At 45.1% G+C, this 121,637-nt stretch overlaps 1 protein-coding gene, 1 long non-coding RNA gene and 3 other non-coding genes across 10 annotated transcripts; 2 read left to right on the top strand and 3 right to left on the bottom strand.

Annotated features, from left to right (window-relative positions):
* Positions 1-19,139: 19,139 nt before the first annotated feature.
* LOC111755661 (small nucleolar RNA SNORA2/SNORA34 family) lies at positions 19,140-19,278 on the bottom strand. Its single transcript, XR_002790215.1, has one exon. It is a non-coding gene; the product is annotated as a small nucleolar RNA SNORA2/SNORA34 family (small nucleolar RNA).
* A 989-nt stretch (positions 19,279-20,267) lies between these two features.
* Positions 20,268-20,404, top strand: LOC111755662 (small nucleolar RNA SNORA2/SNORA34 family). Its single transcript, XR_002790216.1, has one exon. It is a non-coding gene; the product is annotated as a small nucleolar RNA SNORA2/SNORA34 family (small nucleolar RNA).
* A 19,706-nt stretch (positions 20,405-40,110) lies between these two features.
* On the bottom strand, positions 40,111-117,000 carry Pecam1 (platelet and endothelial cell adhesion molecule 1). Of its 6 annotated transcripts, XM_013148386.3 has the most exons (18): positions 116,853-117,000; positions 85,367-85,464; positions 84,195-84,344; positions 84,085-84,111; positions 73,296-73,589; positions 71,480-71,785; positions 70,389-70,664; positions 68,468-68,716; positions 66,781-67,056; positions 63,424-63,723; positions 62,563-62,670; positions 60,729-60,756; positions 59,589-59,662; positions 57,259-57,312; positions 55,826-55,891; positions 52,876-52,932; positions 45,571-45,593; positions 40,111-41,076 (listed from the first exon to the last, which is right to left on the bottom strand). In XM_013148386.3, exons 3-18 carry the CDS (start codon positions 84,256-84,258, stop codon positions 41,047-41,049), a joined length of 2,232 nt encoding a protein of 743 aa, XP_013003840.1. In that variant the 5' UTR covers positions 84,259-84,344; positions 85,367-85,464; positions 116,853-117,000; the 3' UTR covers positions 40,111-41,046. The 6 variants fall into 6 exon arrangements, with proteins under 6 accessions (XP_013003840.1, XP_005002033.1, XP_005002034.1 ...); XM_005001976.3 differs by lacking the exons at positions 85,367-85,464; positions 116,853-117,000 and having other exon boundaries at positions 84,195-84,456; XM_005001977.3 differs by lacking the exons at positions 85,367-85,464; positions 116,853-117,000 and having other exon boundaries at positions 55,826-55,888; positions 84,195-84,456.
* LOC134474343 (uncharacterized) lies at positions 47,345-58,866 on the top strand. The gene is made up of 2 exons (XR_010045127.1): positions 47,345-48,080; positions 58,540-58,866. It is a non-coding gene; the product is annotated as an uncharacterized LOC134474343 (long non-coding RNA).
* LOC111755659 (small nucleolar RNA SNORA41) lies at positions 62,787-62,911 on the bottom strand. The gene has a single exon (XR_002790213.1). It is a non-coding gene; the product is annotated as a small nucleolar RNA SNORA41 (small nucleolar RNA).
* Positions 117,001-121,637: the final 4,637 nt, after the last annotated feature.

The raw sequence follows: 121,637 nt of genomic DNA, 5'->3' as shown, positions 1-121,637 counted from the left end.
GGCCTCAAACTTGTGGCAATCCTGCTTTGGCCCCCTGAGTGCTGGGACTACAGGCACACACTACCACACCCAGCTGCTGAGGATTTTTAATTCCATTTTGGCACTGGTTTTGCACTTTTTGAGGGAGAAATGGTTTAGAAGTATAGAAAAAAAAAAGTTGATCCACTTGTGCATCCAACGAAGGGTAGGGATCCTTCGTCCCACATGTCGCACCATTAATCAGCAATCGGTGAGCACTCAGGAACTGAGGTAAAGATGAAAACACTCATGGCTGTGCCCAGGCGTACCTGGCACACCAGGTCAAGCAGAGAAAGCCCAACCATGTGATAGTGTAGAAACAGGCCCAGGAGCTATGGGGATAAGAATAGGCCCTTATAATTCCTGTTGAACCTCAATAATGTTTTAAGGATGGTTAGATGGGAGGTATTAAGATCTATAAAGGTCATTTAAAAAAAAAAACAATGTTGGAGGAGTGTCAGGGATTTAGTTCAATGGCACAGTGCCTGCCTGGCAAGCGTGAGGTCCTGAGTTTGATTCTCAGAACCCACACCCCAAAATGTTGGAGTAGAGAATGGTCAACAGCAGCATATGTCTCAGGACAGTCAAGTCAGAAAGAATCTAAGGATATAATTTCTTGTAAGTTAGAAATTAGAAAGTTATTGGATCGTTGGTAGAAGCAATGTAGTCAGGGATGGAAACTCATAGCTGGCTTGGAACCGAGCTAAAAAGAGCTAAAAAAAAAAACAGAGGATGAGGAGGCTGAGCAGAAGAGGACAAGTACAGTACAGTACAGTACTGTACAGACAGTACCCTGTAGGAAGAGGCTCTGCTCTTCCTCTGAGATAAGGAGGATATGGTAAGGAGGTAAGGAGTGATGTGGGTGCTGATTCACTCATGGATGGAGGGCAGGAAGTGGAGAAAGCTCCTGTCTACTTGGTTCCTGGTTTGTAATCCATAGATAGGAAGGAACATCATCTCTCGGGCATGGGTGCAAAAGTGATAACCAGGGTACGTTGTGGGAAACAGTGAAGGACTGAAAAGACCACTGATAGGAATGAAAGAGGGAGGTGCCAGTGGAGAGGGAGAATTCTGGGGAGCCCCATGGCCTGTGGTTTTGAGGCAGCTCCAGCACTGCAGAGTTGCAGATATAGTTCTCAGGGACTTGGCCAGTGGGCCCAGGCCTGAAGTATTCAGTGTCAAGAGTTGGCAGAGTTGGGAATAGGAAAAATACCAAACTACTGGGGGCCCTTACCACTGGACCACTGAAGTACAGGTCATGGGTTCTGGTGGACGGGGAAGGAAAAGAAACCCAAGGAGGAAAGGGTGACTGAGAGGAGAGATGGGCAGGACCAGACTTTGTGTTCCTTCAGGCACAGGGAGGCCAGAATGTCATAAGTAAACAACTCTGAGTGGTGACAAAGTCAAATGTGACCATAAGTAAGCTTGACTCCTGTGGTCCCCGTCACTCATTCCTCCATGGAGAATCATCTGAGGCCCAGCTCTTCCTGCCACTCAGCCCCACACCAGGATGCCTCTCCAAGATGGAGGATGGGGGATGAAATTGAAAACCTGATAATAATCAGAAGGTCTCCTCCGTGGGCAATGAGCACTTATAGGATGTACTGTGTGAAAGACATCAGATGCCCCAAGTAATGGGCAGATGTTCATGCAAATAATTCCTGAGCAGTGTCTGAGCAGTGAGTAGTGGTAATGTTGATGGTTTTCTTTGCTGGGGAGCTTGTGAGACCTGAGGTCATTAAATATAAATGTCTCAAAATTCTGTCATCCTGAGGTCCACTGGGGAATAGTGGCTTCTAATTGATGTGGAGCAGGGCCAGAATGGAATTTCTAGAAAGACTGACATTTTCCTCCCTTGCCCTTGTAATTCTATGCCTTCCTTCTTAGAGATCTTCTTAGTGCTCTGAACAGAGAAGGAATCTGTCCTTCAGCCCAAGCTCCTGTGCGTTCCCTGTGAACTTGATGCTGCTATAGAGTTTTATTTTCAGTGCTGAGGATCTAATCTAGAGTCTTGCACATGCTAAATGAGCACTGTACCACCGAGCCACATCCCCAGTCTGCACTGCTATAGTTTGGATCTTAAATGGCCTCCAAACACCTGTGAATTAAAGCCTTCCTCCCTAAATTGGCACTTTGGGGAGATGTCAGAAACTTTGAGACAGGAAGACCACCTATTGGAAGGCAGAAGAAGCTTCAAAGGGTAGGAGGATAGGACTGGAGGTTTAGCTCAGCGGCATAAGCGCCTGCCTTGCAAGCAGGCAGTCGTGAGTTCGATCCCTGGTACCGATAAAAAAGAAAAAAGACAAAAAAAAAAAAAAAAAAAAAAAAAAGGTAGGAGGATCTCCCAGCCATGAAACAAGCAGTTTTGCTCTGCCGTACATTCCCACCATGATGTGCTACCTCACCAAAGGTCCACAGCCTCAGAGCCAATTGCTCATGGATTAAAATCTCTAAAACTGTGAACCAAAAGAAACACCTGTCTTAGTAAGTTGATTTATCTCAGTTGTTTGTTACAATCACTGAAGGGTGACTAGTACACTCACCTCTTTTCTGCCTTCCAACTGCAAGGTCCTCTGCTTATAGCCACTGTCCTCCTGCCTCTACTCTGGCATGGCAAATCCAGTTTTAAGCTTTCCCAAATCACCTGTTGCACAATTCTATCTCCAGGGATGGGAGATCAGGAGCACAGCCTGGCACTGCAGGCTCCTACCCTGCATCTCTGAACTCCATGAGGACACAGTGGCCCTTAAAGAACAGAAGTGGGAAGGCTTACCCAGCCACTAAATGGCACACACATTCACCTAAATACACAGAGAGGGTGGGGTTTTTTGTTTTTGTTTTTAGCCTTGAAGTGATTGGGTTTTTTTGTTTTTTTTTATCGGTACCAGGGATCGAACTCACGACCGCAAATCCCCAGCCCGAAGTGATTGTATTTATACGGTCATGGAGAGTAGCAGGCTGTTAAACAGAATTGTGGAGGACTCACTACCTTTGCCATTTGCCTGTGGCTGTTCAGCCCTGTTCAACTCAGAAGACAAAGATGGTGAGCACTGAGTGAGTGCTGAGACAAAGAAAATATTTGACTGCTTTGGTCATGACTGTAAAGCAGAGCTTAAGACAAAAATTCTTACAAGAATACATTACAGGAGTCCACGTGGGGAGCGTTGAGCCCAGAAAACCCAGTTGAAACTCAGGAGACTGAAGCAGGGATGGAGGCAGAGGTACCTGAGAATGTGTGATTGGAGTAGCCACATATTTGGCAGGCTGATTGGTGGAAACAACTGGGAAGCCCTGTGAAAAACATCTCAGGAGAACCTCCCAGGTGCAGACGGGAAAGAGATGGCATTTATCTTCTGGTTCCTGCCCCATAGGTAGAAAGCTGCACTGGGGATGGAGTGAGGGTGTCACTAACCCTGCTTCCAGGCAACCCTGGCTTGGTGTGGAGCAGCTTTCCACGTGCTCTAAGTCACACTGTCAACAGAGGGACAAGAGCTGAGGTAAGATACCTCCAGGTTGCACTTGCCAGAAATTAGGAGGAGCATTTACAGATCTGGCCATTCCCACAGTGTCTGGAAGAATGTATCTGGCACAGAAAGTATTTGCAAAAAGACAGACCTCACACATGTAAGTCCAGAGGTCTTGAGGATCTGTCTCTTGTTTTAACAGTGTTTGGACAAAACAGACCCAGGTACTCCCTCTCTCTCATCTCCCATCCACCTTCCAGTCACAAACTTTGGGAGCATCTTCTCACCCATCTCCTGCTTCCAGGACCCAACAACAAGCAATAAGGGCAACGTCTTACTGCTGACTACACGTAACCACTTGGATTCATCAGAATTGTTCCACTGGGGTGGAAGTTGCCATCAACCACCTGGCCACTCTGCGCCTGTGGGCCTCCTACACATACCTTTCCCTGGACTACTCCTTCCACAGGAACAATGCGGCTCTGGCCAGCATGGGTCATTTCTTTGGCAAGCTGAGCTGGTCCAGAAGGAGAAGCACAAGGGCACTGAGCATCTCCTGAAAATGCAAAACTAATGTGTCAGGCATGATTTCTTCCAGGATGTGCAGAAACCTTCTATCTGCTCTAGTGTCATGAAACGTGGTCTTCATTGTGGACACCATCTTTGCAGTTATCAGAGAAATTGTTTCTGATGTGAGTTTTTCCAGAGCCTCATTCAGTTACTTTGTTGTTACCACTTCAGAGAGGCCAGGTGGGAGGCTTTCGGATCGTCCCACCTCGTTGCCCCCAGGTTTGCTTTCAATGAACTGGTTGTCTGGGCTTGCATGTTAGTGTCTTCTTGTTTCCTTTTCATTTTTTAGTTTAATTCCCAGGGTGATGCTTATAAATTGCCTGTGATGGGTTGCTTTATTGCTAGTATTTAGAACCCTGAGGTCATGACTACGTCTCTGAAGTATCTTCCAGGTGATGCTGGTTTGGGATTTTGAGTCTGTTGAAAGATCAACCTCTTCAATTTGTTGGAGATGAAAAGTTGGTGCTTGTTTGGCCCAGTCCCTGGTTTGTCAACAGTGTGCCCCAATATTTTCTGTAACCCTTAGTCTCAGTCATGGAATACCGGGAAGAATAGCTGTTTAAAACAATTATGTGACTTTTGGTTATCGTGGTGCCATTAGCATCAAACACAGCCTAGAAAATGACAAACTGAACTAACCATTAATTGGCCACTTTTAACTATATAAACTAGGTTTGTGGTTTTATAACAAAATATAAAACAAACCAGAAAATTATATGCAGTATACAAGTCTTTAATAGATTGACTTTGCCTACAGGAATTAAAATTTAAAATGGGTTAAGGAGAAAATAGAGAAGTGGAAGAAGAGGAAGAGATTAGCAGTAAGGTTGGAGGACAAAAGGGGGTTACTCTTAACTTTGGGAAACAGGTGCAAAAGATTGGAGGGAAAGAGACAAAGAAGAGGTAAATAGAATAACAGAACAGAATCACAACCACAAAGAGGCTAGAAATCATATTGATACTTATATTAAAGCAATTTCAAATAATGAAGGAGAAAAAAAGCAAAAAAGAAAATAACCACCACAACAAAAAACAAATGAGAGAGAAAGAGAATAGAAAAAGAAAGAAAAGAGCTCACTTCCAGGTTCATTTGTCTCTGCTGTCACTGGTAGACAATGTGTGGGGACAGAGTCCCAGAAAGCCAGCAGTAGCCTTTTTTGGGGGTAGTGGATAGTCTCAGCAAGCCTGTACTTTCTGGTCAAGACCAGACTCATTCAGCTCGCCATTCTCCAAGCACCTTGCTCAGGTCTGAGCCCAGCTGGGAGCTGCTAGATGGAGCCAGCAGCCAGCTGCTCTGGGTGTTGAGCTCAGCAGACCCTTCTCCTAGATGGCTCACAGCCAATCGCTTTCTCCCACTGGAAGACTGAACCGTCCTTGCTCACTGCCAGCCCGTGGAGTCCTTCATTTTCGCTACTCCCCTCCACTGCTGTGCCTTGCTGTGGAGGCCTCCTGGGTCGCCAGCTGTCACCTTCACCATCACCGTGTATCTGCAGGTTTGAATCACTCCTCTTGAGCCGTGAGTCCATTCTCATGGAGAAGTGTGGATGGGTACCTACTTCTTTGTTGAAATTTCTCTCTTCTGGGGGCTTCAGTTCATGCTTCAGATTCTTCTTGGGCCCAAGGGACCCATTCTGCTCCTTCTTGTCCTCTTCATGTTGCCATATTCCAGTGTCAGGATGGCAGCTCTCTGAGAGGCTCTTTTTCTGCTGCTTACCACTCTGCCATCGTGGTGCTCCTCCCTTTGAAACCTTCTAAAGATGGCTGGGATAAAACCCTGGGTGCTTTGGAAGATGCCTTAACCCTGGAAAAACCTGAACCAAGCTCTTTTGGATTTTTGTTCTTGGGCCCATGGACAAATGCCCATCTCTGTAATTTCCTGGAGAAGCATTTTCTGGGTGAGGAGGAGATGGGCATCAAGAAGATAGGTGACCACCTCACCACTCTCAGTAGGCTGCCAGCCCCCAGGCCAGGCTGGGTGAGTATCTCTTCAAAGGCACAGCCTCATGCATGATTACCAGACCCATGCCTGATGGCCCCAGAGGGACTCGTGCATCGCCTGGCATCAGGGCTTTGCCCTAACCCTCTCTCTGCAGCCAGTGAGCAGCTTTTCAGTTCTCTGGAGCTCCCTCCCAAGTGTCAGACCAAAAGAAAATAAAGCCTTTTGCAGAAAAAAGGGGGACCTCTCATTACCCTAAATTTGGATAAAAAAATTAAAGTTAGGATGGAGACATAAAACTTTAAATATCCTTTAGTGTTATAATGTACTGGTAGGGAAGAAGCAATAGACTAGAGGCTTTGGGGTCATTTCGACCTGGGTCTAGAGTCTGTGGCTATGATTTCCAGGTCATGTGAGAGTGGAAAAGTCACTGAATCTGCTTGTCCATTTTCTCATCTATGAATTACAGATATTCACCTTACATGTTATCATAAAGATTAAGTGTATGCGAAGTGCTCAGTAGAATATGTTTACTTTCCCAACTGATGGTTCCTATTTTTCACTCTGGAGAAAATTACTGGCCACAGAATGTGATGCTCTATGAGAGGACAATGGGGTAATGTGCTTGAGCCTCAAAAATAGAAGTGGAAGAAGGTATCACACAGCCATAGAAACCAAAAACGGCTTCTAATACAAAACAGCTTCACCTACAGTGATTATATATCAGTATCTTGGAGTTTTCAGAGTAGAATCTATTTCTAATATTTTCTCATTTCAGAAATTCAAACTTACATTTAAGAGACACTCACCTTGCATAGCATGGTGACATACGCCTGTAATCCCAGCACTTAGGAGGCTGAGGCAGGAGGATTTTTACGAGTCCAAGACCAGCCTGGGCTACAAAGTATGCTCAAGGCCAGCCTGAACTGCATAGTAAGACCTTGTCTCAAAACAAAAATGAAAACAAACCACTCACCTTGATCTTGGAACGTTATAGGGATAGGCCTATACTGGCAACAGGACCTGAGACTGTATGTAGCTCAGTGAGATATCTAGGTCTAGTCATAGACATAGTTATACATATAAATATACATTTCAGGAAAAGAAAAATGTGTATAAATACTTTAATACTAAATTTATTGAAACATCATGAGATTAATACAAGTTACCTTTGGCCTGTACAATACAAGAGGTGCTCAGCGTGGAGGCCATTAGTGTCCAGACATTTATTAGCACGGCAAACACCTGCTTGGGTAACCTTGTCACTGGGACTGCTGCACCTCATTTTCAGTGTCTTCTCCAAGGCCAGCAGCATAGTGGGCTTTCTGAGATGTGTGACATCCTCTAGGGTCCCCCACAAGCATAATGCCATCCTTTGAATAAACATCATACTATTTTTCTTTTCCTGAAGTGTGTATACATTTTCTTGGTGGACTCTGTCTCTCCAGTTTCCTTTGCTGTCCTGACTGGGGGAGGATCAGGAACACAGCTCTCCTGCTCCTCTGCCCTGGAGGCTCCTCCAACACCTGAGGTGACAGGGGCATCTTTGTTTGCACAGGTGAGTTAATTAACAGCCACATGATTTCCAGAAGAACCAAACACTGGAAACATCACGCATACCACACAGCAGAGGAGGAATCAAATTCACCAACGGAGGGGCCCAACCCCCTTCCACCCAGCAGCTGTCTCTCCTCCTGGGCCTCTGGGATCCAACCCAGCAGGAAATGGTTTGGGGGTTTCTGTTATGAATATGATAGAGGTTTAATTTAGAATATTTTTTTAAAATACAGAAACACAAAAGAAGGAAGAAAACACCCATTTCTTCTAACCTATTAACCACATTTTATATTCTCTTTTGTTCCTTCTTTAAACATAGTTTTACGTAGCGTTGTTGAACACCGCCTGGGATCTCGTATTCTCTATTTAGATTTTAACATTAGAATGTAATGAACAGCAATGTAGTGTAACACAAAGAAGGGTTTGGCTTGAAGTCTGAAGAGTCTGAGTATCAGTTCAAGCTCTGCCACTTGCTATATGACTCTGGAATATAATTTACCTTTTCTGAGACACATTTATCGTCTCTGTCCTGAAGCTTAGAGAGATCCATTCCTTGCCGCTAGTTTTCTGTGTGGTCCTCTAGACTGTAAGGTCTGTGATTTGTCCTCTGCCAAGTCTCTAAGTCTGGCCCTAGTGGATTAAAGATGTGAGGATGGCCACAAACCCACGAAGCCTTTCTTAGTCCTCACTATCCATAAGTAGAGCTTATTTCTCCACCCTGTGGGATCTTGAGGTGGCCTTATGTGGTGTCAGCTTCCAAAAGAGTCCCCAGTGACCCTTACTCCTTGGTCACTGTCACCCTTTCGTAGACTCCCCTCTCCATGAACCAGGCTAGTGTCAAACAGAGGATGGCAGGATAGTGTACAGTGTCTGAGAGCAGCTCAAAAAGAGCATTTAGGCTTCTACCCTGGTCTCTTGAATCACTTGCTCTTGGGGAAGTAGCCACCGTGTTGCCAGCAGCCACTGAAGAAGCCCATGTATGCAAAAAAACTCCTGCCAGCAGGCACCAAGTAGCCAACTAGACAAGTGAGCCACCTGGGAAACGGCCCCTGCAGATGAGCGCAGCCTAGGGTGACATTTTCTCTGCAATCTCATAAGACATCTCAAGCCAGAACTCCCTGGAAAAAATTTTCTATAATTCGTTATCCATGGAAATGGGGAGAGATATATGCTTATCCTATCTTAAACCTGTAAGTTTGGGGCTTGTGATGCAGCAGCAGATTACTAATACATCCTATGACTGACTTTGGCCAGTAGAATGAGGCAGAAGTGACATTCTGAGACTTCTGAGCCCAAGCCTGAAGCTCTTAGTGCTGGTTTTTGGAACATCCAAGAAGCCTAATGTTATAACCTAAGGCCCCCTAACTATCGCGTAGTAAGGTCTGTTCTGTATAAGCCCACCTGCTGCTTCCCCTCCCCTTCTCCCTTCAAATCTAACTAGGTTAAGTTTTAACTTTCTAAGGCCATAATACAAAGGCCTGAGGTAATAGCTCCTGACAACCCGGGTCTTCCCTACACCGTCACAAATTGTGTTAATTGCATTAGATTGTATTAGATTGTACATTCTTCACAAAAATAGCTTCGTTTGTATCATAGCAATACCTGTAACTTGGCCTTACTGTAAATGCGTGTTTTCCTTTCCCTCTGGATATGTTAATCAATACTCTCCTCTGTAAAGAATTGTAAAATCTTACCTAATTGATATGTTAACCATTGTTGCCCTCTACAAATAACAGTTGTGTTGCTAAAGTAAGGTAACTAAGGTTGTTAATTGCTGTTAGACTTCTCTATTCTTTGCTAAGAAAAACAAGATTTCTTCTTATCTAAACTTGCTAGTATGCAGGGAGACTTGCAATTGCCGTTTCTGCTTTGTAGTGCGTCACACCCCCATCCCCCTCCTTACATTGTGTGACCAGCAGCTGTTTGTGGATTTACAAGATAAAAAGTCCTGACTTTTAGCTGTGAGGTGCGCAGTCTCCAAATTGGCTCCCGGAGACTCGTCACCAGGCCTGGATTTTACCTAATAAAGCCTTTGCTTCTCAAATTTTAATTTCTTGCTTCCTTGGATTTTATACTGGGGTCCGAGTTATCACACCTAAATAACATGGAGAAGCCACAAAGACAGAAACCAAGGCCCTCCAGGTGGAGTCCCCACCTAGTCTCCAGCCCACACTCAGAGCCAATGGCCATTTCTGTAGGTGAGCCATCAAGGAAGCTCCAGCTGAGCTGTGCTCTGGATTCCTCAGCTATTATGACACAGAGAGGAACACAGCAGAGCTCAGTCAACCCACAGAAATGCAAAAGAAAACAAATGGCTACTGTTTAAGCCTCCGAGTTCTGGGGTGATGTGTCCCACAGTAATGATTAACCATAACAGGGCCTGGCCCCTTAGCAGGCAATCAGCTCTTGAGCAATGCTGATGAATAAGTGACCAGCCCCTACTGGAGCTCCATCACCTCTTCCACAACACTACGGAAGCTGGGTCAGCCTGGCCTGGCATCGCTTGTGACTCCATCCCTCCCTCCACTGCATTGTGGCTGCTCACCTGGCTGCCTGCCACAGGCTGTCACTTTACCCTTGCAGGAGGACTCCAGTGTCTATGGCATCTCTGTCCCCATCCCATGTCAGTTCCTTCTGTGATGCTCATATGTTCCAGGGACCTGCTTTCTTGTGAAGCTCTCCTGGAAGTTTCCATCATGGGGCTATGAGACTTGAAAGAAGAGGATACCCAAGGCCTCACCTGCTTCTTTCAGTCAGGAAAATAGCAACATTCCCAACAGGTCCCTGGGACACACAGGCAAAGAACAAACAAATGTAACTATGTTTGCTATCTTATCCCTCCTCCAGGCCAAGACCTATAGTGGGCTCCTGGGTAGAAAAATGCCTGGGCTTGCCTGTAATGCCAATATTCAGGAGGCTGAGGCAGGAGGATTGCTGTAGGTTTGAGGCCAACTTGAGTTCCACAGTGAATTCAAGGCCAGCCTGAAAGACATAGCAAGACCCTGACAGTAAATAAATAAATATTTTAAAAACAAAGAAAAGGAAAGAAAAATGACTGGCTTTTGTCACAGTGTCTAAGTCCCTGGCTAAACTTTCTGACACAAACAGTTACTACTTCTGGAAATAAATATTTAGTCTCTGGTTTACTAGGGCCTTTTGTTTGTCACAGGGATACCACAATTATTTTTATTAGCAAAGCCTATCACCTCTATAATTTCCATTAAAAAGGAATAAGTAGGGGCTGGGGATTTAGCTCAGCGGCATAAGCACCTGCCTTGCAAGCGTGTGGTCGTAAGTTCAATCCCTGATACCGATAAAAATAAATAAATAAATAAAAGGAGAAATCAAGTAGCTGGCCTAAGGTCAAAGAAAGCCTGGTTTATTGATAGATTGGAATCACTTCCCTTCTGTTTCCAGCTCCCTGCTTAACCTTCTACACCTGCCTTGCCTCCTACATCATTAAGCGATCATAGTGACCTCTCAAATCATTACTGAGAGCAGTTAGTCCTTCCTGACTATAAGTCATACATCACTCATTAAGCGATAAAGGTACATGGCCCAGACTTTAGTCACCTACTTTGCAGAGGCCAGGAGGAGCCTTGATGTCATTCATTCATCCATTCAAGCGGAAAAGACTAAACCCTAAGTGCCCAGCAAGGTGCGAGAGACAGAGCAGGGAGCAGTGCCCAAGCCCTGCCTGCCAGGCGTCTGCAGTCTGTGGGAAGAGTCAGAGGCTTTCCAAAGCTTTTGCGCCTATCGTGATGGTAAATGTCAGGGATCCCAGGACCTGTCCATGGTGCACTTTTCATACATTATGCAACACAGGAGAAAACCCTGGCTTCCTGGTATCTCCTAGGCTGACCTACGTGCCCCTTGGATGGCGGTAGTCATTTTAAGCAACAACGCTTCCAGCGGAGCTCCTGGCCCCTTCCCACGCCCACCTTATCAACAGCTCCTCTGTCCACTCACTCATTCAGGTCAAGGACAAGGAGGTGTCCTCGATTTTACCCTTTCCTGGTCACATCCAATCCATGAGTGAAATCCTGGGCTGGTCATATCCAAACTCAATCTCAGGTCTGTCTGCTTCCCTGTGTCTCCACAGCCACCATCATCTGTGACCTGGCTCTTTATGATTACCCAATTCCACTTTAATTAAATTTTTGTGGGATTGGGGATTGAATTTAAGTTCTTAAAACATGTTAGGCAATTACTCTTCCAGGAAGTTACATCCCTAGATGTGTTTCGATAATTGCATTTTGAGACAAATTCTAAGTTGCTCAGGCTGGCCTTGAACTTGTGATCCTCCTGCCTTACCTGTGGCTGGAACTCTAGTCACGCACCAATGCCCAACTTTAATTCCATGCTTGAGCCTGCTTCTCAAGCCTATATGTCCCAAGTAAACTCACTTTCCCTCTCCTCCTGCTTTTGCCCAGCATCTTCCCCACCTGCCTAATGACCTTGCCCTCTTTTTCTGGCAATCGGGATCCAGCCAACCAGAGCCATGCCCCTCCCTCACCTTCCTGGTGCAAGGCTGCACACCTGTGGCTCTGTGCACACACCCTCTCTCTGCTAAAAATTACAAGTGGCCATAGTTAGGGATGGAACTCCCGAACCAGGACCCGATAGACCAGTCCAAACCAATGTGGAGTCACTCAGGCTAAATACCACATAATTAACATGAAGCTTCAGGGAAGCAGACAGATTCCCCAAACAGACCAGTTTTTCCTGAAAACAGAAAATCCTGGTCTACCTGAGTCAATTTAATAAAGAGCTCCTGTGCTTCAACCCTTGTGGATAAAAGTAACCTGAAGTAACCTAATATTACATAATAGCTTTTCCTTATTGTTCTGTTTCCTTGTTCTCATCTTACAAAACCCTACTGTGCTATTGCTCAGTCTATTTTGTAGACTGGAAGCTGTCTTGATTCATGAATCGCCCACAAAAGCAGTCAGACTTCTAATTAAATTTGCTGTCGGTTTTTCTCATAGAGCATCTGTTGGCCACCTCGAAACTCATGCGAGCCTCATTGCCTTTGGTCTGGCCTATTCTCTCCAGACCAAGATGGGACAAGAGATGGGTCACGCATTTCTTTCTGTTTCACACGGGTGTCCACCTGCCTGCTGGTGCCAGGACGTGCAGGAGTGGAGTGCTGGCCAGGGCAGGCTACGGTATGTCCCCTATAATCACCAAACAACGTCCCCAGAGACCTGTTCTCTTCTTCTTGTACATCTTGTATACAAGTTAGAAATGGGAAAAACAAAACATCTCCAATCAGAAGAAGTTCGAGAAAAGAGCTGGTGTTTCTGTTTCTCTTCTCAATTTCCATGACTGCTGTTCTAACAGTGTTTGGGCAACAGAGAAAAGTTGGGTGCCAAAAAAATAAAATGCCTGGTAAGATTTGGTACTCATTTGCAAGGCTCTTGCCTGTGGGCAAAGAGCTGGGAAGCCTCGCTCACAGTAGGCAACGACCTGTGGAGGTGACCTACTGGCTGTTGTCGGAAGGACATGACTATCGGGCCCGGCCAGCATCACACAAGGCTCTCTTGCAGCTAGGATTGCACTTCAGTGACCTTTTCAAGAACTTGTAGAACATGTTCTACAAGAACATGCAGAATCCATGAATCTCTTATAATTCTCTTTAACCTTTATGCTGACAAAGACGGCCCCAAGGAACAACTTGAAACCTCAGCCCCTCCTGGACCTCAATCCGTACCAAATCCAGGCTTTTCCTCATCATCCACTTCCTCCTCCTCAGATCTCTTTCATCTTTTCCAGACTTGGCAAGGATTAAATTCTCCTTCTTCCAAAAATGAATCAAGCCTGTCACTTTGGCAAACTTTCCTTTGGCACTGGGTTGTAAACTGAGAGTGACCCAGGCCCCCTCTGTGTATCTTTTGCTTTTTTTGGCACCCAGTGAAAGAGCGATTCAAGCAGCTGTTGGCTCTGTGATCTCCAGGAGGGCAGGGAGCAGCTCTGTTCTTCCCTTTCTCCAAGACTAGGCTGTCACAGGCCCTCAAAGGTCATTTGACATCCACTAAGAGAAGGCACCGATCTCTCTGCGAGGCCTGTTGAGCTCGCGGAAATCCCTTTCACTCTCACAAACCTACAGGTGGAGTTAGGAAACATCCTGTGTGACTCCAGGCTTCTCAACAGGAAGGAAAGAAACGAAACGTTTCCTGCACCGTGAGTGGAGGTGTTTTGGGTTCAAGTTGCGGAGTGACAGTTTATGTTCTTGCACCACGATGGTGTAACACGCCACTTCTTTCTATGTCTCAAAAGCTACAAACTGACAAGTCCTGTAGAGGGAACAGAGCGGCCCATGATGGGGAGAAAAGGAAAAGCCCACTTCTGTATGAATACTTAGGATAAAGTTTCTGTGATTCGGGAAAAAGTCAAAAACCTTCCCTCCCTACAGGGGTAGGACGGGGCAGTGACTGCGATGGCTTTATTTTGGACATCAGCCGAACAGCATAAAACCCTGCTGTGACACTATTTTTTGTGTGAGTGTCTTTTTGAGGCAGGGTCTCTCTATGCAGTTCAGGCTGGCCTTGAGCTCACTTTGTAGCCCAGGCTGGTCTCGAACTCGCAACAATCCTCCTGCCTCAGCCTCCTGATTGCTAGGATTACAGGCGTGAGCCACCACATCTGGCCATGACACTATTTGTTTAAGAAAGTGAAGCCTCTCTTTTTCTAGGTCACATGGAAAATATAAGAATAGGTAGAAATTCTTGTATCAATGCAAAATCTGGGGAAAGCAAGGGAGGAGGTGTGCTCAGGTCTGCTTTCCCTGAAGGCTCTGAGGGAAAAAGAAAGATCTATGAGAGGGGCCCAGTGTTCCCCACAGCTTTGCCCCGCTTCCCCTTTTGAGTTCAGGCTGCACCGCACTGGACGACGCGCCGAGCCAGCTGCCCCTGCGGGCTGAGTCGGCCAGGTGAGGGCAGGGTCTGGGGAGAGGATGTGGCAGTGTGGATAGAAAGCAGGTGCTGATCGGAGGATAAAGAGGGGTGGGCACAAGTAAAAGCAAGATGTGTGTGCCCTCGTAAAGTGCCAGGCGATCTCCCTGTCCTTCTGACGCTTGTGACCCTCCCCAGTGGACAGGCTCCAAATGTTCAGTGCTCGGCTCCTTCCATCAAACACGAAACATTTTGCTTTTTCAGTTTAAAACAGTAGGTGAGTTTCTCTGCTATGAAAGGGAACTCTGGAAATTTCCAGAAATTTAACAAAATCTGTATCATGACTAGAATATATAGGTATCTAAATTTATAAGTATATTAACTATAATTTAGAAAAGCATTCTCAGAGCCTTCAAAGAATAAGGACCAGATATCTAGATCTTTGCTAGCTGTATAATCCTATTCAAAAATAAGTCTTAGTACAACAAAATTGATTGATTTTAGGAAGAATTTAACTTGTTTAACAGGGCCAGGGGATTAAGCTAAAGTGTCCCTGACAGTTCTTTTTGTCTGATTTCTCACTAATTAGGCAAAATAGGGGCCATGGGGATATCTTCTCCTGTAGACTATGAGATCATTTGTTTGCTTGTTTTTATTTTTTATCAGCGCATGTGTGCAGTACACAATGATCATTCATGTGAGGAGATGGTACACGTAACCCATCTTAGTTCTTTTTCTTTCCCCTCCCATTCTGCCCACCTCTAGATCCCCTTCCCATTTGCAAAAGCTCTATCTCCCTGTTTCCTATGGTGCATCTTGCATTTTGCTCTTTAAATTATTTACTACTTTGGGTTTCTCATACAAGAGAAGCCATGTGATACTGTGTGTCTGACTTACGTCACTTAACATTATGGTCTCAAGGTGAAGACCATTTTTTATAGTTCCCCCTTAGATTTCATCATAGACACTTTCAAATACAAACTCAAGCAGAGAGCTTAGTGGATCAATACCTGTGTAGGCACAACCCAGCATTATCAATGAGCAACACATGCTCACCTTTTTCATTAGTCTCTTAGCCTCTCGCAACTGAATTATTTTTTAAAAATTCCAGATATCATCTCACTTGTAGATGTACTTTACTAGGTGAAGGCTCTTTAAAACACATAAGCACGGTGCCATTAGCATACCTAGAGAAATTAACAAAATTCCTTTATATAAAGTATCCAATCAGAAGTCAGTTCCTAAAATTTTTTCATCTTTTTCACTATTTATAAAGAATCTTTAAAAAATTTAGACTGGAAAAGTTTACTTCTAGTCATATTTCCTGAATTCAGAAAAAGCTTTTTACAAAGAGATGTTTTCTCTGTTATTGGTAATAATGATGTTGGACATTAAATTAACTGAACATAGTAGGTGGATAATTAAGTCATGATAATGAACTTCTCAAAGCATCATTTTATGGACAGGTATAAACTATGTTACTAACTGCACCCAATCCATGGCAGAAGCACTATCATGTGAGAACTAAGTCAAAATGCACATAAAATGATACATTTGCCTGGGTCCAAGTGAGTCCTGAATCTATGGTCACTGTATAGAGTGTAGCAATAAACATGTGTTTATGACAAATTTGTAATACAATAGAGAATTATTATACTAGCAAGTTTTTAAAAGATAAATATGCATACTGTTATGGTTTGTGTCTAGATGTACCCCGAAGCCTTGTACAGTATGGGAGGCAGACTTTTCAGAGGCAGCTGAGTTTGTGATTGATTCATGTCCAGAGCTAGGATTATGGGTGTGGGTGCTATACCCGCCCTGGGTGGGTAAGCTGCACACAATATAAGGGACAGAAAGCGTCTTCACTCTCCCTTGTTGCTTTTGCTGTGTGCTGCCACCGTGAACTGGTGCTCCTCTGGCACCACTCCTTGGAGCCAGCCAATTAGGGACTGAAACTTCTACAAACTGTGAGCCAAATAAACCTTCCTTCCTTTAACTTTGGGTGTCAGGCATTTTGTATCAGCAACAAGAAAAGTAATTAAGACACATACCATAGCATTATAACCATTAAAGAATAATTGTGAAAAGTTAACATAAGAAAGTAAGTTTACCAATAAGTGGTGATTTCTTACCACTGCCCTCTCCTAGTCTGCTGCTGTGAAAGTAATGCAAGCTCATTGTAGAAAATTTGGAAGGTATAAAATAGGAAGAAAATTGAGATTTGGTCAACCAATATCAGTACAATTTTAGATTTTCTTCTTCAAGGGCACAGTGTCAACACCTTCCTCCCAATTATGGTTTGCTATCCGGTACGCTAGCGCCACCTCGTGGCAAAACTAAGTAACTACTCTTGGTCAAAAATTCCGAAAAGTTTAAACTGAGGGTGTAGAGTTCTTTAGTGTGGCTGTTGGGCCATCTGCTAGGTGGCTTCCAAATCAAGAGTCATCTCCGCCGGTGGGATTGGTGGGTAACCCAACTGGGTAACGTCTCATGTCGTTCTCAGGTAAGGAACCAGACTCAGCCATTGGCTATGACCAGTCCCTGACCTGATGCGAGCAGCAGCCCATCCTCTTAGCTACCCTCCGTTCAGGGAAAGCCTTGGTGACAACTTGTCTCTACTGTGTCCAGTCTTTGGAGAGAAGCCCACTTGCCCCAGCATTACCGCTAGTTTTAGAGAAAACCCAACACCTGGTTGCCAGAGGTAACTTGAGAGAGGACAGGGTCTGAGAGGTCTGCTGGTCCCAGGGCTGGACGGTGGGTTTCCTCCTGACTGCCGCGCCTCTGCGCTCCCTTTCCTCATCTGTGAAATGAAGATGATATTAGTACCTGCCTCACAGCGCCGTTGTGAAGGTTATTTAATATAACTGCTTATTTACTTTTAAGTACAGTGATCTACTCTGTGTGAAACACAAAACCCTTAAAACAGTATCTACCACATCGGAGCTATGACTAGCAACAATTTTTTTTTCTTTTTTCTTTTCAATATCAGGGAATTGAACCCAGGACCTTCTTTTTACTGAGCTACATCCCTAGCCATTTTTTTTTATTTTTAATTTTGAGACAAGGTCTTGCTGAGTTGCTAAGTTGCCAGGCTGGGCTCCAACTTGGTGATCCTCCTGCCTCAGCCTCCTAGCATGCTGGGATTACAAGGATGTACCACCATGCACAGCTAGTAGCAAGTGTTTAAAATGTTATTATGATATATGTATGAGTGCCTTTTAATTATGTTTGCTTTTGTTTTTCCCCCAGGGCTGGGCATCAAATCCAGAACCTTGAGCCTGCTAGACAAGTGTTCTAAGACTGAGCTACACACCTTGCCTAAATAATGTTTAAAAGACACAGTCCTGTTATGGTTTGAATGTTCATGTCCCTCCAGAATATGTGTTGAAGCTTAGTCCCAAAGCCATAGTAGTAAGAGGTAGGTCTTTAGGACATGATTAGGTCATGAGGTTCTGTCTCACGAATAAGATTAACGTTCTGATAAAAGAGTTTGAGGAGCCAAGCACAGTGGCACACACCTGTAATCCCAGCACTTTGAGAAGCTAAGGTAAGAGGGCTATAAACTCAAGCCCAGTTCTGCAGGTTAGCGAAACTGTCTCAAAGTTTAAAAGGGGCTTGGGTTATAGCGCAGTGTGAAGGGCCTGGGCTCAGTCACCAGTCCTCACGCACAAAACCAAAACAAAACAGAAAAGCAGCCCAAAACAAAGCCATGCTTTTAGGATGTCTGTGTGTCTCTTGCCCCTTTGGCCATGTGAGGACAACATGTTTTCCCTCTAGTTTACAGCAAGGTGTTGTCTTGACAGGAGAGAATGATAATTTTTTTTGGTACTGCGATCAAACTCACAACTGCACACTTGCAAGGCAGGCACATATGCCGCTGAGCTAAATCCCCCGGCGGAAGCATAGAATGAGCCCCCATTAAACACAGAATCAGCCAGGCTTGGTGGTGCACATGGTGTAAACCCAGCATTCTAGAGGCTGAGGCAGGAAGATTTCTGAGTTCGAGGCCAACCTGAACTACACAGTGAGACCTTGTCTTAAAACCCCAAATACAAACAGAACACTGTTCCCACCAGAACAGAAACAGTTCCTGTTTTGACTGACTAGAGTGGAAGACCTTGTAACTCATGCAGCATCACTGGGAAGCCTGACCAGGAGGTTTATTTTTCATCCTCAAAAGTAAGGGAAAAACATTAGCCCTAAACACTGCCCTGGTCCCAGGTAATGAAGCTTACCAGAAAGCCTAAAATGGCTTGAACTCTTTTTTTTTTTAAATTTTATTTTAAAGGGGGTAAAATTAAACACAACAAAACAGAACAAAACAGGACATAAGAAAGCAATGTAAGAGATAAAAATTTCAAAGCTGGACAACCTGAGATCTTCACGATCATATTGTCTCTTGTTTTCTTCCAGATAGTTGTCCATGTCTTCACATACAGAGAATTCGTACAAAACAACATAGTATAAAACTGATCCGAACAGAATGAGGAAGGCGTTTTAGGGCTTCAAAACCAAACAACAGGGAAGTCACCAATGACTGTTGTAGAATCTCTCATTCGCTTCAAAATAGTTGATCATACTTTCATGTATATTGAAGTTCAACAGAACAAAACAGGCAGGAGGTGAAGGGCTGCTTGGTTTCTTGGTGATCCAGGTCCCAGCATGGCGTGGGTCCCAGTAAATGCTGGGGGGGGTGCTTCAAGCTGTTTCTTTCTAATAAATTGACCATTTCACTGCCCAAGTTCTGAAATGGCCAACAGATCATAGAAAGACATCTCTTTAGGCTCCTGCTTGAAACCAACAGCATCAGGAAGCCACTGTGGCCTTGAATCAGGGCCAGAGTTTGAACTCTTTCTTTTTTAAAAAATTTTTTTAATTTTAAATTTTTTATATTTTTAGTTTGTACTCTTTCTAAAGCAACTTAACTGCATCCCAAAACAAAGCTCAAAAATATTTATAGAAATATGAAAATATTTAGACCCTAGTAAGGTAAAATTCAGTGTCTATAGCATTCAGGGTCCGGTCAGGGGAAAGAAATCAAACAAGAGAAAATTTAATATAAAGAATTATTCACTAGGAAAGAGGATTAACTATACATGGGCAAAGATGCCTCTGAAGTGTATCCTGGGACTGAAAGAGAATACCCAAGGCCAGAATTCAGACCTCACTGGAGAAGGAAAGATTGCAGCGCCCTGGGTAACTGAGTTCCCTGGGTTTCCCAAAGCAGAGCTGGTCTTCAGCTGCTGGGCGGGAGGAAAAGTCCCAGGTCAGGTCCAAGTGCAATGAACCAAGGTTAAGACAGAAGAGGAAATCAGACTGCAGATGAGCGGAAGCCGGGAAACCAACCATCATGCGGCCTGTGAGGATCCACTAGAGGGCAGCTGTTGACACCAGTGGGTGCTGTCAGTGGAGATTCTGCTAACAGAGGCCGGACCTTTGGGGGTCCTCCACACTCCTCCAGCAACCAGAAATAAGCGAGAAAGCAACAGAAGCACAGCGTGGCAAGGAAGAGAAGTCCGCTTGGCCTAGGCCTTACACTCACCAAGTTTCCTAAAAAGAAAAAGGCCTGCAGGGCCCTGCTCAATTCTCCCGGGCAGGCAATGAAGGGCAGATTTGGAGCTGAGTGAGGGTAAATGTATAACTAACAGCAACAGTCGGTTAGCCCATCAAAAATTATCAGGCATGCAAAGAAAATATGACCCATATTGAGGAGAACAATAGAAGCAGATTTAAAATGATGCAGATGGTAGAATTAGCAGATGAGAAAACCACTACTATCACACCTATCCTACAGCTTATCCAAGAAGAAAGCAGAAGATTGAGCATGTTCTGGCCCTGAATCAAGGCCAGCAGCTTCCTGATGCTGGTGGCTTCAAGCAGGAGTCTAAAGAGATATCTTTCTATGTTCTGTTGGCCATTTCAGAACTTGGGCAGTGAAATGGTCAATTCATTAGAAAGAAACAGCTTGAAGTAACCCCCACCCCCGGGAGCAGCTGTGAATGTGGCAGGCTGTGGTGGCCCAGGATGGGAGCCACTGGCGTTAACTGGGACCCGAGCCATGCTGGGACCTGGAGCACCGGGAAACCAAGCAACCCCTCCCCACCTGCCTGTTTTGTTTTGTTGAACTTCAATATACATGAAAGTATGGACAGCTATTTTGAAGAGAATGAGAGACTCTACAACAGCCCTTAGTGACTTCCCTGTTGTCTGTTTTGGGGATCTAAAACACCTTCCTCATTCAGTTTGGATCAGCTTTATACTATATTGTTTTGTATGAACTTTCTGTATGTGAATACATGGACAATTATTTGGAAGAAAACAAGAGACCATGTGATAGTGAAGATCTCAGGTCGTCTAGCTTTGAAATTTATATCTCTTACATTGCTTTCTTATGTCCTATTTTGTTCTGTTTTTTTTTTTTTTTTTTTGTGTGTGTGTGTGTGTGTGTTTAACTTTACTCCCTTTAAAATAAAAATAAAAAAATTTTTAAAAAAAGAGGATTGAGCATGTTTAACGGAGTATAAAAACCCTTTATAATGATCCAAGTTGAATTTCTAGAGCTAAATACAATGCCGGGTAGGGTAGGGGTCAGACACACTGTGTGGGATAAGTCGACTGGGTGTGGCAGAGGAAAAGATGAGTAAACTTGAAGAGAGAACATTTTAAGCTGTACAAAATGAGACAAGAGGGAATAAAGAAAAAAGTTAGGGTTAGGGTTAGCACCCCTACAACCTCAGCTATGGGGAAGAGGCCGGCCTGGGAAGCTCAGCAGGATCCCGTCTCCGAATCAGAAAGCAGATCAGAGCGGTATCTTCCTGCCTCCCTTCCTCCCCTCGTGTAGAAAGTGGGGAGCTTTTCTTTGAAGGTGAGACAGTGAATGTTTCAGGCTGAGGGCCATGTTATTTCTGTTATTACAACTCTTCAATCCTGTTTCATCATCTCTGCTCAAAAGAAACCATAGACAATCTGCAAGCCAACAACCTCTTCCAATGAGACGTTGTTTACAAAATCAGGCAGCCTCGCTGTGGTCTGTGTTTTGCTGATTGCTCTTCTAGAGAAACACCCATCCAGGGAGCACCCACCCAGCACCCCTAAAACCCTGCAGGGCTGCCCAGGCCATTAGATGAGAGCTCAAGCCAGACCTAAGCTCTCCCCTCTGATATTCTCTGTCAGATCCAATTCCCCGAGGCCCAGCAGGGCCGCAAGCAGATAATGAATCTATTTCGCCATTGGATTAGATCCCTACATGGGACCTCAGTGTCCTTGTCAGAGAGAAGCGGAACGAGGTATGGCACAGAGGCAAAGACAACATAAAAGCAGAACATAGTGCTTTGAAGACGCTCGCTTTGATGTCTAGAAGGATGAGTTGCTGTAGCCACTGGAAGTGGGTGGTGGGGGGCAGGTAAGGAGAAGACTCTCCCCTGGAGCCTCTGAGGGAGCCTGACCCTGATCTACACAGCGATGACACCAATTCTGAGCTTCTGGACTTCAATAGAAAAAAAAATACATTGCTGTAAACCATGCAGTCTGGCTGTGTGTTATAGTAACCCTAGCAAACTCATACTCAGCCCTGCAATCATGTAGATGATTTTCCGCGATCATAGACGTGAGTGTGCATTGGATTTAGTGCTAGGAGAAAAGAGACTTTCTGGAGTCCCCACCTTACCCACCATGGCTCCGTGGGAGATTGTGGGGGCCCCAGCCAGGGAAGCCAAGATGACAATGACCCCTGAGCCAGGAGATCAGGGTTCAAGTCTCTTTGGCTTCCTCATTGGGTGGTTCCCAGGCAGATGCCAGCCTTTGGCTTCCTTACCTATAAAACTCCCAAGCTGGAGTAGAGAGGTTTGCTTCCTGCCCCACGTTCTACCAAGCTCAAAGGAAATACGCTGAGGAGACCTCTTGGCATAACATTCTGTTATGACCTTTGGGGCCGGGGTCCTGACAGTGGCGCTCAGATTCACCCCAGCAGCAGCATCAGTTCTGTGGCTTAGGAGGAGGAGGAGTCACAGTGAAAGCCCTTGACCTTGTCCACCTGTCCTGCGGTGCGATGGCCCCCGTGCCAACCTTTTCACTTGTGTCTTTCTCCAGAGACAGGAGGAGAATAGAATACTGGTTACCATGGAACCAGAAACACCTGAGCTGCGATCTCAGTGCCACCACGCTTGGCCACATGACCTTGGCCAAACGACTTTCCCCTTCTGAGCAGCGGTGTTCTCAGACACACAGTGATTTGGCTTTGACCTGCGTTCCTTGAGATGTCTGAGAATCACATTTACCTGCCGTGGTTCCCTTTTTACCATTGGTTCTTTGTGACGAGCGCAGGGTGCCTGGTTCAGGTGTGCTCACAAAGGGCTGGGCCGATGTCTCTGCTGGGAACATCCCGATGCCACCAGACTTGCTCAAAGGGCATCGCTGCCACTCCCAACCCTGCCCCAGCGTTGTGCAACCACAGAATATTTCTCTGTGACATATTTCACCCTGAATCACGAATATACAGCAATTTTCAGGCGAGAGCTGAGCGACTAATTTTCTCACCCAAAATTTACGCTTGCTTCTTTCGTTATGATAGGCTGGGGAAAGATATAATAAAAAAGAAAGAGAAAGAAAAAAAAACCCCTGTGAGTCTGGCAAATAAAAATAAGGTGAAATGTGATTTGAAACTGGAAGTAGTCATTGTGTCTACAATTCTAAAATAAATAAAATAAAATAAATCAAGGAATAACTCTTAGAGCCCATTTTAAATCACGCCAGAAGGATCTGAGTTTAAGATGCAGGTGGCAGCCCACAATTCATTGTTTTTGCTCCCTATGATGCTGCTCTGCCTGGACTTCTGGCCTCAGTTAAAAGCACCACCCCAACCCCAACTTACTGGCACTTAACCCGCCCGTGGGTGTCCTCAGTTCTCCCGTCACCCAGCCCTGCAGATTTCCGGCTCTTGGAGCCTCAGGTATTCCCTGTGGCCTCACTATCCCCTGGGAGTTTGCTTCTCCTGCTTCTCCAGGAAGTCGCCCAGGGTGTTCCTTAGTCTTCCTGCACCAGGCCTCCAGCCAGCTGCTGACAGATCTTTCTAATCTAATCATGATGGTGACTGTTGATTACTTGGAACCTGTTGAGTGTCTATCATATGGCTTGTATTCTTTCATTTAACCTCCCAAAGCCTACCAGGCAGCTTTTATCTATTTAACCTTACTGGGAAAGCAACTTACCTAAGAACTGTCATGATCAAAGCGTTGGTAAAAAGTGAAATGCATTTGATTCACGAGCATTTTTTTTTTTTTTTGTCTCACTATGCAGTTCAGGCTGACCTTGAGCTCACCTGATAGCCCAGTGTGGTCTGGAACTCACAATGATCCTCCTGCCTCAGCCTCCCAAATGCTGAGATTACAGGCATGCACCACCATGCCCGGCTGTGAAATGCACTGGAACTCAGGGACTCCTAAATTAGGGCTCTTCTCATTTTACTGATTTCTTTTATGGGCTCCCTTCAGCCGTAGTTTCCAAACTATGTCCCGAGACATCACTAGATAAGATGTTAACAGTAATTTTCTTTAAAATAATGCAAACTGGGTGAGGGAAAAGGTCTGTGGTTAAACGCAGGACATACTTCCTGTGCTGATCCTGCATAATTCCTGGCACACCGTGTCAGGAGGAATGTCCTTCAAGAAAGAGCAAGACCTTTAAAGCAAAGGCATTTTCTATGGAACACTTGTGCACTGGACCCCTTTTCCTGGGCACATGGTCTGGGAACCAGTAACCTGGTTTAAGTTGCAGGTCTTTGGCCCACTAATGCATAAAACTTTGAGCTGGCCTTGCCCTCCTTCTGTGGCTCTCCTGCTCCAGCCACGCCTCTCTGGTCACATCTCATCACAGGAGCGTGTTCACACCTCCATGACTCTGCACGAGGTATTTCTTCTGCTTCCATGCCATTGCTCTGCTGGCCTCCTCCAGACACCCCTCAGACAAGCTGAAACATTCACTTGGCAGTGTTATCTTGAGCCTTCTCGCCAGAGCTAATTAATCCATGAAACGCATGGTTCCTAGCATTTACCTTTGGTAGTATAGACAGCAAAGCCAGGCAGAAACAGTGTAGGCATTCAGATAGGGCTGGGCCCCAGAGACAGCCAGGACAAGGGGAAACACATCTCAACTGTGGCCAGAGACATAGCTGTTGGAGACCAGGGCTCAAGATAAAGACGAGATGCCCAGGTCGGCATATTTCCTAGAAGGACAAGACACTGGCCTAATGAAGCCTAGACACCAGCCTAATAAAGGCTTCACCTGGTGCATGACAGAGCTCTCTGGGCCCGTCATTTCCTAGAGAAAGTGTTGTTTCCATGTATCCTGTCTGTGACCTGTGTCTCCCCTGACCACTATTACCTGTGAGTAAGCGGCTATGTTTGTTTCCTTCCTGGTTCATCATAGCTGTAAGGCACATCGTGCCCACATGGGTATCGCTTTGTAAAATTTCCCTGTAAAGTCAGGTCCTCAGCAGCCCACTGAGGCCCTCTCCTGCCTCTCAGGAGCTCTCTCTCTGTCTCAGTAAATACCTCCCTACTCCTAACCTCCGTTGTTCCTAGAACTCATTCTCTGATTCTTAGAGAACATGGACTCAGCATATCAGACATCTAAAAGGTGGGAGTTACATTTCCTTCCCTTCTATCATATTTAGAGGTTCTGGTATCACCTCTGTAACATTAGGGTGACACCTTCCTCCATGTATGTTGAAGAATATTTATTTTTTATATGGCTATTTCCCAGTGTAGATTGTGAACTCGGGCTGGGGATATAGCTCAGTGGCATGGTACCTGCCTGGCAAGCTCAAGGTCCTGAATTCGAGTCCCGTTTCCAAAAACAAACAAAAAAGACTTGAACTTTACTTTTTTTCACCATTGGGGACTGAACCAAGGGCCTCATGCATGCTAGGCCAACACTCTACTCCTGAGCCACATTCACAGCCCTTTTTTGGTAGTTGTTAATTTTATTTTTTATTTTTAATTCTGAGACAGGGTCTCACTAGGTTGCCCAGGCTGACTTCAAACTTGCAATCTTCCTGCCTCAGCTTTCCCAGTGGCTAGGATTACAGGTATGTGCTACTGTGCCTAATGATTTTCAATTTCTTAAAAAGCAGATTATGACTTTATTTTTAATCTTCAGTGCCAAGCACAGGACTTGATAGATGTTTGCTACTGAATTTTCTATTGTCTTCTAATCTGTTTTCTCAATATTTTTTTCTGATTATAAAAGTAATTCACATCCATTGTGAAAAAATTTTTAAATATCCATTAATCCTAGAAGTATCAGGTTAAGAAGTCTTAAACCAAAGAATTGTAAGCATTACCTAGTCAGGAATGGTGGTGTACACCTTGGTGGCACTTGCCTATAATCCCAGCGCTTGGTGGTTGGAGGCAGGGGGTTGAGGGCCAGCCTGTGTTACATAGTGAGACTCTGCCTCAAAACAAAAACAAAACTCCTAGTTGATTCTAAAGCTCTCCTCTCATTAAAGGTCACTGCTTACGTAATTTATTTTCTTTCTTTCTTTCTTGGACTACATTTTGCTCTGTATACAAACTCGTGATCCTCCAGTCTCAGCCTCTCCAGTTCTGGGATTACAGGCAAGTGCCACCATACCTGGCTCTAGGATTTTTATTTTTTTATTTCAATTTCAATTTTTTTTTTATTTTAAGAAGAATAAAACCAAGCAAAGCAAAACTGAATAAAATCAATCAAAAGAAACCAGTATAAGTTGACACAGGACTTCAAAACAATACAAAATCAAAATGGCTACCATAATGCCTCTTATTGTCTTCAAAATAGCTGCATATACCTTCAGACAGTAAAAATGAAACAGAACAGAATAGAATAAGACCAATAAAAATGAAACAATGAATGCAATAAGGGGCTTCAAAACAAGACAATAGTAAATCCAAAATGGCTACCATAATATATCTTGCTATCTTTGAAATAGCCGCTCCTGCCATTGGATATAAAATCAAACAATAAAACCCAACCCAACAAAACAATGAAAATGATATAGGGCTTCAAAACAAGATAACAGGGAATTAACAATGGCTACCACCTTCGGAAGGAGATTTCACATAGATGCTACACTTCTTACTGTTATCCTCTGAATAGATGATCAGACCACTGGCCCTGAACCTGCAAAACAAACACCACAACATCAAATTGCATTTCACCTCAATAGCTATCACAGCAGCCTATATTTCTCCAGATCCACCGGTCCTTTACATGGGGCAGGGTGGGGTGGGGAGGTTGATTCTTGTTTCCCAGCCAGAAGGGGCTGGGGTGTGCCTGGCCCCCAGCAGCAGCCAGCACATGGGGTTGGTTCACAGGGAGGGCTTGCTTCTTGGTGATTTCTGGTTCTCTGCCCCGCAGTCTGCTCCACTATTTTTATATTTATAAACAAGATTATTGTAATATCTTTGTACACAAACTTTTATCTCATTTTGCTTTTTGACACAGGGTCTCAATACGTAGCCTAGGCTGGTTTTGAACTTACTGTGTACCCCAGACTGGTCTTGAACTCACAGCAATCCTCCTACCTCAGCCTCCCAAATGCTGGAATTACAGGTGTGCACCACCATGCCCAGTTTATACACAAATCTTTATTTTAGATTCTATTCATTGCCTTAGGATTGATACCTAGAAATGGAACCACTGAGCGGGAGGGCAGGAAATTCCAAGGTTCCCGCGACAGATCATCAGCCACTGTTCCAAGCGCCCCACTTCCGCCTCCCATGGGCAGCTTCCAAGAGTGCTTGTCTCATCAGCTCCCCCGGAATTATGGCCATTTTGGGCAAAAAAGGATACAAGAATAGATGCTATTGAATGTGAGAGAAAAATTGCTTGGCTGGATGGTTTTTAAAGAGGGCACTTAGCATACTTTTGAAGTCTAATTACTGTTTAATCAATCTGAGGCCCACAGCCTGGTTATTTTCTTTTTAGAGAGGCAGCGCAGGGTTGGTAATTTTGCCAACGCTGAGAACGCTGTCACTTCATTCCACCACCCAGCTTGAGCTGCGGGTGTGCTTCTCACTCTCTTGCTGAGTGATGGAACCCGAAGTGCCTCCTGCTGCTGTGCTGAGGTGAGGGACAGGCCACCTCAGCAACCTGCCTCTCTCTTGGGACTCTCAGGCCCTCAGTGCATAGGGGCCTCACAGTGCTGCCCAAGGCTCTGGAGGCCCCAGGCTGCCGTATTTCCTCTCCCTTCTCCACCCAATTCCAGCAAGCAAGGGCTCCCCTGGCAGAGTTTCTCAAAGTCTGGGCCCCACCCCAGGGCTGGCAGTGTGGCTCAGTGGTAACCACCGGCCTAGACTTCTTGAGGCCCTGAACTCTGTTCCTAACAGCCCTACTGGGCCCACCTGGCCTGCTCCGAAAGTAAAAGGCCACAACTCCCTCCCGGAGTGGAAGGTGTCTCCAGGGTAGCTGAGAAAGAGGGAACAGTGCTGTGACCAAGCCCAAGAAAGAATCACACCTACTCAAGGTTGAGTGCATCCTCCTCCGACTAGCAGGTCCCAGGCTAGAAACAGATTCTCGTGAACAGTCACACGTGCAAAATGCTATACATGAGGATTTTCCCTGTTTGCAATTTTTTTTAAAAGTCCACTAACAGGAAACTGATTAAATACAATAAAAAAGAGAGAAAGTTCTTCCTTACTCCAGGGTACCAGGCAGTTATAAGTAATGGGCGTGACCCCAGAGGCTGATTGAGGAAGACTGGGATAACTTAGCCATTTAACAAGACCCTGTCTCCAAGAAAAGCGGTTGGGGTGGGGTAGTGCTGCGTTGTTAAATGAAAGCACAAGAAAAATCCGTACAAGTGGCCTGGTTGTACTGGGTGCAGTTGGATAGATACAGTAGGTAACTGTGGGTGACAGTAATTGAATGAGCCCCGGTACCAAAAAATTTCTTTAAAAATGCTAGTGAGAGGATTTTAGTGATCCCAACACAAGGAAACGATAGGTATCTGAGGTGGCAGACCAGTTATTCTGACCTGGTCTTTACATATTGTATCCATGGGAAATGCCGCCATGTACCCATAAATAACATAGTTATTAGGTGTCAGGTGAAAGTCTGTGAATGAAGAAACACTGCTTATGTCACAGGAAACACTCAGTTTACTCCCTCACATGCACTGAGGGCTTCCTGCATACCAGATCCCAGAAGTAAACAGACAAACCACACAAAACTCGGTGCTCACGGGGTGCATGCACATCTCTGGGGTGAAGAGGAAGGGAGCAAGCGTTGGGAAGAACCGGTTCTCTCCAAGCAGGGTGTAGAGGCGAGGGAAACGGTCGTAAATGAGGGTTTTCGTGTTTTACTCTCTACGCTGTTATACTGTTAGACTTTTTCACACTAAACATGCATGTGATAATTTAAAATCAAATGAGATGAGAAGATAAAATCAGTGGGAAATGCAGAGATGGAGGCCGTGACACAGCCGGCCCGAGGGGCCGAGTGGCCCCCGGGACTCCGCGATGTGCCACAGAAGCCCACCAGCGCCTGTCTCTGCCTGGCAGCCCGAGTCAGGGCGCTCTGATGCTACAGTAAGGGTGGCCCTTGGTCACCTATGGAGATGTTGTCAGAGTCCAGCTGGGATCACTTGTCTTTTCCCAGGATGGAAGCAGGGCATCTCCAGCCCTGGGCCTCACTCTGAGTGCACAGTTCAGATGGTTCAGTCATCTGGGGAGACTTTCAAAGCTCCTGCTGCTCCTCAGTCATTATGTATTATCTGAATTGGGGCCTGGGTTTTTAAGTCTCCCTGATGACTGTGATGTGCAGCCTGGTAGAGAACCACAGCCCCGGGGGGAGCCACATAATTCCTCCAGCTGCCACACCCCCTTCCTGTATGTCACTTTCTCGGGAGCACTCTGGCCTGCTGGATTCCTGCTCCCAATCCTGCAGCAAGGTCCCTTCCCTTCTGGGCACACAGCTCACCTGTGTGCCTAGAATGAGTCGTGCACAGATCGACAGTTTTGTGCCTGTCTCCTCAGGACACTGTCCTTTCTAAGGCTTCTGTTGGCTCCTACTATAAAGCCTCTGAGACTTGGCCCTGTGCCCCAAACACCTAGGGACTCAGGAAAGGAAGGCTCTTTCAAGACATGGGAGCCAGAAGAAACAAGGAAGGAGAGTGGCTTGGTCCAGGTCTCCAAGTTCAGAGTAAACTTACACACCTGGATCCATCTCCAGGCATTCTCTCTTCCGGGCTGGTGTGAGACATCAAGCTTGAGATCCCTCATGGTGAACTCTGTGACTGAGGAATTTCAAAACAGGAAACTCAGCATTCAACATTCCTTATATTCCTGAAGGGCTTTGGTATTGGAGGGTTTGCCACACAAGGCTGAACTCTAGCTGGGGCCATGCTTAGAAGTAGTTTCTGGCCCAGGCTGAAGATTAGAGTCACTTGAGCAGCTTTTTAAAATTTGAGTTTCGCTGTGGTGATGCTTGGGAGGCTGAGGCAGGAGGATCACCTCAAGTTCGAGGCTAGCCTGGGTTTCATTGTGAGCCAAAACTATATAGTGAGAACCTGTCTCAAAAAACAAGTGTTTAAGGGCTGGGAATTTAGCTCAGCGGCATAAGCGCCTGCCTTGCAAGCAGGCAGTTGTGAGTTCGATCCCTGGTACCGATAAAAATGAAAAAGACCAAAACAAAACAACCAAGTGTTTAAATTGGACAATGCTATTAGTCTAGGAGGCTAAGGTAGGAGGAAAGCAAGTTAAAAAAGAAAAACAAGGGGCTGGGGATTTAGCTCAGTGGCATAAGCACCTGCCTTGCAAGCAGGCGGTTGTGAATTCGATCCCCAGTACCGATAAAAATAAAAAAGACAAAAAAAAAAAAAAAAAAAAAAAAAAAAAAAGCAAGGTAGAGGCCAGAGCCTGGGTAGCTTAGTGAGACCCTATTTCAAAATAAAAAGACCACCACATGTAGCTCAAGTATAAAGGCCTTTTCCACTACCACAAAATGAACAAATTAATATATAAAATAAAATGTAAAATCTGAGTGTTTATATTAAATGAGGATTTCCGAGAGAGAGCTCAGGCATTTGAGAGCTGGAAGGCTCCCGAGAAGATTCCAGTGAGCGGCCAAGCTCAAAGCTCCTGCTCCAGGCTGTGGGGCAGTGGCAAAAGCAGCGGCTCCCTTGTCCCCTACGCTACTTGGACAGGGCAAAGTCCACCCAGCCTGGGTGACTCCAGGGCCCGAGAAGACATTTTTATCTTATTGCCAAAGCTGGTGTTTCCTGGCTGTGGCGCTGCCACCCGAGGGAGAGTAACTGCGTGGCTGCAGCCGCAGGCGCACTTCAGACCCTGCAAGGGACTTGGGCCAGCCGGGCCTCCCCCAGGTCTGCTTCCCAGCTCCACTAAGGACCCGCGATTCTCCTGGGCTTCCACACTGGCAGGTGGCTCCAGCGGAGCAGGGCAGTCAAGACCGCGAGTTCCCGGGGGCGAGCGATGCCCAGGGGGTGCCAGCCTGGGCTCCCCCTGCACGGCTGAGGTCCAGGCTGCCTGCTGCCGACTCCGCCTATGTCCAGCTGCGCATGCTCGACTCTGCTACCCCCTCTCCCCTTCAGCCCCCTGCGCCTTCCTGCCTGCACGTTCACCCCATGCAGCCCCCCCAGCACCCCTTTCTTGCTGAGCTGATAAAAGAATCTGAAAATAAGGGGGCTGACTTCAATGAACTTCATTCCCTTCAGATTTCGACTCTTGATGATGACTGTTTGAGCCGGGCATGGCGATGCATGCCTATAATGCCAACATTTGGTGAAGTGGGGCTAAACCAGGATTACCACAAGTTCCAGGCCAGCCTGAACGGAAATACATAAGAAGATCCTATCTCAAAAAAAAAAAAAAAAAAAAAAAAAAAAAAAAAATTGAGGTCTGGCTCTAGAGAGTAAGAAATGATACGAAGACATGGGTACCACCTCACCCATCTCTTGGGGGCCCTTTCGAGGTTACTTATTGCAGTGATTTTAAAAAAAAATGGCGTGGTTGTGAAGGTTAGCAGAAGCACTTGGGGCTGAAGATGTAGCTTAATGCGGCTCTGGCTTAGCTTGCAAGAGGTCCTAGATTCCATCCCCAACACTGCCAAGAATAAATAAATAAATGAACAAAAAAATAGGGTTCTAGCAGGACGTGGTAGCACACACGTAACACTTAGGAGGCTGATGCAGGAGGATGTCTGCAAGTTTGAGGGCAGCCTGGGCTTCAAAGTGAGTTCAAGGCCAGCCTGAATCAGAAAGCAAAACTCTGTCTTGAAAAGACAAAAAAAAAAAAAAAGAAAATTGGTTCTGGTTTGCAGCCTGTCCTCCTTCATATCCCAGAGCTAGGATGGCACTTCATAGGTGTAAGCTTCAGTCTCTCAAGGAAATAACCTGTGAGGAGGATTTTATGGTTACTAGAGTTTGCTGGTTGTTAAGTCTGCCCTTTTGCTTTCTCTCTTTGTGTATGTAGTATATTTTTTAAAAGGTATTTTCACTTTTGATGACTCATAAAGAGCAAAATAAAAGACAGGTAATAGGAAGCAGGGAGATAGATCTTTCTCCAATGGGAAGGGACCAAGAGATGGAGGGATGGGGTGGGGGAAGGAGACGGACAAAGAATTAACACGGGTTATGCACCTGTGCCTCCTCCCCACGATGAATGCAGTCATTATGTGCTGCAAACATGTACAAATAAAACAAAAACATGCTTTAAAGTACTGTGTAGACATCACAAAGTTTATTTCTAATTTGTCAACACGTATCCTTTGAGAATGTCCCTTAACAACTTTTTTTTTAAAGTCTGGGTCCAATCCGGGATCCTGTGTTGCATTTAAGTGTCCAGATATTTTGGTCTCGTGGAATACAGAGCAATTCCTCAGACAAATTTGATCTTTTGTGACGTGGCTACCTCTGAAAAGTCCATATAGTAATTTTACTTGAGATCCTTGTCCTAGAAGTGTAAAATTCACCTACGCGGCCGCCAGGTGGCACTCTCGGCAGTCTGTGGTCCTCAATCGCTTGAGAAAGGGCCTTAAAAGCTAACGCGTTTTGAGTCAGACAAGGAAAGCGAGGGCGTGGCGTTGCCGGGCGCCTGCAGATGCTCCGTATGAGTCACCTGCGATCTTGGTAATGGATTCTATTTTGGTAGATGTGGCAAGAGGCCTAAAATTTTGCCATTTTTTTGAGCCAGGGTCTCATTTGCCTGAGAGTTCAAGGCCAGCCTGGGCTCTCTAGTGAGTTCAGGATCACTATGAACTACATAGTGAGACCCTGTCTCAAAATAAATAAATAAATAAATACAATTGGCAGCAATTTGTTTGTTGTGGTGTTTGCTGAGGATTGAACCGGTGTGCTCTACTACTGAACTACTGCTTTACTTTTTTATTTTTTGAGACAGGACCTGGCCTCTGGGCCCAGCTGCTACTTTTAAAATTTTATTTATGTAATTTTTTTGGTGGTACTCGGAATACACACAGGGCATTTGCACTGTGCTACTTTCCCAGCCTTTTTTTATTTTGAAATTGGATTTTACTTAATCACCAATTTCCTTAGGCTGGCCTTGAACTTGCAATCCTCCTGCATCAGCCTCCCAGAGTGCTGGGATTATAGACATGTGCCACCATACTTAGTTTTCTACTAGTTAATTTTTAAACTATAATTTTAATTTTTATTATTGATGTTAAATCTTTTCTCAAAGGATCTGCAGCAGCTGACAAGATGAAAAATCGTGTGTTGGGAACAGCGAGGAATCAAGATGGAAGGGCTAGCAGCTCACGGAAGAGGGAGTCTGTGTAATTGGCACTTAGCAGTTGTTAATTACACTATAGGGGGTGCAGAATTTGGCTCTAACTTCTTTGGCAGTTAAGGCTAAACAGGAAGCACGTGGGACCATGTAGTGTTCATTGTCTGACCTAAGAAGGCCCAAGTACTCACCAGGGACTCATGTCCGGGAGCGGCGGAAATCTGTTAGCAGAAAACCCTGTGTCATCCATGAGGCTCCAAGGTGGAAGAGGTTTCCCAAAAAAAGCTCAAAGTCCTGCTTGAAGAATGGCATCGTTCCTTCGAAGAGGGTAACATGAATCCGTAGGAGCCCTAGTGGTTCAGGTGAATTATATTGCGATGATCCAAATCAAAATGAAAACTTCAAAGAATGGTTTAAACACATCCAGGAGTTTCTTTTACAAATACCTGAAGTCTCACATCTCTGATTAACACTGAGCTGCAGCAATTCATGGGCTGGATTCTCACAGATCGCGCACAAATTTGAGTTTCTGCTAATGCTATCTTTATTTCTCTTCCCACTTTCCTGCAGCGCACTGCCCAGCTGGGCTGTCTCTACAACATAAAGGAAGAATGCGGAGACCCACAAAGGAGACCCATTCTGCGTCTTCAAGTTGCACAAAGTGTTTGTCAGCGTCTACTAAGAGACAGGGACTGCACAGCCACTGTTTCTGGGCACTAGGAAGCTGCCTTCTATTAAGCAGCAGATACTCGTTTTCTGCTGAAGCTTTTTCAAAATCTAGTTCTTTTACAAAGCTTCTGAAGGTCCTGTGAATATTAACAAATATATATATATATATATATATACATATATATATATATATATTTTCTTTCCTCCTGAGTTCAATTTCCAGTTCCAAAACCAAACCAAACCAAGCCAAACCCCAAAACAGAAAACAGTTGTAAAGACCCCCAGATGAACTTAATTGTCTTTTTAGCATTTGTAGGTTGGTAAGAACATTCTCCTGGGCACTTGGGGGGCATTTTACAATGACACAAAGTCCCCCATACCTCGGGAATCCACTTCCTGCTACACATACCGAGGTGTGATCCTATGACCATTTGATATTCTAGCAGCTCCTCCCGAGACAAACATGATTGAAAAATTGTGATGTCTTAGCATTGTTTGCTCCAGAGACCACATCAGCCTGGTGTCCTGCTGCCTACCCGCCCTGAATGTCACTGTAAATAAAAACAAATCTGTTGCTGTTGTTTTTTAGGTACTAAGGATGGAATCCCCAGCCTGTTTACTTTTGGTTTTGAGACAGGGTCTCACACAGTTGGTGAAGCTGCCCAGGACATGCTTGCACTTGCAATCCTCCTGCTCCAGCTTGCCAGAGTGCTGGGATTACAGGTGTGTGCCACAAGATCCAGTTGAGACTGTAGATTCCTTAACAAGAATGTCTTGAGAAAATATTCTGTAAAATGAGGCCTCTGCGTGGCTGGCCAGGCCCTCAGCAGCTACGCAGGAGTTTTCTGTAGAAAACCCGATCTAAGAACCCCAAACTTGGCTGTGTAATAAATGCCACATGGACTTCGTCATCATAAATGAAATATCCTTCTCCAAGCCCTAGTCTTCCAGGGTGTTGGAAAAATTAATGTTGGCCTCAGCTAGAAAATACTTTCCTTTCTAGAATTGCACAAGAATCTGGGAGGCTCCGAGGGCCCTTAGAAAACAAAGGGAAGGAACACAATTTTGGCTGTTGTTGTCCCAACTCCCAAGGTCCTCAAAAGGCGTGTGGCTCCCTTGGAAGAGGAACACTGTCAAATGAGGTAGTTGGGATCTCGGTCAAGGCCACAAGACCCAGGCCAAGGGTCCAGCCTCCTCGGTTGCTCCTCTGGGGACAGGGAGTGGGTTCTGGGTCAGGGACCCTGCACTGTCTGCAGCTCCATTTCTTTGCTGTGGGTGACAGCGTGAGCTGGGCTTCCTGGGGTTGCACACATGGGTGACAATGGCAGGAAAGGGTCCAAGGAGAATTAACCTTAGTCAGAGGTGCTGCCAAAGGGGCCCAGAGAAGGACAGCTTCCTTCCAGTCTAAGTCTTCAGGGCCACGCCCGAATAAGCACAGCTTCCCGTGCCAGAGGGTCTCCCGGACAGCTGTGGTCCAAAGCTTCATGTTTCATCAAAGGCTGGTGGCGTGACAGCTTCCAGAGACAGCGTTCATTTCTGGTGTCTGTTCTTACTTTACAAAACACTTTTTCTTTTCCTGGGTTCGAGCTCCAGACCTGTAGAAGTCCTGATAATGGGAGATTTCCTTGTGCCACAAATTCTGACCCCCATAACCAAAGACTCAAGGAGGGAGTGTCTGTGTACGAGAACTAATGGAATCATTTCTGGCACTAAACCAGACCCTCCCATGCCAAGCGGTTCCAGGAAAACCTGGCGCATCCAAATCACGGAAGTAAAGGCAGCAACTCATAAACCCAGTTTCCCTCATAAACCCAATAAATCCTTGGGAAAATAATCCACTCGGGGACAAATATATGTAAACAACTTTATATGTTTTTGGAGACTTTTTGTTTTTCTTTTTGAAATAGAGAAAAATAAATATCCCATGTGTTAGCTTTCAAAGTAAATAACTAGGACTACAAAGCATATCAATAAATATAAGCCTATAAACTTGAGTGCCAGCTGTGTGTGTGTAATCCCAGCCCTTGAGAGGCCGAGCCAGGAAGATCACTGTGAGTTTGAGGCCAGCCTGGGCTACAAAGTGAGACCCTGTCTCAGAAAGATAAAAAGAAAGGAAGGAAGTGATATAGGGGAATGAAACTCCAAACCTACTGTATGTCCGGTACAAGCTGAAGAATGAATTTTAGGAACAATAGAGAGTAAGAGCAAAATATATTTATTGAGAAAAAGAAAGCTTCTGTCTGACGGACAGAAGGGGTCCCGAGTGAGTCCCCGGCAGGTCCAAGGTGGAGGAAACCCAGGAACTCACAAGGTGGGCATAAGGTGGGACAGAGCTATGGTTAACCAATAAGATTAACTCTTCAGGTAAAATTGATTCAATCAGGGACAAATGGGGAAGTGAGTCACGTAGAAAGCTGATGTCTTTGTTCTTTTTCTGTTGTTGTTGAGACAAAATACCTGATGCCCAAAATTGGGGAAAGAAAGGTTTATTTTTTACAGATTGTAAGTTTTAGTCATATTTAGTTGGCTTCAAGGCAAAGTGACATAGATGAGGGGCAATGGTTTATGGCGGCCACCAACAGCAAGCAGGAACAGCAAAACAGAGCGACACGCCTGTTTTCTTCTGTAATATTATATGTTGACTCCACCCTTGAGTAGATATAACACTCACACCACCAATCCCAGTGTTAGATGATAACCAATCATAAACCTAGACTTAGACTCATCCATAATTATATAAGACTTGGGGGGCCATCTGATATAAACCATAACGGCAGGCATGCTTAAGGAGCAGTGACTCTTCCCACGGGGTTGTGATAGTGACTTCTGGTTTCTCAGAATGATAGAGACCTATTTAGAATATTAGTCCTTAGGATATGGGTGCATTTGTTTGATCTCTTGTTTTGAGGCCTGGCCCACAGCAGGAGGTCTCTGTCTCCCTCACATCTGCAAAGTATCTGGGTTTAGCCCTGTTTGACTGCCTACAATATTCCTGTCTAACTCAGTTGATTGTAACAGAAGGAAAGAAGGGAGCAAGCAAGAAAGCAAGGGAAAAAAGAGAGATAAAGAAAAAAAGAAAACAAAGGAAACCTGAAAAATTAGAGCTGCAGAGATCCGAGGCCATCTTTTCTGCCCATTCTTTTCTGTAGTGGGTTAAGTAATGCCCCTGTGATGCACATCTACTTGGAGGCTTGCAATGAAAATTTATTTGGAAATAGGATCTTTGTCTCATCAATTGGCTTTAAGCAATGTACATTGGGCTGGCTGAGGAGCTGGTGTGTCATCTCTGAAGCAAAGTGACAGTGACTCCCCAAATACGAGGTTGAGCTGGGCGGGATGGAGAGCCGTGCTCCACACCATCAGCTGGGACCAAACCTCGAGAAAGACGCTAAAGGATTGTACATCAGGACAAAAGGATCGTACATCAGGACTGAAGCTCCGACCCCAGATTATTAGAAACCACCTCAGCTGTGTTACGCAGATTGCTCTCTCTGCACCTCTTGCTCGCTGCTTACTGCAGAGTCAGTGACCTCAGACTCCTACCTAACCCAGCTGATTGTAGTCACACATTTCCTGCCACTCTCCCTGTCACTTCTCCCTGAGCCACTCCCTCATGGGGAATTAATAAAACTCGGGTTGGGCTCTGGGTGAGGCCTTTGCTCTGATGAACCTCCGTCTTGGCTGGAGCCCCCTTGGTTCCCCATAACTACATATACATGTCTCAGGGTCTTTATTCTCCCTTGGGTTGCACTGGAGATGGTAGATTGGAATTAACTCATTAGAATTCTAATACTTTTTCCTTGGGATTACAAATATAAACCCTTCTGGACTGCAACGAGGATGAGGGAGGGTTCTCTATAGAAAATAGGACTCTTGGGCTGTGTGACACCCCCAAGACTGCATGGGGGTCAATCTTCTATCCCAATACCTTCTATTTTTCTTTAAGAATTTTATTAGGAAAAAAAAGAATTTTATTTGTTTTACAGTGTTGTTTTCTATGTCCTTCCTGTCTGGACATGGAAATAATGTTTCTTTTCTATTGTCAACATTCATTTTGAGATAAAATGTCATTTCCTGCCAACTTACAAATGCTATAAGAAGGGACAATTCAAGCTTTAGGAATATTTTGGCTTTTTTTTTTTTTTTTGGTTCAGGGATCAAATTCACAACTTTGCCCTTGCTGGGCAGGCACTTATGCCTCTGAGAAATCCCTAGCCCATAGAAATAACTTTGGATTGTGATATTTTTCAATAAATTTACTGCCTGCTCTTTTGGTATTCCAAAACAACCCTAAAGACTGTTCCTTTTAACAAGGGCTGTCTTTTTTAAATGTTGAAATCATCAATATTTTCTAGCAGTTTTCTAATGACAAACAAAGTCCTGCTGGGAATGTTGGATGTGATACTGTCTCATTTGTTCATGTGTTCATTGTAGTGCTGGAGATCAAAGCCAGGGCCTGGAGCATGTAAGACAGTTCTTCCGCTGAGATCCACTTCCAGCTCCTGAAGTAGACCCTTTGATGTGAAACTTATTAGCCACTGTTTGGAGGGCTGTTAGTTTTGGGGGGTGGGATCTGGTGATCATCCTATCTGAGGCTCAGCATGATGGCGGCCATATGGATCTGAGCTTGTTGAGCAAATGAACGAGTAACAGATGTTTCCATGCAGGAACCCTCGATCTTGCCACTACTGGCATTTTGGACCTGATCATTTGTCATGGGAGACTGGGATATGCAGTCTCCCATGACAGCATCTTCATCTTCTCCAACGCTGTGCCAGGAACACATTCTCCCAAAGAAATCTCTAGACACTGCCCAATGACCAATGGGATGCTATACTGCCCTGGTAAGAATTATTGCTTTAACACCTGAGTATTGACCATGATATTACATCACCCATTTGAGTCCAGGTCAGGGAGTTTGGCTAACCAATCAGTGAATGTTGACGGGAACCAGTATATGATCATGTAATCCATAGCTGACCCCGAAGCTCCTCAGAAGAGGATCAAAATTCCACGTGTTTGCTAAGGACTAAGTCTTTCAGTGACCAGTTGCACCTGAAGAACACGAGAGGTGGTTGTAATGAGTTCTACTGCCAGTCCCCAGCTACACCCTGCCCTGAATGGAGGCTCTTGGGGGGAAACAGTTCCAGACACTTGGTTATGACAGCTGCTCAGGAAGGCTGAAGCCAGAAAACATTTTTAGCCATTACACTAACGAGGGAGGACTCCTGACTGCTGTGTGGTTTCCTCCTGAGAAACACAGGCGGCAGGAAAAAACATAAAACTCATATGTGTCTAGCAACAGGAACAGGGTCTCCACTGCTTCCTCTGCCATGATCTTCCTCTGGTGGCAGCATGGTCCGAGGAGCTGACACAGTGGGGGTTCTGGACCCTCCCCAGATCACTGGTGCTTCATAGAGGCCGTCTAATCATCTCTAACTCTTTGGCGTTAACCTGAGTCCATGGTCCTGTAGGACATTCCTGTGATACAATGTCATGCATGTGTGAGTGGTGGTGGGAGGGAGGAATCACTAGATTTCATCATATTTTCATTTTTTCTTTCTTCCTTTATTTTTCTGCCCTGAACTTACAGAGATCCTACTTCTTAGCCTCCTAAGTGCTAGGATTACAATGTGTACCAGTACATCTGGCTTCATCAAGTTTCAGGGGAGTCTCAAAATGGTAGAGTCACTCGTCTATCTCATTTGAGATGAGGAAACGGAAGCCCAGAGGTTAAAGGCTCTAGTTTTCCACAATTGGAACCTGGCAGACCTCCTGGGCCTTTCCACACCACAGGCTCCTGGAGATGGGGAAGTCTCCCGGGCACTGGATGGGTCCTGAGCACTGGTGAATTAGGAGGGCGAATTCTGTTCAACTAGAACTATTCTGTTCAACTAGAATGGAAGATGGTCCATTACACTTGAAACTCACATAAATACAAATACTTTAGTGTAAATATATACCAAGCAGTATATACGGGACACATGCTAAAAATTTATTTATCTGAAATTTACATTGAACTGGGTAGCTTGGATTTCCTCTTTCTCCCTGTCTCTGTGTCTGTGCCAACTCTGACAAACCTGTTTGGCAGGGATGGCCCAGGAATCTTCAGCTGGGAAGTGGACACTAAGGCGCCAGCACTGGACGTCCATGAGTCGGTTTAGGACTCTCAGTGGACCTGTAGCTCCCCCTACCCTGGGACCCTAAAGGCCTGAGGCATTCTACTTGCCGGTGGCCTTTCAAAAGATGATATCTCACAGACTTGGTAAGAGTAAAAATCAAATTTATTTAATACAACCCCCCGTCAGGCTCCCTGCCGCTGTGCGCTGGGGAAGGCGATGGCGGCGCAGCGCGCTCCCCAGCAATGGCACCGCCCTTTCCACCCACTCCAGACCCCCTCCAACACACCGGGAGAGCTCAGGAGACCACTTCTGTAGCAGGGAATAAATTAAAAAAAATTAGTAAGAAAAATACACACTTCATTTTTCTATTAAAAATAGTATCTGCCGTAGGCAGCCCCTGCTCACGCTTTGGCCTTCAGCTTGCTGGAGGAAGACGGGGCCCAGAGGACATGAGTGCGCATGCGCCTTCCTGCTCCATCCCGAGCTGGGCCCGCAGGGCCCTGCAGGGCCATCTAGGTGGCCTTTCCGAAGGACCCGCACCCAAGCAGCTTTGTTTACCACCCTGTGGTGGGCGAGGTCAGGAGGGGGGGAGGGGGAGCCCTGTCTGGTCATTTTTGAAGAACAAGCGCTATCCAGAGCTTCAGGCCTTGGAAGGACCCAAGAGAAAGAAAACAGAAAACTAAGAAGCCTCAGAGTAGGCCATCTCCTAGTGATCGGGTACAAGATGAAACAGGTAGGAGGGCACATGCAAAAGTTCTGTATCTCTGTACAAGACCAAACATTCAAGTTTTAAAATACTCAGTGGTCTGTTAACTCTGACCTCCTTCCACACTGCGAGGATGCTTCCCCGTGGAAGGAGGGCCGCAAGGGCGACTGAGCAGACAGACCCTCTGTATCTCTTTATACCTAACACGAATGCAGCAGGATGGATTTGAGAACTGGTGCCTTGGTCTGAGGAGTTTCTAGGTTACATGGGAGCAGAGCAGGTTCATGAGTGCACAGAGGTCTTGGAATATGGGAATCATCTGCTCTTCTTGGGACGCGGACGTCTGCCAGACAGGAGCACCTGCTTTTGCTGTCCTAAGTTCCATCAAGCGAGCCCTGTGTTCTCTGTAGGGACAAAACACAAGAGAAGCTGTAGTCACACCCCCTAGGACTGAAGATGGCCACGGGAGAGAGATATGCAGAATGACAGATGAACACAGTGGACCTGCAAGGCTGTGCAGCCACCCCTGGGCTACCCCACCCTGCCCACACTGTCTCTCTCTTCTGTCCACTGTCTGCTGCCTCTGTCCCTGCACACATGCTGAACATCAATCTGTTAAGCAGCTGCATCAACTACACATGTGCACTAGCCTGCAGTTCGGTGCGTGCTAAAGTTATCCATATAAAGAGAATGGAGTGTGAGGGGTTTTGTTTCTTGAATTGAACTCATGATCTCATGCTTACCAGGCAGGCACTGTGCCAGTGAGCTATGCGACTTGTGAGTTTTAAGAAACCTGGCTTCTAGCCCCAGCTCCACCTTGAACTAGCATGGGTTATGCTCTCTCTAGGTCTGCTTGTTTGTTTTGTTTTTGAGATAAGGCCTTGCTATGTAGTTCAGGTTGGCCTTGAATTCACCATGTATCCCAGGCTGGCCTGGGACTCACGGTGATCTTCCTGCCTCAGCCTCCTGAGTACTAGGATTACGGGTGGTACCACCACGCCCAGCTAAGTCTGCTCTTTTAAGTTTTTTTCCTTTTTATTTTAAAAATGAATGAACTTAAATGATTAAAGTTAGATATTTAAAAATGATTCTATCCTAAAAGGAATGAAATGCTGATATATTTTAAAACAAATGAACCTTGAAAGAATCATGCTAAAAGAAATAAGCCAGACATCAAAGGACAAATATGAGTCTGCTTGTTTGATGTATGAAGAATGGTCAGATTCATGGAGACAGAAGGTGAGACAGTGGTTGCAGGAGTCTGGGAGCGGGGAAGAGCAGAGTCCAGTTACTGTTAAATAGGTACAGTGTTTCACCTTGAGGTGATGAAAGTTTCTGAGTGAGATGAAAATTTAGGAGGTGGTTAGTGATACTGGTTGCATAGCAATGTGAATTCACCTCGTAGAACTGCATTATACATTTAAAAATGGTTAAGATAACATATATACCTACAATAAAAAAAGTTAAACCATCTCTTGTACCATCTTGCAGTGCTGTTAAACTGCTTCAAGTGATGCTCGGGTCAGCTTCCCATACCAGAACCTGGACCCTCATCTGACCTGCACTTTATGCTGAGGATGCAAGAACCTGCCCCAAGAATTGTTCACAGGATCAGTTCTTTTTTATAGAATACTTTTTTTTTTTTTTTTTTTGGCGGTTCTGGGGATCCAACTTATGGCCGTGCACTTGCAAGGCAGACGCATATGCCGCTGAACTAAATCCCCAGCCATATGATCAGTTCTTAACAAATGACTATGAGAAAGACCATAGGAGAGCCTTTAGCAAATACAGAAGCATTTAGAGGCAATAGAGGCGCTGGACTGGGCAGTGAGGAGATCACAGAAGTAACTTGGAGCAGGCCTCAAAGGTTGAATTTTGACAATTGGAAATGGCAGGGGCCTGTGGCACAGGGCACCCTGCTACAGATGGAATTCAGCCAGGCACCAGCACAAGAACATGTGCAGACCACCCAGAGTCTAGGGAACCCCATGGCTGGGTTGGTTGGCATCTTAAGGGTGAGCTGAGATCTCGTCTCCATTTTGTTCTGGTCCTCCTGGGTCAGAGCCTTTTGGAATGGGATGCAGGACGGAGGACTCCAACTAGAAGGTCAAGGCTCTGGTTGCTCCTCTGCAGGAGGAACCAGGAGGAGCAGGCCAAAAAAGTTGTGTTGGCCCCAGAGAGCTGGAAGCTCGCCAGTGCTGGCAGCTACCCTTGTGCCATTTCCTCCCCTCTGGCCAGAGGAGGGAGACCTGTGGTGTGCAGCCTTTCTGTAGGACCCAGAACTGAGCCCTCCCTGGATATCTCTGCTCTCCCTTTCTGGACACTGCTGCACAACAGTGCCACAGACAGGAAGGGCTTGGCTCAGGGACTCTGAAATAAAGGTTAACACGCTCACATCCGAGGACGGAGCTTCTTGTGCCTAAGCCAGAGGCCAGCTGTCAGCCATCCAAGTACAGCCATGAAATTGCCCACTTCTGGTCAGAACATGATTCATATCTCCTCAAAAATCATGTTTCAAACAGCCCGTGGACCTCCAATTCCTACTTTTAGAAAATACTGCGTATGAGTTCTTCTAATGTATTAGGACCGCGTCATTTAATCCTTGCAACAACTAGGGGAGGTATTTTATCATCCCCAGTTCACAGATGAAGAAACAGGTCTTGAGGGTAAGAGCCCAAAGTGACAGGGCTCATACACAGTGAGCACAAGTTAAGTCTCAACGTGGGTCTCTGATTCCTAGGTCAAAGCTTGGCTTCGATTGAATCTCACTCCCTGGGGAAGCAATTGCTACATTTCATATTTGTTGCAGGGGCATTTGAGGGCCAAATAAAGTAACTTTAACATCCACATCCACTGTTGCCAAAGCCATGAGAATAAATTTAAAGTAGATAACAGCTAACTTTTATGTGGTCGCTAAGTTTCTCATTTAAACTTTAATAAAGCCCTGAGTAGTCATGGTTCTCCTCTTCGTCCTCAACTCCACTTTACAGATACAGAAGCTTAAGGCTTGGAAAAGACAGGGTTACCCCAGAGAGGGCTGCAGAGTTGCAAACCACCCTTCATTGCACTGAGGCCAGTTCCCCCTTCTGTGGCAGCCCAGCTGCCTGGGCCCCCAGAGGAAGGAAAGTGATTGGTTGCAACCACTTTTTGCTGTAGGAAGGCAGGGTCCTGGCCAAGATTGAGAACTGACTCTCATAGGTTTAGATTCACCCTTCTCATTTAAGTACAGGGTGTTCTCTTTCATGTTATCTGTCTGCAGAGGCCACAAACGCGAGGTATAAACAAGACAAAAATGGCACGGGAAAAGTGAAGTCAGAATGTGCCATTGAAGCCAGTCAAACAATACCAAATTAGCAGCTGGCCAAGTGGCTGTCTCATTGTTAAGATATTTCCTCCAATATGTTTTCAGAAGTAACGACCATTAAACAAGAGGGAATGATTGCCAGGTTTGATTTCAGGAAGGAAATCCCCTCCCATTTCCCTGCTGGGCAATTCAGTTGATTTTCTCCCAATCAACTCCAGCTGATGATTAGGAAACTATACGTGCTTCTTTTATAAACAAAACCCATAAGCTTAAAAATTCAAAATTCCTTTCCCAATGACTGAGTCCTCCTTGGTGCTGACCAAAAGTCTGTACTTGGGGGCCAGGACCAGCCCGCGTGAACTTTTAGGAACAGATTTCGGGTCCATGATCCAGCTTGTGGGGAAAAGGAAAGTTCAGTGTGGCCTGGAGTTTGGAGCCTTTGCCCAGAAAGGCTCTTTGGAATGAAGACAAAGTAAATACGTTGGTCCTGCAGGGTATCTGGGCTTAAGGATGGAGTCACATTTATTACGGAGGGAAAACACATTTTTATGTCTCCCAAACCACCTGTGGGGCAAAGTTCTCACTCTCTGCTCTCTCAAAGTTTTTACTGCTGGGACAGCAAACATCGTTTGTTTAAGGGAGACTTGTGTGGACAGAGCACTGGCCAGAGAGCCCGCTTTGTTCCTGGCTCTGGGTGACTGAGGGCAAGCTGTTCTTTCAATCCAAGCCTCAGTATTCTTCATCTATAAATTGGGCTCCCCATCTTTCTAATGCAACGGTCTCTAATTTTTTTGTGTGTGCTGGGGATTGAACTCACAACCTCGCCTTTGCCAAGCAGGCACCTACACAGCTGAGCTAAACCCCCAGCCCCAACAGTCTCTGATCTGAGGAGGCTGGGTGGGTACAAACTAAGAGTATGTTCCTTTCATTCTTCTTTTCCTTAAATTGATAGCTTTCCTCTACAAAAAGAATGTCAGCAGCTTCCTGCCTGTCAAATGCATAACAAGCTCTGTTTTACAAGAATTCAAAAAACAAAGGAAGCCAGGGGCCCACTGGAAGGGATTGCAGAAGTCTTAACTAAAAGACAGTTCCCCAAACAGATTCCCCATTTCTTAAGATGACAGCTGCCCTGTTAACTCCTGCACTGCTGGGTAGTGCCCAGAAATGTGGAGTGGTAAGGTTAGTGAGAGACAGCCCTTTGCAGCTTCATCTTGGGCCTGTATCGTTTTCTTTTTCTTTTTCTTTATGGTTGTAGGAGACCAGGCTGGCCTTGAACTTACTATGTAGTCCAGGCTGGCCTTGAACTCCCAGGAGTGCTGGGATTACAGGTGTGTGCCACGATGCCCAGCCTGGGCCTGTGTCTTTCTTACTAAGAAAAAGCAATGAATGTCCTAGATTACCAATCCTTTGAGAGGGATTCCTAAAGTCCCCTTTCCTAGGTAGACATAATGATAGAAACAAATTGATGCAGATTAGTCAGTGAATCCCGGTTTAAAACAGTCTAGGCCAATACAGGAGTAGGAGGACAATTAGTATAAAGCAGACCCTGGAAGGATCAGGCAACATTCTACTGTTCTATCAACAGTGTACTTACTGAATATCTGTTTTCCACAGAATCTGCAAGATAAAGAATAGCACGGGTAAGCAATGCACAGATCTGTCTTCCCCACCAGATCTCAGGGGCTAAAGGGCGGGAGCGGGTGCAGGCAAGAGGCTGGGGACAATGACACAGAAAGGGATGCCAGGCCATGTGGTGACCCAGCATTTAAGTTTACAACTCCTTGCCCACAGACAGGTTCCTAGGGAACCTCTCGTTCCATGTGACAGGCATGTAAAGTCCTTGGCACATTCTTTAACATTTTAAAAAATATTAGTAGCAGACGTTTTTAAGAAAACAATTGAAAACTGCAGAAAAATAGAATATAAAACACATCTTGAAAGTAGGAATAAAATTCCTCTCGTCCTACCCTCCAAACTCTGTTGACATTCTCCAGCCATTTTCTACTGAGTAAGCTTTTTTTGAAGGGGGCAGTTATATGGCACGTGATCTTTTATATCCTCTTTTTTGTTTTTCTGGAGACCAGCTCTCACTATGCAGTTCAGATTGGCTTCAAACTCACCATGTAACCCAGGCTGGCCTCCAATTTGCAGCTGTCCTCTTGTCTCAGTGCTGGGATTACAGGCGTGTGCCACCACACCCAGCTCCTATATTTTTTCATATGACATGACTTTATAAGAGTTTCTGGTACCTTTTTAAACATAACTGTTAAAGCAGCAACATTATAATCGTTATTTAACAATTATACGTGCAAGGGTTTACTTAACCAGTTCTTTACTTCAAAAAGTTATGATTCTTAAACTAGGTATGGTGGCGCATGTCTACAATCTCAGAACTCGGACGCTGAAGCAGGAGGATTGCAAAGTCTAGCCTGTCTCAAAAATAAAAATTAAAAGGGTTGGAGAAAAAAAGCTTATTCTAGAATTTTGGTTATTTTAAATGATGCTAACATCCTCTTTAGAAACAAAGCTATTTCTATAAATTTCATAATATTTCGTCTGCCTATTCCCAGGAGTAGGATCAACTGAGCAAGAGGCGGAAATGTACCTAAGGCTTTTGTCCTAGGAGCCAAACAGTTCCCGTGCACAGCACTTCACTTTCCCTTCTCCTGGGGCAGTGGAGTCAAATCTATGGGCACAAGTGCCACACTGGGCTGCTTGTTACCGTTGAAAGCGCTAAAACCTTCACCATCATTGTCCTAGGGAGTCTCATTTCAACTGTCCAAAGGGCATGTGCTGTGTGGCTGGCCATGCCAGGACACCTCTGCAAATGGCCCCTGGGCAACTGTCAGGAAGGGGAGACTGCAGGTAGGAAAAGCCCACGCCAGAGGACAGGAATCTGCATGGAGGGTGAGCGGCTGCTGCCAGCATCAGTCAGAGGCAGCTTTCACTGCAAGAGGCATGCGAGGGCAATGGTTTGCCCCTGTGAGTAGGACCAGGCCCCCACTACTACCACAATGTCCAAAATCTCTAGACTGCCCACACTGGACCCAGGCTGGAAGATGCAGTAGCTATGGGGACCTCGTCTGCTGTCTGGGGAGGCCCCAAGAGAAGGTGTTGCTGCTCTTAAAAAGGGTACGGGTAGTGGTGAGGAGGCCATAGCCCCCTCCAGGTCCTCGGTCTCCTGGAGAGCAGCACTCCAGCGGCCCTGGTTTATACTCAGACCAATGAGCTCAAAACCCAGTTCTGTCTGGACCTTGGGCAGTCTCAGGGGCCATCTGTCACAGGCGGAGTCATAATCTTCATCTCTCTAACTTAAAAATGTCTTGTTCCCACACTCCACTTCCTTTTAAACTCCATCCTACCACACCCCAGTGTGCCACCCCTAGAGGGAACAGGACCGGAAGCCCCTAAGGCCCTCTCTGTCTCTGGGCCAGAGTCACACAGCCATGGACAACCGGAAGAATCAGCCCAGCCCAGCGTGAGGCCCTGTGTCAACTGCCACACAGCGAGGCTGTCCTGGGAGGAACCGCAGGGCGCCATGTACCAGCTGCCCTACAACCCATGGGCTCCGGAGCCAGGTACAAGTGGGGAGAGCCTCAAGGCTGTGTTTCCTAAAGTAATCTGGCATAAAATGCTAAAAATTCATTATATTTGTGGATAATATGGATGGAAATCCAAGTCTATTCTCATTGGTAGTTTTTGCTCCTTTTTGGTAATGCTAATTTTTGGTAATGGAGCAATCACCATAAAAATAGAATTTGGTGGGTAGCACCCTCATTTTTTGTATGAAGTACCTTATGCACTGGAGGAAGTGCCACCTCGAGGGGGTAGTTTGGCAGTGCCCGATGGCACAGCTGGCTCCCAGCCTCACAGGATGGGTGGGGACAGACTCAAGTGTTCTCTCTCTCTGTCAGATGGGACTTGGCCTGGAGGCCTTCTTTTCTTTGGCACTTTCTTGATGACTGTTTCCTGTTGTGACTGTTCTCAACCCATCCCCTTGCTACACAGGGTGGCAGGGAATGATTGCATCGAGGATCCGGGGTTTCTGCGCTGTGAGGTCTGAATTCCAAGCAGGAGTGGAAGGCTGAGTGAGCTGAATCTCAGGTGGGCTGAGGCCCTGTCTGACTCAGTGGATGGGACATGGGGCAGGGACTGCAGCAAGCCTCAGCATCTCTCCCAGGGTGAGGGGTAGGGGTAAGAAGTCCCCCTACCATTTAGCAAGTTGGGTACATGGAAAAAAATCAGCTGGCGTCTGGAGAAGAAAGCTCTTGCTGGAGAGTCCCAGGAGGTGAGGTCCCTAAGGCAGAGTTTCTCAATGTTGCGCTATGAACATTTGGGGCCGTTGAAGTCTCTGTGTTGGCAGGGCTGTCCCCAGCACTGTGACACGCTTAGCAGAATCGCTGTCTCCACTCACCAGACGCCATTGCTTTGCCCTCCCCCAGCCAAGTTGTGACAAACAAAAGTGTTTCCAGGGTTGCGGGAAACCTCAGTGGCAGAGCGCCTGCTTAGCAAGAGGTCAGCTTAGCGAGGCTCTGCATCCCATCCCCAGAGTCACAAAATAAACAGATATATCATCCGGAGTCAGTGTTGGCATTGGTTGGCATTCCCTGAGAGAGCTAAAGCTTACCGAAGGGCAGACGCTTTCCTCAGCCCATCCCAGCCACAGCAGGTCCTTCGCTCTGTTCCTTGGGTTTTGCTCAATTTGGTGTCTTTCTTACATACTTTTCCTAGTTCTGAGAATGTTTTCCCTTCCCTCCTGAACAGGCGGGGCACATGCCACAGCAATGACCATGTAGCAGCTGAAGGGAAGAAATCCCTACAGTCTCCTTATCTTAGGCTGAGAGTGAGTTGCAAGGGAAAGATGTCAGCTTAGCCACATAACACACAGCAGGCTCCAAACCAAACATCAGTTAGCACAACCCTAGCCATGACCCAAAAGGGGACACTCAAGGCTTGAGTCAGGAGAGATGCCACCTTCCCACCACAGTTCATCCCCACCCGAGGGTCACTAGGTGTCCACTCTGCCACAGTTCCACCTGAGCCAGAGGCATCTGAGTTGGAGCTGATGAGAAAACTAATGTCTGAGGGCAAGGGGAGGCCTGGAGCCAAGTCACACAACCCAGTCTTCCTCAGAGGGTTTTCCGTGAGATTCACATAGACCGCTCGGGCTGGGCTATCATGAATACACCAGAAATACGGTAAGTTGGCTCTCCGGTCCAGGACTGAATCCCGATTTGAGGGAAAACTTGAGTTTATGAGTAGATTTCTATGGTGTTCAAGAGAGAAGCTATGGTGGGTTAAGAATTAGGATTAGCTCCAAGGTTACCTGGGGAGTAACTCTTTTTTCTTTTTTTCTGGCACCTAATGACCTCCTGCTCGCCAGGCAGGCGCTTAGGCTACTGAACTAAATCCCTGGCCACCAAGGAGTAGCTCTTAAGAAGTGAGTGATTCCAACCTGGGTCTGGTGGTGCACATCTGAAATTCTAGTTACCTGGGAGGGTGAGGCAGGAGGACTGCAAGTTGGAGGTTAACCTGGGCAACTTAGCAAGACCTTGTCTCATAATAAAAAACCGCAAGGGATACAGCTAGTACTTTCTGAGCTCAATCTTCAGTATTGGTGGCAGGGGAGGAAAAAAAAAAAAAAAGAAAAGTGACTCAGGCAGCCAGCCTGCAGGGACCACAGCAAAGCCCTAGGACTTCCACATTCAGGCGCCAGCAGCCTGAGACTGGATCCTGTGATTGGAAGGGAACTTAAGGTCACTGGCTTGACTGCCTCATTTGACAGATAAAAAAGCTGAGCTTGGCCAATTTCACAAAGACAGAGGGTAGAATATTGGCTGCTGGAGCTGGGGGAAGGAGCTATTGTTTACGGGTGTGGTTTGGTTTGGAAAGATGGAAGGGTTTTGGAGGTAGGGGTTGGGGCTGGCTGCCCAACAACGTGAACAGACTCAAGGCTCTGAACCATGCACTTGGAGATGGTTGAAATGGTGCTATGTGTACTTTAAAATTGAAAAACAAGAGCTAAGCTTAGAACTTAAAGTCAAAGCTCACAAACTACAGGAGATGCCTGCAAAGACCAGCCACGTCCCATAGTGTATGAGCTCACCCAGGGAGTCAGGCCTTTTCAGCAGCCCCCAGAAGTCTCTCCAAGGTCCTGCCTTGGGCTGCTCCTTGGAGAAAGGCGTGCCCTTGCCCTTTTGCTTATCAAGGGGTGGGGTTTTCCTCTGGGGAAAGGGGGCTAAATAGCCAGAACTGCACCCAATCAGCCATTTCCCAAAATAGCCCCTGCTGCAGTACTGCTGGCTGGAAGGTGGCTGGGGATGAGAAGGCAACGTTAGTGAGGACCCTATTCTGTCCCTGGGGGGCCAACTGATCCGCCTGATCCCCTGCCTTCACTGGGACTTTTATTTTCCTGGGGGGGTGACCCCACCACACACATAGTATTTCTGAATTTCCCCACCGGCCAATCCTGAGCAATTGCTCCGGGATCCTCAGGGTCCTTCTCACAAGGAGCAGAACCTGTGTAGCACAGACAGAAGACGGCACAGGGCAGCTACAGGATAGTTTTCAAAGTGTGTTCCCGGGGCTGCCAACAGCTCTAGCGGCATGAAGGAGCTTACTAGAAATGCAAATTATTGGATCTATTGACACAGCATTTGGGGAGGGGGCATCATGTGAGCTGTGTTTCAACAAACTTGCAAACCACTGATCTGTAACTAGCCCATCCTTCTGATCTCACAGAGAAAGTGAAAGTACTCCAGAGCTCAAGTTCCTCCTATTTTTAAGCTAAATTTGAATGCTTACCATATAGTAGGGATAGTATATGAAATACCTGGGATAAGTATTAACATCTCCTGTGATCTTTTCTTTTTTTAAGACAGGGTCTCACTATGTAGTTCATGATGGCCTTGAACTCAGTCTGGGCTCATTATGTAGCCCAGAGTGGCCTCAAACACACAGCAGTCTCCTGCCTCAATCTCCCAAGTGCCTGGATCTCAGGATCTTATCCCATTTTCACATCCAGTCCAATCTCCATGAAATAGTTAAAGAAACTGAGTCTCTGAGGACCAAGCCATCTTGGTCAAAGTCACACTGCTAGTTAAGTGGCAGACTAGGACCAAGCCTCCATGTCTCCCAGCAAAGCCAGGTCACCCACGACTAAGTTGGGTTCTATGATGCCCACAGTTCCAGTCTGAGGATCTGTTTTGCAAAGCTCAGGCTGAGTAATCTAGAACTAACTCATTCCGAGAGAACCCACTTGAAGACCTGACTACCCTACAGCAGATGCAGGCACTTTGGCAATAACGATTATTTTGATTTGGAGACAAATGAAAAGCAACAGATGTAAACAGGAGCTTTTCCAGAGCTTTCTTATCTGACTAAAAGCAATAACTTCTGAGCCATGGAGGTTGCCATAAAGGCCCCTGCCAAGGAATACTTAAGGCCAGGAAGACAGAAAAGGGGTGCTGAGATGGACCTGCACCCTGACGGGTGCACAAATGGACCTCACTCTCCTACTTCCCCCCAGATATTTGCCTCCCCTTAGAAGCCAAAAGCCCCTTTTCCTCCGTTAGGATGCTGTACACGCCTTAAAATTCTAACTACTCACTGTTGAGCTTTCTGTGCTGCGTGTATCACAGCTGTAACAGGGCTGCTACTGGTAGCTTTAGGTGACTTTAGCCTGAATGCCTCAAGGCAGAAGTAGTGAGAGGATGGCTTCTGGCAGCAGGGCTCTCTGCACCCCCATACTCTGACAGCTCCCTTCCCAAAACCAAGGCAGTAGAGCTCTGTGGTCAGCAGCTTGGAGCTTGGCTCTTGGGAGGGCAGTTATTAGGGCTTGTTTGCTGTATGACCTTGGGAGGTCTGAATCTCTTCTGCCTCAGTCCTTATTTGTAAAATGGATTTATTGTGAGGGTGGAAAGATGTGATGTGCATAGAACATATAGCACACTTAGGGAGCACCCAAATGAGCTTTTGCAACTGGAAGCCGACACTGCAGTACTGGGCCATGGGAGCCTGTTTCATTAACTGCCCAGTGGGACTGACCTCAAATCCTACCTCGCCTTTACCTTTCTGTTTCACTGGACAAATAGAGAGAGCCTATTTATTCCAAAGTTACATTTTCTAGCTCTGAGTATACTGGGATTGCAAAACAAGTACTTGAACCAAAATTTCTCCAGAACATGTTTTTCAAAATTCATTTAGTGTCACGTTCCATGGGAGGCTAAGTTTCTGCTCTAGTCACAAATACATTCATTTTTTAAAAAGATGATTTAAGAAGTGATCACCATTTAAGATAAAGTTTGGTTATTCAGGTCAATACGCAGAGCCTTTAAAACAGCATTTCTCAAATTCTGGTAATGTCAGAAATAACCCTGAGAGGTTACTGGGATCAGATTCTAGAGACTCGGATTCTGCAGACCTGGGCTGGGCGGAGACCCCTGTGGTTGCTTCAGGTTCACAGCTGACACTCAGAGCAGTTGCTTTTTATACCCACTCCCCAGCCAAGTTAGACTCCCTTTCAAAGAATTCAAGCCATGGTAGGTAAGTCCATTCTACAAAGCAAGAGTTTTGCACAACTGCTATTTCCCCTGGCTTGTTTATGTGTTTTGGGTTGCTGATTCACTTGTGGAATTTAAAAGTAGTCTGTGAATTTCATTTCAAATATGAAACAGCAACAAAAAACTTAACCTGGGCTGGGGGTTTAGCTCAGTGGTACAAGCACCTGCCAGGCAAGTGCCAGGTCATGAGTTCGATCCCCGGTACCAAAAACAAGCAAACAAACAAACTTGGGCGCCCTTCAGCGAGGAAGCAGTGGATATGGGATAAGGCCAGCAGAAACCAAAGGAAGTAGACGCAGACTTGTAAACCCACCCCAGCCCACAGCCAGGGCACTTACTGGGATTGGCTTTCCGGATCTCACTGTACACCGTGTCTGTGCCCTTGGATCCTAGAACTGGAAGAGGGACCAGGCACAAGTTAGTAGTTGTTTATCAGTTCCAGGCCAGCACATTGCTATATCTACCACCTACCCCAGCCGTGTCTGTGTCCAGCAGTGCCAAGACCTTGTCAGCCACAGAGCATCCTGGCCTAACCAGTGTTACTCTCACACTAGAAGCAGGAAGTCAACAGGCACCCTCTCTCCCCGACACAGCAACTCTGTGCCAGCTGCTTTGCCTCTCAATTTCCACAGAGTCTGGACCCCAAAATCTAGACCTGGATCCCCCTTGGTCTGGCTTGGAGCCTGGTATCACAGTGGGTATGACAATCAGCTGGGCCTGAGGGAGGCTGCCAGTTCCAGGCAGCTGGACTTGCTAAGAATCCACTGCAGAATCTGAGTGTGCTGGCCCAGCCCTGGAGCTGGTGATTCTAAGAGCTCCCTAGGAGACTCTAATAGGCAGCCAGGGTTGGGATTCTCTGACTAGACTATCTTAGAACAGCTGTGAATTACATCCAGAGGTGACTTTCAGGCTTGGGAGATAACCAACACTCATTTTTTTCATGCTGAGGTGCATATACCCATGCATATACACATACAGTGTGTATAACCACAAGCCCTGTGTAAACCCTCATACAGCATTCACACGCACAGTGTACCTACAGATGTGAATAGCATGCATGCACATTTGTACACAGTAACCACACTCCTACGTGTAGACACACATGTATGCACACACACACACACACACACCTGAGGAAACAGGATGGAATCTGACCACTTCCCCAGCTCCTGACAGCTACATGAAAGGCCAGGAAGTGTCACTGTAGAATGGAACCTGATATGGATGGGCCCAGATGGGAAATGGGAGCCCATGGTGGGGATGGTGCTTTGGAGAGAAGGCGGGTGGCCATGCTTGAGGGCCTAATGTCTTGTGAATCTCACTAACCCCAAGTCGTACTGGGGTGGCCAGAAGATCTTTCTGGTCACCAACACTCTTTGGGCCCGTGTAGGACCGCCTGACTCCCTCCTGTCACCTTGTAACTCATAGCCATGATGGCATGAACGGTTTCTGCTGGATGAGCTGCACCCCTGGTTTTTCTTGCTGCCCAGTTCCCTCCCATCCTGCCCAGCTCAGCTGCTGTCTCCCCTCCCTCTCGCTGCCCTGTGGCAGCAGCTGCCTGCTGATGAGTAAACCAGGCCAGCAGGCTGTTTGTCTCGGCTGTCAGTTGTGTTTCCGGATGGAACTATATTTTAGCCTCTGTTTTTCTCTGGGTAAAAGGGAAAGAGATTGCTTCAACGTCATGGGGTTTTCCCAGCAATTAGTCTCCGAGCAAACATGCAGCAAACTGGGATTTAACAAGTTCCTTCCCGTCTCTTCTCCAGTCACAATGAACACTTGGTCAGCTGCCAGCAGGGTTAGAGCTCTGTGTGGTTGGGGGCAGGGGTTTGAGAACAGGACATTGTGTTAGTCAAGAGCAGGTCACGTTAACCCATCACTGGCCTTGGACCCACACAGGCCTCTCTGCACTTCACTCCCCTTCTGTGGGAAGGCAAAGGGCCAACACAGAGGCTCACTCCTGTCCTCCTCACTGTCACTTAGCTCCAAGGGGCAGAAAACTCAAGTCGGAGCCTGTAGATCAGTGGTTGCGAATTTATGGCACATGTGCTGCAGCAGGCTGTTACCATTGAAAGCTCTAAAAGGTTTGCCATCACCACTCCAGAGGCTCCCTGTTGCTATCCAAGTGACGCCAGTTCCAGGCCTCCCCCTGCTGCGCACCAGCACCTTTATGCAAGGTGGGAAAAGAACCAATTGGTCTGGATACAACTGTGTGTGCGGAGCTCAGCAAGAAAAGCATAAGGTAGTTTCCTGTGCTTCACCCCATCCCAGGAATTTTGAGCTTTCACTTTCCCCTCAATTCCTTTCTACCTTTAAGCAAGAAAATCAGATGCCACTGATGTGAACATGCTCCCAAAGAATGGGAAATGCACACTTTTCCAAGGCCAGAGCCCTGGATTCTTCTTCATTCATTCTTCCACTTCTTAAACTCAAAGCCTTCCAGCTTTCTGCACAGCCGTTAGTTCCACCAGTCCAGCCCCATCAGGAGGAGAGCAAAGGCAGGGTCTGGCCCTGTGCGGGAGAACCCAAGGGCAGGTGCCAGTGTCCGGGATAACAGGAGATTCCACGTGTGCCGCAGACAGAGGACATGCAGGAATTTGGTCTCCCCTGCCCTCGGGCTGTGCCATCTGCTGGAGCACTCAGTAGAATGGAAGCTCATGAAGAGGACAGAAGAGCTTCCCCATTTATATTTAGAGTCTGCGTGTGTCCTGCTCCCTTGTCACCCCTCTGTTTTCCTTCCAAACCTGACATCCCTTAGGAGGAAGAAGCTGTACCCAGCCCAGGATTCACAGCGAGGAAAGGGTGGGTGGATTCATCGGTGAAGACGGGTGGGCGCCTGTCCCTTCCTTCCCAGCCCCCTCTGACTCATTTCTGAGCACCGTTCAGGCAGCTCTTAGGGACAGGCTATATTTGGCAAGGTTCTACTCCAGGATAGAAATCTGAACAAGCTAGGCTTGGTGGCATAGCCCCATAATCCCAGAACTCTAGGAGGCTGAGAAGGGGATCACAAGTTTGAGGCTAGTCTGGGGAACTTAGCAAGACCTTGTCTCTAAAAGAGTTAAAAGCAGGCTCGGTGTGCAGTGCAGTCACTGCCTGGCACCCAGTGAATGCTAAGTACATATTACCTGTGCCAAAATTAATGTCTCAGCTGCTGCCTTAGGTACGTACATCCAGGACCTCTGCTGACCTTCTGAGAGTCCCTTCTCACAGCACAACTCCACCCCCACCCCAGCATTCACACCCCACCCCAGAGCAAGGCATGGGCTTGGCTCACTCCAGGGCCCTACTTACCTTGCTGGGGGTCTGCTGAGGTCACTTGCACTTCTGTGTACTCCACATCTGAGTTCATAGGGTCTGCTTAAAGGAACCACAGCACCCTGTGTTTAGACAGCACTGTCCTTGGGGCACCAGGCCACATTAGGTATGTTCATTCCAATCAGGATATTAGTCGGAATATTACAGGGTGCCAGATACACTCAGGCTTAATTCTATTCTAGGGGAAGAGGAAACCTTAGCCTGTGGAAGTCAGGATGAGCCCTGCCTGGTGGCAGAAACAGGGCCTTGGGACGGGGGTCACTCTCCATCTCCCTGACCCTTAGATACTGATAGACCCTCCTGGTGAGGTCCTGGTTTCTACAGTGGGAGGACTTCTAGGTCAGTAGAGATCAGCTATGGCAGCCAAGTCCAGTCTCACTCAAAATGCTGAAGGCTTTTGTGCTGGAATGCTTTCGATGCCAACCCCAGGGACACAGGAGGAGACCTCAGGAAGTGTGCCGGGAAGAGGGTCACCAGCCAAGACTGCTTTGAGAATGTGAGGCATACAAGGCAAAGAATCGTAAGCACCATTGCTCAGGGTGCTTTGGAGAGATCCAGGAAATCAGTTTGTCTTTAATTCAGATTATTCAGAATAATCAGGGATTCCTTCCTGATTAAACTAGTGACTAAATCAATAATCTATAGTCAAGGATAGTTACCAGAAACAGGACTTTCTTTCATGTATTTTCATAGTTGCAGCTTCCATGACAGCAGTCCAGAGTAGAAAGGAACTTTAAAATGTTATTTACCCTGAGCCCTCTGAGTATTAGGCAGAAGCAAATTATTTGTTGTTAACTGTCTTAAAAAGTCTCCAACTCAGTTCTACCCAAGCCCATTTGGAATAGAGACGCAGCTCTTTAGCTAAGACCTATGTCAGGCCTTGTATCTAGAAGTCCCCTAAGCCTCCTGCACATACAGGTAGGGCTTTGGGGAGTGACTGGCTCATGGGTGTGTGACGGTGGATTCACCCACTGATTGATTCAGCATAATTCGGGGTGTGGGAGGCACCAGTCCATGGTCTGGATGGAATAAGAAGGAAGGTTTGGTGCTTCCTGCTGGCCATGGGTGGTTTTTCCTTGTCATGTCCCCCTGCCATGCTGCCCTGCCTTGAAGTCAGCCAACTATGGACTGAAACCTCCACAAAATGTGAGCTAAAATAAACCTTTCCTCCTTTAACTTGTGGGTATTGGGTATCTCAGCGATGCACAAGCCAACCTGGTTGGATTTAGGACACCAGACAGTAGCTTTAGAGAAAGCACCTGGGCATAGCCATTTTACACATGACTTAGTCACGGGACCATTAAAAAGGCTGGAAGCAGCCTGCTGCCCCACAGTTTTAGTGTTCTTTTTTCTTACAGGTCTTTCATTTTTTAATGCAAAAGTTTGTAATAAAACACTCAGATAATTACCTTTACTTTCATTTGGTTGCTTCATCACATGGTTTCCAACTTCATCATTGTAACCTAGTTGAAAAATAGCAATTTCGATGAGTGACAATGGAAATTCTAGTTTTCTGTAACTTTAAAAATTCAGCCAGGCTGGGTGTGGTGGTGCACGCCTGTAATCCCAGCACTTGGGAGGCTGAGGCAGGAGGATCCCCATGATTTGAAGCCAGCTTGGACTACATAAACAATTTCAAGGCCAGCCTATACTACATAATGAGGCCCTGTCTCAAAAGGACAATAAATAAATAGACAAGCACACAAATAAATAAATCAGCCAGGCATGGTGGTGCATGCCTGTAACCTTAGCAATCTGGGAGGCTGAGGCAGGAGGATCATCAGTTTGAGCCCAGCCTGGGCAAATGAGCAAGATGAGCAAGATCCTGTCTCAAAATTAAAAAACACAAAGAGCTGGAAATGTAGCTCAGTGTGAAGACTAAATCCAATCTCCAGTACCACAAACAAACAAACTAACCAGCCAACAAAAAACTTACTTTCTGAGATACTATTACAGAATTAGAGGGAAATGTGGGCATATTATTCACATACTTGGTGATAAAGAAAGAAAACTCTAAATGTGGTCTGGGGCAGAAATTTTTTTATGATATAATGATAGCCCCTTCTTGGAGGTAATTAGCATCCCCACTGAAATGCTTAAGCAAATTTCTGACAGACCAAATAAGATTAAGGGAGGCAGGGAGTGATGGTGCATTTACTGTATCTCTGAAGAGTGGCCAAAATCCTGCCTGGTGTGGTGGCACATGCCTGTAATCCCAGCACTTAGGAGGCTGAGGCAGGAGGAGTCCCATGATTTGAGGCCAGCTTGGGCTCCATAAGCAATTTCAAGGCCAGCTTACACTACATACTGAGACCCAAAACACAAAAACACAAAACAAGAACACAAACAAGAATTGTTTAAAAAAAAAAAAAAAAAGAACAGTTTGGACTGGCTACCCCCCTAAGTGGACCTGCAAGCTTGGGGTGAGCCTCTTAATGAGTATCCTTTCACTGGGTTTCTTTTCCTTTTTTTTTTTCTGTTAATGTTTCCACTAAGAGCAAAATCTTTGTATTAGTTTTCCTTTTGTGGAACTCAAATTATTTTATGCTGATAGTAATTCCATGCTTTATCAGGATTTTGATTTGCTAACTGGCCTTTGTCTTGCAAATGCAAAATGTTTATCTTTGGACAATATTCAACTTTTGATGGTATCAAGGTATTAAGATGACTCTGCATTTTTCATTTCACAGGACATTGAGAAAGTGGTAGACCTTCCTGTGAGCCTGTGCAAGCCAAGAGAGGTGCAAACCAATTCATCCTTCCGTGAGTTAACAAGAGGCCAATTCATCCTTCCTGTGAGCCAACCAGCACAAAGCCTGGGAGACAAGCCCCCCAGGCTGAGTAGTTAGCAACTGAGATACAAAAACAACTTAATGCTTGTATTGTTTGATTGACTTTGTAGACCTACGGCCAATAGTCTAAGCATCTATTAAGGGGATAACAATATGCAATATAACAAATATGGGGGAATTTCCTTCTGTCTTGTTTTTGAAATACAATATTATTCTCACTGCTTCATTTGGCTCTGTTTTATTCAATGCTCTGTTTTGATTGCTTTTATTCTGTTTTGTTTGATTTTGTTATGCCTGGTGATAAGGGCAGCAATTTTGAAGATAAGAAGAGGCATTATGGTAGCCATGGTTGATTTCCTTTATCTTGCTTTGAAATCCTGTATCACTTTCACGGCTTTGTTTTGATTTGCTTTATACTGTTTTATTTTGTTTGGTTTCATTCTCTTTAAAATACACTTTCATTCTTTTTTAATTGATTTTATGCTGTTTGGTTTGGTTTGGTTTTACTATGTCTGATGGTATGGACAGCTATTTTGAAGAAAACAAAAGATTATGGTAGCCAGCACTGATTTCCTGTTATCTTGTTTTGACGTTTTCTATAGCTTTCATTGTTCTGTCCTGATTAGCTGTTTGTTTGATTTGATTCGCTTAAAAAAAAAAAAAAAAAACGAAGGTGGTGGAAATGACATAAAATGTTTGCCTTTCAATTTCTTTTTGCTTTGGTTGTTGTTAAGTCACCGTTCAATGGGGGATTAGATAGGTATCCTGGCTTGAAGCCCAGGGTTTTTCTTCTAGGTTTGTTTTGTTTTGTTTTGTTTTTTGGCACCTGGATTGAACTCAGGACCTTGTGCTTGCCAGACAGGCACTGTGCTCCTGAGCTCTACCCCTGGCCCTTTTCTCCTATGTACAGGTAAACTCTTAGCAATTCAAGGAAACCAGGACTTTACCGTAATGACTGTTGGCTTCGATGTCAGGCTCTGACACCTTTTCATTATTGGATTTCAGAAGCGGTGCTGCTGGCCTTAAAACAAAAGTTCAAAAGGAAATACATATTAAGCATTTTTCACTCTAAGCCCAAACCAACAAAATCACTAAAGGAAAATCATAAGAAAGCAGGAAGAGCTTTCCAGAGGAAGTAAAGCTTTACTTGTTCATTTAAGAAATGGACACATTTTTCAGCTCTAAGACTAACTGACCCAACTTTCTGCTTTTGCATAAGTGTCAGGCCCAAAGACTACATGAATACTGAGTCCTTTACTAAGCCACTCTCATTTCTTTCTTTCTTTTTTTGGGGAGGCAAGGGCATATGGGGAATAGAACTCAGGACCTTGCATTTGCCAGGCAGGTGCTGTGCCCCTGAGCTATATCCCCTACCCTAGCCACTCTCATCCTGTGCTGCTGTTTCTCTCTACAACACAGCAATTATTTCTTTCTTTCTTTTTTTTTTTTGTCTTTTTCTTTTTTATCAGTACCGGGAATCGAACTCATAACTGCCTGCTTGCAAGGCAGGTGCTTATGCCACTGAGCTAAATCCCCAGCCCCCAGCAATTATTTCTGTACTCATGAATTTTGAATATCAAGAACAGTAAAGACAGTAAAGAAAAAAATTAAGGGCCAGTTCTACTCGGATAGTAAGCTAAATTGTCATTTTCCTTCTACTTCCATGATAATTTCATAAAGAAAAGTGGATTCACAAATATTTGTCTAGGCCAGGTGTGGTGGAGCACAGCTGTAATCCCAGAGCTTAGGAAGCTGTGGCAGGAAGATCGCTGCACGTTTGAGCCCATCCTGTACTACGAAGTGAGCTCAAGGTCAGCCTGAACTACACAGTGAGACTGTACCTCAAAAAGACAAACAAACAAATATTTGTCTAAAAAGGACATGATCTCAGCATAAAAGCCATTTCCTCCCATTAAAGGATATTTGGCAATCACCCATTAAGACTCACATACACACACACACTTCACACCCAAAGCTCACTGATCTGAATTTTCCAAGACTCTGAACTACCCAATGACCAAACTCTCCCCACAGCTACATCTAGCCATGCCCACAAAGCAGCTGCCCACTCTTACAAGGACACTGACCTGGACATTTCCACAGGCACCTGCTTGGCTTTAAACAAAGAAAAAGAAAAACCAAGATCAATATAAGGTTTCCATGTGCATACCAGAGGAATAGTCATTTCAACCACATTTGACTTTCCTGAAGATTGTGCACCCATAAAAAGGAAGAGGAAAGGGCTGGGGATGTGGCTCAGTGGTAGAGCTTTTGCCTTGTGTGCACAAGGCCCTGGCTCCATCCACACACACAAGAGAAGAAAAAGAGGGAAGAAAGCTAGATATACTCATGTCTGAAAAAGAAAGGAAGTCAGAAAAGGGAAAGAAAGCAAGAGGTACATTCTTGAGCTGGGCTCAGTGTTAATCCCAGCTATTTGGGAGGCCGAGGCAGGAGAATCATGAGTTTAAGACCAGCCTGTGCAACATAGACTTCATTTCAAGGAAGAGGTGATTTCCTTGGTCTTAAACATGGATTTCACATCATTTCCCTAGATATCTTGACAATTTGATTCCTTCAGACAGAAGCAGTTTTGGTAGTAGGATGTGATAGAAATGAAGACAGTGGCACATAAGGGGGCATTTATCTCTTCAATTTAAGACAATTCCAGGGGCTGGGGATTTAGCTCAGCAGCATAAAGCACCTGCCTTGTAAGCAGGTGGTTGTGAGTTCAATCCCGGGTACCAATTAAAAAAAAAAAAAAAAAGACAATTCCAAAAATTAAAGCCTAAGTTGATCCTTGAACTTTTATTTCCAGGGTATCTTGAGACCAAGGTCAGGATCAGCCTTGGACGCTGTTTCGTTGGAAGCCATCTCTTCCCAGGGAGTTACTTGTCTTGCTTGAGAAAAAAACAAACCCAGGGTCTCTCCTTGTCTTAGTTAATTTCTTATTGTTGGGACAAAATGCCTGATATCTTCAAGTTAAAGGAGGAAAGGCTTACTTTGGCTCACGGTTTATAGGAGTTTCAGTCCCTACTCAGCTGCCTCCAAGGCAGGGCGGCATAGCAGAAGAGAGGCAGTTCATAGTGTGAGCAAGCAGAGAAAGCACGGAATACTCAGGGCAGGAGGGACAGATACAGATACACCCAGGCCACACTCACAGTGACCCACCTCCTCCCGCAGGCACTGCCTGCTAGCATCAGCTACAAACCCATCCGTGGACTTATTAGGTGTCACACACCATGATTCTGACACCCCAAAACCCCACCTGTAAGACTTTGGGGGGACATTAGGCACAAGCCATAACATTCCTTACCCCATTTGCATCTCACCTTCTAAGGCCACAGCACCAGAGCTTCCAAAGAACCCACCTAACCCCATAAAACTTTTTGTTCAGAATGTACTGGTGAGGAATTCTTTCCCTTGAATCTTAGATCAGGCTCCTGAGAGCAGGAGTTCCCAAATTCTCATCCATGTTTGGCTAATCCCAATTAAAGGGCAGAAGTCATGGCACTACTGACAGCTTAACTGGGAGGCACCCAGCACATGCATGCAGGGTATGGTGTATGCACACACACATACGTGTGTACACTTGTGTCTGTGACACTCACTACCGGTTATAGGACCAGATGTGGCCACACCCCACAAGAACAGCTTCTTCTGACCACATGAAGATGCAACTTCTCCCATATTCCCCTCCGCTGGTTGCCCAACTAGGAAAGCAATCACTCTTATTTCCGCCTTGCTAAATCTAGGGGCAACAAAATCTCCATGCTCATTGAAGCCAGAATCTTTGGTTATCAAGGTGAAACCACGGAGAAACCTAGTGACTGCTCCCCAACTCCCTCTGGGGCATTGCACACTCATGGCCAGTTTCCTGGCAAGGACCTCATGTCACCAAGTGGGGAAGGGAACTGTGCTCACCTTTAGCTTTCCTTAGTACATAGCACTTGGCTCCAACTACCAGCGTGGCAATCACCACTCCAATGACCACAACTGCAATAAGTCCTTTCTTCCACGAGGCAAGAAAGACTGGAAATGGAAAGAGAAAGAAGAGGGAATATGTTGGTTCTTTCTCTGCCAGCAAGAAATAATACTAGGTTTAAGCAACAATTAAGACTGATTTTATGAGTTTGTGTTTTTTTTTTTTTACACTGTCACTCACATGCCCACTTTCTTCTTGGGTATGAAAGAGGTATTTAACTGTGTAACACTTTCTTTCCTACAGTGGAATGCCACAGCTGCTACGATTGACAGACCAGTAGCTGTGGACTGATTTTATGAGTTTTGTAACTAGTGTCTAACCTTGGCATCTCCTTGGCATCTGCAGGTGCAAAATTGGTTTTGTCTGTTATAGACTGAGCTTAGCTGTAATCTCCAAGGAGGGGTCAAAACAGTTTGCTGGGTAGAGTCCACATTTGGAGTATCTGTTCCTCTGCTCTTCTTCCCTAGGAAGCCACCGCCCTTTCCCCCTAACCATGTCCCATCTGTGTGACCCAACTCCCACAGTGGCAGATGTGACCCAAGGTGAGTCACTCAGTGTGGATCTGCAAGAGTTTAGTGTTGGGACTGCATGAAGTCCTTCCAATTCCTTACACACCACTCCTCTTTCTACTGTTAATTTGAGTGGGTTTCGATCATTTCCAGTGGGAAGAGCCTGAGGACAAGTGTTGTCTTCACCCTTGGTCACTTGAGCTGGACTCCCACTCAGCCCTCTTTCACGGGATGGGCCTTCTGCCCTCCCGAGAGCCCACGCTGCACCTTACCCTTGAGACCCTGACTCACTTTTGACGGTCAGCCTGTTGCTCTGGGTGCTGCTCTGGGTGCTGCTCTGGGTGACACTAGCTTTGTTGGAGGCCACACAGTGGTACCGCCCCTCCTGCTCCTTGCTAGCCTGCTCCTTGTACCAAATTACAGAGGTGTCATTTGAGGTGATTTGGTGGAAGGGTTTGTGCTCCTCGTCCTTGTAAAACTTGTATGTGATTGGAACGGTCCCTTCGTTCACGGAGCACTGAAGCACAATTTCCTTCCCAGACTCCACCTCGGGGTTCCTCAGGATAGTAAGCTTGACCTGGGTCACTGGGGCTGCAAGCAGGAAAAGGGTTAGCACCGAGCAATGATGGCTGGCCCCCGCCTGGGGTGACTCGGATCTGGGGTGTGCCTTCGTTGAAGTCATTCCTCCCACCCCTGCAGAGCAGTTGATGGCACTCTGTCCTCACTCACTGATTAAATGTGAGCCCGAGGGCAGCTCCTCTGAGGACTGCTGACCGCTCAGTTAGGCCTGCCTGTGAGTTCTGCGTGCGTGCAGGTTTAGATCTTACAGATAACTTGGATTCCCTGGCTGCTCAGGCTATCATTTGATTTTCTTGTTTGGCCTCTGTGCTTTCACAACCCGATTCCCCACTTCCTTATTATTGAAATCTAGTTTCTACCACATTTTTTTTTTTTCGAAACTGCGTGGTATCTGTGATTTCAGAAAAAGAGAAAGGAAGGCCCCCAAAGTCTGTGTGATTCTCAGAGCGTGGGCCTGCAGATTAAATGCAATAGTGAATGTTTGTTTGTCCACTTCCCAACCGTGGCCTCTCACTTTGCACTTCCTGTTGAACGGGGCTTTCTCTGGCCTTCCGTGCTACCTCAAGATTCTGATTCTCCTCCACCCAACCCTGCCGCTCCTCCTCCACCTCTTTTTGGCTTGTTATTTTGACTCTGAAATATGAATTTTCTGGAAAGTTAGTCTCCAGATTTCCATCCCGTTCTTTTTGGTGATTTCCCCTATACCCTTAGCTTCTGCTTCTGGGCACTGAGATCTAAACAGACAGCCCCCTTTCAGATTGCTCGCTGGGCATTTTCACCAGGCCAGCCGAATGCCCAGAGGGTCCAAGCAGAACCCATCTTTCTCCCATGAGCCCTTCTCCTCAGCAGCACGTTCGACCACCTAAGTTCTGATCCTAAATTGTCTTTCTTCCCAGATAGACCTTCCTCCCTGTGTGAGAGCGGGCTGGCGGGCAGATGGGCACTCTAACCCACACCACCCTCTCATGAGTACAGGAGTTTTGAGAACATGGAGCTGCTGGCTGGAGGAGGCTGAGTACCAGGTGTGGGACGGTAGTGGTCTCATACTAAAGCCGGTGGCAGAGGATGTGGCCCGACCTCTCTCACTCTGCAGCACAGTGGGTAGAGGCTTAGAGCCAGACTGTCTGGGCTCAGATCCCACCCCCCAGCTATTTGCCTTAATTGCTTCATCATAAATCAAGGCTACCACTACAAGTCTTAGTTGCTAGGAAGCACGAATGGGGATAATTTACTGTAGTACTTCACTCAGGCTTGGACTATAATCAGAGCTCTGTAAATGTTGCTATTGATGATGACACAATTTATTTTTTGTGGGAGGAGGGCACTGGGGTTGAACCAAGGGCCTTTGCCCTGACTCACATCGCCAGCCCTTTTAAGAAATTTTATTTCTTATTTTGAGGCAAGGTCAAGCTAATTTGGTAAGTGTCCCAGGTTAGGCTTCAACTTGCAATTTTTTTTGCTTTAACCTCTCTGAGTTCTTGGGTTGTAGCCATGTCCTATCACACCCTGCATGTCAATTTAATTTCAACCAACAGCTTCCCATAGGCTTCTGCATTTGCCTCTAAACATATTCCGGGGCAACCCACTTTCTGGGTCTCTTTCTGTCTCTCTCAGGAGCCATCTCTCCCTTAATAAAACTTCCTACTCTAAAAACAAAACAAAACAAAACTCCCAAGGACAGGATGGCACATAGCTATAATCCAAGCACTTGAGCATCTGAGGCAGGAGAACTGCTGTGAGTTTTAGGCCAGCCAGGCTATATAGTAAGTTCAAGAGCAATGGGGGGGGACCCTCGGGATTTAGCTCAGTGGCATAAGCACCTGCCTTGCAAGCAGGCAGTCGTGAGTTCGATCCCTGGTACCAATAAAAAAAAAAAAAAAAAGAAAGAGTAATTTGGAATACATAGTGAGACTGTATAAAACAAAACAAAATAGCAAAACTCCAAAACTCAAACAAACAAACCCCAAAAGGAACATTTAAAACCAAAGCTAAAAAATAGCAATCAAAACAAAAAAAAAAAACCCAAAACCAAAACTGTGTCCTGAAGTCTCCGCTTCTTAATGACACGGTCCGTAGATCAGTCTTCCAAGAACTCACGCTTATCAAGTCTTTTTTCTTCTGGCTCTTCACTGCACCGCGTAACATGCAGTTCATAAGCTGCATGCAGTGATAGCACACAGCTGTTAAAGGAAGATGCCAAGGGCCTAGAGGAGGAAACTTAGCAAAGCTCCCTACCCTAGACGCATCACATCTAAGAGATGCAGCCAGTGGAACGCCCAAGGTCTTCTGAGGGGCCAAGGACAGAGGCTTCAGGAAGCATAATCACCTTCAAGATAGGAGAATTCCAGGCAAATGTACCAACTCTCATCAGACCAGGGCCTGCGGCTCTGACTGCTGCAGGCTCTACATGGGACAGAGCTTTCCAGCTGGGTCACCAGTCGAGAAGCATCTTCAATCCTCCTACAGTTCTCAGGGATGCCTCTCCACTCATCTGATTTTTTGTTTTGTTTTGTTATTTTTTGAGACCAGGTCTCACTATATAGTCCAGGTTGGCCTTGAACTCACAGGGATTCCTCTGCCTTAGCCTACCAACTACAGTGATTCGGGCATGAGCCACCATGCCTGGCCTCTCCATTCACCTGAAAAGGAGCAAAAGTCAAGGCAGCCAAACCCCCAAATTTAGTGCTTCCTAAATTCAGGACATATTCCCTTGTGTTTTATTTCAGCAGTTCATTTAAAAGGTCTGCAAAGATATTATACTGACCACATCAAGAGGTCTCAGTGTTTTCCAATCCTGTTTCCTGGGTCTGGTCATTTGTTGTGTTTGTTTTTGGTACTGGGAATTGAACTCATTGACCTCGCACACACCAAGCAGGTGCTTGTGTCGCTGAGCTAAATCTCCTGCAAGATCTGGTTATGCTTTAATGCATATCTGGTTTATAGACTTGGCACAAGTCTCACCCACTTATTTTACTGACTCCACCACCTTTGGGCAACCCCAAATCTCCCCCAAAATGTCAACCAAAGTCCCAACCCCTTATGATTTCTTCTCATAACACAGCAACTTACCTATCACCTTGATGCTCAAAACCTCGCTAGACACTTCAGGGTGGGAGTGACAGTTATCTGCAACGCACTTGTATTCCACATCTTTGGTTGGGCTGTCCTGGAATACTGCAGGATCACTTGAGTTCTTTGTAATAGTCTCTAAAACATCACTTCCTTTTAAAAGGTAATAAGTAATAGGTAAAGTTCCATTTATGGATTGGCAACTGATTCTTACAGCATGTCCTTTTATGATCTCGGACTTAGTGTTGTGAAAAATCCTGGGTTTGGAGATATTTCCTAGAGAGAGAGAAAGAGAGAGGGAGAAATGACCTCAAGGACAACAAAGCAATGCATCCAGCCCTGGAGCTTCCTTCTCAACTCTGGTCTTTTGTTTCTACCATGATAATTTGAAATTCCTGATTGCCTTATGAGAGGGAGAGAGAGAGAGAGAGCATGTATATTTAGTAATGAGGAAAAGAGAAAGGCCTAGCATGTGTGAAGCACTGGGTTTGATTTCCAGTACCACCACACACACACACACACACACACACACACACACACACACACACAAAGCTGGGGGTGTAGCTCATTGTGAAGGCTCTGGATTCAGTACCCAGAGCCCCCTGACACTTGCGCATGCACACACACAAGTGATGTAGGCAAAATAAAGGACACAAATTCAAGGAATCATTACATCCCCATACGTGCATGTTTATATCTTAATATAGCTCACTTCCTATATTAAATATATATGTTTTTGGTGTGTGGAACAAAATCACAGAAAAGCACACAAAATGTATAGAAAGGATTCAAACAGAATATGTCTGGAAATAAACTCTAGGGCACTGGGCAGAGTGGTACACACCTAATATCCCAGCTACTGGAGAGGCTGAGGCAAGACAAACGCATTAGAGGTGAGCCTGGGCAACTTAGCAAGACTCTGTGTCAAAAAAATATTTTAAAAGGGCTGCAAATGTTGCTCAGGGCCAAGACCTTTGGTTCTATCCTTAACACCACTAAATAAATAAGAGAAAAGAATCAGAGGCAGTGACCTCACGGGGGTTCCATGTCCACTTAGGACCTCAATACTCTGTGGTCCAGAGGCTGAAGCATTAGCATCACCCGTCCTAACTTCTGGAATTAGAAGTTGTATTTTAACCAGGTCTTGTATTCACTTCAAGTCTGGGAAGCTGGCTTTTCATTCTACCCACAGGAAGTCCAACCCTTTCTGCTTAGTGAGATATGGATAAAAACTAGATCTTTTCAGATCTTTTGTTTTAATTTTTAAAATTAATTAATTATTTGGTTTTCTTAAAAAAATTATGTTGCAGTACTGGGAATTTTTGCTAAGCTACCTCCTCATCTCTTTTTCAATTTTTAATTTTGTTTCAGGGTCTCATTAGGTTACCAAGTTGCACAGGCTAGGCTGGAACTTGTGGTCCTCCTGCCTCAGCCTCCTCTCACACCTGGCCAAATCCCTGAACTTGACATCGGGCAGCAGTATCCTCCCTGTGTGGCCCCTCTTGTGTGCTCTGAGCAGGAATACCATCGCTCTGCCTGGATCTCGAATTCCCACGTTTCTTTCCCTCCTGTTCTTGCCCAGCCGGAAACTGGTCTGCCTGCTGACCCAGGAGGGTGGCACCAGTGGTCTGTTTCCTTCCTCCCACTCACTCCCAGATGCTCTCGGAGCCCGCAGGGACACACTCACCACACACTGTGATCTGGACGGCGTTGCTTTTCTTGACCACTTTGCCAATGCCTGCAGTGCAGGTGTACGTCCCGCTGTCCCCCGCTTCAGCGATCTTGGTGAAATTCTGGGCCTGTGACACGATCACGCCTTCCTTGTGGATGGTGAAGTTGGCTGGAGGGGCTTTTGGGATGGAGCACAGCAGGTCCAGCCTCTCACCTTGGTCCACACGGGTGGACAAAGACTCCAGCTTTGGTTTGGGAAACAGTTCTGGAAAACATTGGGAGGGAAAGGGGCGAGATGTGGCTGGGCATCAACCCAAGCACCTGCCTGGGGAGGTCCACAGCCCTGCTCCTCTGGGCAGAACCAACCCCACCTTCCTGCAGAAAGTCTGCCTTTGATCCTTAGGCACCTGTTGAGCAAACTCTCAAAGAGCCTTGTGTGTGCCTGGGACCCAATGAGAGGCTCTGCTCGCTAGACAATCCAACTCATTTCACAGATATGGATAAGAGCAGTTTCATAACTTGCAAAGCATCAAGTACTGATTTACTCGTGCATCCACTTATTAACTAATCAATTAATTTATTGATACTGGGAACCGAAGTTAGGACCTCGTGCTTGCCAGGTAGGTGCTGTGCTGCTGAGCTGTATCCCCAGCCCCTCATTATTTGTTTACTCACACATTTCACTTCACAAATACTGACTGCAGATCATTTCTGCGGCAGGCACCTCGCTAAACATGGGGGGAAGAGTCCTGGACTTCAAAGTGCTTTCGTTTGGCCAGTGATTTAGACTTGGTGCGTGCGCTAGAGCCTATAAAAGGAGCACTGGACATCACCTGGGAAGCCTGAATAAACTGCCACAGGCTGCTCCATTTGTATCTGGGAAGTGCTGGCCTCAGATAGCTCCCTATTCCCAATAACTCGCCAGCATACAGAAGGTGTTCAACATACACTGAATTAATACTTCTCTCTAATACGGTAATATAAATGGTAACAGTGAAAAATATCATAGGCCATCGGCACACTTGTCATTCCTGACAATTTGCTAAACTGTTAGCAAACAGTAGGGTTTAGCAAGATCTAACATTGGCTGCTGACACAAGGGCCGCTTGACTCTCCAGGGGTTTTTTTCTGAGTGAATGAATGGGTGTATGCGTAAAAACACCGGCCCCAGGGATCCCAGAAGTGGACTTTCTAAGTTCTTGGAAACACAAGAAACACACTGTATCTACCTTAGGTAATATGTTATTTAGAGAGAAACAAAGCCAGGCAAGGGAACAGAAGTCAGAGGGAACCTTTAAGTACATAGTTGTGGAGAGCAAAAAGGCCTGGGGGCGATTCCAGTCCCGCCCCGTGGTGATCCTGCAGTCCTCAGTCAGTTTCTAACTTCCCAGTCTGTTTCTACACCCACAAAGTGGGCATGAAATCATCTTCCTCCTGAAGTTTTATGAGCAAGAAATAAAAATGCATATAAACCTTTGTACAGAGTTCCAGGATGGAGAACTGGTCTGATTTTGTTTTTGTTTGCTGATTTTTTTTTTTTCATTCCCAACCCTGTCACAGGACCTGTGTGTGGGATTTAACACAGTGCTTGGCACTGACCTAGGAAACAGCAAGTTCACATTTCATTTGATTGTTACACCAGCCCTAAAACGGGAATGCCACGGCCACCTCCCCTCACAGCGCTGTGGCAAGTCCAATACTACTCCCCCCCACTAGCCCTCAGGAAGTGGACAGCAGGGCTGGGATTTGGTGCCAGAGCTGCGCACTCAGCCACTACAGTCCAGCACTTCTCCCCACAGGCACCAAAGCCTGGACTGAGCACCCTCATCTGAACGAGCACAGGCAGAAAAGGCCCGGCTCTCACTGGCCATCCCGGATTGCAGCATGACTGTCTTCTGAGCCCGCCACGAGCCAACGTCCCCCCAGGGAAGCCCTACCTATGACATTGACCACGGTGCTGTTGACCTTGGACAGGCGACTGGACTCCACTTTGCACGTGTAGTTGCCATTTTGTTCCACCGTGGCCATTACTGAGTAGACGGTCTCATGGCCCTGTTTGCTGCTGGCCACAATTGTCTTGTCCTTCAGAATGATGATTTCTGGAGTCTCGCGGGCCAGGTGATTCACCTGAGTGGTGCACTTGATGCTGAGCTGGTCTCCTTCTGTGATGGTCCCAGTGGGGCTGATGTCGAAGCTGGGAGTAGAGAAGGACTCTACAGAGAAGAGGACAAACCAGTTGGACTCAGGTTCAAACCTGGCTCTTCCTACTCTTCTGCTCTCCCTTTGCCACTTCTGCGTCTCCTAATTAATTTTTAGAACTCAACCTTTCCTCTCAATTCCTTCTCTAGGTACCTCGGATTCTCTTTTCCTTCCAGCTCATTTCCATATCTCAGTCTTTTTGATTGCAATTTCTTTTTCGGTACCAGGAATTGAACTCAGGACCTGCTCTTGCTGGGCAGGTGCTGTGTTGCTGAGCAATATCCCTGGCCCTCTGATTGCCACTTCTGACTTCCTTGAAGGCCAAACCCTCAGATTGAACCATAGCAGGTGGAAACGCCTTGGCCTGCTGCTCTTCTAGGGTGTTCTTAAACCATTACAGCATTGCAGCAAGACCAAACCGTAGCTCTCAGGAGTATGCTGCTTCATAGAAATACATTATTTGAATAATAATAATAATAATGATATGCCAAAAAAGCAAATTCTATTCTATTCTACTTGATTTTTTGTTTGTTTGTCTATATAGTTCAGGCCAGCTTTGAACTCACTATGTAGCCCAGGCTGGCCTCAAACTTGCAGCAATCCTCCTGCTTCAGCCTCCCGAGTGTTGGAATTACAGGCGTGTGCCATCACACCTGACAAAATATGTATCATACATAAAATATGTCACAACCCCAAAAGTTTGAAAAGTACTACCAAAATGACTAAGAAGAGACCTTATGTCCCAAGGTCAGCCATCTAGTCCCTTTCCAATTCTTTTTGCCCATCCAGAAACCACACAGAATGATAAGAAGGAAAGCAGGACTCTGACCCCTCACAGTGACATCGTCACTCTCGGAGGTTTTTGAAGTCTCAATTTGGAACCCCAAAGAAATCCTGGCTTCACAGGTAAAATATAAAATATGGTCCTGTTCTCCAATTGGGAATTCCACAGTCACAAAATTCTGCTCCAAAGAAGTCTTCTCTTTTTTGAGTTTGAGAGTTTTTGTATTTTTTTCAAATTTTTCCACTCTGAAATGTATCGGGGCCCTTTCCTCTGGAACAGAACAATTGACGATCACGACCCCGCCTTGGATCGCTTCCTTCTTGTCCAGAGTCACCCTGGGACTCGACACCCCTGGAGAGAAGGAGACAGTCCAGTTAGTACCAGTTGAGTCTAGTGTCATGGCCTTCCTCAGCTGTCACTGTGCCGAGCTGTCTGAGGGTTCCTTTTCCTCCTAAACGCCCACCTCCCCACGCCACAGATATGTACATGGCAGATACTCTGAAAAATATAAAATATGCTCAAGATCTGGTTGGTGCTTTCAATGGTTTACGGTTCCTTTGGGACAATAGGACAATCCCAAACTGAGACAGTTTAAAGATAGAGGAAAAAACAGCCAATATTTATTAGTATTACAATGATTATTGTAATTTATCGAACTCCAACCACAGGCTAGAATTGACTTCAGTTAATTGCATAAACATTCACTGAGCACTTACTTCGAGGCAGATTGCTTGCTCAAGTTATAAAAATAGGCCAAGCACTATCTCTCTTTAAGATTTATAGTCTAGAAGAGCAGACAGGTTCTCTCTATATAGTTCAGGCCAGCTTTGAACTCATGATGTAGCCCAGGCTGGCAGTACATTATAGCGTGTCAGGGACTAACACGCTACTCCAGGGCACACAGCTGGCATTGCAGGACCCATGTGCTGGACTTGATTCCCACTGTACCTGTGGGATACTTTCTCTAACCCCCTGAGCTGAATATCAGTGTTGTTGTCCATTTTACTGATAAGCATTTTGAAGTATAGGGTGGTTAGAGGAATTAGTCAGGTAGAAACCCAGGCGGAGAGACCGTAGAATCTAATTTCTTACCACAGTCCTGTGGCCTTTCAACAAATAAATCCCACTGAATGCAGAGAGAGTACATGAGCAACATATCAATTTTGTTTAAGAAAGTGTCAGAGAGGAAAAGAAATCACTGAGTTGAGCTTTGAAGAAGAAAGTGAAATTGCATATGTTTGGCTATGGTTTTTGTTTACTTGCTTATTTGTACTACTAAAGGCTGAATCAAGGGCCTTTACACTGAACTACCTCCCCAGATGTTTTTTTTTATTTTTTATTTTAAGACAGGGTCTTGCTAAGCCACTAAATTTTTGATCTTCCTTCTCAGCCTCCCAGAGTGCTGGGATGCCAGGCATGTATTATATCACATCCAGCTAGAAAGTATAGCTCTTGAAACAAAATAAAAATAAGAGCAACTGGGTGTACTGGGGAGAGCGTCTATAATCCCAGCGCTCAGGAGGCTGAAGCAGAAGAGTCACTTCAAGCTGGAAGCCAACCTGGGCTGTGGGTTCAAGGTCGCCTGAACTGCAGAGTGAGACCCAACCTCAAAATAGATAAATAAACATAAAGAAAGGCGTATTCCTGGGACAGGAAACAACATGTACAAAGACAAATAAGTTAGAAAGAGCCTGGCACACGAGGAATAGGCTGAATGCCTACACCGTCAGGCTCGGAAAATGCCTCCAGTAAGATGCACACTGGAGGCGGGTGGCACTCCTCGCTCACAATCACTGATCCCGCTTGCTCCCATGAGACACTGCCTGTGCTTTCCTGCACCCAAACCCCAGGACTCACTCACCTGTCACCCTCAGCCTGTTCTCCTCGGTGGTCTTCTTCTTGTTGTTCAGAAGCACAGTGCACTTGTACATGCCTGAGTCATGCGCCCGGGCCTGAGGAATAAGAAAGCTCTCTGTGTTCTTCACGGAGGAAACGTTGTGGACGAGCACATCATCCTTGTAGAACAGCACCTGGTGCTGCGGCTTCACGTGCGACGTGGTGCTGATGTCCACGATGCACTGCAGCGTCAGGTTCTGCCCGTTCTCCACCGTCCAGTCCGGCAGGCTCTGCATGTTGATGCTGTTGATGGTGAAAGCTAAGGCAAATGGAACAAGCACAGACCGTCAGATGCGGCAGCTGCCACTCCGCGTGCGCCTGTCACATCCCGCCCTGGGTCCCCAAAGCCCACAGAGGCCAGGCGCTAGTGACATAGCCAGTGGGTTAAATGCGGGGCAGGTGATACTAAGCTGCTCCCTCGCTCACTGACATCGGATGGCAACGTGTGACAAACACAAGGTGGTGCAGCCTGAGGGCTGCTGTCGTGGCCGTGCAGGGAGCCTGAGTTCCGCTCGGACCAGTGTTCAAGTCCTGGCTGATGTCTTACTGGATGGCTGGAGTGGTTAACTTCCTGGAGTTCAGTGTCCTTACCTCTAAGATGGGAGAATAATCCCTCTTTATCTTATTTCAATAAAATTACAGAAGAACAGCCTGAAAGTACCCAACGCAGTGCCAAGCACACCGGAAGTGCTTCATGAGAAGTACTGCCTCTAATCCGAAGCCAGAGGGCCAGGCCCAAGAGCTTTCCCTCCCCGCAGCAGACCGGATTAGTAGTCTCAGCATCATCCTTCTCCCTCCCTCCTCTTCTTTTTTCTTTCTTCCTTCCCTTCAAAAACCTTTAAATATAATAGCCTTATTAATAGGTGCTGGCAGTTTGTAGACTGTTTTTTAAAAGGCAAGTTGTGAACTTTTATTATAAATGAAAAATTTTTGCCGGGTGTGGGTGGCTCATGCCTGTAATCCCAGCACTCGGGAGGCTGAGGCAGGAGGATTGTTGTGAATTCAAGATCAGCCTGGGCTACAAAGTGAGCTCAAGGCCAGCCTGAACTACATGGAAAGACCCTGTTTCAAAAAGACAAAATAAAATAAAATAAAATAAAATAAAAATACATGAAAAATTCTTAAAAACCTCAACCAGATATTTTTAAAAACTCTCGAATATGCGTTGAGGACTGGGTGTGTGGCTCAGCAGTAGAGGACTAGCTCAGCATGTGTGAGGCCTGGTTCTATTCCCAGCACATTTGCACACTCACACACATAGGTGTTGAGAAACACCAGGCTTTAAAATTACTGAGAAAAGAAAAAAAAAGATGTCTTTACATAAAAACAATGAACCTCTGCGCTGCCGCCAGCTGATGTTTTCTATCCGGTGGGCTCGAGGTTTTGCCAGGTGGAAACCACTTCTGAAGCATCATTTGCACCCCACCCCCACCGACTACCAAGGCACAGTGAGCGCGGGTCAAAAGCGCACACAGCTCAACCACAGAAGCCAGGTTTGGGGGCCAAGGAGACAAACACATCATTTCCGGCTGGCATCCTTCAGCCCCGGAGTGGCTTGGTGCCAGTGAACTCGGGCTATCCGTAGAATTCAGCTTTCTGGCGGTCACGTTTGGAGATAGCTTACAGTAGGGTGCTGGGGGGAAGACGGGCTGCTTAGCACTTATTCTCTGCCTAGTTCCCCCTCCCGACTCTCTCAGTAAGCACTTTTCTCAGTTGCTGATTGGCCACTGCCTGGAAATTTTCCAGGCTAGAGATTGGGCTTCGCTCATTGGTCAGAACTTGGGTCCGAGGTACAGAGCAGACCAGGGCAGGTCTGTCTTTCTGAGGGTTCTCTTGGTCCTGCCTGCGGGGTCTCCTGCAGCCCTCCTGGGTCCCAGTTATGCTCCTGGATCTCAAGCTACCTCAGCTCACCCCGCAGGACAGTTTCCTTTCCCGAGCACAAAGATCTAAACTTAATCAGCATGGTAAAATAGCTACTCTCCACGTTCATCTCAGAAAAACCACCTTAGGTGTCTCACGATCTATAGCTGACTAAAAAGAATAAATGTTATGTGTGTGGAAAGGGCTAGGGAAAAATGTAACTAATGCCATAACCTTGAAATCAGGTGCTCTCAGTTTGGTGTTGTTTTCCCAGTGCTGGGGATTGAATCCAGTGCCTTTGCACTGAACTGGGCACCAACCCTATTTTATTTGAAGACAGAGAGTCATTAAATCACTGAGTTGCCCAGGCTGAGCTTGAACTTGCAATCCTCTTGCCTCAGCCCCCCTCGGAGCTGCGGTTACAGATGTGTACCACAACACTCAGCTGATTCTAGTCTCTTGTGTATCCTTCCAATCAGTATCTTTAATACACACGCAAGTATAAATATAAATCTTATGGGGCATGGTGGCACACTCCTGTAATGCCAGTACTTGAGAGGCTGAGGCAGCAGAATCACTTCAGGTTTGAGGCCAGCCTGGCCTAGATCAACCTGAACTACATAGTGAGACCCTGTCTCCAAAAAAATGTCTTATTTCCTCTGCCTCTTTTACACGAGAGGTAGCACCTCACACACGTACTGGACACCTTCAGTCTTGGACCTTACCTAATTTACGAGAATTTCAGGGCCAGAGGTAGTGTGGGATAGTGGGCCCTGAGATGATATTCAAGCAAAGTAGGCTGCCACGCTTACATCAGGCCCTAAAAGTTCAAATAGTCTTGTTTGTCTTTAAACTGAGCACAGCGGCACACACCCGAAATCCCAGCACTTAGAAAGGTGAGGTGGGAGAATTGCCATGAGTTTGAGGTCAGCCTGCGTTACCCTAGTGAATTCAAGGCCAGCCTGAACTACACAGCAAGACCCTGTCTCAAAAAATCAAATTAAAAAAATTTTTAAAATATTTTTGGATCATTTTCCTATTATCCCTCCGGTATTAACCAAATGACACAGCACTTGGACCCTACAGAAGGTGGTACAGATAGTTAAGGGCTCAATTTTGCCCCCACCCCCTACTCAAATTCATACACTGAAGCCCTAACTGCTGGTATTACAGAATGTGACTCTGTTTGGAGATCAGACCTGTAAGAGGTGATTAAATTAAAACGAGGCCATTAAGGTGAGCCCTGCTCGTGCTGACTTGTGAGAGGAGACTTGGAGACATCAGCATTGCCCATGCGCAGAGAAAGACCCACAAGTCAAAGTGGCCATGCATGAGCCAAGGAGGGCCTGGCCTAAGAGGCCTAATATAGGTGTGCTTAAGAAACTGTCTTTTGGAGGGATCGGGGGTGTAGTTTATGGCCAGCATAGGCAAAGCCCTGGGCTGGATCCCAGGCCTGCAGAAAAAAATTGAAAACGAAGAAAACGGATCCCAGAGTTTGGGATTCAACACGTGGGAATTTTGTCTGATTTCACATGGCAAAGCTACATGGCCCCGTGAACAGCCGATGCGTTTCTATCTTGGGATGCTGAGAATTTCCTAATGGATCTTGTTTCCTTTTATTCTCCAGTTGCTAAGAGATAGGAAGGCAGAGTTTTGTCTCTGCTTCTAGCCATCTTTGTGATGTGTTTCTGTGCGCTAACAGGACCCTGCCTTCAGGTGCCTGCCTGTGCTTTCCTCTAATTCTGGTGTCCCCATGAGTCTTTTCTAAAATTTTCTCCATTAACGTTCTTGTTGAACATAATTTTCATACATGGTCTCAATCCCTTTTCAAATAAGAAAAGGTATTCTTAGCTAAGTGGCTGTAGATAATAGCAATGCCTGTCTTTCTTACCCTCTCTTTTAACAAAATTAAGCCTTTTTTGGACAACTGCAAATTTAATTTGTCTATAACACATCACAGATTTTACCATAACAGTTAATAACGCCTCTTCCCCTTTTATTTTTGCAGTACTGGGAACTCCCCGCATGTTCACACTAAGCTACATCACTGTTTTTATTTTGTATTTTGAGACAGGCTCTGGCTAAATTTCCCAGGCTGTGTTTTAATTTTTGATCCTCCTGCCTCAGCCTCCCAGGGCACTAGGACTGTAGGTGTGCACCACCATGCCTGGCCTACTACTTTCTTCCAAGCAATTTATCTAACAAAACCCAGCATCTGACCAAACCACAAGACAAGATATGGCAATTATTTTTAAGTCCATGTTATTTCCTACTCTGTGATTCTTAGAATTCCCTTTCCTGTCTTTCTCCCCAGCTGCTTTGCTAGGCAATCTCTTGACACAATAGTTTTCTCTGGACCATATTTATTTCCCTCCAGTTAATACAGTCCCCACCCAGGGACTCTTCCTTTCACAGAGAAAGGCAAGTATCCTTCCCTTACCTCTTTGGTACATCCTTCTTCATTTTAACCCAGGCTACTTAGTAATTTTTCTGGATAGAACACAGTAAAGGTCAAGGGCACAGAGCCAGAGTACCTGGAGCAAATTCTCTTTCTACTGTTAACAAACTGTGTGACCTCTGGCAAGTTATTAAACTCCAAGGAGCCTCAGTTTCCTTGTCTATACAATGGGCGTAACAAAAGCCAGTGTAAATTAGAACCTGAGTGTAAGTACTTGAGAAGCATAGCTCCTGGTACCTGTGAAATACTTGAGACATGGCACCTGGATTCTCTTGGTCACAGAAATAACGGCAACTCCCAGGAGCTTTAAAGCTGAACCTACTGTTCACCTTTCCAGAGAATCGTTTCAAATGACAGACAGCTTAAATATTTTCTTGGTAGTTTTCTAGAATAATGGGCATGCCTGTCTTCCATGGTATATTTATCTGATTTTTGTGGTGTGTTAGGGCTAAAACCCAGGGCTTCCTACTTTCCTGGTAGGAGGTTTCCCACCAAGCGACAATCCCAAACCCGGGTAATTTTATCTTCAATACTGAAGGGGCCAAGATGGCTAAGAGAAGTGAAGGGCCACGTTCCCAAGGCCTGGCCCTGGCTGACATTTCCTTTCTTCCTCCTTAGCACTGTTCAGAGCAGACATCTCACTGTCGCTAACACTGGGTGCTCAGAGGAGGGGAGCGGGCAGTGCCCGCCCACAGGGGCCTCCGCTAGGGGTATGGCCCTGAAATCAGCCTTGGTGCAATTCCTCCTCCTAAGTACTCCTAGGACTCAGGGTTGGTTTGTTTTACAACACCCCCTCCCATTTTGACAAGTGTAAAGCAAACATGTCTGAAGCACCAAGAGGGAGCTTCGGTAATGAGGACGATACCACCTAGCACAGGGTGCTGCTGATGAGTTGGTTTTCTAAGCAACTCTAACATACATCTGGGTGGATAAATGAGCTTGTTTGATACGGGAACAGACGGGGATAAAGGAGGGCAGAATGGAAGCAGAAAAGCATTTCATGTATTTACACAGAGGGGCCCTCACTCATCTGAACCCCAAACCTCACACATATGGGGCAAAAAAGCAGAAGCCTCGTTTCTACCGCCACCACCATGTTTGAGCCTCGAAGATGACTCTTGCTCTCGGCTTGTCACACCCCGGTGATCACCTCCTGCCTCACCCCAGAGGCAGTTTGTGTGGTCCGCTCGATACTCCGAAAGTGCTGAGAGGTCACTTTGGAGACTAAGTCACTAAGACAATGCAGTTTCCATGTTGGCCCTTCTCTCAGACCACTGGCTCTGAGCCCAGCTTACTGCCCTGGCTCAAGCAGCCCCCCAGGAGCCCCAAGGGTGGGGAACTGACAGCCCTGCTGCACAATGAGCCAGGAAGCAGACGGTCCAGCTCGTCAAGCCTTCCCTGCAAGCCTGACCGACAGCTTGGCTGCCATCTCATGAGAGACCCTGAGCCAGAAACACCCGCTAAGCCACACGCAGATGTCCGCCCCTCTGAGAGGAGGTGGCAGCGTGTTGTGTTAGGCCCCTGGGCTTTGGTGTAGTTTGTCAGAAGTAGAGCCAAATAGAATTACGAGTTTAAGTCACACTGTTTACGAAACACAGTGAGGTTCACAGCCTGGGAAGCTGGTGTGCAGCTGGGTGTGAGGGCTCATGCACCACCACGGGTTGCATGAGAGTGTGTTTTTGGAGAGAGGGCCCAGAGCTTTCCTCACTGAGCCGAGGTTCAGAACTGTTGTGGTAAAGGATGGGGTTTTGAATTAGCACAAAGTGGTCAGATTTTGGGCAAATGAATTGAGCAGTCTCTTCTCAAAATAAGTATAGATGGCTAATAAGTACATGAAAAAATGCACATCTGTAGCTATAAGAGAAATGCAAATCAAAACTACATTGAGATGCTATTTCACCCCAGTCAGAGCAACTATCGCGAAGAATACAAAAAACAATCAATGCCGGTGAGGCTGTGGAGAAAAAGGAGAATTTCTGTGCTGCTCTCGGGAGTATGACTTAGAACAGCCATGATGGAGATCAGTATGGAAGTTCCTCAAAAATTAAAATTAGGACTGCCATGATTCCCGGTACCAATAAAATAAATAAAACACTACCATATGGTTATGCCACTCTTTGGTACCTGAAGAAACAAAAGTAACTTACTAGGGGGGTCAACCTGCATGCATACGTTTATCATAGTACAACCTACAGGACAAATACAAAACCAGCCTAGGTTTCATCTCCGTACTTCAGGAGGCTGAGGCAACAGGATTGCAAGTTCTAGTTCAGCCTGGAAAATGTAGCAATTTAATGAGACTGTCTCAAAGTAAAAAGGGCTTTTTGGGGGTGTAGTTCATGGTGAAGGCTCTGGGTTCAGTCCCCAGTACAGCAAAAAATAAAAACAAACAAAAAGGAGGGAAAAGCATCACAGTGAAAACCAATATTTTGAAAAGCTAATAGACACTAATAAAAATATATCACAATATAAAATCAGATTTTTTTGTTTTTTGAGACAGGCTCTTGCTATGTAGTTCAGGCTGGCCTTGAACATCTCAGTATTCCTCCTGCCTCAGCCTCCTACGTGCTGAAATCCCAGGTTGTGCACAGGCCCAGCTGTGACCTGCACAGATGCCAGGTGATGGAGAAGGATCCAAGGTCACAAAGTCATCATGGCACAGATAGATACCCTGGGACCACAATACCAAATCTCAAAATACTAAATTATGGAGGCTATTTCCTGGACCTCAAGGCCACCCATCGCCACAAGAAGATTCTCCCAGGAAAGAGAAAGCATCCTGACTCAGCCAGCCACCTGGCCCTTGACCTAGAAATGACTCAGAGAGGAGTGGGTGAGAAGAAAGGGCCACCCTCTATTGGCAGGGCACCAACAGGGTACAGGGCACCAGGAGCCATGCAGTCCCTGGTGAACTTGTGTGCTCAGCAGAGAACACACCAACTCATCCTCTGGTGAAATCTCCACCACCTCCAAGAGCACTTCAGATTCCCATCCAGGAGACATTGCCAAACACCTGTGCTGGGTGCTGGGCTTCTGGGGTGAAGGAGGAACCATCCCTGCTGTGTAAGGTGGGGTAGGGGTGGGGGCCCAGCTAGCTGAGGTCCGGTGATGTCGGTGATCCTGAGAGGAAGCACTGCCCAGGAGAGGCCAGAGTCTGAAGAAACTGTCACTGCACTGAGCCCCTGGGGAAGGCAGGCGGGGGCACTCCAGGGGGACAGCATGTTCCCAGCGCCAGGGTGTGGGAAACAGTGTGTTCCGGGCATGGCCAGGCTAGTAACAGGAAGCAGGGTGCAGGGACAGAGGGGCTGGGTGGGCCACGTCAGCTGTGCCAGGAGGGAAGGCCAGGCACTGACCTCTTCAGGAGAGGCATGGCAGATGAGGTTAGAGTTGGAGAAAGATCCTGTGACACAAGCCCAAGGCTGGTCAATAGCCTGGGATGACCAGGTGAAAATGAAGGGGCAGAGATACTCCTAAGGGACTCAGGAGAACTTGTTTTAGGGGATGATGGAATATTCTAGAACTTAAAAGAATATTCTAGAACTAGTCAGTGCTAATGGTGGCCAACATTATGAATATGCCAAATATCATTAATAATGCATTTTATACTACTTGTATTTTATCACTTTGTTTGGCCTGGGAACATTATGTAGTCTTGAGCTTGAATTCACTCGATTTGCCAGGCTGGCCTCAAACTTTCCATCCTCCTACCTCAGCTTCTTGAGTGTTGGAATCTCAGCCATGCACAACCATGCCCAACTTTATAATTTTTAGAAGACTTATTTGAAAGGATATGAAAGTTAAATCTGAAAGATGAGATTCCTGAATTAGGTTCCCGCCCCCCAAGAGGAAATGATGATAAGGGACGAAGACAAAGTCCCAGGGGTGCAGCTGGGGGTGAGGGACCCAGAAGAAGAGGAAGAGATGCAGCTGTTGGCCTCGGGGGGAGCCTAAGGCTCAGGAACCCGGAGATGCACCAGGAGAGGGGATGTGGATAAGCAGAGAAGCGAGGTCCTGGGGTGAGGGAGGGACAGGCTCCAGCCCAGGTGGAGCACAGGCCCCAGATCAGCCAGGAGGAAAGCCAGGAGGATGGGTGGGGAGGCAGATAAGCCTGCAGCCAGGGCCAGGCAGGAAGCGGAGGCAGTTCCCTCCAGACTGTTTTCTAGGTGAAGGTGGAGCTGAAGTCATCTCCTGAATTGCAGTGTGACAGGCTATGGTCGGGTGGAGCTGAGGGGCCCAGAAGGCTGCAGATAGGAGGGGAAAGAGTGGGAACACAGCCAGGCGCACTGGCCAGTCAGGCACCACCCCTCACTGCCCCCGCACGGAATCTAAATGCCACCGTGGGTGGCGAAAGAAAGGAAACCCCGAACCCTGCTAACCCCTAGTGTTGACACTGCAGGGGCCTTGTGACCTCTGGCGCTCAGTTCCCTGCGTGTACTATGAAGCGGGGGCCTGAGGAGCCGGCAGAGACTGGCCCTAAGATCCCCAGGAAGAGAGCGAGCGGCTGACCTGCTGCTTGAGGTGGAGAAGTAGACAATGGCAATGCTGGAAAACCGAGCAAGCGGAGCCAGAGAGCAGGAGCCCCAACCCCACTGCATGTTTGCAAAGCAGGATCCGGTCCTGGGGCACAGTCTGGACAGGAGCCGGAGGTGTGTGCCTGGAGTGGACCTTAATTCATCTCTGCAGGAAAGTTACCTCCTTTTACCCGTCAACCTCACAGGCACTCCAAGCCTTAGGTTCTGTGATTGCCTCAATTTTACATGGGAGAAAAGCTCAAAGAGGCAAAGCCAAACTGTACCAACGACAGGAGCCAGGCCTCTGGCCCCAGCTGGTTGGTCAAGATTTGGGTAACAAACCAGTCATGCCCCGGGCCTGTGAGATGGAGTGGGATGACTTGAAAATAATGCATCTCCTGCCTCCACCAGTTGCCAGGGTGGTCACATCCCCAAGGAGGCACATGGACGTTTGAGCAGGGACTCCTGCAGGTGAGGAGCCACGTTGCAGCCGCCCTGCCCTGTGCTTCCTGAGGCCACAGCTCCAACCTCAACTCAACCTAGGATTGTCCACAAACTTCTCCCAAGAGCTGTACTATTTGCCTGCAAACCAGCTGGTCCTCCTCTAGGCCAACTGAAGTGACTTCTGACAAGGGGTTCACGTCCTCTGGTCTCTCCCTCCATTCACAACCCCCAGCCCTTCTTTTGTGCAATTGCAAATAAAGCAGAACAAAACCCTCTTATTTCAAAATGAAAGTTCATACTCATTCAGCTCTAAAGCAGATGACAAGCCAGGCTTCAAAGACAGGCGGCACCCCCTTCCTGTGTGGGAGCGCAGTGTTACAGATTCAACTGTAGCCTCACAGGTGGATGAAAATGAGAATGCAGTACTTCTTAAAAATCATTCTGGAGGAAAAAAAATTGTAGTACCAATTTCAAAGTTGTTCTGTTTTCATGGCTCTGACAAATTGATTTGGTAGTTAAAATAATTGGGAGGAAAAAAAAACAGAAGATATTATCAAAAACAAAAGTAGGAGCCAGGGATGGTGGTGCACACCTGTAATCCCAGCACTTGGGAGCCTGAGGCAGGAAGATCACTGTGAGTTTGAGGCCAGTCTGGAATCCCTAGTGAATTCAAAGTCAGCCCAAACTGTATAATAAGACCTTGTCTCCCCAAAATCAAACCAAACCAAACAAAAACACAAATAGGCTGGGTAAGGTGGCACATGCCTGTAATCCTGGCACTTACGAGGCTAAGATTGGGTTACCATATGAGTTTAAGGCCAACTGGGCCACATAATGAGTTTAAGCCCAGCCTGAACTATACGGTGAGAGTCTGTCTCAAAAATAAAATAAACATGGGGAGCTGGGCATCGTAGCGGACATGCCTACAATCCTAGATACTCTGTGAGGCTGAGGCAAAAAAAAAAAAAAAAAAAAAAAAATCACAAGTTTGAGTACATCGTAGGCAACTTAGCAGTATAGCAAGATCTTGTCTCGAAAATTGAAAAGGCCCTGGAGATGCAGCTCAGCGCAAAAGTCCTGAGTTCAGCCTTTCCTACCACCCAGAAATAAAAATTAACCATCAGGGAGGAGGCAGAATAGTAAAAAACAATTTACAATAGTACAAACACAAACAGATTATAGAATCACTAGCTTCTTTCCAACTGCCCAGTTCCAACAAACGCCAGTCCACCAGGGTCTAGAAAAAAGTAGATTCTGAAAGGCACTTCTGAACATTTGGAAACGCAGCTTCTAAAATGCACTGAGTAGAACGTGGCTTAGATCAAGCGTTGTTGTTTTAAGTTCTTCTAAAGAAGACTCCCAACTGGGATAAACTATCCCATTGGAGAATTTTCCTCCATTTTGATAGACATCAACCCCAAACCATTTTGCACAAGTTTTAGGAATTACAGAAGACAAGAGAGAGGAACATCGTAACTTACAGTTTCCATGACTCTCAAGGCTCCGACCTGGAAGAGACAGAAGAAATCTGTTGGTTTCAGAAGCTCAGTGCTCAGGAAAGGAAAAGGCAGCGGGGACAGGGACAACTCACAGAGCAACAGGGTCAGCAGGGCCGCCAGCCACATCGCGCTCCTCTGGTCCCACACCGGGGGCATCCTGAAAGCAAAGGCTGCCCGGCACACTCAGTCCTGCCTTTGGGCCATGCCTTGAAAATAGTTTCCAGGAGCCGCCAATGAGAAACCTGCTTGGTGAAAAGCAGAAACAATTTGGTAAGTGCTCCAGGCGCCCCAGAGAGACCTTCTGTGGTGCTGGTCAGGTAATGGCGGCCATTGCTTGGGAAACCCAGAACAATGAGACCTGGGCTGGGCTGATATCTCCTCAGGAAATGACTGGCCTTCCTGAGGGACCACTGAATGCAGTTGCTTTGTTTAAGGAAAGAAAAAAAAAAGCACAAGTGACATTTATCTCCCTATTCTTGACTCTCCCTGTTTTGTCTGGATTAGGGATCTCCTTCTTGTGGCCGGTGAAGGCTTTTTTTTTCTGTCTCCAGCCCCCACTCAAAGTGTTTCCTTACTGGACACTTACCAAGGTCTCCCTGCCTTTCCCTTGTCCCCCTCCCCAAAGGGGTCCTCTGCACAGTCTAACCTGGGCCTCCTGCTTTTCTGAACTGACTTTTCCAAAACATCATGGAGTCCACCACAGAGGTTGGAAGGCAGACTCAGGGGGCTCCCTCTGGCTTGTGCAGTGCCCTCACCACTTAGAGACCTTCTTCTAGTCTTGGTCCCAAACACACACTCACTGTACCGGGCCACAGAGAGTTTTCTAAACTATAAATCAGGTTCTTCCACTTCCCTGTTTGAAACCCCATCATTGTGCTCCAAAAAATGTTGGTTTGTGACCCTCCCATATTGGCCCTCAATTATCTTCCCAGCTCGGACCCTCATCATACTTTTTTTCCTCAATCTACACTTCAGTGGCTACAATGTAGTTTTCAGAATGCATTGGTGCCTTTCCTAATCCTGTTCACTGGGGCCACAGGGCTCAGTGGCATGAGCACCTGCCTGGCTAAGGGTAAGACTCTGAATTCGATTCCTGGTACAAACAAAACAAAACAAAACAAAAACAAAAAACTAACCAACTCGGCTCATCTACTTCAAGGGTCCTTTTCTTCTGTGAGCTGAATGCTACAATCCCTTCTAACTCACTCCAGGAAGGTTTGCCCGGCCTCCGCTGCCCCAGCCGCCCTTCCTCTGTGGCCCTTACCTTCCCGGTCTCCCCGTCAGAGATCTCTGTGGCAGGCTCCAGAGACAGGTCCTCCCGGATGGGCTACTTCCCCCTGATGGCAGGGCCACTGCTGGGTCCTAGAGTATGATCAGGAACACCAGTCAGAGGGCTGTGACCATCCAGACGATGAGGGGAAGTCACTACACCAGCCCAACTGTGTCATCTTTGCCCCGAGGGTGCCATGTTCTTTCTGAAACACCTCCCTCTGCTACAGGCCTTCTTCAAGGAAGACACTTTCCAACAGCAGAAAAGAAGAGCCAGACTTGTCTGCCTCAGGGCAAGCACCGAGCAGGAATGGTTTCCAGTAAGCAGATAACCCTATCTGGCAGTTCAGTGCAGGTTGTGAGAAAGGCTGTTGAGGGACACACTTACCTCACTTATTCCTTGAGAATTTTTTTTCTGTGGTGCTGTTTAGGGTTGTTGCTGTGGTTTCCCATTCCCCATGTCCCACTGTAAACTACTGTCTTCTTTGGAAATCTATTAGAAACTATTCCCACCCATATTCAGGTATGGTGGCACACGCCTGTGATCCCATGATTTGGGAGGCTGAGGCAGGAGGATTGCCATGAGTTCAAAGTCAGCCTGGGCTACACAGTGAGTTCAAGGCCAGCCTGAACTACATGGTGAGACTGTCTTAAAAATTAAATTAGGAAGGAAGGAAGGAAGGAAGGAAGGAAGGAAGGAAGGAAGGAAGGAAGGAAGGAAAGATTCCTGTCATCTAACCAAACGCTGAGTGGTAAAGGAAAAATGTGGAAACATTTTGCTACCTCACTGGCAGCAAGACTGCCTCAGCCTCCTGAGTGCTAAATGTAAACAGTTTGAAAAGGAGAAAAATTATATCCTATAATTCCTAGCATACACTAGACTGATTTTCCAATAACCAAATATCTGAGCATTCAACCATTTTCTTAAAAAACATGTTTGCGCTGAACAGCCCACGCTGGCCACGAACTCCAGCTCCTCCTGTCTCGGGCTCCCAGGTAATTAGGATTACTGTACCCACTATCCCTGGCTTTGGGTTACAAATTTTTGATCCCAAAATATGTCCTTTTTCCCTTTCCAAAAAGTGAACCAATAAAAAGACTGAGTCCCAAATGAACACTGTAGGAAACGTTGGGCCAAGAACAGCAGGAAGCCAGGCGTGGTCACTGATTCACACCTGTAATCCCACCTGCCGGGGAGACTGAGTCAGAAGGATGGCAAGTTTGAGGGCAGCCTTGAAACTTGTGATGTCGCTCGATGACAGAGTGCTTGCTCAGCATGCACTTGGAGAGGCCTTGGAGTGCTCTCTGCCAGAGAGAAAGAGCTCACAAATCAACTTCTTTGGGGAGAGGGAGAAATGGAGGGGGGCGACAAGAAGACCCAGAAATGCGGTCTGTGTATGTGTTGGGCACATAGTTAGACACTGTGGGCTTGAGGGGTGGGGCCAGGGGCTGAGGGTCCAGAACAGCACGCTTTGCCAGTTACAGTTACAAAGAAACAAAGACTTCACTATGTCATCTATTTATAATAATTTGTTAGGTCTCAGACCTAAAGCAAGAGCACAATGACACCTTAAGGCTACACACTGTGCACATTCATTCTGCTATCTGGCCACCTAGTCATCTAATTCCAAAACAAGGCTGTATCTTCCTCATCACTCAAATGGAATTGACAGGAACAGATATATTTCTACAGGCTGTGCTCCTGCCTTTGAATAAACAGGAAGTAAAACAGGCCCAAATCACAGCAAGAAGGCAACCTGCTAAGGAAGTGGCTTTTCTGAGCAGCTGAGTGTAGAGCGGGGCTTAGGGAGAAAAGGTAGAGCGGGCAAGCACAGACGCTCCAGTTACAGGTGTCAGAGAACGAAGGCCTCCATCTGTTTCAAGACTGTGGTGATCAGAAATAAGAGCCTCAGGATTTCACCCCGCCTTGTCCATGGGTCTTTTTTTTTTTTTTTTTTTTTTTTATTTAAGAGGAAAAAGAGAAAAACACAAAACAAACCAAAGCGGCGTAAGGGTACACGCAATACAGAACTACAAAACAAAACAAAACAAAACAAAACAAAACAAAACAAAAAACCATAACAGTAAGAAATTACCTGCTAGTAGATTACACACTATTTTCTTGAAAATAGTTCCTCAAATCACAGTATCAAAGAACACAAGGTGGACATTCAAACAGGGAGACTGCAAACAGCTGTGTTCAATGTTCCAAAAACATTGATAAAGTCAGCTATTTAACACCCCCAAACACACTTGCTGTTATAACCGTTAGAGCTCCTTTTCTTTTTTTTTTTTTCCCTCTCTTTTTTACAACAAAATTTACACATCTTGGATTTTATTACTCCTTAGTGCTTATTACTTTCTTTGGGGGGGGGGGAGAGAATACAGTCAAATATGGCAAAACAAAGCTGTCAGTCAATACCAAGGATAGACGTAGCACATGGTGTAGAACAGAGTACAAGTTTATCAACAATGGTTATCAACGTTGTCCCTTGTTTCCTTAAAAAGAATTGTCTATCTCATTAGATATTATAAAGTTGGACAAAACAGTAGAGAACAAGACCAATAAAACTTAGGCATTGTAAACATTACAGGACTTCCAAAGAAGACAATAGTCAAACCAGAATGGGTATCTTAGTGAATCTTATTGTCTTCAAAGTAGTTGCCTATGTCTTCAAACTTGATACTATCATATAGAATGGAACAGAGTCTAATCAGTCAAAACAAGATCGTGGGAGTACTACAGGACTTCAAAACAAGTTAATAGGAAATCGAAAAGAGTTACTATTTATATACCCTAATTTTTTTGAATTTTTTCTTTAATTAAGACAAACATAAGAAATGACTAAATAATTTTTTTTGAAACAATAAGGGGGAGATTGAGATAAAACAGGACATAACAATATAACAATAGAGGTCACAGCATGACTGTTTCAATAACCTAGTACTTCACCACCTTATAACCTGACTTAATAGTAGTTACCATAGTGTCTTTTTCCTTGAAATATTTGGGTAAAACTTCATATACTCTAGCTTCAAATATTTTCATATCAAGAAGCCCAGAATAAAGCCTTTCTAATTAATGAGTGAAAACTTTATAAGGCTTCAAGGCCACCTAATGGGGAATCATGATTACCACATTTATATATTTGAATCATTACTTACATTAGGGAAACTATTCAGTATTCACACATGCGAGATTGATTTATTTCACTTATGAGTATGGTCTCAAGCTGTGCCCATTTATTGATAAATATCTCAATGTGATCCTTCTTTATAGCTGAATAATACTCCATTGTATAGAAATACCACAACTTTTTTATCCATTCCTCAGTTGATGGGCACTTGGGTTGTTTCCAAGATCTGGCGATTACAAATTGTGCTGCTATAAACATAGGTGCACATATATCACTGTGGTATGATGCTTTCAGTTCTTCTGGGAATATGCCTAGAAGTGGAATAGCTGGAATAAATGGGATTTCCAGTCCCAACTTTTTGAGAAATCTCCAGACAGATCTCCACAAAGGCTGTACCAGTCTACACTCCCACCAGCAGTGCAGGAGAGTTCCTTTTTCCCCACAGCCTCTCCAGCATTTGTTGTCGGTTTTCTTGATCCTGGCCATTCTTTCAGGAGTGAGATGGTATCTCAGTGTGGTTTTAATTTGCATTTCTCTAATGACCAATGATGATGAGCATTTTTTCATGTATTTATTTGCCATTTGCATTTCTTCATCTGAGAATTGCATATTCATCTCAGATGCCCATTTTTGGATTGGATCTTTGAATTTCGGAGGTCTGAGTTTCTTTAATTCTTTATATGTTTTAGACAAGAGGCCCTTGTCTGAGAGAGAGTTCACTAAAATCTTTTCCCAGTTTGTGGGTTTTCTTTTCACTATGCTGGAGATTTCTTTTGACATGCAGAAACTTTTTAATAAGAAGTGGTCCCAGTTACTGATTCTGGGAAGTATTTCCCGTGCGGTTTGAGTCCTGTTCATGAATTCTTTACCTACTCCTATGTCTCCAAGGTTTCTACCTATTTTGTCTTCCAATAGATTTAGTGTTTCTGTTTTAATATTCAGATCTTTGACCCATTTAGATTTTAATTTAGTACATGGTGATAGACATGGGTCTAGCTTTAGTTTTCGGCAAATGGAGAGCCAGTTTTTCCAGCACCATTTATTAAAGAGACTGTCGTTCTTCCAGTGAACCTGCTTGGCTCCTTTATCAAAAATAAGGTGGTTGAGTGTGTTCGTAGTTGTGGTTGTATCTTCTAATCTATTCCACTGATCTTCAGCTCTGTTTTGATTCCAATACCATGTTGATTTTACTACTGTTGCTTTGTAGTATAACTTCAAGTCAGGGATTGTGATGCCTCCTGCTTTGTCTTTGCTGCTTAGAATTGCCTTTGCGATTCTAGGTCTCTTCTGGTTCCAGATGAAATTTAGGAGTGATTTCTCTAGATCTATAAGGTATGTTGATGGTATTTCTATTGGGATTGCATTGAATCTGTATAACAGTTTTGGGAGAATGGCCATTTTCACAATGTTTGTTCTTCCTATCCATGAGCAAGGGATGTCTTTCCATTTTCTGAGATCATCTTCAATTTCCTTTTTCAGTGTATTATAATTTTCACTGTATAAGTCTTTCACTTCTTTCGTAAGAGTAATTCCTAAATATTTCATTTTTTTGCTTGCTAATGTGAATAGTCCAGTTTCTCTTATTTCCCTCTCTGTAATTTTGTTGTTCGTGTATAGGAATGCTATTGATTTCTGAGTATTGATTTTGTATCCAGCCACATTACTGAATTTATTTATTGTATCTAAGAGTATTTCAATGGAGTTTAGGGGGTCTTCTATGTAGAGTATCATGTCATCTGCAAACAATGATAATTTAACTTCTTCTTTTCCTATCTTTACCCATTTTATTTCTCTTTCTTGCCTAATTGCTCTGACTAGTACTTCCAGTACTATATTAAATAGGAGTGGTGATAAAGGACATCCTTGTCTTGTACCCGATTTTAAAGTAAAGGCTTTCAATTTTTGGCCATTTAGTATGATGCTGGCTGTTGGTTTGTCATAAATGGCCTTTATTATATTGAGGTAAAGACCATTTATTCCAATTTTCTGTAAAGTTCTTATCATGAATAAGTGTTGGACCTTATCGAAGGCTTTTTCTGCATCTATAGAGATGATCATGTGATTCTTATTTTTGGCTTTATTGATATGGTGGATTACATTTATTGATTTGCGTATGTTGAACCATCCTTGCGTTCCTGGGATGAATCCCACCTGGTCATGGTGTATAATCTTCTTGATGATTTGCTGGATCCTATTTGCCAATATTTTATTGAGGATTTTTGCATCTGTGTTCATTAGGGAGATCGGTCTATAGTTCTCTTTTATAGTTGGGTCTTTCTCAGGTTTTGGTACTAGAGTAATATTTGCTTCCAGGAATGACTTAGGAAGGATTGCTTCCCTTTCAATTTCATTGAATAGTTTGAGGAGTGTCGGCATTAGGTCTTCTTTATATTTCTTGTAGAATTCTGCAGTGAATCCATCTGGGCCTGGGCTCTTCTTGGTGGGCAAGGACCCAATTACATTCTCAATTTCATTAGCAGAGATTGGGTTATTCAACAGTTTTATATCCTCTTGATCTAGCTTTGGTACTTCATATGCTTCTAAGAATCTGTCTATTTCTTCTGTGTTATCAAACTTTTGAGAGTAGAGGTTTTCGAAATAGGTGTTGATGATCCTCTGTATTTCTATTGGGTCTGTAGTGATTTCTCCTTTTTCATTTCTTATTGCATGAATTTGAGCTTTTTCTTTCCTTTTTTTAATAAGGTTGGCTAGGGGCTTATCGATTTTATTTATTCTTTCAAAGAACCAACTCTTTGATTCGTTGATTCTTTGGATTGTTTTCTTAGTCTCTATTGCATTGATTTCTGCTCTGATTCTTATAATTTCCTCTCTTCTTTTGGCTTTGGGCTTGACTTGCTCTTCTTTTTCTAGCTGTTTGAGGTGTAGCATCAAGTTATTTACTTGTATTCGTTCTGTTTTCCTGATGTGGGAACTCAGTGCAATAAATTTTCCTCTCAGAACGGCTTTCATTGCATCCCACAGATTCCGGTAAGTTGTATCTGCATTTTCATTTTCTTTTAGGTATTGTTTAATTTCTTCTTTAATTTCTTCTGTGACCCACTGATTACTCAAGAGTGTGTTATTTAGTTTCCATGTGTTTGCGGAATTTTTGCAGTATCCTTTGTCATTAATTTCTAATTTCAGAGCGCTATGATCCGATAATATGCAAGGGATGATTTCAACTCTTTTGCATTTGCTTAAATATGTTCTGTGAGCTAATATATGGTCTATTTTAGAAAATGATCCATGTACTGCTGAGAAGAATGTGTATTCTGATGTTGTTGGGTGGAACATTCTGTATATGTCTATCAAACCCATTTGTTCACAGGTGTGATTCAGTTCTGTTATTTCTTTGCTCATTTTCTGTCTGGTTGATCTGTCCCTTGGTGTCAGTGGTGTATTAAGGTCTCCTGTTACAATTGTGTTACTGATAATTTGAGTTTTCATTTCTGTTAATAATTGTTTTATATAACTGGGTGCTCTGGAGTTTGGTGCGTATATATTTAAGATAGTTATCTCTTCCTCTTGGAGTTTTCCCCTTACGAGTATGTAGTGACCTTCTTTGTCCTTTATGGTCATTGTTGGTTTAAAGTTCACGTTGTCTGCAAACAGAATGGCTACTCCTGCCTTTTTTTGGATTCCTGCTGCATGAAGAATTGTTTTCCATCCTTTGACTTTCAGTCTGTGAGTATCTTTCTGGGTTAGATGGGTTTCCTGTAAACAGCATATGGTTGGATTTTGTTTCTTGATCCATTCTGCTAGCCTGTTTCTTTTGATTGGTGCATTGAGACCATTTACATTAATGGTTATTACTGTTAAATGCTGGTTAATTGTAGGAATGTTATCTCTCTGCTGTTGCATCTTTATCTTTCGGTTCTGTTTAATTATTTGCTTTGCTTAGTGGTTTTTTCCTTTGTGTATCTAAACTGTCTTTCAATATTTTTTGCAGGGTTGGTTTGGTGTTCATGAAGTTCTTCAGCTGTTCTTTGTCATGGAAGTATCGTATTGCACCATCTATTTTGAATGATAGTTTTGCAGGATATATCAGTCTTGGTTGGAAATCATTTTGCTTTAGGATCTGTAATACTTCACTCCATGCTCTTCTTGACTTTATCGTTTGTGCTGAGAAGTCTGCTGTGATTCTGATAGGTTTTCCTTTATAAGTGATTTGTCTTTTCTCTCTGACAGCTTTTAATAATCTATTCTTGTGTTGGATTTCTGGGATGGTGACTATTATATGTCTGGGTGTAGTTTTATTTTGGTTATGACTGTTTGGAGTTCTATATGCTTCACTGATCCTGATGTCAGTTTCTGATCTCATGCTTGGGAAATTTTCAGCTATTACTTCTCTAAATATCCTCCTGACATCCTTCATGTTGTCTCCCTCTCTTTCATTAATCCCTATCATTCTTATGTTATTCTTCTTTGCATCGTCTTGCAGTTGTTGAATTGTTGTTTCCTGGTTCCTTGTTATTTTCAAAAGATCTTTCCTTTCCTGTTCACTAGCTGCAATCCTGTCTTCAAGGTCTGAAATTCTATCTTCACTTTCATTAAGGCGGTTTTTACAACTTTCAGTGGAGTTTTTTATTTCCTGTATATCTCTGTGCATCTGCATTATGTATTCTGTTTGTTTCTTATATTGCTCGTCTAGGGATTCTATCTTTTTGTTTAGTTCCTCCAATTTTTTATCTGTGTTTTCTTTAGATATATTTAGAATCTCTTTCATTTCTTTTATCATTTCTTCTTTTATCTGGGAGATTATTTCGAGTTTGAATTTCTTTAAAGCTTCCTGGAGTTGCTTGTCAATTTCAGTGGCTATTGTGTCCGATATATGAGGTGGATGGGATATATTTTCTTCTATATACATCGCTCCTAGGGTTTCTTGAGATGGGCTGGAGGTTTGAGGTTGTAATTTGGTCTTTCGTTTTGTCATTTTCCTATATTTCTGTGTTTCAAGTGTTACTTGAAAGCTTCCTCAGGATCTGTTGAAAATCCCCTTCTATGTTTGGAGCTACTGGGACTCTGGCGCCGTGCTACTCCAAGCCATTAGGCCTACAGAATCAGTGGCCCTCCTCTGCCTGCTCAGAACTCCGCAGTTCCAGACAAGCTGGGCCTCAGGGACACTGTGCGCCCACCTGCCCCTTGGAAGCTCCACAGTTCTTCAATCGCAGCCGGGTTAGGGTACTCACCACAGGCCGCAGTGCTTCAGGAACCTGTGGACCCTCTCTGGTTGCAGAGATATCCACAGTCCTCCAGACACGCAGAGAGGCCAGTGAGGGCACCCCAGATCTGCCCAGCTCCTCCTCTGCAGACCTATCTTGTCCATGGGTCTTTGTGACCTTGGGGAGCGGAAGACAGGACCAGTCCTCTGCACACTGTTGGGACCTGTCCCCGCCGAGGGATGTGCCTGTAACACTGCACAGATCAGAAGCCTGAGGGTCTAGCATCCTCCTTGGGCTTTGATGCCTTAAGTGCACAGAGACTCATTTCCTTTACCTTGGAATAATACTCCCATCTACCCACTGCACAGGCCTGGTAGGGAGGTGAAACATTTGGAAGCACATTTAACCAGTGGAGCGCAACACTGTACAGTTCAAATTGAAAATTGCAAAAGTTTAGGATCTTAGGAATTGCGATTTGGGAGACACTGTTTCATATAGTCTGATCCATGTCCCAAAGAAGGCAGGAAAAGTGGAAGCTTAAGTGGTCCAGGAATGCAGAGGTAAAACTTCTTTGTAGAGAATTCTATTGGGGAGAAACAAAAGATTCTGTCTGATGGGGCTTTGTGATCAATAGAAGATACAGAACAGAAGGCCTGTGCTTGGTTAAAAAAAAGAAAAAAAGTTCATAGGAAAGAACCTGCTGGCCTCTGGATGAGCATCTTGAACATCTGAGCACAATGTACGATCTATTCCAGATGCACACAGAGGGCAGAGGTGACCAAGGCTCACCTTCCACAGCGGCACCGTGGTTTATGAGTCTTGCTTCTTGATTGCCTGTCAAAAGCTTTTTCAATGATGTTTCCATCATGGTTTTTCCTTTTCTCCCTTCCCTTCCCTTCTCTCCTTCTCTTTCTTTCCCTATCTCTCCCCCAGCAGAAACTAGAGATTGATCTTGAACTACATCCCCAATCCACTTTTTTTTTCTTCCAAAACAGGGTCTCACTATGTAGTTCAAGCCAGCCTAGAACTCACTCTGTAACCTAGGTTGGTTTTAAACTCACTACCATCTGCCTGCCTCAGCCTCCCAAGTACAGGGATTACAACCATGCACCACCACACCTGTTCCCTATCCTTTTGATTTTTACTTTTTTAAATTTTAAAACAGGGCTTTCACTATATTGCCCAAGATGGCCTTCAGCTTGCAATCCTGCGGCTCAGTCGTCCACATTTCTGGGATTACAGTTGAGACCACCTTACCAGGCTCCCTTTCCTTTTAGAACAATAAGAGCTCAGTATCCGCTAACACAACAATAGCAATCATGGCAGCTATTGCTTTGGTTTGGGCCGAGCCTGCCCCGTCTGAGCGGCTGCTTTTACCAGCTCCACTGCCAGAAGAAGCTCAAGCAAGCTCATGGAGACAGGCATAGAGCCTTTGCTTTGAGAGCTAACCTGTCAACTTCCAGCATGAAGTGGTCAGCTGGGCCACAGGAGGCCACAGGACACTGCAGAGTGTTCCACACTGCTCCATCCTGCGGGAGACTCCTGCCCGGAGATAGGGTGTTTTATATGTGGCCAGAGAGATTCTTATCATTGTAGAAAAGAAAAATTACAGACTACATTGGCTTCAATAAGACTATATTAAGACATTTTAAGTGTTTCTTTCAAGTTAGTGAGTAATAAGACTCTGTTTCAAAATGAAAAGTAAAGCTGGGTATGTTGGTGCATGCCTAGAACTGTAGTACCAGGGGACCTGGGGCAGGAGGGTTGCTGTGAGTTAAGGGCCAGGCTGGGCTACACAGTTACTTCAAAACTAACCTGAACTGCATAGTGAGACCCTGTTTCAATAAATAAATAAATAAATATTTGTTTTGTTATGTTTTTTTTGAGTCAGGGTCATGTCATGTAGTTTAAGGTGGCCTTGGACTCATTACGCAGCCCAGGTTGGCCTTGAACTCAAAATGATTCTCCTGCCTCGGCCTCCCAAGTGCTAGGATTACAGGGGTGCACCACACTTGGCTAATATATAAACTTTTAAAACCCAATTTAAAAAGGTCTGGAGCTGTTTCCTGGTTGCCATGAGGTGCTCACAGCTAAGGATTTGCTCAGAGGATGCTTCAGACTGGGACTTTTCAGCAGCCCTGGGCCTGCAAGACTTTGGCCCAGGTTGGATTGAATAGAGTTTGCATAATGAGATGGAGAGGAACCCACCAGAGGCTGGTGTTTAACCAGAAAGTCACCCGTATTCTCATGTGTGCAGAGCTGCTTTGGGAAGGTGGTTGGCTTCAGGAGGAGCTACCCTGACTGCTGGTGAGCTCACAGCTAACTGTGCTGTGAGGAGGCAGGCTCCGCTGGAAGATGGGGGTCCCTGACTTTGGAGGGTGGATCTCCCTCCCTGGCTTCCTGCTTCTCCTTCTGCTTGCTGGCTGCTGTGATGAGAGAAGCTCTCTTCTGCCATGCCCTCTCACAGTGCTTTTGCCTTGGGACCCCAAAACAGGGAGTCCAACCAAACTTCTCCTTTTTTTTTTTTTTTGTCTTTTTCCTTTTTATCGGTACCAGGGATCGAACTCATGACTGCCTGCTTTCAAGGCAGGCGCTTATGCCGCTGAGCTAAACCCCCAGCCCCCCAAACTTCTCCTTTTTAAAAAGAATGCCTTGGGTTCAATCTCTTGTATCATGAAAACTAGCAACAAAACCACTATGTCTGTCTCCATTTTGCACCCATCTCCTTTGTTCTGAGTCATTCTACTTGGGAGTGGCCTTATGTTATAGAAAACAGTTGAATCCATAAATATCTTTCATCAACATCCCATCCTCATTTTAGAATTTATTTTGAGACTAACCAACTTGTTCAGGTTGGGCTCAAATTTCCAACCCTCCTGCCCCAGCCTCCCAGAGTACTGGGATTACAGGCATGTGACATCATGCCTGGCCATAAATATTTTATGGAGGACAACCCCCCCCCCAGGCAAGTGCAACTTTCATACCCTGCTGGGAGCACGTCCCACGGACTAAGCCTGAGATTGTGACCGTGATAGTCAGCTTTGCATTACTGTGACACAGTACCTGAGATAAACTTAAAAGGAGGAATGACTTATTTGGAATGAGTGTTGAGACAGGGTCTTGCTATGCAGTTCAGGCTACTTTTTAACTCACCATGTACCTAGGTTGGCCTTGAACTCACGGCACTCCTACTGCCTTAGGATCCCAGTGCTGAGGTTACAGGTGTGCAGAAATATTTATTCTGACTGATGGTCTCAGAGGTTTCGGTCTGAGGACAAATGGTTTCACCGTTTGGGTTTCAGATGAGATGGATTATCATGGCAGTAGAGTCATGTGGCTGAGAATGCTCACCGCCTAGCAACCAGGAAGCAGAAAGAAAAAAGCCCAGGGAAAAGCAGTTGGGGACAAGATACGGTCCCCCAAGGCATAGCCCGAGACTCATTCTTTTTAACTACCTCCTGAATTTCCTGTGCATCAATGAAATCAGAGCCCTGTTACCTTCTAAAACTCCCACTTCTGAAAAACACTGCTAATTTAGGCCAGGCGTGGTGGCACACACCTGTAATCCCAGCACTCAGGAGGCTGAGGCAGGAGGATCCTTGTGAGTTCCAGACCAGCCTGAGCTACAAAGTGAGCTCAAGGCCAGCCTGAACTGCACAGTGAGACTCTGTCTCAAAAAGACAAAAAAACAAAAACAAACAAATCCAAACCACAACAGTGATCGCATGGACCACCACCTGATCCCAATCACTCACTGACTGACGCATACTTCTGGTACCCTTGCCTATACAATATGGGAGTTTACATCAGTATCCCCAAAGACAGGGCTACTATAGCTGTAATTGTTCAAGAGCCTTTCTTGCCTTTCAATGTTAATTTTTGTTTGATTTCTTCAGAGAGAGAGAGATCGGATCTGATTTTTTGAGAGCCTCTCCCCCTAGAATTGGACGTCTGGCCTAGGACTTCAGTAACATTGCCAGATACTAACTCTGCTAGTGTCTTTTAAAATTACTTTTGCTGAGCCAGGTGTGGTTGCACACACCTGTAATCCCAGCACTTGGGAGGCTGAGGCAGGAGGATCATTGCAAAGTCGAGACCACTTTGGACTACAAAGTACGCGCATGGCCAGCCTGAACTACATAATGAAACTGTGTTTCAAAAAGACAAAAAATTAAATTAAATTACCTTTCATAGTGCTTTGATCTTGAATTTCAGCTCCCACATTGTGAAAAATACATTTTTGTGGTTTCTAACCCACTTAGTCTATAGCATTCGGTTTAATAGTCCAGATAGACTAAGATGCCACATAGGATGGTATCCATGGGTTCCAAGGGTTAGGACCTCATATTTTGGGGACCATGATCAGCTTCCCAAAAGGAGGATCATGATCCGTGTTTCAGACGGGGAGCCTGTGGGCCACGTGGTAAAGCATCGACTCAGTGCTCAGGGTCACAGCTGCCTGCCTGTGTCTGTCTGGCTTCCTCAGAGGACTCAGACCTAGCCGGGCATGTTGCTGGGCAGAAGACCCACACCTAGGACCTGGCCGACTCGCGTGAATCCTGAGACCAGGGTTTGCCGTCACACAGGACCTTGTACTCAGAAGCCTCCGGGCCCAGTTTAGTGGCCTGTTGTGGTCATCTTGAAATTCTTCACAGTTTGTGAAAAACAGACCCTAAGATTTCATCTGCATGAATTAAGGAACTGAATATGAATATGACTTTGGACAAGATAAGGAACAGATGAGTGGAAAGAGGGCACACGGGCCACCAGATCCAGCAAATAAAAATAACTGCTAGCAGGTATATTCAAATTTTAGATAACGCCGTCACCTGTTAAATACACCTATGTGCCACACCTTCCATGGGACAGGAGGAAATGTGGGACACAGAAATCCTGTGGACACAGGATCTGCGTTTGTCTGACCACTACCCCAGGACTCCTCCTGGGAAGCAGCCTGTCGCTGGCATAGATGCCCCGCACACAAACACCAGATCTTCTGGGTGCTAAAGCAATCTGTTTCCCAATCTTTTTTCTTTCAAGTCAGGTGACTGGAGGTGACACAGGAGAAATGACATAAACCACAGCTGGTGATCAGAGGGAGCTGAAGTGCTGCTCTCCAAGACAGCCCTGAGAAATGACCCCTAGAGAGGACTGTGTCCTCTGTGAAGACCCCAGGGAGGAAGCAGCTAGGAGGGAAGTAGGCATCTCCATCTCCTGGAGGTACCTGCTGGGCACAGGGACAGAGAGACAAATGCCTGTGCTCCCTTCCTGGGCCTGCAGAGGAGGCCGACCTTTTCACAGGTTATTCTGCAGAGTCTTCGCCTGCTAGAGGTAAGAACAGAAAACCTCTGTGTGAGAGGTGACTTTCTCTGAGTGTCATCACGTCTCCAACATGAATACTGATGTCCACCCACAGGACTGTATCTTTAAGGAACCCCCAAACTGGTATAAAAAGAGCAATGTTTCTACTCAGAACTGCATAAAATCTATGAGTGTCACAGTTTGCATTAGTGGGAACTTAATCTACTCAGGATTTCAGAGGACAACTTCCGTATTGATAAGGTCGTGAAGAATGCAATCAAGTACTCTCCAGATTCTTCTAGGAATTCGTGTATGCGTGCTAAAGTTTGGGCAGTAGACTGCTTTTTTGGGGACGAGGGGAGATTATTGAGAAAAAGAAAGCTTCTGTGTAAGAAGCTAAGAAGGGGTCAGAGGGGGTTGCCCAATAGATTCCTAGTAAAAATACAGGGCTCAGGACCGTTCTCTGGGACTTTGGACTAACCCAGTTTTTCTGTACCTCCTTTTTCACTTGTAGTTCTCAAGAATATCTGCACCGAATAAACAATATCCCAAAATAGCAAGTGCCTTAGTTACTTCCCTTGTTGCTGAGACAAAACACCCAACACCCACTACTCAAGGAAGGAGAAGTTGACTGTGGCTCATGTTTTGATCCATGCTCGGCTGCTCCAGGGCGTGGTAGCATGGCGGAGGGGCAGGTGGAAGAGAGCTGCTCGTGGCTTGGTAGAAAGAAAGCAGAGAGCATGAAGGAAATACAGGAGAGGGGGATCCAGCCCCCCAGGCCACGCCGCAGGGGCCCAAGTCCTCCTACCAGACTCCATCTCCCAACATCGTATTTACCTATAAACACAACTATCAGCCAGGCCTGGTGGGGTGCTCCTATACCCCAGCACTCTGGAGGCTGAGGCAGGAAGAGCCGTGCAAATTGAAGCCCAACCTGGGCCACCGAGCGAGCCCAAGGCCAGCGTTAACTGCACAGTGACACTCTGTCTTAAAAAAGATAATAAATACATAAATAAATAAGCACAACTATTAGCCGGGCATGGTGGCTCATGCCTGTAATCCCAGCACTCTGGAGGCTGAGGCAGGAGGATCGTTGTGAGTTCGAGACCAGCCTGGGCTACAAAGTGAGCTCAAGGCCAGCCTGAACTGCATAGTGAGACCTCGTCTCAAAAAGACAAAAAAAAAAGTGCAACCGTCTACAAATCCCCTTATTCTATTTTGATCATAATGTTTATTAGTACATGTTTGCAGTACATAAGGTTTACAGTCCTTGGGTGGAGTTGGTGCTTTTACACGGCACATTTTAATTCTTTATTTTATGCCCTTCCCACGCCCTCCTTCCCACTTCTCTCCATCTCTTGAACCTTTGAGAAAGACCTGCCTTCCTACTTCCTGTTATCTATCTTTTGCTTTGGTCTTTGTTTTGGGGGAGATTTTCACCTAAGAAAAACTGTGTAAGATTAAGCTTGTATGTCTGATTTATTTCACTTAACATTATGGTTTCAAAATGCATCTGTTTTCTTGCAAATGACTCAAGTGTACCTTTCTTTACGGCAAAGTATTTTTTTTTTTTTAACCAGGGATCAAAGTCACAACCTTGTGCTTGCCAGGCAGGCACTTATGCACTGAGCTAAATCCCCAGCCTCTTTATGGCAAAGTAAAACTGCATTGTGTGTAAACACCATGTTTTCTTTTTGTTTCTGTGAGCTTCTTGAGGGCTCAGATTACAGGGATGAACCACCACGCTCAGTTATTACCACATTTCTCTATGTATTCATCTGTTGATACACACAGGCCATTTCTAAGATTTAGCAATTAGGAATTACGCTGCTATAAACATGGGTATGGATGTATCACTGTAATATCATGCCTTTAACAATTTTGGGAAGACACATAAAAGGAGAACAGCTGGGTTCATGGAATTGCTAGTTTTATTGTTTTGTGATCTCCATACTGATTTCCACAGTGGTTGTACTAGTTTACATTTCCACAACAATCTAGAAGCCTCCCCTACCAGCACTTATTATCTGATCTCATGATGATGGTCATTCTCTCTAGGGTAAGATGGAATCTCAGTGTGGTTTAAATTTGCATTTGTCTAGTGGCCAGCAATGTTAATCATTTCTTCCTGTATTACTGGCCATTTGTACTTCTTCCCAGAAGTATCTGTTCATGTCACTTGATATTTTTTGATTGGATTTTTTTTTTTTTTTTTTTTTTTTGAGACAGGATCTCGGTTCAGACTGGCCTGGAACTCACGTTGTAGCCCATGCTGGTCTAGAATTTGCAAAGATCTTCATGCCTCAGCCTCCCAAATGCTGGAATTACAAGCATGTGCCACCATATCCAGTTTTGATTGGGTCTTTTATTTGGAGGAATCTACTTTTGCTGTGTTCTTTATATATTCTAGATACTGATCCACTGTTTGAGGAATAGCGGGCAAATTCTTTTTCTCATTCTGTAGATTTTCTTTCCACTCTGTTGGTTGTTTTGCTTTTTAATTTGATATGACCCCACTTGTTGATTCTTAATGTTACTTCTTGTGCAAAACTTGAGTTTTACCTATTTTATTTTATTTTCCATCAGTTTAAGTGTTTCTGCTTTAACATTTAGTTCTTTGATTCTTTTTAATTTTAGTTTAGTCCTCAGGGGTCTAGATTCATTTTTTTTACATGTGCACAGCCAATTTTTCCAACACCACTGATTAAAGAAGCTCTGTTTGCTACAGTGCATGCATACTCTGTTCTGTTCCATTGACCCTCAGGTCTGTTTTTGTTGCAATGCCATGCTGGTTTTTGGTTTTATTTTTGTTTTTTTAATCACTATAGGCTGGTAATATAACTTCTAATCCAGGATTGTGATGCTTCCTGCTTTGATCTTTTTACCCAGGATTGCTTTTGCTATTCTGGATCTTTCCTGGTTCAGATAAACTTTAGGATTGTTTTCTCCAGTTCTGTGAACTATTGGTATTTTTATTGGTATTGTGTTAAATCTGTATGTCAGGGCTGGGGATTTAGCTCAGTAGCTTTAGCACCTGCCCGGTAAGTGGGCAATTTCCAGTACAAAAAAAAAAAAAATCTGTTTTGGAAATATGACCATTTTGACTATATTGGTTCTTCCTATCCAGGAAAGGGTTTTTTTTTTTTTTTTTTCCATTTTCCTATGTCATCTTTGATTTCCTTTTTCAGAGTGCCGTGGTTTCCATTGTAGAGGTCTTTCCTTTCCTTGGTTAGGTTAACTCCTAAATATTTAATTTTCTTGGTGTTACTGTGAATGATATTTTTTCCTAATTTCTGACTCAGTGGGTTCATTATTAGTGTACAAGAATGCTACTGAATTTTGTGTGTTGATTATGTATTCTGCAACATTACCGAATTTGGGTTTTGTTTTGTTTTTCAGACAAGGGTCTCGCTGAACCTGAGTTCAGGTTGGCCAGAAACTCATTACATAGCCCAGGATAGCTCTGACCTCAGAGCAATCTTCCTGCCTCAGCCTCCTGAGTGCTGGGATTACAAGCAGGTGCTACCACACATGACTGAATTAGATTATTAATTTTAAGAGAATTGATGGATTTGTGGGGGGTCTTTATGTAGAGGATCGTGTCATCTGCAAATAATGATAATTTCACTTCTTCCTTTCTTATACTTACTCCGTTAGTTTTTCTTTTCAAATTGTTATTGCTAATGATTTGAGTACTAAGTCAACTAGTAGTGGTGATGGTGGACATCTTCATCTTGTTCCTGATTTTTAAAAGGAAAGTTTCAGTTTTTCTCCATTTAATATGATGGTAGTAGATTTGTCATAAATGGCTTTTTGTCAGATTGAGATAAGTCCTTTCTATACATAGCCTTTCGAGTGTATTTTTTTTTTTTTTGTCTTTTTCCTTTTTATCAGTACCAGGGATTGAACTCACGACTGCCTGCTTGCAAGGCAGGCGCTTATGCCGCTGAGCTAAATCCCCAGCCCCTTTTCAGTGTATTTTTATCATTAAATAAAGTTGGATTTTGTCAAAGCTTTTTTTTTTTTTTTTTTTTTTTTTTTTTGGTACCAGGGATCAAATTCATGACCTCACACTTGCAAGGCAGGCGCTTGTGTCACTGAGCTAAACCTCTGGCCCTGTCAAAGCATTTCTGTACATCTATTGAAATGGTCAAGTTGTTTTTTGGTTTTTGGGGTTTTTTTGTTTTTTTTTTTTTTAGTACCGGGGATCAAACTCATAACCCTGCGCTTGCCGGGGAGGGATTTTGTTCTGTTGTGCTTTGGTTTTTTTTGTTTTTTTTGTTTTTTTTTTTTTTTTTTGTGGTAATCAAGGCCTTGTGCTGCTGGGCAAGCATTCTACCACTAAGCTACATCCTCAACCCACGTTTTGGTTTTTTGAGACAAGGTTTCACTCTGTATCACAGGCTGGTCTTGAACCTGCTTGTGTACCCCAAGCTGGCCTCAAACTCACAGCAATCCTCCTGCCTTGGTCTCTTGAGTGCTGAGGGTTTGGGGGGACTGAGGGGGCTGTTCCTTTATTTTTGTTTTTTGAGACAAGGTTTTGCTGTATATTCCACATGGGCCTTGAACTGGATCGTGTGATTTTTGTCCTTGTTTCTGTTTATGTCTATATTACATTTATTGATTTGAAGATGTTGAACCATTTTTGCTTCTCTGGGACAAAACCTATTTAGTCACAGTATATGATCTTTTTGATCACTTGTATTCTGTTTGCCAGTATCTTTTTGAGAATTTTCCCATCTATACTCATTAAAGAGATTGGTCTGTAGCTCTCTTTTTTGGTTGAATCTCTGTCTGGTTTTTGAATCAGAATAAAGCTGGTTTGCAGGTCTGATTTTGGAGGACTGCTTCTCTTTCCGTTTTGTTATAGTGCTTGAGGGTATTGGTGTTAGATTTTCCCTGAAGTTTTTGTAAAATTCAGCAGTGAGTCTATCTGGACTTGGGCTTTCCTTAGTTGGTAGGTTTTTAAATACTCTTTAATTTCTTTTTTCGTTAGTTTCTTTTTGTTTTTTGAGACAGGGTCTTGCTTTGTAATTCAGGCTCACCTTGAACTCACTATGTAGCACAGGCTTGCCTCAAATTCACGTTATTCTCCTGGCTCAGCCTCCCAAGTGCTGGGGTTAAGACATGTGTCACCATATCCAGCTAGTACTTATTTTATGAAGTTGGGTGTGCTGTTGTTTGGTGCATATATGTTAATAAGTGTTATCTCTTCCTATTGGATTGTTCCTTTAACCAATGTGTAGGGACTTTCTTTGCTTGTTTTGATCAGTTTGGGGTTAAATTTTATTTTATTTGAATATAGGATAGCTACACCTGCTTTTTAAGGTTCCTGTTGTATGTTATATTGTTTTCCAAACTTTGATTTTTGATTTTTGTGTATGAGTTTCTTTTTGGTTTAAACGTGTTTCTTGTATATAGTAAACCATTGGTTTTGTTTCTTGGCCCATTTTGCCAGTCTGTGTTTTTTGATTGGAGAGTTGAGACCATTCACATTGGGAGGTATTACTCTTAGGTACTGAGCTATTCCTGTCAGTCCTTGTTTGCCTGTTGTTGATTCTCTACTTTCCCATTCTTCTGGCCTTTAATGCTTGTGTTGGGAAATCTGGTGTAATATTAATGTATTTATCTTTAGATGTGATTACTTTTCTCTGACCGCTTTTAAAGATTCTTTTCTTATGTCGGGCTTCTGAGACTTTGATAATAATGTGTCCTGGAGAACTTTGTTTCTGCCTCCCTAATCTGTATGTTAAATTCTTTTCCTTTACTTGGAAAGTTTTCTGCAATTATTTTAGTTAATAGGTTTCTATTACATTCATGCTGTCTTCTGATTTTCCACTAGTTCTAATTAATATTAGTTTAGTCTGCTTTGTATCACCTGTGAGCTCTTGGACCCATTTTTCATGGTTTTTGTTTGGTGGGTTGATTTTTTTGGTTTTTCGATTTGTTTTCTGAGACAAGGTCTAGCTATGTCTTCCCCAGTGCTGGAATTACAGGTGTGCACCACCACACCAGCTTTCATGCTCTTTTGTCTTGTTGTTTTTACGGTATCTCTCTCATTAACTGATCACTGACAATAGTCCTGGCTTCTGGATCTGCCACTCCTTGCTGACATTGGTCAATTAGTCACTTCTGTTGCTGGCACTTTTTTTTTGACAAAGTCTCACTGTGTAGTCCTTTAGCTGACCTTAAACTCCCTATGTAGCCCAACTGAGCGTGAACTCATGGCAATCCTGACTCAGCCTCCCATGTGCTACTATTACAGGCATGCAGTGCACCTGGCATGTTGTCTGTACTTTTAGATTGTTTGGTTTTTGGTACCAGGGATCAAACCCAGGACCTTACCCTTGACAAGCAGGCACTTAAGCCGCTGAGCTAAATTTCTGGCCCTTGTCCATACCTTTGACAGAACTTTTTTTTTTTTTTGGTACCAGGGATCGAACTCACAACTGCACACTTGCAAGGCAGGTGCTTATGCCGCTGAGCTAAATCTCCGACCCTTTTGATAGAATTTTTAACCTCCTAATGTCTATTTGGAGCCTTTCATGGATTCTAATTCTTTTCTATGCTGCTCATTCATGCTTTGTATCATTTCACTTAGCTCTGCTGCATTTTTAATAGTGCCTCCTGTAGATTCACTGGTCATTCTATTTGGCTCAATATCTTATTACTTGTATCTTCTGTGAGCCTGTGGAATGCCTTTTTGATCTGTTTTGTTACCTCACTGGATATAACTTTGAATAATTTAGCTTCCTTTCCTTTGATGCTCTATGGATCGGTTTTAGGGGTGTTGGGAGTTTTTAGAGGTATTTTGCTAATTCGTCTTCTCATGTTTCTGTTTGTTTTTACGTTGAGGCTTGTGGGTTGGTTATAGTAGGAAGCTTAGTTTCTAGTACAGAGATCACTTTAGTTGGTGTCTACTTTTCAGTGGTGTCCTCTGGATGTGGCTGTTGGCCTTTGACTCTGTTTCAGGATCCAACCATTTCTGTTTACTTGGAATGGGAGACTATAGGCCCAGCACCCAGTTCTCTAGGAATGGGTCAACGTTGTTAATGAACCCAGGGAAACCCAAATACTGGCACCCCAAGAGAACCAATTAATAGCAACAACTATGTTACCGTGTTTAAATAAAATCAGGGCCAGAGATATAGCTCAGCAGCATAGCACCTGCCTGGCAAGCACAAGGTCATGAGTTTGATTCCCAGTACCAAAGAAAAAAAAGTAATAAAATCAGCATCAATTACAATTTCAAATCCAAACTTAACATTGACAAAACCTAAGAATCAACGATGTATCATCCTTTCTCCGTGTGGTGACATATACCTGTAATCCCAGCACTTGGGAGGCTGAAGCAGGAGGATTACCATGAGGTAGAGGTCAGCCTCAGCTACATAATGAGTTCAAGGTTAGGCTGAATTACATAGGGAGACCCTGTCTCAAAACAAAACAAAGCAAAACAATGTATCACCCTTAACTATAGAAAAGAGATCTAGAATTATAGTATAAACACTAGAACAAACTAATATTGACCAATAGTAAATATCTACTAACTAGAATAACTGTACCTCTCCTAACAGTAGAGTGGTATTCAGTAGCATAAAGTTAACTAGCTGTGTAGACATTCATGGAGTTAAGTAGTTATACAAGAAAAAGCAGGGGCTGGGGATTTAGCTCAGCGGCATAAGCGCCTGCCTTGCAAGCAGGTAGTTGTGAGTTTGATCCCCGGTACCGGTAAAAATGAAAAAGACAAAAAAAAAAAAAAAAAAGAAAAGAAAGAAAAAGCAGACTGGAGAAATTTTTTTTTTAAAAAAGCAAAAATTGAGAAATTAACCAATGCGGAGTAGGGGATCGTACTGAGGAGTAAATTGCTTTTTTGTTTTGTTTGGTTTTTATTTTTATTTATTTATTTTTTTTGGTACTGGGGATCAAACTCACAACCCCACATTTGCCAGGCAGGCACTTACACCGCTGAGCTAAATCCCCAGCCCTGAGAAGTAAACTGAAATTAGTAATGTTAAAGAACAGTCACAGGAAAGAAAACATAAGAAAAAGAAGAAAAATAATCAAAACACAGAATACAAAAGCCAGAATGAGTGTCTTTTGAACGAGTGGTTTCTTTCCAAGATCTGCAGTCTTGGGGCTCAGTCAGCCACGGTTTCCTCTGCCTAGGTCTAGGATTCTATGGGTTTTAAAGCTGCCTTCCCTGCACCAGAGGCCTGTCTGTCCCTGCACCCCAGACAGCGGTTACTGTCCAGGTCAAGGTGTGTCCTCGCCCCTGTGGGAGACCGGAAAGACTTTCAGTCCCCTGGCCTCCGCTGGACATAGGCTTTAGGGGAGGGCGTCTGGAGTGCTCTGTGAACAGCCACAGGTCCAGCTGCTGCCTTCTCCCCGCAAGTGTCGTCCCCACCCAGGGTCAGGTCTCGTGGACAGACCTCAGCCTTGCTGCCCCAGGCCTAGGGAAAGCAATAGAGCAAGTTTGGAGCTGGTGGACGGTCTTGCCCTTGCCAGGGGAGAGGTGCCCCGGGTCTGGGATGAGCCTGCCTTCTTCACGCTTTTTATATCACACTTCTGAGTGAAGCTAGGAATCTTCATGAGATGCGTTAGATGCCTTGGTAAACTCCGTAAGTACCAGCGTGGCTGTTCTTGCTATGACCACAGCAGACTAATAATTAGTCCTGGAATATTTTTGGTCTCTACCGTCTCCTTTTTCATCAGGATGAAATGAACTTTACTGAAACAAGAGGGCACTCTGTCTGTTTCATCGTAAGTTCAAAAGGAAATTTATCCTGAAAGTGACATCTTCTGGGGGTAAAGTGGTCATGGTTTATCTAGAGATCGGCAAAAATGAATGTTAGGTACAGAGTGACACTGGAGGAAAGTACAGGCAGTTTCCAGCTAATCATTAAGTTAATGGGGTTTTTTTCTTTTTTTTTAAATGGCAACTCACAACTGCTTACTTATAAGGCAGGTGTTTATGGAACTTTAAATGGAACTCACAACTGCTTACTTATAAGGCAGGCGCTTATGCCACTGAGCTAAATCCCCAGCCCCTAATCACTAAGTTTTAATCCATAAACTTGTCTCTAAATTGATCACTGAGCAAATGTACTCTAAAGCAATCTGACAAGTGCTGATTAGGTTCTCTAGCTGGCCACCTAAAGCCAGGATAAAATTGAAACTGAACTATTAGCAGCAGAGCTCAAGCCTCTTCCAGACCCTAGTTTTGAACCTCTAATCCCAGGGGTGGGAGCCAAAAGATGTCCTGGAGACTCTCTTCCAGGAAGCTGCCTGTGTACAGGGGTTGCTTTTATATTCAAAGACATAATTTAAAGGAGCCTCCCCACACACACACTTTTTGGGTAGGGGGAATTGAACCCAGGACCTTCCAACTGAGTTATATTCCCCTGGTCCATTTTTTTTTTACTTAAAAATAATGTTTTTTAGAAGACAGGCTAGATTCAGGGTGACTTGACTATGTAACCCAGGTTGACCTTGATTTTGCTACACATTTCCTGCCTCAGCCTGCTGTGTGCTGGGATTACAGGCATGTGCCACCATGGCCAGCTTTTATTTTTTTATTTTGAGACAAGGTTTTCCTAACTTTCCAATCACCTGGGTAAATTGGAACTTGCAATCCTCCTGCCTCAGGCTCCCAGAGTGCCGGGATTACAGGCACAAAGCACCATGTCGGGTCTAAAAGCACCTTTAACGGAACCTCGTCCCCTCTTGTGGGTGACTTCCTAGCCCTCATGCTTGCCCATGTAAGTGCCTAGGAACCCTCACCTCTGAAACGGCCAAAACCTTGGTGGTTGCACAGAAAATGGTGGCAGTTGTTTCTCCAAGCCCTGTGTCTAAGCCCCGGAGCTTCTGGGCTGTAGAAATCCGTCCTTCTCTTAAAAGGTTAGTATGAGGGGTGGGGGAGAAGCAGCAGGAAACACAGAATCAGATGGGAACCCTGGCCGGCGGCTGGTGTTCATGCCATCCCTCTGGTCTGCCCACCTCTCATGAGGGCACTGGGAATGTAAGAGAAAAGCACCTTCACATATCTGAACTGGTACTAACCAGGCCGGTTCTTGGCCACTGTGTACGTGGCTCTGCCCCAGGCCTACTGGTTGTCAGGGACCAGCAGAACAGGTGTCCTTTGCTTATCATGGTCAGCTGTCACCTGGGCTTGACCAGGATCCAGGCCAGGGCGACTGCAGGGGGAGCGAACCCTGCCATCCCTACTTTGGGAGGAAGTGTAACTCCTGCCCCAGGGGATCCTGCTGCCCAGTTTTATGGGCCAAGCAGGTGGGTGGCAGAATTGTGGGAACAAACTTGTCCCCATCCAAGGTCCAGCCTGAAAGCCAGAAAATGTCCTGAGCTTTGGAGAAAGGAAGAAGGCAGACAATTTCAAAACTAAGACCTCAGAGGCCTTAAAATCTCCTAGGAAAGGTGATTTGTTCAGCATGTAAAAACTTTTTGTTATGTTGTAAACGTTCCCTTAAAGACCCTTTCTAATGAGTCACAGGTTTACACTCTGCAAAGTGCAATAAATTCTTCTTGGGGAAAACAAAAATTATGAAGGGTGCAGACTCTGCAGTTGGAGTTGAAGGGAGAGTGGAGGAAAACGAGGCTGAGCCAGGCTGTTAACAACTTTGCTTAATTGTTTTTAGCTTTTGAACCTGAATCCACAGTTGCTGGGTACAGTTATCCAGATATTCAGAGCAGGGAGCTCTCGGGTCGCGCATGCACACAGCAGAAACAATTCCCCACCCTTCCCTGGCAAGCCTAATGTGCAGGTATCAGTGGGCCCAGGAGATGGTTTTATTTATTTATTGGTACCGGAGATCAAACTCACGACCACGTGCTTGCAAGGCAGGCGCTTATGCTGCTGAGCTAAATCCCCAGCCCTGATAGTTTTGCTTTTTAAGGAGTGCTACAAATATCCCACAGCACAGCTTCCTTAGCATGAGTCAGTCCTGCTCTGGCTGCACTAGCATCTTGGAGAGGACTGAGGAATGGCTTGATGTGAGCCAAATCTTTGTCCCTGACAGCAGATGGCCTCTCATGAGGCCAATGCAAGTTTCAATCTAATGAAATTCTGCAAGGGTATGGGCAACTTGAAATGTCATTTAATTTACCTTTAATTTAATTTCTCAAATTAACAAATATCAAGAAAAACGGAAAATTTCTGAGGCGGACCCAGAAGTTTCGTGGGCATCTTCAATGAAAACAAGGCATGGCCCGGTGCATTCTTTGAGGTTATCTGAGTCTCTGGGGTGGCTCTGCCTTTCACTGTCTTTGAAATACTTCTTATCTTCCTGGCTTGCAGAGTTCCGGTAGTAAAACAAACGATTCATGCTCAGGAAATGCAAATCGCGTCAGGCGGGAGGGTGCAGCCCATCTCTGCCCTGATGCTACTGAGGAATTCTGCATCTGTTAAACAAATTCACTTCAGCATCCCTGATGGCAGATGCCCTTTACCTGTGGTCAATCCATGGACCCACATTCCATCAGTGAACCTCCAATCTCAGATATGCGCCTTGATTTCTCCTCTAACCAGTTATATCTCCCGGGCTCCCTCAGCAAGTGATCAGTTAAAGTAAAATATTTCAGCTATCTTCATTTTTTTTTTTTTTTTTTGGTCTTTTTCCTTTTTATCGGTACTGGGAATCGAACTCAGGACTGCCTGCTTGCAAGGCAGGCGCTTATGCCGCTGAGCTAAATCCCCAGCCCCAGCTATCTTCATTTTATGTTGTAAGAGTTATGATTTTACTCTTAAAATCACCTTTTAACCCAAGACTCTCCCCCGAGGCTTTCCCTTCAGTAACCATAGCTAATGATTTTTGAGTGCTCACGGCGCTTCTCGTGAGAAGTTTCACTTAATCTTATGAGTCAGATACTATTTTTTTTTTTTTGGTGCTGGGGATCGAACTCATGACCTCGCGTTTGCCAAGCAGGGACTTATGCCCCTGAGCTAAACCCCCAGCCCAAGTCAGATACTATTATCCCCTTTGTTTTCTCCTAGCAAGGGAAGGGGGCTCTCCGAGAGGTTTGCACCCTTGCCCAAGTCCTTGAGTGGTGATGTCATTCGGACGCAGCTGCCTGACACCGCTCCTGGGCCTTCCCTCCTCACAGAGGGTGGAAGAAAAATATTCCAGGACATCTTGAAATGCCCATGAGTATAAAAATCTTTGGCCGAGAACAAAACAGAACTGGCCAAGATCTGAAAAAAAAGGCTAAATCCACAGAATATGAAATATTTATTCGCCAAGGTTATTCGAGGATGTAATCCTTCATTTTGTTCCATACAGCTGTCTGAACGCTTCCTGTCCCCTCACGGCTATGTTACCTGATTAAACAGAGTTAAAATAGATTATAAAAATAAAAAGGCATCTAAGTTGGGATATGGGAATATGCACAGGAAACGGTGCCTCAGGGCAGAACGAGGTTCGTATGATTTAGGACGAAGCCAGGAGCCTGTATAAACATCGCTAATACTGAGGGAGGATGGGATGAACAAGCTGGGTCTCGGGGTGTCCCTCAAGATGTCAAGGACCTGCGTTAGAACTGTTTGAAAATGGATCAGTTGCCTGGAGAAATAAACCTAACATGGGCAAGAGACAGCTACACACACACACACACACACACACACACACACACTGCACATGAATCTTCACAGCAGTTGTCTATGTAATTCCAGATTTCCTGGTGACCCAGAATCAGCCTTCCTGTCCTTCGGTTATCATCCTATCGGATGATAAATGATGTCACATCCATACCGTGGAATATTACTCAGTAATGAAAAGAACGCACTATGGGTACACACAACTTGGATGAGTGTCCAGAAATTATACTGAGTTAAAGAAGCCAATCCCTCCAAATACAGTTCTGTCTATAAAACATGTTTTAAAGAATCAACATTACTGAATGGAGGACAGATGACTGGTTGACCATTTGTATTTCAAAACTTCAAAATCTGAAATGCTCACAAATCAGAAACTTTGGAGTACAGACACTGTGCCACAGTGGAAAATTCACATCAGGAAACTTTGTTTGATGCACAAAAATATTTAAACTATTGTACAAAATTACCTGTAAGATACGCATAACAAAGCACATTCAATAAGTGAATTTTATGTTTAGACTTGGGTTCCATCTCCAAAATGTCTCAGCTATATATGTGCATGTATTTGAATTTAAAAAAAAAAAAGAAAGAAAGCTACAAAAAGAGCTCAAAATACCTCTAGTTAGAGGTATTTCAGAAAAGAATACCCAACCTGTTAGGGGCATTTGTGCAGAGGTTGGGGCGGGGCTGTGGGAAAGACCTGGGGGCAGGCGGGCATGGTGGCTCACATCTGTAACCCCAGCACTCAGGAGACTGAGGCAGGAGGATAAACTGTGAATTCAAGGTCAGCCTGAGCTACAAAGTGAGTTTAAAGCCAGCCTGAACCACATAGTGAAACCCTGTCTCAAAAAGACAGAGACAGAGACAGAGAGAGAGAGACAGAGACAGAGACAGAGACAGAGACAGAGACAGAGAGACAGAGAGAAAGACAGAGAAATGGGTAAAAAAGACGTGGTATTTCTATACAATGGAATACTACTCAGCCATAAAGAATGATAAACTGGACAGTTTTATAGGTAAATGGATGCACCTTGACAATATACCTATTAGTGAAATAAGACACACATGTGTAAACATTGTATTGTTTCATTACTATGACAAACTGAAAGAAAAAACATATCTATGTCTATAAAAAACATTTAAGATAGTTAAAAAAGAAGCAGCATAATGGCCTCCTGTGTCTTCCACATGGCCTGCTCAGAAGCGAATTCAGTGCCTCCCTTCACTGAACACCTCCGTGGTTCTGCCTTCCTCCTACACCTTGTCCAGTCTTTGTCCCAGAGAGAATGACCTCAGCCAAAGCAATGACTCAGGCCACACCCGCCTTTACTTTAACCCACTGTGAGCCATTTTGAGCTGACTTTGGATGTCTTAAGAAATTTTTGATGTGCTATAAGATTTAGGCTTTTCAGCTGTGCGTAGTGGCTCACACCTGTAATCCCAACACTTGGGAGGCTGAGGCAGGAGGATCATTGCGAGTTCGAGACCAGCCTGGGCTACAAAATGAACTCAAAGCCAGCTTGAACAACACAGTGAGGCCCTGTCTCAAAAGTCCAAAAAAAAAAAAAAAAAGATTTAGGCTTTTCACATGTGGCTATCCAGTTGTTCCAGTACATTTATTAAGGGTACAATGTTTTCTCCACTTAATTGTTTTTGCATCTGTGCCAGAAATCAAATGTCTGTTATGTGGGTATCTATTTTGGGACTTTATATTGGTACTGTGGTGGTTTGTCTATTTTGATATCAATGCTGTTTTGTCACGACTGACGTAACTTTGTGACAAATCGTGGGACTGGGGAGGGCTGGAGCTCTAACTTTGCTCCTTTATCAAAGTTGTTTAGACTCTTCTGAGTCTTTTGTATTTCTACAAAAATGCAAGAATAAAAATGTTAATTTTTATGAGAAATGATGCTGGCATTTTGATAAGGGATTGTGTTTTTTGATCTTCATTTTCTTCTATTTGTTTTTTGTTTTAGTCTGCCTTTTATTTAATTTCTTAAGGAGAGATATGAGGATATTTTCTTGGCAGGCAGGCACTTGTGCCGCTGAGCTAAACCTCTGGCCCTATGAGGATATTTTCTGTCTTCTTTTCTAATAAATGTACTTGATGTTAAAAAAATAAATAAATAAAGGCTCCCCTCCCTGGTAAGCAGCTGCAGTGTGGCAGACTGCGGCCCTGAGTCAGTGTCTCCTGAGATCCGCCATGTTGGAACTTAGGACGCTGGGAAACCAAGCAAGCAGCTCCCCTCCCTGCTAAGCAATAGTGAACCTCCTGGTGCACGGCCTAGAGTCAAACATCCCACTTCCCCTACCCCCCTTCCCCTGTCCCCCGTTAGCAAATGGGAACCAGAAATCTGAACATCTCCTGGGAGGTTGACCATAGCAAATAAGGGGGATTTCCTTCTACCATCTCTTTGAAGGCAAATATTTTTATTACTGTTTTGCTTTATTCTGATTAATGGTACTGCTCTATTCAATGTTCTGTTTTGATAAGTTCTATAAGGTTCTGTATTTCATTTTATTTTGATATATGTGATTGAGAGAACAACTATTGTAAAGATAACAAAATATACTGTGATACTTATTACTGTTATCCTGGTAACCTGCTGTGAAGTTCTGTACCAGTTTCACTATGCAGTCTCAGTTGGCTTTATTCTGTCTTGTTCTGTTGTATTTTACTACTTTCAAAATAAAAAAATAAACATGAAAGAAAGAAAGAAAACAAAACAAAACAGGACTGTTCATGCCACTACTTAGAATGTGTAGAACTTAGGCCTTCTCCAGGGCGGGAAAGGAGCAGACATGTTCAAAATCAAGGGAAGTCCTAGCCACAAAGCAAACAAGACCATTCTGCACCTAAGAAAGCTCACAGGCGTCCAAGACAGAAAATCCTTCTAGAAGCATCAGGATGCCCAGCTCCTGACTGAAACGCTTTCCTGAGCGAGGCCAAGGCCAGCTGCACCCACAATTCTTCTACTGAAATTGTTAAAGGGGGTGTTTCCCTGACCCCCACAGAGTGCAATCTACAGAGGGATCCCTTACGTCTGGAGGATTCCAAGGCCCTGGGGTTGGCCATGACTCTTGGAATGACCAGTGGGGCCTGCCAGGCCTGGGCCTGCCTCAGGACATCCTAGCCAGGTCTCCCATCTTCCCTGGGTCCCAGGACCCTACACTGGTACGTGGATGCTGGGCCCAGGGCCTGGCTGCCTCTCAGGAGCGGCCTGAGGGTTCCATCAACCCTGGCAGAGCCAGCTCTGACCCAGCCTCCGGCTGGCCACATCTGAATCTCCCGTGAACACAGCAGGGACCGGTGCTACGGCAGGTGTCCGGCCCTCCGTGTGTCCTCACCCCCCTGTGTCGGGATCTCATGCACTGACCCCTCCTGCTCTGCACCCCTCTCCTACTCACATCCTGCCTCCATCTGCCTGGGTCCGCTCCAAGAACAAGCTGGTGGCACACAGCGGAAGGGGACACAAAGGGACTTTGGTTTCAGTTATCTGGCACCTAACACAATACTCACTACCTGCCACTGCCTGTGGATAATTTGTTTAATTTGTCCTTTTCTCATAGGTACATTTTTAAACCCCTACTCAGAGGGCCCGAAGGAAGGGGAAAAGCAGGGGCGCTGTCCAGCCCTGGGCCCGCATTGTTCTCCCTGACTCATTGTGCAGCCTCTCCGCTGACCCCAGGGCCCAGGAGCCCCAGGGAATCCAGTGCGATTGTTTTTCCCAAGCCCGGGCTCTTCAGGTGTGAGCTGCGGTTCTGGGCGCGTAGGTTACTGTAGCATTTCTGCAGCTGGACAGAGGAAGAGGAAGGAACTTGTGACCCGTGGGCCTGTGGCATCAACAATGCGCCCCAGCAGCTCCAGCAGGAGAGGAAGAGAGCTCAGTTTCCATAGCGATAAATCACCAGGAAGGGACTGAGCAGCCAGAGAAGCATACTAGGATATTCTTTTCCTGGGCTCCAGCACACACATCCCCAGGCCCAGAGCTGGCCGGGGCTGGGCCCCCGCAGGCCAGGCCTTCAGATCTGCAGGTTTCGCACGCCCAGCTGCCCAGGGACCCGAGCGGCCCTGTCACACGTGAGCACTCACCCTCTCACTCCGCCCGACCCCCAAGTGGCTCCTCTCTGCTCTCTTGCACTCTGGCCCTGCCATGCTGCGTCCATCCCAGTGCACCCCTGGACAATGCAGGAAACGGGCCTTGTTGGGAGGGACTCATGCCACAGCCACTCGCCACCTGCCAAATAACCAGAGTGGCTCCAAGAAGCCTCTGAGGGTCTGCCCAGTTCTCGAACTTGCCCTCATGAAAACTTCGTTCATTTGTTACTTTTAACGCTCTGGAATGTCACCTGTCACAGCTCTCAGACCTCTAACCTTTGCACATGCTGTTCCCCTCTGCATAGAACACTCTTCCCTGCGTCTTTGGACAGCTAACTCCACAAGGACACTGCCTGCTTCCTCCTCCTGGAAGCTCTACTGCCTTCCTTTCTGGGATCCACAGAACTTGCCCACCATGCCATGCAGCTTAGCTGAAAAGGTTCCTCTAGGTGGGAAGAGAAAAGGTTTGAGGGCTGGGTGAGCTATGTGAACTTGAGAGGCTTAAACTCCCTGAGCCTGAGTTTCCTCACAGACAAAATGCAAGGAATAAGAATATGTACCTCATAATGCGTTTATAGCATTAGACAGATTTTTTTTTCAGAAAGGGTCTCACTTTGTAGTTCAAACTGGCCTTGAATTCACTATGTACCCCAAGCTGGCTTCATACTGGTGGTGCTCCTCCTGCCTCAGCCTCCCAAGTACTGGGATTACAGATGTCCACCACCACACCTGGCAGGCATACATAGGTCTTAATACATATAAAGCACTTAGAAAAGGCTGACTGCCTTCCTCAAGCAGGAGTCATCTTTCACCAGGGTCCCTAGAGTGAGTTGTTCAGCCTTAGTGTTGTACAAGGCATGAATCTGAAGCCACAGTGGTCATTTTGCAGCCAGCAGGTGCAGCATTGAGCGCCTTACGCTGCAAGATTTCCTCCAGTTAAGTCACTCCAGGACAGGACCCAGCAGCCAGGGACCAGGACTCTTCCAGTGCAGCTGGAGAAGTGCTTAGACATCGCCTCCCAGTGCCTCCCCTCCTCTCCCTTCCCTCCCGATCCGCCGGGGCTGGGCCGGGGAGGCCCCCCTTTGCAGGGCCAGGCCACGGCTGGCAGCCTCACCACAACCAGGTGGCCCTGGTGGTAAACAAACACCAAGAGATTTAGATAATCCACGTACCTGCTACCAGGAGATCGCTCTGATTACAACAGACAAACGCAGCCTCGGACAGCCAGTTCCTCTGTAGTTTTGCTTGAAAAAATGAAACCAAACTCTTCATGCAAATAGTTAGGTCCTAACTAAATTATGTAACATCCAATTCTCTCTACTTAAAAACGCAGCTTTCCTACATCTATAGAGACACGGTGCAGACCGATGTCATCTGACACTCAGGAGGAAGTGGGGATCCCTCGCCAATGTACAAGGGGCACCACCTGGGATGGTGAACCCGTCTCAGATGGGACAGTGGCGGTGGCTGCGCAGGTGGGTAACTTTATAGGGCACAGGATCCCCAGATTTAGTAAATAAAAATCCAAGACTTTAGGTTACATTTGAATTTCAGGTGAGCAAGAAATGGTCGTTTTAATGTTTGTTTGTTTGTTTGTTTATTTGTTTGTTTTTGAGACAGGGTCTTGCTATGCAGTTCAGGCTGGCCTTGAGCTCACTTTGTAGCCCAGGCTGGTCTCAAACTCACAAGGATCCTCCTGCCTCAGCCTCCCGAGTGCTGGGATTACAGGCATGAGCTACCATGCCCGGCTGAAATGGTTGTTTTAATATAAGTCTGTTCTAGATGTGGACCGAGAAATCACATGCAATATACTTACACTATAAAATCATGAAACCTGCTCCAAGCAACCTGGGCATAGGACACCTGTCACCTCAGCACGTATGAGGATCAAAAGTTCAAAACTAAAACTGGGTGTGCTGGTGCATGCCTGTAATCCCAGCACTCAGGAGGCTGAAGCAAGAGGATTTTTGCAAATCTGAGACCAGACTGGGTTACAAAGTGAGCTCCTGGCCAGCCTGAACTGCATAGTAAAACCCTGTATCAAAAACAAAAGAAGAAGAAGAAGAAGAAGAAGAAGAAGAAGAAGAAGAAGAAGAAGAAGAAGAAGAAGAAGAAGAAGAAGAAGAAGAAGAAGAAGTTACTGATGGTGAAAAGGCAGAACTTCAGCCCACTCTGATTTATGAACAATTCCAAAGTAGCAGCTGATGGCATTTTTCACATCAGGGGATCATGATATCAGGAGTAGTTTTTTTTGAAACAGCGTCTTACTGTACAGTGCAGACTGGCCTTGAACTCACTAATTATGTAGTTCAGGCTGACTCTAACTCACGGCAATCCTCCTGCCTCAGCCTTCTGAGTGCTAGGACTACAGGAATGTGCCACCACGCGGAGGTAGGAATGGCTTTTTGTAGGAGTAAAAAAAGCACATACATCTGACAGTGTTTTTTTCATCTGTGAACTAAATTATAAGTTCCTTGTTCAGTTTGCCCCTTCGGCCTGAATTATAGAGTATTTACGAAGGAAGTTTTGACTTTTTTTCTTTTTTAGGTTTCAAATGACACAAAAGAAAAACAAAAATCAAAGCAGCCCTCAACAACACGCTTCAAACTACAAGAATTTGACAATTGCGCCATCTAATGGAAGATAATAGAGTTGCGTGGAAAATCACGGCAATTGTTCTTTCAGATTTACCGATGGCAATTTGTCTTAAATAACTTCAAGCTCTAGAGGCACCTTGTTTTTGTGTTTTGGTTCCCAGGATTGAACTGGCGACCTCGCACTTGCCAGGCAGGCGCTTATGCCCCCGAGCTAAACCCCGGCCTGGAGACTCTTGTTTATTCTCTTTGTCTCTGTCTCTCTCTGTCTCTCTGTCTCTCCTTCCCACCCCCTTTTCCTGGGACCCTTCACATTGGGCTCCATCCCGACACCCTTCAAAAATGTTTTTTCATATTGAGACAGAATCTTGCTAAATCACCGAGGCTGGGCTCCAATTTATGATTCTCTTGCCTCAGCTTCTTAGAGTGCTGGGATTATAGGCGTGTATCAGTGCACCCCACTTCAGCTCTTATTTCTAATAAAGATATATTATTGATGTTAAAAAAGTATATAAAATAAATAATAGTATAGTGAAATGATGTGAAAGACAACTTCTTCATATACTAATACATCAATAAATATATATATATATATATATATATATATATATATATATATATATTGCAGTGCACATTGTATACCTTTGGCCCACCATGAATGTAATTCTTTTAAAATACATAGAAAATTATCATTTTTTAAGAGCTTCAAAATCTCTCCCCATGTATGGAATTTCTTTTGGAATAATGTAAGTGTTCCAGAACTGATTTGCTGATCCTCAACAGCTTTGTGAATGTGTCTGAGGCACTGAACTCTGTGCTTTAAATGGGTGACTATTATGTGAATTAACTCTCAATAAAGTCGTTTGTTGTTTATTTGTTTGGAGATGGAGTCTCACTATGTAGTTCAGACTGATCTTGAACTCACAGTGTAGCTCAGGCGGGCATCAAACCACAATGATGTACCTGCCTCAGCCTCCCCAGAGCTGGGAGTACAGGAGTGTGCCACCATGCCAGGCTCAATAAAGATGTTTTTAAAAAAACAAACAAACAACAAAACCCAAGCACACCCACACACGAAAACTAGATGTTAAATATTCCAATCCTAAAGCCCGTTTACAGGCGAGGAGCAGTTAGGGGTTTTTGGTTTTCCGGGATTATAAGGAAACCCCTGACACACCCCTGGGTGCTGGTTTCATACACTGGTGGATGCAGATGGAAAATTCCAGATCTGTACAACACAGCTCTGGCTCTGACTGCAAAAATTCCAAATTAGCTGTGCACTGTAGAAACCACTGTACATTGTTCCCAACTTTTAAGTGTGTGCAAGGAAGTCCTCCACTGAGTATGGGCCTCTATTTCCCTCAGTGACCATGAGGAGGGGACAGTGGGCAGGTCTGTTGTGTTTAGCGTTTTGTTATCAGGGCTAATCAATCTATCGAGATAAAAAAGACATGGTGGCTCACGCCTGTAATCCAGCACTCTAGGAGACAGAGGCAGGAGGGTATAAATTCAAGGACAACCTTGGCAATTTAGCAACTTAGCGGGAACCTGTCTCAAAATAAAGGTTTTTCATTGTCATTGTGTGGTTGGGGTTTTTTTGAGGCAGAGAATCACTACATAGCCCAGGCTGGCCATGAGCTCCCTATGTAGCTCAGGCTGACCTCAAACCTGCAGGGATGCTCTTGTCTCAGCTTCCTGAGTGCCAAGATTACAGACACCACTATACCCTACATGAGGGACATTTATTTTTTGTACAGGGGCTTGATCTCACAAACTTGCACTCGCCAGGCAGGTATTTATGCCACTAAGCTAAATCCCCAGCCCGATGAGGGATTTTTATAACCCTGGCTCTTATTGAAACAGCTACTACAATAAGCAGTACTTGGTTTTCTACTGACATGGTGGCATTTGTCCCTGATCTGAAAATGCATTCTTTAGACCCTACCCCGTTCTCTCTCCGTTGAGACTCAGTGCCTAATAATCTCATTTTTTAAATTTCTTTTTTTAAAATTTTATTTAAGGAGAAAAAAAACCGGTACAAGTTATACAGACTTTCAGAAAAAATAAACAGTAGGAAATTACTAGTTGATAGATTAAATATTGTCATCTTAGAAATAGTTGTTCAGATTACAAAATTAAAGCATATAAAGTGGACTTTCAAACAGTGAGACTGCAAACAGTTCTGTTCAATGATCCAACAAAACTCAGTAATATGGTTATCTATTTCATACATTTAAATATACATGCAGTTATATCCTTTAGAGCACTTTCTTTTCCTCTCTTTTGTACAATGACAATTACACATTTTCCCACAGTTCTTATTACTTTTTTTTGAACAGAGTAAAACCACATGTGACATAACAAAACAGAGTCAAATCAAAAGGATGGACATAATACATAATGTAAAAACAGAATACAAGGTGATCAACAGTGGTTGCCATAATGCTTCTTGCTATCTTAAAAAGAATTGCCTATATCATCAGTTATAATAAAATTAAACAAAACAGTAAAGAACAAAACCAATAAAGCCAAATCATTGGAGACATTACAGGACTTCATAAGAAGATAATAGTCAACCAGAATGGGCGTCATAATGAATCTTATTGTCTTCACAGTTGTTGCCTATACTTTCGAACTTGGTAGTATCAAGCAAAACAGAATAGAGGAAAATCAGTCAAAACAAGATGGTGAGAGCAATACAGGGCTTCAAATCGTTAATAGGAAATCAAAGTGGGTTACTATAATATATCCTGCTATTTTTAATTTATTTTTCCCTTAATTAAAAAGATAAAAATAAAAAAGTAAATAATAAAAAAAAGAGATTGAGATAAAAGAGGGCATAACAAAAAAAACAGTGCAGGTCAAACATAACCATTTAAGCAAAATAGTGTTTCACCACAAGATAATCCTGACATAAAAGTAGTTACCATAGTGTCTCTTTCCTTGAAATCTTTGAGTATAACTTGGTGTACTCTAGCATCAAACATATCAAGACAATGTAAAACCATTCAACAGAATGACAGTATTACAGTATTACAGAATCAACTAACAGAAAATGAACAATGGCTTCTGTATAATCTCCTTGTCTATAAAAGTTTTTGTTTATATTATCACATATAATAAAATCCAATAAGATACAACATGTTAAGACCAATGGAGACAGAAGAACAAAAGCTTGATGGGACTTCAAAACAAGATGATATTAAATCAGCACTAGCTATTATGATGTCTTGTTTTCTACAAAATAGCTGTTCCTACCATCCAACCTTCTCTGCCTCATTTCTGTTGAGCTCTTTTTCTGTCATTAGTTGTTAGTTTGTCTTCTTCATTTCGCTTTCTGCTCCATTCATTGAGGCCTCTGTT

This window comes from Cavia porcellus, unplaced genomic scaffold (genome assembly GCF_034190915.1).
Source record: "Cavia porcellus strain 051 isolate PalLab524CR breed Dunkin Hartley unplaced genomic scaffold, mCavPor4.1 scaffold_32, whole genome shotgun sequence".
NCBI classification, from domain to species: domain Eukaryota; kingdom Metazoa; phylum Chordata; class Mammalia; order Rodentia; family Caviidae; genus Cavia; species Cavia porcellus.
The sequence above is the reverse complement of the archived record's forward strand: the minus strand, read 5'-3'. Positions and strand labels throughout refer to the sequence as shown.

Excerpts from the sequence above, each read along its gene's own strand:
- Pecam1 (XM_013148386.3), bottom strand. The coding sequence starts at position 84,258 with ATGCCCCCGGTGTGGGACCAGAGGAGCGCGATGTGGCTGGCGGCCCTG. Across the intron at positions 63,724-66,780 it reads TTTGAGCATCAAGGTGATAG|CCCCAGTGACCCAGGTCAAG; the intron begins GTAAGTTGCTGT and ends TCCTGCTTGCAG. Across the intron at positions 55,892-57,258 it reads GCAACCAAATGAAAGTAAAG|CAGACCCTATGAACTCAGAT; the intron begins GTAATTATCTGA and ends GGTTCCTTTAAG.